Source organism: Neovison vison, chromosome 1 (genome assembly GCF_020171115.1).
Source record: "Neovison vison isolate M4711 chromosome 1, ASM_NN_V1, whole genome shotgun sequence".
NCBI classification, from domain to species: Eukaryota; Metazoa; Chordata; class Mammalia; order Carnivora; family Mustelidae; genus Neogale; species Neogale vison.
Genome location: NC_058091.1, coordinates 8,371,386 through 8,515,564, shown reverse-complemented (window position 1 = coordinate 8,515,564; position 144,179 = coordinate 8,371,386). Strand labels below are relative to the sequence as shown.

Genomic DNA, 144,179 nt, shown 5'->3' with positions numbered 1-144,179 from the left:
CGCGATCCTTTGCTCTTTTGGAGTGCTTTCAACCAGTCTCCGAGTTAATGCTGGTCCCCAGACGCAGGGCGCTCTCGCTCGTATCGGGGTATTACTTTCCCACCGGTCGCCTCTGGTGGCTCCCTCCCCCTTTTGTTTATCTTCCGATATCAGTCCGCTGTTCCCATTCCGCTTTACCTGCTCACTGGCGTCTTCTGCCCCTGTAGAGATCCAGACGTGTATAATTCTGATCTCAGGCTGATTTCATGGGTGATCAGAGTTCTTTGGTAGGTAATCAGCTCACTTTGGGGTACCAGCTGAAAAGACGCCTCTTCCTAGTACCCCGCCATCTTGTCCCCCCGCTGCAGGTTCTTTATAGATACTGTTCATCAGTTTAAGGAGTCTCCCTTGTGTTTTGAATTTCTTAAGATTTTTTTTAACCTAAAGGCATGTATCTAATACTTTTTCTGAGTTAACTGAGAAGACCATATGGTTTTTCTCCTCTAATGTATTAATGTGGTTCCTTATATTTATTCTAATGTTAAACCTCCCTTGAATTCCTAGGATAGAGCAAGTCTGGAGAAGATATATTTTCATACTGATACTTGGTTGGATTGGATTTGTTCTGCTCTTTAGGATTTTTGTTTTGATGTTTACAAGTTAGATTGTCTGCAATTTTCTTTCATCACATCATCATTGCCTAGTTTTGGCATTTAGGCTCTGTTCACCTCATAGAATGTTACTGGGGCAGTACTCCCTCATTTCCATCTTCTAGGAGACTGGAATGATCTTTCTTAGAATTTGCTCATAAAATTTGTTTTTGGGAAGATATTTAACTACAGATTAAATTTCTTTAAAAATTGTAGGACCATTTAGGCCTTCTCTTTCTTCTTGAGTCAAGTTGAGTAAGTTACAATTTTCCAGGAGTTTATTTCATAGATGTTTTCAAATTTATTAACACTATTTACGAACAGATCAAATAATGATGATGAGCAAACAATTATGATAATCTATAATATTCTCTTTTCTTCCTGGACTTTGATTGGACAGATGCCAAATCTTCCCATTTTTTTAATGTCTTTTTCTTTCTTTATCTTTTCCATCTTCCTTTACCTCTGTTTTACAGTCTTGGAAATTTCTTCTGACCAGTCATCCAGTTGCCTAATTTTCTCTTCTGCTGTGTCTAATCTACTATTTAGCCATTCACTGAACTTTTATTATTCATGGTAATATTTTTCCATTTGTAAGTTGTTTTAGGTATTGTTGAAACTATTATTTATTTATTTTATTATTTTTCAAAAGATTTTATTTATTTGTCAGAGATAGTGAGAGAGTGCACTAGGGGGAGGCTGAGTTAGGAGCCTGATGTCGGACTCAACCTCAGGACTCCAGGATCATGACTTTAGCCAAAGATAGATGCTTAGGGGACTGAGCCACCCAGGCACCCACAAACTATTATTTACTTTTTATTCTATTTTTTATTTCTTTGAACATATGCATAATCATTTCATATTTTGTATCTAATAATTCTAATATCTAAAGCACTTGAGAGCCTGAATTTTGTTTCTGCTGATTATTCACATGGTGTTTGTTTCTTTGAGGGTTTGTGATTTCTTATCTGATTAACCTTAAACTGTGGAAATCATGAGGGCCTAAAATGGAGATGTTTTCATCTAAAGGGGTTTTGTATTTGCTTCTGCCAGGGACAGAAGATGTTTCTGACGTAGGACACTCAGGAGTCCAGGCTGAGCTTGGGGGTGCTCAGATTCAGTCTTTGCCTTGTGGTAAGCCCAGAGATTAATCATGGGATCCCTTAAAATCCACTTCCCAAGGGGCACCTGGGAGGCTCAGTTAGTGGAGCTGCTGCTTTCATCTTGGGTCACGATTCCAGTGTCCTGGGATCGTGCTCTGCATCAGGCTCCCTGCTCAGCAGAGTCTGCTTCTTCTCCTCCCTCTGCCTCTGTTCTGCCTGCTTGTGCTCCCTCTCTATCTCTCTGTTAAACAAAGAAATTAAATCTTTAAAAAATTCCTCTTCCCATCATACATATACCATGTTTCTATAAATTCTACTTCCCAGTATCCCATCTATCAATGCATTTCATGCATCCTCCAGTCCAGCCAACCTGAACTTCTCAAAGTTCTCCTTCTCCTTCTTCACATCAGTCTCTCTGGTGAGAAGGTCCTGTTATCACTGTTTCCACTTGCAATATCTCTCCTTCAAGGTCTGGCTCAAATGCTCTCCCTTCAAAGACACTTTCTTTGTTTCCTCAGCTTACCAAGATTATGTCTCCAGTGCATTAAGCATCTCTCTCTCTCTCTCTCTCTCTCTCTCTCTCACACACACACACACACACACACACAGATACAGATGTGCACACATGCAGATGCACAGATACACACACAGTTGCACAGATACAGACATACAGATGCACACACACAAATTCATCTCCTTCCCTCAGGAATTAGTTGTTTTGTGTTTTGTCTCAGAATTCCTTTCCTTCTCTTTTCTACTACTCTGAAGCTGCCTTTTTCAGTCAGGTTCTATTTCAGTCCTTTTTTTTTTTTTCAATTGGCTCCACATCCACTTCAACATGGGGCTTGAACTCATGACCCTGAGATAAAGATCGGAGTTGAGATCAAGACTTGGACACTTAACTGAATGAGCCCTGCAGGCACCCCTATATTTCATCTTTGTAGAAAATCCCCCACTTTTCTCATACCAATCCCATCTTTAATAATTCTTTCACATAATGGTGAAATGTGTTTATAGGATCCCATCTGTTTTAAAGGGAGCACAGTGGAGACATCCCTGAGAAGACTATGGTGGTTGTAACTGCATAATTATACCCAGTGGCTCCCCTGAAGGCTTTCTAGGTGGAAAGTTGGACTAGAAGTGGCATGTATTCAGTGGGTGCTTTCAGGGGACTTAATTCTGGAGGACTAAAAGGCTAAGAACTCTCCACTGATGTGTATTGTATATGGACAATAGAGGAAAAAACCCCAGAGATACATCTTAGAATGAATGATTCAATCTCGAATATGTGCATGGAGCCCAGTGACCATATTCAGAAGGACATCAGAGCAAAGACAAGGAAGTGAGGGGAGTGGACAGAGGATCATGCTTGACAGAGAGATTATCCATCCTCATTTGAGAAACACTGGCAGTCTCTTTTCTCAGAGAAGTTATAATTTGGCGGTTTAGCAGTTTCAAGTTTTCCGTGTGATATTTGAAACTTTGCATATTTTCTTTCCTGCCACCAGTTATAACAATGCATCCTGCTTTTAAAAATACATTCCAGGGGCGCCTGGGTGGCTCAGTGGGTTAAGCCGCTGCCTTCAGCTCAGGTCATGATCTCAGAGTCCTGGGATCGAGCCCCACATTGGGCTCTCTGCTCAGCAGGGAGCCTGCTTCCTCCTCTCTCTCTGCCTGCCTCTCTGTCTGCTTGTGGTCTCTCTCTGTCAAATAAATAAATAAAATCTTTAAAAAAAATGCATTCCAATGACATCTTCATGTTAGGCTCTGCAAACCAAGCAAACAAGTGCCTGAAGAGAATATCCAGCTTGATTAATTAGCCTTATTTAGGAGTTTGCTAACTATTGCAATATGCAAAGTGACCACATTTTGATTGCTACATTTGAACTTGTATTTGATATAAAGCTTACTAAGCCAGGCAGATAAGTCACACATTAAAGTGAATGATACATGATCAGACCTTGTGTGATTTGCCACCAAAATATCATTCTTCTAAAAGATCATTCCAGACACTGTGTTTTACTTATGCTTGTGCTTTTGGTATTTAGCTTAGTGCTCGACATGTAGAAGGCATTCCAGGCATGTTTGTTGAAAAATCAATGAAGGTATTTAAAAATGATTTCTAAAAATGATTTCTAAGAAGAATGTTCTCTACATTCTTCATGGTTCCATGGTACGTCAAAAAGGAATAGGAGTTTGCCAGCAAGCTGGAACAATAACACATGATTACAAATGATGTGATACAGACATAAGTGCTAAAGGAATTTTTGGAGAAAATTCTTTGAGGGTCTAGTCAGGGAAGGCTTCCAGGAGGAGGTGGCATAAGATTTGAATACATGCTGCAAAAAAACATTGTAGAAGTGAACTGATTAGGTGAAGGAAAAATGGATAGGGACCTTCTAGGTTAAGGGAGGTGCATGAGGGAGTACAGAGGAGAGGGGCCGATGGGAGCAATTAGGAAAGAAACTGTCATTTCCATTCACAGGATCCTTAAGGGGGCCCTGCTAAATGCAATGAGGCTGCAAATGGAATCTATCCTCGATGGGTCCCTGCACAGAATTTATGAGCTAAAATCATGTCATATTTTATGAATCACAAGGATCCTTGCCATTAAAGCAAACCAGAAAGTCAGCCTCGCAAAACGAACATGCTCAGGGACACTGGCCACTGGGACACAATGACGAAGGACATCACAGGCAGTGGAGGGTAGAATGTCATGTTCTGTGACCCTGGAGGAGGCCTGGGAAGGTGGGGTGCATTTCCTAGCAGCATGGCCTCAGCTGGAACAAAGGGGAGTGAGCGTGGAGTAAAGATTCAAAGAGAAACAAATCACTAGTCATTGAATCTAGGAATTGGCAGGAAAGCAGGGACATGGCCACAGGATCAGTCTTTGGTAGTCAGCCTCCAGGTTAGTCCTCCATGGTCTGTGCTTCCTGGTTTTTACATCTTTGTGTAGTCCCCTCCCGTGCTGCATCAACGTTGGTCTGAGTCACCAATAGACTATGATGTAAGTGGTGGTAGATGCTACCAAGGCATATCACAGAAGGTTGTTCTGCTTCTTACTGGACTTCTGCTCTGCCTACTGTAGGGAAGGCCAGCAGCCATGTTCTGAGCACACTCAGCTCTGTTGGAGGCCCAGATGGAGAGGAAATGAGGCCAACAGCCAACAGCCAGCAACATCATGCCAGCCATAAGAGGGAATCCTCTTGAAAGTGGGTGCTCCTGCAAACCGTCAGATGACTAACACCCCAAAGCTGACGTTCTGACTGCATCTCATGAGAGGCCTGCAGCTATAACTGTCTAACCAAACTGCTTCTGAATTCCTGCCCCACAGAATCTGTGACAGACAACACATGCGCACTGCTTTAAGCCCCTACTATTTGGAGTAGCTGAAACACAAGCCCTCTGGAAAAAAAAATACGAAAAAACGAAACCTGTCATATCCTTGGACCAGAAGAGGAGTATTCCTCAATCTCTGCCTTTCTGATATGATGGTGTTGGTCAAGGTGATCACTGACATTTGTAAGCACATAGACTCCTCCCTGGCAGCAACGGGTAGTATTGAATATACCAAACCAGGTAAATGAGCTGATTAAAGAAATTATGGTGTTTGCAAATCTCAAGGCACCCAACACCCATCTGTTGAATGAATTAAAGAAACAGCAAACAGGATGTGTGTCACCAATTAATAATAAAAAAAAAACCCTGAATTTGTTACACAATTACTTTCCACTCATTCCTTCTCCATGTTGGAAACAATAAATGAGTATTTGCTTGTGATTACTAGACTCAAGGCACCGATCATCCAGAATGGGAAATCTAGTCTTTTTCTTTTTTAAGAGGGAGGGAGGGAGGTGGAGAGAGAGAGAGAGAGAAAGGGGGAAGGGAGAAAGAGGGAGAGAGAGAATCTTAAGCAGGTTCCACACTCGACCAGAGCCCAATGTGGGGCTCAATCTCATGACCCTGAAATCTGACTTGAGCTGAAATTAAGAGTCACACGCTCAACCAACTGAGCCACCCGGGTACCCTGGGGAAATCTAGTCTTTCCAAATCATGCTTGCAGGAGGGTCTCTTAACCTGAGGATGTCTGCCCGCTGGTTCAATGAATCACTGGTTAAGCATGGAAGGTGTTCAGCACAGCCAGGATCTGGGTGGAGTGGAGCGGCAGCAGGGCAGAGGTCCAAGCGTACCCCTCCTTCCTGCAGAGGCCCATCCCACCAAGCCTGTACTATGAGTGCAGCATTCCTCCAGCCTGCGTGCACTCAATCAGTTTTTGCTGTGCACCTGTGTGAGCCAGATCACAGGCCAGTTCCTGGACTACAAGGGGAGCAAACCCAGACATGGTCTCAGCCCTAGTGGAGCGCACAGTCACATGGTGGTGATGCACAATAAACACTTGGAGAACTATAAACACAGAGCCGTGAGAAGGGCTTGCAAAGGAAAGTTATCTGGTACTTCAAGTGGGCCGTGCAGTTCGGGGGGCATTTTACCAGCTTGCAGAGGTCTGGGAGACTTTGATAAGAGCTGAGTTGTGAAGGATAGGAAGGAAGGCAGAAAAAATAGGGGAAGGGATCAGCTGGTGCAAAAGCCCTGTGGGAGGAGGCAGCACAGTGACTTGGGGACTGCAAGAAGGCTGGTGGCTGTGTGCAGAGTTATTGTAGCAGGATGGGGGGGAGGGGGAGAGGAGAGGTTGGGGGAAGAAGGCCTTCCACAGAGAGAAGAGACAGACGGAGAGCCAGAGCGGAAAAGGCCCTGTCAGCAAAGGAGATGGAGGCATTGTGTAGCAGAAGCAGAGAAGCCAGGACAGTACTGAGTGTTGGGGGCCAAGGAAAGGGTGTTTCCCAAAGAAGGAAGAGGTCATGGAGGTGATGCCACTGGGCAGTCATGGGACTATGGCTGAAGCAGGAGCAGAGGACTAGAGCCCTTCCAGGAATGGAGGTAACCCAGGAATAGCTCAGCTACGCCTTTTCTTTCAGGAGCGTCATAAAAATAATTACTTAGTTCACGAATTATGTTAGAGAAGCACATGGATTTGAATGGTTCAAAATCATAGGAAGTTTCTTCTGGAGTGACACTTTCATCCAGATTCTGAAGGATGTAAGAAAAATGGGCTCAGTTTGCTTCTCAAATGTGGCCTGAAAGAATTGGTTATGAAACTGATGCGTCCAGGAGGGACGCCTGGGTGGCTCAGTTGGTTGGACGACTGCCTTTGGCTCAGGTCATGATCCCGGAGTTCTGGAATCGAGTTCCGCATCGGGCTCCCAGCTCCATGGGGAGTCTGCTTCTCCCTCTGACCTTCTCCTTGCTCATGCTCTCTCTCACTGTCTCTCTCTCAAATAAATAAATAAAAATCTTAAAAAAAAGGTGCCTTTTCTAAAGTGTAAATAAAAGAGGCTCTAGTATTAAATACCCCTCCCCTGGCTGATATTTTGTTGCTTTTAATTCACAGAAGCATTAGGAGACTAGTCTGTAACGCAAAGAGGGCTGAGTTTGCATAGGGAGTGTCATGATTTGCCTCTTGGCTCTCACAATAACTGTATACACAGTTGGACAGTTATACAAACTGTTTAATCTCAGTTTGTACCTCTGTGAAATGGGAATAATGGTGTGTTTTCCTCCGTCATGGTTCATGAAGGTGAACAAGATCATGCTTTATGAGTTGAAAAGCACCACATACTTAACAGTTAAGAGTACATGAAGCCATACCAGTCACTCACCTTTCAGCTAGAAGGAGGTATAAGAATGTCCTTGAAGGCAGGTTTGGTAGTGGGAGGGGTTGGTAGAGGCTCCATGGGTGCTGTGCACTGGGGCAAGCGGTATGAGAGGGGGTGCCACCCAGGAGGAAAGGGGGTGGGGTTCACTGCTAACAATCTCTCTTCCTCATCACCTTCTCCAGGGCTGGTTACTCTGGGTAGCGTGATACTACCAGTTATGTGTTCCTGGGGAGACGAGGGTCTTGCTGGGCATCAAGATTATGCTGGGCCTTTCTGTGGTTTGCCCTGGGGGTAGCCCACTGGGCTGCTGATAGCAAAGCCCCTGTCACCTGTCAGCTGGCCCATGCCATTTCAGAGGTGACCACCAGTCTGTGCCGCTGAATATAGGCCAGGTATGCAGTAGGAGCTCATTAAAGTTTTGCTGAAGTAATAATTAGTTTCCCCATTTTGAGCACCAATACCTGCCTATCTGCATGGGGTCCGAGGCGCATGTGGCTGGTGTGACATGCTCTGTGCTTGGCAGCTCTGTGCCTCTGTTGTACCACCGAACTGCAGCCCTCTTCTGCTCTGGACGGGAGGCGGGGTGGGGGCAGCGCAGGCTGGAAGGCAGCCAGACGTGTGTTTTGCTAGCATGATGCCTCAGCCAACTTCTCCAACTGCCAACCGCAACTCAGAGATGGGGCATTTTGAGCTTTTGTTCCACCCCGGCTTACTAATGCCTTCTCCCCAAACTAGACTTCTTAATTTTGCAGGATTAGAGTGAGTGCACCCTGAGTGAGGTCTGCCTATGGAAATTACATGCAGGCTTAAAGCCGTCCTTGGGGAAAAAAGAGAATCAAGTAAGAGAAGGGATAGGCAGCATTTAGAATGAGGTCCGTAAGTTTCACAGCTGAAATAGCCCAGTGCTTGGGATTGTAAATTTGTGTGTGTAAGCTCTTTCAGGGAAGGAGCTGCCTGAGCATCAGTCACAATGTATCCCTAGATTCTAACACATTACTTGACGCAAAAACAGCTGTTCCACCAAGGCCATATAAAGGAATAGATTAATGAATGTTTTCTCTCAATCTAGCCAAGTTCTGTGCCCAGTGACAAGTGGCGGGTGATAAACTGGGATATCTAGCTGCTTCCATTTGCAGCATGTTTGCCTAATGGCCTGGGGCCACCAGACAGAAACTTAGAGTAAGGTCTGTGGGGTTTCCTATCATGGCAATCAAAACATTCACAATTAGAATCTTCCACGATTCTTAGGCTAGGTCAGGTATCTGACATCTTAATCCTTTATGTTCCACCGATTCCCAGTATATTTGCACAGAAGCGGACTTGCCTTGGTAGCGCTTTGCAGCGGAAACTAGTCAGAACTTCTGCCCAGAGGAAGCATGTTTCAGGCAATGATGTATTTATGGAAATGTAACCAGCACTTCTCTCCTGTGTCTTCCAAACCTGGAGAAGGTGAATGTAACATTGTACAATGTAATGTAACAATGTAACATTGAGGTGTTGTGTAACTGTCTGCTAACAAAGAATGATCACGGTTTGGATGATAAAGAAGTGTCTCTGATCCATCTGTACTGGACACAGGGTGAGCAAAGCACACTTTTATTTGTACTCTCTGCTTGGATTCTGATGCTTTTGCTGAAACTCGAATAGGAGACATCTGGAGGTGCATGGTGTGGTGGAAAAGACCGGCACCTGGGGTCAGATGGAGGGGGGAGGGCGTCACCTACATTAGGTGGACAAGCCGCATAAACTCTTGGAGCCTTGGTTTTCTCTCTGTAGAGGCGGAGCAGTGTCTCTAAGATTGTTGTGCAAATCAGAACAAAACAGATACCACTCAAGAATATATGATTAAGCATTTTGAGATGAGACCCTCGGGATGAATGAAGAACAAATCTCACGGAGAAGCGACAGAAACGTTCCCAAAAGGAAGGCTGAAGGAAATAAGGTTCGTAGCTGATCACTAGGCAAGAGGCACCAGCCAGGGTTTAAGGTCAAGAACGTGCTGTTGTTGCTTTGTTTCAGAGAAGAGATACTGCATTTCTCTTTTTCATCGGTCCACAGTTCATAAAACAATCGTTTCCTCTCTGTGGAACGACACAAAGCTGGTCAAGTTTTGGGGTGTCCCGATGGAGGGCCGGCTCAGGGTTAGGTTGTGAGCTCGAGCTGGAGCAGCTTGGCGCGGAAACCGCGGGGCAGCCGGCAGCTCTGGCGCAGGTGTCCCTGTCGCCTGCAGGGGCGCGAGGCTTCCGAGGGCGGGAGCGGGCCACCACAGGTGGGAGTCCAGGACAGGGAGCTCCGAAGCAGTGTTAACACCACCGATCCTAGAGGAGGCCGGGTCAGTCAAGGCCTCGGGCTGGAGACTCCCCGTACTTCAGGACAGATTCTGAGAACAGGTGATGAGCTCCACAGAAAGGACAGCCTGAGCGGCAGGGTCCGAGGACATCAAAGCCCTCTCCTGGGCGCGCGGGGTGTGGGAAGGGCGGGCTGAGCCGCTGGAAAGGCCACGATGTGCAGAAGGTGAAGGGGCGTGGCTCCCGTCCCCAGCGTTGAAACCAGGGCTATCGACGGGACCGTAGGTCACTCTTGGGCTTGGGGCGATTGGAGCCATTTCCCGAGCCAGAAAACGAGACGTTGGACAAAGGGCGGAAATTCTCACTGCCCTGAGAATCACCGAACTTTCAGAACCACCAAGCGGGGTTCCGGGGCGCTCGGGCACAAGAGCCCCGACGCGGCACCCGGTGCCCCTCCTGCCGGAGTCCGCCGCCCCGCCGCCGACAGGGGGCGCCCGCTCGCGGCTAAAAGGCTCGGCGGGCGGCCCGAGGCCTCAGTACGCGGCGCGGCGGCCCGTGCGCGGGCGGAGCGATCAGCGATGGGCCAGCGCGCCTTGGCCACCGCGCAGAGCGCGCGCACCCACTCGGACCCGACGGCAGCGCCTCGGCGCTCCCCGACTCTCTCCCAGCGCCCACCCGGCAGCCGGCCCGCCCAGCCCGCCCAGCCCGCCGCGCACCCCGGGCTCCCGATGGCGCCCGAGGCCGGGGCGGCCCCGCGCGCGCGGTGCCCGCTGCCCTGGGTGCTGCTGCTCTTGGCCGCGCTGCTGCCGGTCGTGTCCCCGGCGGGGGCTCCAGGTACGCGCAGTCCCGGGCTCGGCTGCCCGATTCCCCGCGCCTCCTCGCCGCTTCTCTGTCCACCCTCCGCGCATCACCCACCCTGCCTGTCGCTCCGGGGACCGCCGTCCCGCTCTGTGCTGTGCGTGTCGTGTCACTAACCTGTGCGTCCTCATCGCTCGCGGGTCGCGGCGCGGAGGGGCGGCTGGGGACGCGGGGTCTGGGCACTTGGCACCTGGCGCATGGGAGTCGGGCGCGAGGACACTATGGGTGCCGGGGACCTCAGTGCCCTTGGTTTCAACTTTGCCGTCGAACGCCCCGGAGTCCGGAGACTTGAGCAGTCAGGCTAACTTCCTGGAGAGATTCAGGCAAAGGAAAAACAAAAAAGAAAAGAGAAAAGCGACGCTTTGGCATTGCGGTGGAGGTGGGGGTCTTATTTTTCTTTGCCCAGAATTTCCCTGTGGGCATCCTTTCCTTCAGTTCACCTGCCCTGAGGTAGGGATGCCTGTTGGAGGGTGGCACTCGGGAGACCAGAAGGGAGGCAGGGAGGCAGGACTCTTCTAGAAACGCACGGGGGAAAGCTGCGAGCCGCCCCGGGGGGTGGGGGTGGGTGGGGGGTCGGGTACCCCGGTGCCCAAGTGTCCGCACTCGGACGGAAGCCAGTGGGAACTGTGGAGCTGGGAGAAGACTTTGGTCTTGAGAGGAGGGAGAGAGAAAGTGGGAGAGCCGATCTGGGAGAAGCTTGCCCTTCCCTGAAGACACAGGGCTGGAGTTGGGAAGGATGCTTTCTTTCGGGGATGAAACGTGAGCCGCGCTCTTCAGAAAATACCAGCGTGCTGGTGTCAGAAGTTCTGAAGGTTTCCTGCAGAGAGTTAAAGTTTGTGGTGGGTTTTTCATCCCTAAGCCTTTGGTGGCCCTTGTTCCCACCTCCTGTGCAGGCATTTTCACACTTGAAACGGCGAGGCTTGTATTTATGCCATCAGTTTGTAGGAATCCAAGAAGTCCACATTTTTGTTGATACTATTCACTCCCAGCTGGGTTATAAAAATTCAGATGTGATTCCAAGGAAGGCTACTTGCTTGATGATGCTATTTAGTGTCCTTATTGCCCTTTTAAAAAGGGGAAATGAGGGACAGTTTGGGGGGGTCACATCTTGCAGTTCTTTATGGTGGGTACCTCTGCAGCAGGTTCATCTGCATGGTGGGATGCCCGTAGTCATTTCTTCCTAAAAGGCAGGACCAGTGGTAGATTTTGTTTTCCTCTCTTAACAATCTCTAAGAAAGCACTCACTGAATATTTGGTGCAGTGGTTAACAAGAATAAAGCTATTTTAAAGCCTTTTTCTCCCACCTACAACCCATGGCTTTTTTTCCCCCACTAAATTAAGTTTTCTGAATGTCGAAAGAGTTTTTGTTTCAGAAAATGGGCCGGAGCTGGAAATAATGCTAACCTGGCTTCATGATGATTCCAGCTTTACTCCTGCTGGATTCCTCTGCCACCTGCCCAGTGGGTTACATTTGCGTGTGCCTGGAGTTAGGGTTCTGTGTGGCAGCTCCCGAAATGCTATGCCCTCGCTTGCCTTCTGCTTTGTAAATTCACTGAGCCATGGAATGTGGGAGCTGGAATGCTTGCTGGCACTTTGCTCGACTGTGTTGACGTGGGACTTGCAGGAAAATGATGATCAGACTAGAAATGGACCAGCACATTTTGAAATGAATATCTACTGCCTTTAAATGAAATAATAGAAGGGAAGGAAGAGATATAATCTGCAGATAGCTCCCCACTGCTGTGAAAGAAATCACGGGGCACATAATTTATTTCATCTGTTCCTCTGGAAGGCTTCCTGTCTGTCCTGCCATACATAGTTCCAGTCGCTGTTCCAGACTTGGATTCTGGGTCTGATAGCAAGGCCATGGGCACACCGCTCCTTTTCTGGCTGAATCAACACATGGGCCCCTGCTAGCTGCCTGAGTCAAGACTTCCCCTGCTCCCCAGATCTTGGGAGCCAGAATCCTTGTAATGAAAGCATCCAGGGCCACTCTAAATGGCAAGCCACCACAGCTCAGAGGAACTTTCCTTAAAACAGAGGAGATTTGCAGGGCACACGAAAGATCAAAAGAAACCCTTTACTTTGGTGGCCCATTAAAACATAAACCAAAATAAGCAAGTGATCCCTCCACCATCCATCCCTACAATAAACTGCTAAGCAACCATTGAGATTACAGTGGCACTTGCCAGTCTGATAGGATACATAGCTCTAAAAATGTGAGGACACACACTCACATATATTTCTAGCAGTTCTCTTAGGGTGGTTATGGGTGACTTTAATTTTTTTCTTTAGAACCTAAATATCCTTTCAGGGAATTTGCAAGGTCAAAACTATCTTCAAAGAAATGGCAAGATACTGTTTTTTATTTTTATTTTTATTTATTTATTTGTTTTTTAACCATGTTGACGTTTGCTGCAAAGGTAGAAAGCTTGGTGGGTGAAACCGCTGGTATTTTAGGGTGAATTGAGGTTTTGGCACCATAATGAACTCATAGTCATTGAAGTGAAGAAGAGATATGTCAGTTTCAGTTAAGAATGTCCTGGTGCAACAGTAAATATTATTAATTTTACAAAGCTCTACCCGTGAATGCATGTCTTTTTAATATTTTGTGGGAAGGAACAGGAAAGGGACATAAATTACTTCTGTGGACTGCCCAAGTTCAGTGATAATCCTGAAAAAAAATCATGAAGAAAATCCTGGTAATCCTGAAGTAATCCTAAGGAAAAGCTCTTGTGTGATAGTCTGAGTTGTGAACTGAACTAGTGTCTTTTTTCATGGCACACCATATTTACCAGAAAGAATGACCACAGACAAACTTGGGTATTTGGCAGACATCTTCTCAAAGATGAACAAGGGGACCTGTCACTTCTAGTAAAATAACTGATAGTATGTCTTGCCATTGATAAAATTTGAGCTTTCAGATGAAAATTGGAATTTTGCCAAGTCATCTCCAATATCATTTGAAAGCTTCCCAATGCTTATAAACTTCTCTAACGATATCGGTGGTGAGATAAATGAATGTGATGGTTTAAATATTGTCTTATAAAAATGTGTCAGCATTTAGATGACTTGCATAACCAAGTGAACCAGTAAATTCCAAGTGACCAATGCATAAAGTTACCAAATCTTGCCTAGCTAAAAGATCCAGCCAAAGTGCAAGAGAGCCCAGTGGATCTTTCATGTAACAAAGTGTGAAAAATTCTTTATACAGTTTCGGATTCTACTTCACAACCAACCTTGAAGAAACTGCTACTTGATGAGTTTTGGTGTAGTATCAAAGGTTTTCCAAAACGATTCATGAGGCTGTTAAGATACTTTTCCAACTACAGAGCCATGTGAAGTTGGATTTTCTTCAGGCACTTCAACTACAACATATTATAATGGACTGAAGACGTAAGCAGAGAAGAGATCCTGCTGTCTCCTATTGAAGGGATGTGCCAAAGTGTAAAACAATGCCACTCTTCCATTTCTTTTTGTTTTGGAAAACAGTTATTCTTCATAAAATATGTTTTTTTATGCCAATATGAAATGGCTTACTGCTGCTATTTTAAAATGATTTAATGCATGCAGAGGAATGCATGCCTAGTTTATATTTCTGGTTAGTAGATCACAACAGATAAAACCAACATAAATATAACCTCTGGGAGAATGGTCATTAATTTAAGAGTAGACAGGAATCCAGAGAAGAGGAAGTTTGATAGCCACTGGGATAGAAAGGGGAAGTATGTCCTCCATTAAGATGCCTGACTCTGAGACTCAGAGCGGTGTCCTTCACATGCAGTGTGGCCAGCCTTGGGCCAGCTAGTCAGTCTCCACTAGTCCAAGTGAATGGAAAGATTTCCTCCAACTCCAAAGTCTTCAGGGGTCTTCCTATGGCCCAATCTATGCCCAGCTCTGCAGGGTTTCCCACCTACTTTTCTCCTCTTTGAGAAGAAAAGATGGATATACCCTTTCCTTTTGTCTTGTGCATTGGAGCGCACCCAGATGAAAAAATGTTTAATTCATCAACTGAGTGTGCAATTTGTTGCTGTGGGATCAGAGGTTATAACAGAATTTCAGAATGACGACTCATGTCCTTGAGGAGTTGTCACCGGATGGTTCCAGAGATGACATCTGACCATTCATATCTCTAGTTGAGTTATAAAGCCCATTTCCTGAAAACAGGCAGGGGAGGAGGTGAGGAGTGTATGTGTGTGTGGGGGGTTGTATTAGTTTCTTATTTATTGTTGTAACAGTTTATCACAAATTTAGTGGCTTAAAACAACACAAATTTATTATCTTGTAAGTCTGGAAGTCTGAACTCTGAAATATGTCTCACTGGGCTAAAACGAAGGGTCGTGTTCCTTCTTCAGGGTCTTGGGGAGAATCTGGTCCTTACCTTTTCAGGTTTCTAGAGGTGCCCTCATTCTTCTAGCGGCCTCTTCCAGAGGTCCTGTCACTCTGCTCCTTCCCACACTTTACCTTCTGTGACTCTGACCTTCGTGTCTCCCTCTTTCACTTATGAGGATCCTTGTGATTCTATTGGACTCACTGGAATAATGCAGGATAATCTCTTCATCTCCAGGTTCTTTACTCAATCACATCTGCAAAGTCCATTTTGCCACATGAGGTCACATATTCACAGGTTCTGGGGACTGGGAGATGCCCATCATTGGGGACTGCTATTCTGCTACTGCAGTTGAGGGTTGGGGGGGAGGCTAAAAGCAACCATTTCGGGAAGGACCCCATCACCTGTCACTGAATGAGGAGCAAACATTTTTTCCTATGGAACTGGGGATTTCTTAAGTTATCATTAAGTCTCTTATCAGGACATTTTATTTCAGTCTGAAAATATAGAGGCGAGTATTTAAAGATATAAAAATGAAGAAGAGAAAACATACATATATTTACTTGTTAATCCATAGAATATTTACGTTGGAATATATCCAAACCTGAAACTTTAGGTGCCTTCGACAAGAGCTGGGTAGCTGGGGGCGGGGACAGATACTGCTTATTTCTTTTATCAGTTTTAGTAAGCATATATTAGGGCATATGGATAGGGGTATTGGTTATACATATAAGCTAACATCTTTTCCTTCCTTCTAGAATTTATCCTTATCTTGTTGCAAAGAGTATGAATTTAATTCTGTTTTTGGGAATTGTGTTATTATTGATTTTTTCATTAAGGAAATTTCTCCAGTATGGGCCAAATGGTAAAAATTTAGAAATTTTGAACAAGGAATCTGTGCCACTGAGAGTTAGGTGACGTCATGAGGAAGACAGAGTCCTCCCCCCTCCCCCCACCTTTTCCTTTCGGCCCGAGGGCGGCCGCGCTTGTGCCCAGCGGCCCTTAGGGGGCGCTGCTGGCCTTGTAGCGGCGTTTCCACAGCCCGCCGGCCCCTTGCACTGGTGCCCCGGCTGCGGTGGCTTTACAGAGATAAGAAAATGAGGATAAACGTACAGTTCTCTGCTTTGGGTTTCCCTTAATGTTTGCCTTTTGTCAGCTTTGCTCCTCACTGAAGCTTCCTTCAGACAGTAAGTCAGGAAGGACAAATCTTGCGTTAAGATTGGAATTGAGTGCTTGTTAGTAATGATCCTTGGTGAGAGGGAGCATGAAAGCCTAAAGCCAAAGTACAGGTCAGCAGCCCTTGAGCCCTGGGGGACCCCTGGCGTCTCTGCCGGCCCCCCAGAACTGCAGCAGCTGGAAGACGGAGAGGGACAAGGGACGTTGGAGGAGGACACGGACCTCTTGAGCACCGCGAGTCAGTTTTGAGTGAGTTGGTTAATCAGTTTCAAGTTTCTCCCCTTCACCTCCCTCGATGCGCGATCTAAGGCTGATTTCTAAGTCTTGCAGAATAGCTGGAGAGCTGCTTGTGTTATTAATCACATTTTTCGGCTGTGGCCCCTTGTATGTGGAGGAAATGATTAAATTATAATAGCATCATAATCTGTATGGTACACCCTACACAATTCTACTTTTATTTTTACGTAGAGTTCTTCAGTGTGCATTTTAATTTCTTTTTAATACTAACTGCCAGTTTAAAGTGCCACAAAGTTTAACATTCATTTCTATGTCATGCCATCTGATTTTCGTGACAACCTCGTGAAGTTGGTAACATCCTCCCCTCACCACAAAGGAACTGGGTTCCCAGGAGATCGCTGGCTTTCCCAAAACCATGTAGTTTGCGGTATCCCGGGATTTGGACCCCAGTCTTTTAGATCCACATCCTCTGTGCTTCCTGAAGGCTAACGCAGCTCCTGTTGGGATGTTTGCTGAATTCCCCGTGTTTTCTCCTTTGGACTGGCGGTGGGAGCTGGTACCACCACTTTTGATTGGCTCGGAATGCCCTTCTAAGTCTACACTGCAGTCACACTGCCATTGGCTGTTGAGAAATGATTCTGTCACACACTGAAGCATGTTGAACTCTAGTAGGGGTTAAGTTCAGATGAGGTTGTAGTGAACCTGTTGCCTGTTACAGAATCTATTTGGCATTGGGTACAAGCTCAATCTTCATGGCAGGAAGTTTCCCTTCTTTAGTGACTCCTGTTAAAACTTGCCCTTGAGGGAACCCTCCTACACTGCTGGGAATGCAAGCTGATGCAGCTGCTCTGGAAAACAGTATGGAGGTTCCTCAAAAAGTTGAAAATAGAGCTGCCTTACGACCAGCAATCTCCACTACTGGGTATTTACCCTAAAGATACAAATGTAGTGATCAGGGTCACATGCACCTAAATGTTTGTAGCAGCAATGTCCATAATAGCCAAACTATGGAAAGAACCTAGATGTCTAGATGTCTATCAGTAGATGAATAGATAAAGAAGATGTGATATATATATATATATATATATGTATACATATATATATACACATGTGTACAGATATATAGTATTCCTATATATAGCAATACTATGCAGCCATCAAAAATGAAATATTGCCATTTGCAATGACATGGATGGAACTAGAGGGTATTATGTTAAATGAAATAAGTCAGTCAGAGAAAGACAACTGTCATATGATCTCTCTGATGTGAGGAATTTGAGAGGCATGACAGGGGTTTGCGGGGGTACGGAGGGAAAAAATGAAACAAGATGGGATTGAGAGGAGACAAACCCCAAGAGACTCTTAATCTCAGGAAACAAACTGAGGGCTGCTGAGGTGGGGAGAGGGATGGGAGAGAGGGCTGGTGTGGCTGGGTTATGGACACTGGGGAGGGTATGTGCTATGATGAGTGCTGTGAATTGTGTAGGACTGATTCACAGACCTGTAACCCAAAGCAAGTAATACATTATATGTTAATTAAAAAATTAAGATTAAAAAATTTTTAAAGATTTTTAAAAAATAATTTTTAAATTTTTTAAAAAAATAGTCTTTTTAAAGGCTTAAAAAAAAACCTTGCCCTTGAGATCCATACTCTATGTCTAGTTAGTTAAAGAAATCCTCAGAGTTTAATAGAGTGGTTGTCTGTGGATGCCTGATCCTTATGATGGAGCCTGTCAGCCTTGTGTTGTAACCACAAGGTTCCCAGAATTCAAGTTTGTTTACAGCAGACCATTTAAATCAAGGAACACTGCTGACAGACATTCGTTGTTAATCTATGGGTTTGACAGACATTAGTTGTTAACCTATGTCACCTCATAGAGGTGAGAAGACTATAAGAGCATTATTGTTAAGGTGTTTGGAACTTCTCAGAAAATAGTATTCTCTAAACACTGAGATTTGTCTTTTAGGGATTATTTTATTGGGTCCCATCTCTTCACTCACATTTGCTTCACCTGACTCAGCTGTTAATTTGCACTGTGTGAGTTTGGGCAGCTCATAATTCTGCAGACTTGTTTCTCATCTACAAAGTGAGGGCATCGGACTATGGACATGGCTAAGGGTCCCTTCAGGTGATAACTTTGTGTGAATCTCCATTTAAAGGGCATCCATCCATCCATTCATTCAGTCAGTCAACATTAATACATGTCAGATGCAGAGATACCAAGTCTAATAAACACAGTCCCTCTGTCCAGAAGGCATAGGCAGAGGGGAGTAGGGGAGGGAATGCACACAGTATGGTACATATTAGGACAGTCCCTGGTGGGGGGGGATTGGATTGGACATCCAGGACAGCCATTTTTGAGCTGGGTTTTGAGGAGAGGAGTGGGCATTACTTAGGGAAGGAGGGCAAGGAAGGACATTTCAGGTGAAGGAGAACCATGCCATGTGTGTGAAGGCACAGAGGGGCAAAGAGCATCATGACAGTTTTGAAGAAATAGGCATTTCTGGTGGATCCTGCAAAGTGGCCCCTGTGGGAATGGTTGCATTCGGGACTGGAAGGACAGCCCTGCTAGATGGTCCAATGACCGTTGAAGGTGTGCGCACAGTGGGAGGTCGCACGGATGCTGAGTGGAGGACAGTGCAGGAGTCAGGCCAGAGGGGAGGGGGTTCTTTTATATCTTCTGATTTATTCGAGATTTGGGAGGTTTCTCCTTACTTTATAGACCAAGCTGATAGCTCCTAACTACTATCTTTGCCTTCAGTTCTATCTGAAATGTTCTAGCATAGCACAACCCCATCTTGGAATGGGTTCCAAGTTACCATGAGTCTCATGCCTCCACATGTGGGTAGATTATAGTTAAGATGGGGGAGCTAAACAGTTGAATACAATGGCTTTGGGGTCAAGGGTGGTTCTGGGGATGGAATTTAGTTTCCAAGGGAAAAAACGGTGTCAGTAATTTTAGTTCATGGGGGCAGCAGCGGTGGGTAACTTGGGAAGGAGAAAATCAATGGATATTATTTATGCAGGCTCTTAGGGTCTAAATAGTGACACTCCGTTCAAAGGCCACCTAAGCCTCTACTCGTTCTGGGGGTCTGAAGTCTGTTATGTGGTGAACAGGTGGTTGGTTAGAGCCAACAGACACAGACTGAGAAGGCGACTGTGCTGTCCTTGGCACAGGGTGGATGGCGGGTTCCAGAGTACCAGCTCTATGGCCACACTAAGTAGCATTGCAGTGAGCAGTTGGGTGCACCACAATGACTAACTTGGGAGGACACCATGTTTGACTGGGGTGAAATCCCACTGGCAGTCACTGCAGCCAGAACTCACAGCGCTGGGCAGGGGAAGATGCCAGGGACCCCGACAATCAGGTGTGGTCTCCTGGGAGCTTGGGAGCAGCAACCTCAGCCAGGCCAGGCAATGGCAGCCTTCTGAAGACCCCGGCCAGGGGCTGCTATGGGCCAGGTGATGGCTGGGCAGACTGCCTTCTTAGTGACACCATCTTACGACAGCAGAGTTTTATAAAATAAAGTCCCCCTAGAGAGACGTAATGGTGCCACACAGCTGCTTCCACCTAGAAAACAGAAAGCTTTGGGAAGCCTGTTCCACAGTGAGACTGGTATGATATGCAGGGCAGTGGCTTGGTTTCCGAGGGTGCATTCAGCGATCCTTTATTAGGATCCTGAATGCTGGGGTGCTCTATTCTTCAAGCATTCAGGTTAGGATTTCGGACTCCACTGTAGGCACAAAGGACTATTTCTCAAGAACAGCTTTTTAAAGTGTCATCTTTGAGGTAGTTGTAGTCACTACATGCAATTGTAAGAAAAAATGCAGAGATCTCCTGTATCCTTTCCCAGTGTCTCCCAAAGGTGACAGCTTGTATAACTGTAGTGCAGGGTCTGGCAGACAGCTGACATCTCTACCATCCACTTCTGTTCCCATCTCACCAGTGTGACCTGTGGCTTGTGTGGGTTCCTGTGTAATTTTGCCATGTGTGTATATACATTCACCTTCCTTCTTACCTAACTCCACCTCACCCTTGGCAACTACCAACAATTCTCCACTTCTATAATTCTGGCATTTCGAGAATGTCATATAAATGGAACTATGGACTATGTCACTTTTTGAGATTGGTAAAAGCCTATTTTTAAGAAGTATTTTCACCCATTCTGCTTGAGATCACTACAGTTAGCTTGCCGGTGTTTTTGTATGTTCTGAGATCTCATGGTATGTAATTTGGCATAGCAGGAAAGTACTGCTTGCCACCCTGGTCCAGGCCACCTTATCGGGATTACTGCAAGAACCTCCTCATTGGTTTCCCTGCTTTGGCCCTCTCTCCCTATGCCCTATTCTCAAAACGGGAGTCACAGTGGTTCTTACTTCATGTGATGCATGAAGTCACAGAAATCACAGTAGCTCCCCATCTCTCTTAGATAAAAACCCAAATCCCAACAAGTTTTCAGAGCTACACATAATCATCTTCTATACCACACCCTCCCTCACTGTCAGCTCCAGCTCCTTGGCTTCCTTGCTGGTTCTCTAATGTGCTGGGGACCTTCCAGCCCCAGTGCCTTTGTATTTACTGTTCCCTCTGCCTAAACAACTTTCCATAAACATCTATGGGTACATTTCTCACTGTCTCCAGATTCTTTATGCAATATCTCATGAGGCATTATGTGACTAATTTCTCCCAGTTTAACAGTGTAATCCTATCCCTACCTCCCCAACACTTCTTATCCTGGCTTAATTTTCTCCACAACCTTTAGCCCCACCTGATAGTTCATGTACTTTGCTTTTGTAGTTGATAATTGGCTGTTGTCCTCCATTGCACTATAAGCTCCATGACAGCAGGACATTTTGTTAGTTTTATTCACTGAAGTCTCCTCATTGCCTAGAATGATATGCTGTCTGCAGAGAGAAGATGCTTAATAAATATTTGCTGAATGGTTGGTATTGATGTGTGCTTTTTTTGGTATTGATTACATGTGGTATACAGCAAATATATTTATGTACATGACCTGACAATAACAGGATACGTGGGGGTGGCAAGTGTGGGGCAGTGTCCTGCCTCCATCTTACTGTGACATTGTGAGGTCAGCCCCTGAATTTTGAAGAGTGCTGGCTTGTGTTGGAAGTCCATCAGCAGCTGGAGAATTATGTTTCATGGTATACCAGTTTCCAAGTGCTGCCATAACAGAGGATTGCAAACTGGGTGACTTTAAACAACAGTAATTTATTCTCTCATAGTTTTGGAGGCTGGAAGTCTGAAATCTGTAGGGCAGGGTCATATTCTGTCCAAAGGCTCTAGAAAAGACTCCATCCTTGTCTCTTCTTAGTGACTGGTGGTTTCCAGCAATTCTTGATGTTCCTTGGCTAATAGATGTGTCAGTCCATTCTCTTGTCTCCTTTGTTATATGGTCTTCTCTCTGAGTCTTTTTATAAGGGTAGTGGTCACAATGGATCATGGCTAAACTTAATCAAGCATAACATCATCTAAACTAGATTATATCTGCAAAAGCCCTATTTCCAAATCACATTCACCGATATTGGGCATTAGCCTTCAGCATAGCTTTTGGGGAGACACAGTTCAATCCACAACATATGGTATGCCTACCAACACAATTCTTTTTCAGTAGGTGAAAGAATTCTTGCAGCTTCCAACAGTGGGCCATAGTTGAGTCGTAGGAAGACATGAGTCACTGTGTTGTACTCTGTGCTGAACTGTCAACCCAGAGTTCCAAAGACCTACACACATTCAGTTGGCCTAATTCATAGATCAAACCTGGCTGACTCCTTCATTCATAAAGTAAGTCTTTAAGTAATTAACTCATATCTTCTGTGACTATGGCTCTGAGGCACAGGGATACAAAGACTTAATAATGAAATCAGGATTGATGTAGCAATAAGTAATGGCATCAAATGTGATGTGTAGCAATATAGGATCATCTAGTACTTTCTAATTAACTTCTACTCATCAGATATGGAGTTAAATTCCAAATGTTTTTATTTTATTTTTTTTCAGTGTTCCAAGATTCCTTGTTTATGCACCACACCCAGTGCTCAATGCAATACGTGCCCTCCATAATACCCACAACCAGGCTCACCCATCCTATCATCCCCTCCCTTCCAAAACCCTCAGTTTGTTTCTCAGAGTCCACAGTTGCTCATGATTCATTTCCCCCTCTGATTTCCCCCAATTCACTTTTCCTTTCCTTCTCCTAATGTCCTCCATGTTATTCCTTATGTTCCACAGTAAGTGAAACCATATGATAATTGACTCTCTCTGCTTAACTTCTTTCTTTTTATTTTTTTAAAGATTTTATTTATTTATTTGACAGACAGAGATCCCAAGTAGTCAGAGAGGCAGGCCGGGAGAGGGAAGCAGGCTCCTTGCTGAGCTGAACAGAGAGCCCGATGCGGGGCTCGATCCCAGAGCCCTGAGATCATGACCTGAGCTGAAGGTGGAGGCTTAACCCATTGAGCCACCCAGGCGCCCCATGCTTAACTTATTTCACTCAGCACAATCTCCTCCAGTCCTGTCCGTGTTGATACAGAAGTTGGGTATTCATCCTTTCTGATGGAGGCATAATACTCCATTGTATATATGAACCATATCTTCTTCTTTTTTTTTTTTAAAGATTTTATTTATTTATTTGACATACAGAGAGAGATCACAAATAGGCAGAGAGTCAGGCAGAGAGAGAGAGAAGAAGGCTCCCCGCTGAGCAAAGAGCCCGACACGGGGCTCGATCCCAGGACACTGAGATCAAGACCTGAGCCGAAGTCAGTGGCTTAATCCACTGAGCCACCCAGGCGCCCCTGAACCATATCTTCTTTATCTATTCGTCTGTTGAAGGGCATCTTGACTCTTTCCACAGCTTGGTGATTGTGGTCATTGCTGCTATGAATATTGGGATACACATGGCCCTTCTTTTCACTGCATCTGTATCTTTGGGGTAAATACCCAGTAGTGCACTCTTTCTGTGAAGTTGGCATTATCTTGGTCCCCAAACCAGGCAAAGACCTATCAAAAAGGAGAATTTCAGAGCAATATCCCTGATAAATATGGATACCAAGATTCTCAACAAGATCCTAGCTAATGGGATCTAACAGTACATTAAAAAGATTATCTACCATGACCAGGTGGGATTTATCCCTGGAATGCAAGGGTCGTTCAACATTCGCAAATCAATCAATGTGATAGAACAAATCAACGAGAGAAGAGAGAAGAACCACATGGTCCTCTCAGTTGATGCAGAAAAAGCATTTGGCAAGACCCAGCATCCTTTTCTGATTAAAACTCTTTAAAATATAGGGATAGAGGGAACATTCCTCAACTTCATAAAATCTATGAAAAACCCACAGTGAATATCATTCTCAATGGGGAAAAGCTGACAGCCTTTCCTATGAGATCAGGAATGTGACACTGTTGTTCAACAAGTTCTGAATGTTTTTACACTGATATACATAAAATTATAAGATTAGCAGGAGAAATCAGTAAATTTGTGTGAGGACTTTCCCCGGTGGTCTCACCTGAATATTCACTCAATCTTTATTTTTTTCCTGTTCAATAAAATTTGGGATGCACCACTATCTTTCTCTTATCTAGACTATAGTCTCTAGTCGAGACTTCTAGATGATGAGGTGAGGCAGCCTTGCTCTCTCATAGACTATCTAATTTTGGGCATTCTTTATGTCATAGAAAAATGTCACGTCCTTTTTCTGTTGTAACATGTCCCCTGGCCTGCTATGTTTTTTCACATTTCCTACCCCATCAAACATTTGCCTTCTATTATTTTCTGATAGACTTGGAGAATTAAAACCTCCTTTTGTGGTTCATAACTCTCAGAATCCACACATGTACCTGCAGATATCTGAGCAAACCAGGGCCAAGGGGAGGAGAAAATAAAGGCAGAGGACACTATGCTCCCCAACTTCCCTGAGACACAGGCTGATCTTATTTTATAGTTGTGTCATCACCACATTTTGACTCAATACCTAGGAAGGAAGAAGTCTTGGAGATGAGACATGGGGTATTGTCTGAGCAGCTTACATGTCTCTTTTGAGGAACATGAGGATTTTGAACTAAGAGTCTCTGGGATGAGTTCTGTGGGGTCCACTGATGCTCTGAAATTATATATATATATATATATATATATATATTTTAAAGATTTTATTTATTTACTTGACAGACAGAGATCACAAGTAGGCAGAGAGGCAGAGAGAGAGAGAGGAGGAATGCTCCCTGCGGAGCAGAGAGCCCGACACGGGGCTCGATCCCAGGACCCCGAGATCATGACCTGAGCCGAAGGCAGAGGCTTAACCCACTGAGCCACCCAGGTGCCCCGATGCTCTGAAATTATAAAGAGTTTTTATTATAGGAAGCAATTCAGAGCCTTCTCAGGGCAGGCTGGGTTAGACTCACAGAAACGCCTTGATTAAATTTCCTCTTAGAATTCAAGCTGTGAGACTCTTAAGCATAGGAAACAAACTGAGGGTTGCTGGAGGGGACAAGGGTGGGGGGATGGGGTAACTTAGTGATGGAGGGCATAAGGATGCAATGAGCACTGGGGATTATATAAGACTGATGAATCACTGACCTCTACCACCGAAACCAATAATACGTTATATGTTAATTGAATTTAAATAAAAATAAATAAATTTAAAATAAGAATTCAAGTTGTGGAAAGCACTGGTTAGGTCTCCCACTCATGGGGGAAATCTCTGACAAAGACCCTCCTTGAATCTCACCAATGTCGTACTTTGCTCTCTGATCATCCTGACTTGAGAAAGTCTTCCTTTCCTCACCCTCTGAGCCCTGATAATGTTCATAATTAGTAGCATTCAGTAGATATTAAGTGTCTGATACCCTTATTCTTTTTTTCATGCATGAGTACAGTGCTTCCCTCCAAAGCCTGAAGATCACTGCCTTCCTTACACAGCTGTGAATTTATTCACTTGTATTCCCAGGGCAGCAACTTGCATACTAACTCTGTGTCACCCAGCTGAGGAACACATTCACGGAGATATACCTTTGAAGAGGGGGGAACGTGGGGTATTTGACTAGGTAGATCTGTCTAATCATGGAAACTACTGAAGACTGTTTTAGGCACAGAATGGATAGGCAGATTGAAAAGGGGAAGTTGACCAGATTACATAAATTTCCTTTCAACTTTTAAGATTTTAAAATTTAATCCAAAGACTATTTCCTGAGGAAAATGAAGACCCCAAGTCCACTCCTGCTATGTGAGGAGGGAGAACTGACCAAGAGCCCAGGTACTGGAAATTATGCCCAGTCATTTTCTATTGGGTTTTAATTGGTGACATCATCCCCTCTGTGGCTCTTCTGCCTCCCACATTAGTTGAGTGCCTTATGATTTTCTTTCACATTTTATTGTTGCATCAGTCCTTGAGGATAGCTGTAGAAGAGGAAGTAATTCAGTTTTATATTTTCCAAGAGAAACTTTGATGACCTATTTCTTTTGTTTTAGGCCCTTCTTCCTGAAAGACTTTCCACTTCTGTCCTCCAAGATGCAACTTTTCCCCTCGTTCTCCTCTTTATAACTAATGGTTCAAATTAAAATGTCTTCTTTCCAGTCATTCTTCAGATATGTATATTCTTTGGGTCCCACTGGAGATATCTTGTACACTGTTGGGCACACTGAAGCTCAAAGGAAAAGCCAGGGGTGTCTGGGTGGTTCAGTCAGATAAGCATCTGCCTTCAGTTCAGGTCATGAATTGGGGGCCTAGGATCAAACCCCTCATCAGGCTCCATGCTTAGTGTGGAGTCTGCTCTTCCCTTTCCCTCTGCCCTGCACCCTAGTCATGCTTTATCTGTCTCTCTCTCTCTCTCAAATAAATAAAATCTTAAAAAAATAGGAAAAGCCTGGGCGCCTGGGTGGCCCAGTGGGTTAAAGCCTCTGCCTTCAGCTCAGGTCATGATCCCAGCGTCCTGGGATCAGCCCCGAATCGGGCTCTCTGCTCAGCAGCGAGCCTGCTTTCACCTCTCTCTGTCTCCCTGCCTCTCTTGTGATCTCTCTCTGCCTACTTGTGATCTCTGTCTGTCAAATAAATAAATAAATAATCTTAAAAAAATAGGAAAAGCCAGGACTGGAGTTATGAATTTGGGAGCCATGATTTTATGGATGGCATTTGCAATCATGGATTAGATGTGCTAAGGAGGGAGAGAAGACAAAGTGGGGTGCATGCAGAGAAGAGAGAGGGCCAGAAGCTGTGTTCTGGAGTACTCTAACATTTGAGCTCTGGCAAAGGAGACCAATGATGTGGAAGAGAAACCAGGGAGGATGGTGTCCTGGAAAGCAGGTGACAGTGGGTTCAGGGAATACAGAAGAAGAGGTACTTTGAGGAGAACCCCTCAGCTGTCATTGGAAGTAGATAGAGTAAGTCAAGGACCAAGAGATGAGTGTTTGGCAACATGGACTTTTCCTAGTATTTGTAAGCGTTCGCTTAGCACAATGAGCTCAGGTATCACCATGAATTCTGGTGTCACCAATATCTTTCAGGTTTTTTGTTTGTTTGTTTGTTTTTTGTTTTTTTGTTTTTTTTTTTTTAAAGTAGGCTCATGCCCAGTGCAGAGCCCAGTGCAGGGCTCAAAGTCACAACTGTGAAATCAAGACTTGAGCTGAGTTCCAGAGTTGGACACTCAACCAACGGAGTCACCCAGGTGCCCCAATAACTTACAATTTTATAACTCTGGTTCTGATTTCTGTCCAAGCCTACATTTATCTCTTTCAGTTGTAACTGCAGCTGAGAGGCAATAAAGAGTAGTATAAAGAGCATTGTCTTTGGTTTTGGATTTGTCTTGGTTTTAACACCATAATGTACTAGCTGTGTATCCCTGGGAGTCACTGAACTCTGTGAGACTCAGTTTCCTCATTTATAAAAATGGGGATACCAAAGCACAGTTGATACAGTTTTTATGGAGATTCAAGAGCTGATAGTCATGGTAATCTAGAACTCTTTTTAATCGCCTCTGAGTCCCTAGTGCCTAACTCAGAATCTGACACATGGTAGGTATTCAACGTATGTCTGTTGCAGAAATAAATGAGAAGATACTACTAGAAGATACTAAGAAGATACTTACTAAATGGGTAAATAACAAATATTCATTCCTTTTTTTTTTCTTTACTTCCCTCTCTATTTTTTCTTGATTACCTATGACCCCACTACAAAACCTAAACTCCTTGTTCATGAAGTGTGTTGAGCATTTCTTTCCTCTTTATTGAGAGATTGTTTGCCCATGCCTTTATTCATAACCATTAACTGATTATCTAAAATATTAATTTTTAAAATATGAGAGCATATGTTAAAAGATGATTATTAGTAGTAGTCTGGGTTGTCATTGGGCCCATGTGGTCATTGGCTTCTGGTCATGTCTGTCTCATTTACTCTGTTTCATACCTATCTCTCCACAACATTTGCTTGGCTTATCTTCTAAGGGTATTTTTCAGGGAGCTTTCTGAGTAAGATGAGTGGTGATTTCAGTGACAGTAATACCCAAGTGTTTAACATAGTTAGGCAATGACTTTCACATTTTGGGAAAAGGAATGAATTTTCAGGGAGTTTTTTTTGGCTGGCATGTCAAACAGTTTATAGTAGGCTGACTTTAAGCTGGACTAGCAAACAATGGTAATTCTTTGAGAAACTATTCCTCAGTTGCGAAATGAATTTGAAGAATGTGCAAAAGATCCCACAAAAACCTGGAAAGTACTGGTGTCTACTGGGATCTCTGATGCCGGTCAACAGCAGGCATGAGCTCTGTATTCCTTTTCAATCCATAGGTATATTCGCTTCTCGGTCTCTTGTTTTCTTACTTAAAAAAATATATATATATCTGTCCAATAACTCCAGTTCCATTTCCCTAAATTATTCTGGAAAGCTGGTGGTTTATATGGGGAAACATTCTTGTCTTTTCTCTGGAACAGTAGCTTTTGCTTATATTAGTTCCTGAACAAAATGGCCAAGAGCTTTAAAATTTTAAATCCTTACAATCAAATTCTGCCAGCTTTGTGGGTTAAGTTTACTCTAACTTTTGGCTGCATCATTTTCTGGACAGATGTACTGACTCAAGTCTGTGGCATACTGACAAATAAAGTATTGACATTGTCAAAATCAAATTCCCAGAGCAGGTCCCTTAACAACAACGACAGAAATAATTTAAGTTAAAACAAAGCAGCTCTCACTTAGAAATCAAGAGAAAAAGTGGCTTGATTTTATGGATCCAGAAATGATGACAGCAGGTAGCAATGCACTGGGTACTAATGGCACAATATCTGATAAACGCTTGCTAAACAGGTCAGAGAATTGTTTATCTCACTCATCAATAATCTCAGGAGCAGAGAGGCTAACCAGGTTCTTTCCATTTTTCTGGTCTGTCATCCCAGGCTGGGCCATTACACCCAGGCTTGTCACCTCATGTTCCAAAATGGCTGCTGCCTGGTTAGGTGTCATGTTGACATCCCATGGGGGAATAAAGGAAGGTACAAAAGGTCAAAAGCACAAGACAGTGGGTCCTATCCCCTTTGTAACACTTTCCTGGAAATGATAGCAGTAACTTCCTCATATGTGTCATTGGCTAGAATGGATCACATGACCACCCATGGCTACTGGGAAGGCTGAAGGATCATGGATATTTAGCATCCCAGTTTCTATTGTGGAAGAAGTCGAGGGAGGAAGAAGCCAGAAATGGATCTGCCATGAGACTTTCTGAATTCAGTGCAAGTTTTAAACTGTCATAAATTAGCTGGGAAACTGGCCATTCTTGAGTGAAACTAATAAAAAATTCAACTTAAAACTCTTAGAAGACATCTTGAGGGAGAAGGCAGATTCACTTTAAGAGTATTCTTTGGGCTTGATCATTTGATTTTAGTTTTTCCACTTGCTGCTTGTTTTGAAACAATTCCTTGCTGCTTCATTTTGTTGTCCATTTTGTGTGTTTTCCTGCTTTATAGATCTTCCCCAAGGTGGCTGACAGGGAGGAAGGAAGATAATGAAAGGGATTAATGTGAGGTAAACTATATTAACAGATATTCTGCCTTCATCTCTTCACCCCACTTTCTCCCCCAATACAAATAAACAACCTAGACTCTAGAATGTTCTAGGCAGAAATCTCCCATAGGAAACCATAAACCCTTGAGGGTAGTGAGATGGCATTTGAATGACAGCCTTTTTTGGGTGGAGGTGGCCTTGGGTGGGAGCTTGGGGGTCAACTTCTAAGTGATGAGGGAGCAGCAGGCTGGTTGAGGACAGAGCAGAAGCAGGCGCCTCGCACCCCCCTCTCCACCCGCTCCCCTCCGTAATATGTGTGGCATTCCTCAGGCACCCCTGACTGCCATAAAACGATAAATAGTTAACTTGCAGAGATCACAATCCTGCAGGACAGGAATCTTCCTTGCTCTACAGATGTCCTAGAGCTCTACAAACAGGGAGGTTACCTTATCAATAGCACAAATTTCCAGAGGCAAATAACTCTCAGTTCCCGAAGCCCTAATGTCTCCCTCTCCACCATAAATGGAACTGGAAGAAGCTGAGGTAGAAGGGAATGTAAATGATAGCAGGATCATAACACCCCACCAAGAATCTCCCAACTATCTTGATGTTAATGGCTGGCCTAAGGATGACATTGATCCAGCCACAAGGGCAAGGCCTCCTCCCGGCACCTTGTAGGCCCTCTTTAACATATGAAAACTCTGTTGAAACCTCCCTTCCCCTCACCTTCCCCCAACCGCAAAGTATATAACCTGCCATCCCTCACAACCCGGGGCAGCAGCAGCTTCCTGCCCACAGGTCCTGTCCCCGTGCTTTAATAAACCACCATTTTGCACCAAAGATGTCTCAAGAATTCTTTCTTGGTCATCGGCTCCGGACCTCAGCTCACCGAACCTCACCTAGGTTCTAGACTTCATCATAAGGAGAAAGGGACACAGGAAAGAGAGTACAGCCCATGTAACACTGGGGATCTTTCCTTGGGAAGTTCTCATGTTCTGGCAGGAGTGCTGGGCAGCCTAGGGCATGGCCAGCTTATGCGCAACACTACCACACCCCCTCGCCCCCCACCCCCACCTCCACCCCACCCCACAACCCAGGGAAACAGGTTACCGAAGCTACCTGTGAAGATGCCTCTTTCTCTGACATGTAGCCACCTGAGAATTGCCCCAGGTGAAAATGCTCTCGCAGAGGCAGAGGAAGGTGACGGCAGCGCTAACTGTCTGGGGAGCATAGAAGTGGACTCAGACAAACTCTACTCAAGTTTGGCCAGTGGCATGAGTTTTGAGATTTGGATGGCTTCATTTGGCTTCTTTGAGCTGATGGAGAAAAAATGTGATTCACAATTGTATTCGGTGACCATCTAGTGCCCTTATAAGCTCATTGGCATGTACGCCTGTGAATTTGGCCATTTATTCTGAATAAAATGATGCTTTGTTGTGATCAAAAATACTGGAATAGCCTGAGGGCAGGGAACTCAGGTTTAGCTGAGGAGAGAGGTGAGCAGAGCACACACTGAGCCTAGTAGCCTCACTCATCCCTCTGTTCATTAGGAAAGTCTGCGGGCAGTGAGGGTCAGGATGCCCCAGCCACCCACCAGAGCTGTCTGGGGCATTCTGAGTCTTCTGGTTTCTCACTCTACTTGTGTATGCCCTCAATAGGTGAACGTGACAGGACACGTTGGGCATGAGAGTGCGACCCAGTAACAGGGGAGCACATTGGGACAAGGGAAGGTGGATTGGGTTTTGAGGAATGCAGACCAGGGATAAAGTCTGGAGAGCCCTGGCTGCCCTCAGATCTCCCGAAGGACCTGGGACATCTGCTTGCCTTGGTATTTCTCTCTGACACAAGGATAGCACTGTGTGGCTTCCCCATGGTGGGGTCAGAGGTTGTGTTTGCAAAGTTCTTTCAGGTCTGTGGAGTGTTTTTTTAAGTTTAAAGACTCCAAGGACCTAGACTTCCAGACCTAGGTTTTATTTTTTAAAGCAGTTATCCATAGAGAACCATGCCAACTGCGGAAAACAATTTTATTGAACCCCATTCATATTGTGAAATGTCAGAAGAGGAGCCAGGCCATTATTTTAATACTCAGACTGTGTCTACCCAGACCTGGTCTTCCAGGTGGAAAATGCAGGCAACCATATGTAGATTATACTCATATCCATTTTTCTCCACCCCATTGCAAAACAACCTGTATTTGCCCTGGTTGGTTTTTTTTTTTTTTTTTTGGTTGTTGTTTTGTTTTGTTTTTTTGGTTGTCCTTGTTTGTTTTTGAGGGGAGCATCATAATTATTTGGCAAATATAATTCCATCCATTTGACAAGTTATTAAAACTTGGCCGGGCATTCCAGTGTTTTGCCCGTGTGTTGCCAACCATCTGGTTGTTTCTACATTTGTGACTATTCCTTTTATGTCTGGTATCTTATGGACAAGGGCCGAATTTTTCCCCTTCCTTAGAATTATAGTCTCAGAGTTGTAGATCACACTGATTCAAAACCTCCTCCCCCACCCCGGTTTATATCCTAACCTTTTCTGGCTTATTGATTGAATTTTTGGTCAAACACTCATGGTTGCATCTGTGTTTTCTTCATTTCAGTCTGGGAAGTATTTGGCGGTTTCCAGTGGAAAGTAAAACTTGCATTTCAAACACAGACAAAGTAGGGAGACTTAAATAAACACGAAGGTTTTGTTGCATTAAAGAGCAACGCTTAGTATACTTAAGAAATAATTTAAAAATTTTTGGGGTTTTAAGGGACTAGTTTCTTTCTTTTTTTTAACATCTTAATTTTATTTTATTTTTCTCAATGTTCCAAGATTGACTGCATTAGTTTATTTCAAAAGCTCTTAACATTCCTTTGGGGGTTTCCTTCTTAACCAAGTTTGTCTCTTCTCCTCCTCAGCATCAACTTCCGGACTGGGTGGGCTGCACAGAGCCCTCAGCTAGGAATGGCAGCCATCCCTGGCTGGTACTTGCTTTAATTTGGAGGGGGGGGTGTCTGTCTGCACACTGGCAGCGTTTTGTGACTAAACGTACTGGCTACTGGGGTAGCTTCAGAAAGTAATTTTTGACTTTCATAGAAGATCTTGATTAATCCATCAGGGTCTGACTGCAAGTGGCCAGAACCCCAACTCATATAAGTCCCAAAATTCATTGTTTTGAGGAGCTGTATGTTCCGAAGTGAGGGGGTTCAGCTGGCCTTAAGGATTAAACCTCGGAACCAGGACTCTAAGAGCTCCTGGACACTCTGTCCATTTCTGGTTTCTTCTCCGTGTGGCATGAAAGCTGTCACTAACAATTCTAAGGTGCTGCCGCCACAGCCTCATGACTGGAAAGCAGAGGCGGTGCCCAGGGTCTGGTTCCCGTTAGAACGATTCCAATGGAGTCTCCTGAGCCATCTGAGCTCACATGAACAGAAGTCTGTTACCAGAACTGGGAGAGGCTTCACTGGATAGACAAACATAATATGTGTTTTTTACCCTGCACATTTTGGATTTGCTGGCTTATAGAGATTTGAGGGTCTTGGGGCTCTTTAAGAATTTAGGCAGGTGGAAGACTTTGGGTTTGATTATTTTTACATCAGGGAATCCTGAAGAATTCACACCAGTTCCAGAGAAGGATGGCAGGGTCTCTGACCCCATCTGGGCACTAGATGAATCTCCTCTGGCCGAGGCTAGACAGAACGGGAAGTAAGAGTGGAAAAAAACTTAGACCTCAATTTCTTTAGATTTTAAGCTGTAAGACCCAGAAGGCTTCACTCTTGGAGTCTAAATTTTCCTTAGGAATTTCATAGTGGGATGAACTTACATTGAAATTGGAACATTTTTATATTGCTGGTATTATATTATCAGAATATGTGTATGATATATCATCCCACTGCTTAAACTCTGGTGGATTACTTTGGACAGCATGGACTGGTCAAAATATGAGATTGGAAAGGACAGGCAAGAGTGGATTTTTAGCCTAGAGGTCAGTGTGGCTTTGGAGTTGACCAAAGAATGAGCCTTCCTCATCTCAGAGCTTTTTGGGGTCTGGAAGGATCCCCAGCTTTCACCCCAAGAGCATAAAAATGGGACAGTGATTAGTTCTGCAGAGGCCCCTGAAGCTGGGACAAGTGGTCTTGATCCTCTCTCTGAGGAAGCAGCCACACTTGACCTCAGGTTAATGGTCATGCCCAGTGGGGCCAGCAAATAGCCTGCTGGATATGTTAAGGGGACTTCCATTTTCCTCACCTCGTGTTTCACTTCTGGCCTCTGGCCTCATGCTGTGCTCCCTGTCCTCCCTGAGACTTGCTGAGGGACTAGAGTCCAGTCTCTCTTGGTCTACTTTCTCTACTCCATGGTGTTAATGCATTGGAAGACACAGACATATGAGCCTTCTCTTCAGGTCTGCCTTCCTAGTGGAAGGCTGAATTTGGTTCCTCTCCGACTTCTACACGGGAAGGCACTGGGTGGTGGCTCAGGCCTGTTGTTCTCCCCCCACCTGTGAGGCAGTGGCTCTGAGGGGTCTGCTGTGTAGGCTTGACTTTCCCCTCTGTGTCCTGAAGGGAGGGAGACAGGAAGCACGGTGATGGTCCCATATCAAATCCACCCTCTCTAATGTAACCTTATTGACAATAAACCTGATGGTTGATTTTTTTTCACCAATACGGAAACTTTGATGGAGTCATTATGTTATTTTTTAAAAGTAAAATGAAACAAAGAAACTAGCAAAACAACACTGTGGATCCAGAAATATTCAGTTACTGTTTTGAATCACAGTCCTTACTCAAGGCATGATTTCTCTATGAATTATGTGCATTTTGGATTACTTTTACCATTGATTCATTTTATCAACTGATTTTGAACTTCCCTTCCTTTATTTGAGGAATAGTCCTTCACAGAATTCCCTTGCTAGGAATTATGTATTTTTGTTTGTTGTGGCTGTGCCTGTACACTTCCGGATGGGTGGTGGTGTCTGAAGCAAGGAAAAGAGAAGTGAGATACTGAGTTTCACTTTAAACACGTTCCATTTGGAACTCACATGGGATCCTCACGTAGGCAGTAGAGACTGTTGGTCTGGGATGGTTAGGCCAGTGCTGGGCATGTTGCTGTCATCGGTTTTGCTAGTAGCCAAAGCCTGTGTAGCATTTCATACTCCCTTCCCCAAAGCCATCCTGGGATGGGCCTTCCTTTCTTCTCTGGAACCCAGAGAATAAAAACTAGTTTTTATTTTTCAGAGCCTTTATGCCTCTCAAGGAACAGAGGGAGGTCTGACAGTGAGATATGAGTCCTTGAACAGATCTGTACCTAAAGTGAGTAAGATGCCAGAGTGGGAAGGTGAGCAAGGGCCAGGTGGGGTGTTATTCCCCTATCCACTGTGAGAAATGAGCCCTGTAGATGTTGGTCAGGCCAGCCTGGCCCTGGGAATCTAGTTCTGGCTTCCCAAGGGCATTCACCAGCCCTGGAGAACCCCTTGAGGTCACTCTGCGAAAGCTGAAGACCTAATAAGGACAGACATTCCAGAGTCATTGGAATTTTTGTCTCCATCCTTGGACAAAAGTGGATTTGTACTTTGACCCTGGAAATAAACTGGTCTCCTAGAGCACTCTTGGATAAGACCGGAAGTTTGGAGCTAGACCACAGTAACAATTCTAGGTGCTGACTGTGTCCATATTGTCTGTTCCCGAACAAACCAGTAGAGGTCTCATTGGAGCCATGGCTCTGAAACATCCAGCCTGGCAATTGCTGGGCATCTGAAAGATCACCAAAAGTACCATTGCCACTTGGTACTTGGCAAAATATCCTTGAATCTGGATAATGTTTACTGGCATGAACTATGGAAGTGACTTTCTCATGGTATGAAATTGCTGGAGTCATAGCAGACTCTACTCACTTCTTTCTTCTGTCCGGATCATCTTACCATCTGCTCCATTCAAAGACTCCTTGAATGGGGAGAAACGGGAAAAGGCACGGACAGAAAATTCTTTTGACTTAACCTAGCATCCCTTAGGTTGCCACTTAAGCTCATTTCCTCATTTTGTATCCTGGGGAGAAGGAAAAAACAACTTGTCATAGCCCTAACCTGTCATCGAGGCTCTGTGAGTTTACCTCCCCGTGTTCCCTTTGTTGGGTCATAGAATTCCTGCTGTCTTGACTTTGGGTTTGTCCTTTTCCTTTTTAGAGAGGCAGTTCATGGGATTTATAGTTTTAAAGAATGTGCCCAGTATCATCTTTATCAGATAAGAATACAGAAAACTACTACAAAATGTTATGTGTGGCATTTATTTAGCAGAGAGGGTGGTCTGGTCTAAATTTCTAAGAACAGTTAGAATAAATCAGGAATCACTTTGTCACGTTTCATCCTTTTGCTCCCAGAATACTGATCCCACAGCACAGAGTCAGAATGCAGTCTGCAGACCTGGAAACCAATTTCACAGCCTTTATGGCTTGAGTGCACATGTAAGGGATGAAATCAGGAGACCTACAAAAGCAATCATCAAGAACAGAACAAACGGTCACATTTCTAGTCCCAAGAAGAAGCTTTCTGTCAAGTAATTCAAGTGCACCTACATTGATTTGTGCCTGCCCAGACTGACTGTTCCACTGTTCCACTGGTAGATGATGGTTTGATGAGTTCTCTGAGGGTGAGGGGCTCTGGGTGGGGCTGGACAGCAAAGATGGCTTTCCATCCAGCCCCCTCTTCTTCTCTTCCTCCAATTCTTTCTAAGCAGACACAGATGATGTTTACCAGGAAGCATCAAAAATGATACCAGTTTGAAATATCAAAGTAGATAACAATCCAGGGAGTGAAAATATCTGCTAATCAAGCCACCATACAGTTTGTTTAACTGACCCAATTTGTGTGTGCTGGGGGGGAGGGGGTAGAAAGGGTCATGGTAGATTGGCTTAGCGCCTTTGGAAAACCTTAAATTCAGGACTTACCTTATGGAAACTGAAGGAACTGCCTTGAAAGTGTGATTTCCAGGTCTCCCAGAGACCTTTATTCACAAATGACCTTCATTAGGCAACTCTCTGAGGCCTAAATTGTCAGTATTAGAAAAGTCTTTGGTCTTAAGTTTTGTCGTAAGAAGGCAAATGTCCCTGAGAGAGCACATGCTCTGCTTCTTCTATTCCTTCCAGAAAGGAGGGAGGATGAGGACACCCAGGACAAAGTGCCATGATGGTGTATGGGGGGCAGGAGTGTCCCCCAGAGAGGAAAGTGGCGTGGTGGGAGAGATGATAAACCCCGCTCTGGAGGCTCGTAATTTGTTTTAGAATGGTGGTGGCTTCCTAAATTAATTACTTTTCAATAGCAGTGGTCACAGGTCATATCCGGGCAGGAGCAGCTTCTGAGGGTCTGTGAGCTAGGAAGGGGAGAGCTGGGCTTTGGAATTGGACGAAGCAGGGCTTGCATTTGGCTCCAGCTCTGGTGCAGCTGTGTGACTCTGGGTGAACCCTAACCTTGCTCCCGGCCTTCTTTCTTCGTCTGGAATATGGAGGGAATAAATGACACCTCCCAGGTGGTGTGCGTTCTGAGCACCTCATGTAACGCTGGGTTAGGTGCTCATCGTAGTGGGAGGCGGTGGTAGACACTCCGTAGCCGCCCCCCCTCCGGTCCATTTGTATTTACCGTCGTTGCGCACCATATGGCTTTTCTCTCAGCATACAAATGCTGGCTCAGGCGATTATCAAGTGGAGACACGCTGACGGTACTTGGTCATTGGCAGGAAGAGAACAAACAAACCCATGTACAGACACAGTTGGAAGCTCCGATTGTGTAAGCCCCATAAATGATAGTCATTAGATTTTGGCAACCCAGAGGTATTTTCCCCTTGCCCTTCTTTACTTTGCATATCTCCATGCATATGCTCCTTGAAGGTTTGGAATGTCTCCCCATATGCTGGGCTGACGGGACGGTTTGAGTGTGGATTCTCATGTAAGCTGGAAACCCTTCTAGGCTGTGTCCAAGGATAGATGCAAGGCAGGGCTGGGAAGAACAGTGAGTAGATTTATAAACTGGTCTTCTCTTCAGAGTATCAGTAATGAAAGTCAATCGTTTTCAGGCCTAGACAGATGGTACTGATTTTGTACTGATTGAATCATGAACGCCCAAGAGAAGACGTGACAGTGCTTGGGGGTCACTGACCTCTTGTTTTTGGCTGTGTGTCCAGGACATAACTTTCCCTAAGGGAGGTTTGGAAGCGAACTATAGAGAAAAGCGTCATTCGCATATCTATTCGTTTGTTTCCTTCCTTGGGAGGATGCCCAACTGGGAGCAGCCCTTTGCCATTTTGGGGGGACCTTGCTTTGCTCTTGAACACCTTTCAGTCTGTGTGAAATACTGAATTCCTGGGACTGATGGCTGCTGTTGGAGGAAATAGGGATCACAACTAGAAAAAACTGGTTAGTCAGATGGCAGGGAAAGAGGAGAGGTTTTGTAGTGAAGCCTGGGGGGAAAGAAAGGAAATTTAGAGAAGGGAACCCCAGTCCTCTGGCTAAGTAAGTTCTGGAAGGTTTCTCCTGGGTGAGGAGGGAAGGGTACATGAGAATGATTGAAGAGTAGCCATGATTGCTAGCACATTCCAAGAAAGTCACTGGCACTTTGTGTGTTCAATCTCCTCAACTCAAAATTTTGTAGAGAGCACTGGGTTTCTTGTCTATGATTTCTCCCATTGTGGGTTTATGGGACCCTCATCCCTAGAACCGGGGAGGGGAGGCTTTGTGGATTTTGCTTCCTGCCTGGAGTCTGACAACATGCTTTTGTCTCCAAAACAGGCACTCTTTCTTTACTGCTTTGACATCATCAGATTCATTCTCTTCTTTTTTTTTTTTTTAAAGATTTTATTTATTTGACAGACAGAGATCACAAGTAGGCAGAGAGGCAGGCAGAGAGAGAGGGAAGCAGGCTCCCTGCTGAGCAGAGAGCCCGATGTGGGGCTCCATCCCAGGACCCTGGGACCATGACCTGAGCTGAAAGCAGAGGCTTAACCCACTGAGCCACCCAGATGCCCCCAGATTCATTCTCTTCTTTTCCATACCTTGGATTTCTTTGAGTGGGACCATATGAGTTCTCCTTTTCCATCATGTTACTCCTGAGGCAGTGGGGCAATTTTGGGAGGGATGAGTGATGTATGCCAGCGTCATCTGTGCTTATGGTGTTCAGAACTTTCATCCAGTATTAAAATCACATACTAACCAATCCATGTGTCATCACATGAAAAAATCCATTTTTTTCATGTTACTCAGTTTAAAGGTTTTCTGGGTTTCTTAGATTACTTTTCTTTTTCCTGAGAGGTCCTTCCATCATTGAATAAACAGTTTCAGATCCAGGTTTGCCTGAAGTTTGTGTGACTGTTGTGTGAATGTTTAGCATCTATTTATATTATGCAATGTTGCAGGATCTGTTACAATGTGAGCTGAGAGGTTTTGTTTGACAAAATGTTATGTTTCGTTCGGGTTATTTTTCAAAATCAAGAATACATTTATGGAACCTCATAACTGAAGATATAAATGTAACTATGCTTCTTAATAACTTGTTTTTCTTCTGGGACAAAATATGGAAACATTTAAATTAGCTCTATGCAGATGAACCAGAGGTTTTCTTCCCTTTTAAGATGTTGATGATCTTGGTTTTTTTCTTTGTGGAAATGAATGCTTTGGATACAATGGATAGTCATCCTCATCATGACAATTTTATGTTGTTCTTTTTGGAGGTATTTTAAAGATCATCGAACTGTTACCTTACAGAATACTAAGAGCTTATTTGATATATGAATGCCTCTGGAGAGTGTGTCAAATTATGAATTTGTTATTCCTGCACTAGCAAGGCAACATGATCAAGCCAGAGAATGCCTAGAGTTTGTTTTGATTTGTTTCACTTTTGTTTTAAATTTACCACCCACCGTTATCCAAAACACATGAAAGTTGTGGGTTTGATATGTTTGTTTTGCTCTCATACTATAACGATGTTCAATCACGACTATACTTAACGTCTTTAGGACAAGACAAATTAAAAGTCATTTGCTCTTTTGATAACAATATCAGAGAACATTGGGAAAAAATTCCTTTTCACAATCTGCCATTCCCATAAGTTGATAGTTACGCTGTTTGCATAGCTGACCACCCACTGAAGCCAAGGCATGTGAAACTGCTGTCCACTAAAATGGGCCTGAAAGTCACGTGGGACCCACCCAAAGATGCTACCAGTAGACCCGTGGAGCATTACAACATTGCCTATGGGAAGTCACTGAAAAGTCTTAAATACATCAAGGTGAATGCTGAGACGTACTCCTTCCTTATTGACGATGTGGGTAAGTGACACTCTGGTCTTGTTCCCAGTCAGAACTAACTGTACATCAACATTCTCAGTTCCCTTCTTAGGTAGGGTGGCTGTTTGTGAGACACAGTGTGGCCGGGCTCCAGGAAACTCACGGTTCTTTGAGAACAGGTAGCCAAGGTCATGAGGTTGTTGCTCAACCTTTATCTTGCCCCTGGACTTCCTCATTCTGCATTTTAACTCAAGTATTTCTGGATAGCTCTCCGAATAGATGTTGGAAACCAGTTTTTAGTTTCTGAATTTGATTTTGGAAAACATGTGGGTCCTTTGTTTGTTTCATAGAAACTTAACTACTTTGTAGCCTAATCTTGAGATTTCTAATTTATAAATCAATTAGAGATTACTCAAGTAATATGTCCCTGTGAGGGTGTGTGTGATATGTCACACTTAGCCACATCTGGTTCAAAGATGCGACATCCCCCCCATTAAAGTTGATTCTGAAAGTCTGCGATATTTAAAAATTTTCCTAAATATGTTGTTTTATTAGTGTAGGCATAGGTGGTTTTGGACTTAGGCTTTGAGCTGCTTCCTTGGGATCCTCTATCATTTGCTTTTTTGATCCCATGAGCCTGAAACTCGCATTTATTCTACAGTCCAACCTCAAGATGGATTGTAAGGAATTAACAGAAGTCAGCATCTCTCACAACCAGGTCTCCCTGTGCCACGTTACCATTTTCCTGCCTTCCTTTAGTGGATCAAAATCAACTTGTGGCTCCTCACATTCCTGGCCATAGTCTACTCACTTTCTCCCTCTCCACCTCCTGCATATATAACATTATATATGTTAGGCTTTCTGAGTAATGGAGCAGAAAGTATATAGAACGAACATAAAGGGAGCCGGATTTCCTTCTTCGTGGTTCCAGCTAAACGTACATTTCTCTGAATATTTTCCACATCAGTATGACCCTACAAAGTCTGACAGTGAGGTTAAATGGAGATTCTGTGGGGCCAGAGGCATGAGCCAGGTCATCTTTGCTTGTTCAAACCTTAGGTTGTTATGATCACTGCAGAGAAAAAAAACATGCAGAAAGAGAGCCCTGGAACCTACTGAAAAACAAAGTGTCTCCCAAGTAACTCACTGATGAGTTAACAGGAATCAGAGACATGTGGATTAAATTTCTTTGAAATAAGAATTACCTCAGAATGAAGAGAGAAAGTGCCTGGTGAAGCATGATTTTCCATGTGTCTGACCTTAGAGAGCAGTCCCCAGTTAGTCCGGCAGACCGTGCCAAACCTGAAATGCCACCAGGCCCTCCCGCAGTCAGACAGAGGTCCTACCGACCTGGAGCACAGCAGGGATGCTCGAAGGCATTGCCCTGTCTCTCCCGTTGGGCCTCTGGCTTGAGAACCAAGGTTCTGTTATGGGAACACTTAACACCTTGAGAAATGTACAGATGCTTCTTACCTTTGACACAACTTACCCTTATCTCTCCAACTGTCCGTCTGGGCAAATACCTGCAAACTCTCATCTCTCCAAGGAATTGGCACCTTCATTTACTTTTCACAGTAATTCATCTTCAGGAAAACCAGCATTACTGGAGTTTTCCTTTCTGCCGTTGCAATTTCAGGGCTCACTTACACGATAATGTGGCCTCTCAGTTTCTCTTCCCGTCCCACTGACTTCAGGAGCTCAGCCAAAGAGACCATGGCTATTTGAACTTGACCCCTAGATACAAGTCGAAATGAAGCCCAGTCATTTCAAGATTAGCATGTCCGAGTTTCCAGAAGCTGTTTCTCTAGGTCTTTGTTGAAATGGTCAAAGACAACATGCAGACCTAGTAAAGAGAGTGTTTTATTATCATAAGGAGAGAATTTCATGAAGCTCTATGTATTGCAATGAAGATTTTCCGTGTGCTAAATTTTATGAGTTACCCTGACATTTTCTTTCTATTTGTTGGAGATTTCTGTTTGAAGCTTCCAGGGGGAGATTTTACTTGCAGTTACTGACGCTGTAGGCTATAAAACACCTAGTTAGTGGATGGTGGCTTCTTATTTCCTACATTAATCTCACAGTTGCAAAAGCCGCTTCTGTTGACTGCTTATGCATCCAGGTTTATTAGACATGCCATGTACTTTGTACTAAATAAATTTTGTGTTCTTTGGGTTAGGTGTATTTTTGTTGCATGAGAGGAAGATTGTGATATTGATTAAAGAGAGAGAGAGAGAAAGCTGTAGTTAGACTTGTCACTTAAATCAGATTCTTATATTTGGTTATGTAAGGGAGACAGTTAGTGAATCAAACTGTCATTCTTGGAGATTTGAAATGGTGGCTTGATATAAACCATATGTTTCAGAGCCGGGGGTAGTGTACTTTGTGCTGGTTACTGCAGAAAACCACAATGGAGTGAGCCGTCCGGTTTACAGAGCTGAAAGCCTGCCTGGTAAGTCTTACCTAGAATTGGAGGCTGTATTTTTGTTTCTTCGGTGGGGAGAAACATCCCTCTTTGCTTTCTCAGATCTATACAAATTTAGAATCTTTAAATTAGAGCTCCTGAGCAAGAATGACTTGTACAGCAAGTTGAAAGGTGGAAAACTAGGAGAGACTTATTCCTTCTTTTAAAGTAATTTTAATGTAGGTTGTTAGTGGTTTGTCCTAAAATTTTTGAGTACTCTTTAGAGTAAGCCATGTGCAAAAGGCCAACAAGATGTGCTGTCCAGAAAGCTTAGGTGCCTCGTTACTGATGTGGCCTGAGTGGATCCTTTTTTTTTTTTTTTTTTTTTTGAGGACTGTTGGAAAGACCACTAAACATATATTAGGGCTGCACTGAAATGTGGAAAATCCGATCGTCCTCGTTTCTAACTATGAAGTTGCATTTTCCTCATTTAGGAGGTGAATGGATCCAGATTGATGGTTTTCCCATTAAGGGTCCAGGACCATTTAATGAAACCGTCACAGGTACTATGTCCTCCTTTGGTTCATGTCTTCACTGAAGCACCATCTCGCAAGAAGGTTGTGCTTCTGTCACACACATCGCTTACCAACCTTCATGTAGTTCCCATTGCTAAACTAACACACATGGCACATGGTTTCGGTCAATCTGCTCTGCACCTGATGGCCCAGACGCTAGCCCGTGTTTGCTCATTTTCCACTGTTCTTTTGTGTTCTGGTGTGGGGAATTGTCTGCGTCTACATTTGGGGATACTGTTGCACTGTTAACAGGCAAATATGGTCGTTGAGATGGCAGCCCTGGCCAAGATAAGGATGTTTACTGCTCTGTTACCTGCGGATGGCATAAATGAATGGAATCCACCAAAAAGTGGCTTTTATTGACAAATGTATGACGTCAAGTCTTTCTCTCTGTTCTTATGAGCGTGGGATATTTTGTGGTATGTCAGAGCACCTGCCTTCCATCTCTGCTCCATATTTGTATATATGTCTGTTTTATCATTTGGATGTTGATGTTGTCTAGTCATATTGTTTTGCTTGTTGGGAGAAGTGTTTTCATTTCTTGTATTTTTTGAATATATTCGATTAATGGTGAAAAAAATAATGCAAAATGAGTGCAGTTATTTTGGAGTGTGGTTGGATAATATTCCAAAGGCAATATGGCGAGGACCTGTATTCTATTCTATGAACCATTTTTTAAAGTCCATCGATCTGTGTTGTTGTTGAGAGGAAGGTGAGTACCTTGAAACCAATGACCATAATCAACTTCTCAGGTCAGCTTTGATGGGTGTAGGCAGTTTCAAAGTCCCATTTCCACAGAAAGGGGTTAGAAAAATGAAGCAACCTGAAAAGGAAGCTGGCTTTCAAAGAAAGGTGATATGTTTTTATTTCTAATATGTTGGACTTGCGGCTATCATGGGGTGTTGGAAGGGAGACATCTTGGAGGTGACTGGAGGCAGGGAGATGAAAGTTGGGAAAGAAAACTAAGGGGCGGGCATGGATTCCAGAGTCGTGCTCCAGAGTGAGTGGAAGCAGAAAGAGAGTATGAGCATGACAGGAGGGATAAGAGCAAAGGGCTAAGATAAAAACTGAGAGAATGATGACAGTGAGGAGCAGCCATGATGGTAGTACACCTGGGAAATGTGCAAAATAGGCAAGGGTATTTATTCCGACGTTCTCTAGCCTAAAGAGGCATATGTAAACTTTTTACTGACAGACGTTCAGTGCCTTGTATTGGAATCTTGCATTTTAAATGACCATTTTATTTTTTATAATTTTTCTGATAAAGTTTTCTGAATGACTGTGGTTTTAGAACAAGTAATTTTCTTTTGCTTTTTCTTAAGTAATTAATTTATGATGACTTCTTTAATAAAAACATGTGTGTGTGTGCCTGTGTGTGTATGAGTGTCTCTGATCTTTCTGAGTGAATTCTGGGTTACAGAAACACTGGGAATTGGGACCCACAGACAATCATGCTCCAACTCATTATTGGTTTTGCATACTGTGAAATCATTTAACCTCTCTCTGTAGAAGACTTTGTGTGCCCTAGTTGCCAAAGAACACTCTTCTGTAATAAATAATACTATATTTGTTTTACATTATGATAAAAAAGATAGTGGAAGAAATTGCTAGCTGAAACTATTTCCAGCATATGATATAAAGCAGAATTTTTTCTTTTAAAAAAATGAATGCCAGAATGCACAGACTTGGTTACAATGGTCCAGGAAAAAATTACATTTCACTGGTAATAAAAATAATAAGAATAATTTATGAGAAATTATCAGTAAATGATCAGCATGCATCTATGCCTTTTTTATAAGGCTTGGAAAATATGCTATGCTGCTGTTTGGAGGAATGGTTAAATAAATGACAATCCTATTAAACAAAGGAAGTATTTTGTGTTCCAGGTATCTTCATTTAAAGGAAGGGATTTGTCTTCAAAATGTAGACATTGGCATTGGCTCCTGTGGGAAGGCCCCAGGTGTTCTGACTGGTAACATCTCACTTTCTTTGAGTGTTTTATTTGAAACCAGAGGAAAATCTATCCTTTCGCTTTGCTGGAAACAGTAGTTTCAGTTTAAATTCCAGAAGGCCTCTTTTTGAGGTGGAGACCTATCTCGACCTCATTGTCTTTCACTAATAACTAGATTCATTCATTCAGTGTCATTGGCTTTCCAGAGGCAGGTCTGGATGCTACAGATACAATAGTGGGTAAGACAAACAAGGTTTGCCTTAATGAAGACTGGATTCTAGTAGGAAAGAAAGGCAATAAACATGTAAGCAAAGAATAACCCACAAAATCTGTATTTGCTTGTGAGAGCCACTATAACAAAATACCACAGAGGGTGGTGGCAAACAACAGATGTTTATTTTCTCTCACAGTTCCAGAGTCTGAAAGTCCAAGATCAAGGTGTCAGCAGGTTTGATTTCCCATGAGGCCTCTCTTTGGCTTGGCTTTCTACTGTGAGCACACATTCTTGCTGTCTTAAGACACCTTAAAAGGACACCAGTCGGGTGGGAGCAGGGCCCATCCCAATGGCCTCATTGTAACTTAATCGCCTCCTAAAAGGTTCAGTGTCCAAAGACAGTTACTTACTGGGATAATTCGGAGTCAAGACTTCAACATATGAATTTGTGGTGGTGACACGATTCAGCCTGTAGCAGAATCATAAATTCTTTGATAAATGAACAACACTGAGATATAGACTAAGCCAGGTTGGGGAGGTGCTGAGATGGTGGCATGTTGCTGAGATGGTATGGGGACCACTGGCCAGTGGGAGCTTGAAGAGGAGGAAGGACCCGGCAGGTCAACTCGAATGAATCTGACTAGTCACTAGTCCAAATCTGAAAGCCCTCAGGACTCAGAAAGTAGAAGGACTAAGCAGAACTGCAACTCTGGCAGAAGTTTTGGCTTTGGCTTTGGATAGCTCCTGTTATATCTTTTAGTTAGAAAGTTTTCTTTGTATTTCAATGTGAAATCCCTCATGTTGAGATACAAACCCATATCGCTTTGTTTTGTCCCCTGGGAAGAAAGGTCCCAAGTCCCTTCAGATATTGCAATCTTATTATTTGCCTTCCCTGCAGACTTCTTTTCTTGAAGTTGTTTTAGCTTTTCATTTCTTTTTTTTTTTCCAATTTATTTATTTTCAGAAAACCAGTATTCATTATTTTTTCACCACACCCAGTGCTCCATGCAAGCTGTGCCCTCTATAATACCCACCACCTGGTACCCCAACCTCCCACCCCCCCGCCACTTCAAACCCCTCAGATTGTTTTTCAGAGTCCATAGTCTCTCATGGTTCATCTCCCCTTCCAATTTACCCAAAAGCACATACCCTCCCCAATGTCCATAACCCTACCCCCCCCCTCCCAACCCCCCACCCCCAGCAACCCACAGTTTGTTTCGTGAGATTAAGAGTCACTTATGGTTTGTCTCCCTCCCTATCCCATCTTGTTTCATGGATTCTTCTCCTACCCACTTAAGCCCCCATGTTGCATCACCACTTCCTCATATCAGGGAGATCATATGATATTTGTCTTTCTCTGCTTGACTTATTTCGCTAAGCATGATACGCTCTAGTTCCATCCATGTTGTCGCAAATGGCAAGATTTCGTTTCTTTTGATATACTCAGAAAACTATAAAGTACTCATGAAAGAAATTGAGGAAGACACAAAGAAATGGAAAAATGTTCCATGCTCCTGGATTGGAAGAATAAATATTGTGAAAATGTCTATGCTACCTAAAGCAATCTACACATTTAATGCAATTCCTATCAAAGTACCATCCATCTTTTTCAAAGAAATGGAACAAATAATTTTAAAATTTATATGGAACCAGAAAAGACCTCGAATAGCCAAAGGGATATTGAAAAACAAAGCCAAAGTTGGTGGCATCACAATTCCGGACTTCAAGCTTTATTACAAAGCTGTCATCATCCAGACAGCATGGTACTGGCACAAAAACAGACACATAGACCAATGGAACAGAATAGAGAGCCCAGAAATAGACCCTCAACTCTATGGTCAACTAATCTTCGACAAAGCAGGAAAGAATGTCCAATGGAAAAAAGACAGCCTCTTCAATAAATGGTGTTGGGAAAATTGGACAGCCACGTGCAGAAAAATGAAATTGGACCATTTCCTTACACCACACACAAAAATAGATTCAAAATGGATGAAGGACCTCAATGTGAGAAAGGAATCCATCAAAATCCTTGAGGAGAACACAGGCAGCAACCTCTTCCACCTCAGCCGCAGCAACATCTTCCTAGGAACATCGCCAAAGGCAAGGGAAGCAAAGGCAAAAATGAACTTTTGGGATTTCATCAAAATCAAAAGCTTTTGTACAGCAAAGGAAACAGTTAACAAAACCAAAAGACAACTGACAGAATGGGAGAAGATATTTGCAAACGACATATCAGATAAAGGACTAGTGTCCAAAATCTATAAAGAACTTAACAAACTCAACACCCAAAGAACAAATAATCCAATCAAGAAATGGGCAGAGGACATGAACAGACGTTTCTGCAAAGAAGACATCCAGATGGCCAACAGACACATGAAAAAGTGCTCCATATCACCCGGCATCAGGGAAATACAAATCAAAACCACAATGAGATATCACCTCACACCATTCAGAATGGCTAAAATTAACAAGTCAGGAAATGACAGATGCTGGCGAGGATGTGGAGAAAGGGGAACCCTCCTACACTGTTGGTGGGAATGCAAGCTGGTGCAACCGCTCTGGAAAACAGCATGGAGGTTCCTCAAAATGTTGAAAATAGAACTGCCCTATGACCCAGCAATTGCACTACTGGGAATTTACCCTAAAGATACAAACGTAGTGATCCAAAGGGGCACGTGCACCTGAATGTTTATAGCAGCAATGTCCACAATAGCCAAACTACGGAAAGAACCTAGATGTCCATCAACAGATGAATGGATAAAGAAGATGTGGTATATATACACAATGGAATACTATGCAGCCATCAATAGCTTTTCATTTCTGTTACCGGATGTGGGTCACCTGGTCTGTGATACTGGGGTCAGGACAAGACCACGGCCCAGCTCTGCTTCCAACCAACCCAGGGACTTGGCGGACAGGTCATTCTCCTTTCAGCAGGCTCTTCATCTGGAAAATTTTAGTTCTCAATAGGATCGTGTATTTTTAATAAGGTGATGGTTTTCTAAAAATCTAGTTGTTTATGGTGTCCTTAAGCTGTGGCACCCAAACTAGACATAATACTGGGATAAAAGTCTGATTTCTGCCTCATATTTTCTTACATTATATTTCAGCCCATGAAGTTTGCTCATTTTTTAAACAAATTATAGCTCCGACTTGAGTTCACCGTTCTCCTTGGCCATTCTCATCCAGTACCAGCATAACTGTGCCCACCCATTCTCGGACCTCCAGGTTGCTCCCCCAATACAAATAGCAACTTAGTGCTTGGCTCCTAATGGCCTGTCCACACGGGCATCCTCCATGGCGGTGGCCCATGTGACACCCTCGCCTCGTGGTTTCCAGCTGCTGCCACCTGCTGCCTGTGGTAGAGCTGCTCCTCTCCACAGTCATCTCACTTTTCCAACTCTCTCACTCTCCTGAGCTCCCTTTTGGACCGACTCGGGCTTTGGGTCCACAGACCCTTCCCGTTTCCACAGTCCAGAGCTGGTCCTGGATCATTTCTTGTCTTTTTCGGTCCTGCTCATGACAGCCTGGCAGCTCCCCGGACCTTGGGACAGCCTCAGCGGCCTGTTAGTCCCCATACTAGAGCCTCTACTCCCTGACTTCCCTCTTGCATGTGAATTTCTGAGTCTTGTGGGAGGAGCAAAGAGCTAAGCTGATCTGCACATCTGTGACTCCTTGCAGCTGGTCTGCTAACTCCAACTGGGTCCTCAGCACTGTTTGGCAATTGTTCTCTGTGTCCTTACTAAGGTTACTTCCTTTCTTCTATGGGCTGTCAGGTCTAAAATTTTGCCACTTTGCTCAGTCTCCTTCCTCCTGCTTTCCTCTTGCTTCTAGCCTTGCTTCCTGCCTCCCCCTGAAATAGAGGTCATCAGCGTCACACCACTCTCTTCTTTCTCATGGTTTCCAAACCCTCATCTCCCTTCCCTCCTCTTGTCTCTGAGGGGAACTGCTGTCCCCATGACTCCTCACGATTGGCTTCATATATGTGAAGCTGCTTTGCACACATGGTCAGACCTGAGGGTAAGCCTAGGTTCGGGTCCATCATGGAGCTCCACTAGTCTCCTCGGTGCCTGCCTCAAAAGGCTGATACCTGCCGTTGAACAGGTGTTGAATTATTTAACGTGGAAATGATGAAACTGAGAAGCCAGGTAAACCACAGTTTGGCATCTTTATTCCTTCCCTGGCATTCCTTTTATTAGGAAATACCTATGGTCATATGAGAAATGGGTGTTTCATAATCTAAAATTATGAATTCTTGCCTTTCCTATCAATAGTCCTTCAGAACGAGCACTGACCTTCAGGTGTATCTTCTTGCCAATTTATTTAAATGTGACTGATGTGGAAGGTGGAAATTCTAACCATAGTGTCCTGCTCTGGGCCCTTTCCTGACCTGTTGACTTCAGAGCATAGTCACCACCAGGCTATACTCCCCACCCTGTCCACTCCTTCATGGCTGGCCCGGCTACAGCTCCAGCATATTCCTGGATCCAGATTCCTCAGCTGTGAAATGCAGGGTCTTGATCGAAAGATTCTAGTCTCCTCTCTAAGAACCATCTCAGGTTCTAAGTTTTATTCTAAAGTTCTAGGATTCCTTTCAGCTTGGAAATTTTGTGAATTGAGGACATGAAGTGTATTGATTCCACCACTTTTTTTTGTTAATATTTTCAATTTATTTATTTTCAGAAAAACAGTATTCATTATTTTTTTTCACCACACCCAGTGCTCCATGCAATCCGTGCCCTCTATAATACCCACCACCTGGTACCCCAACCTCCCACACCCCCGCCACTTCAAACCCCTCAGATTGTTTTTCAGAGTCCGTAGTCTCTCATGATTCACCTCCCCTTCCAATTTACCCCAACTCCCTTCTCCTCTCTAACACCCTTTGTCCTCCATGATATTTGTTATGCTCCACAAATAAGTGAAACCATATGATAATTGACTCTCTCTGCTTGACTTATTTCACTCAGCATAATCTCTTCCAGTCCCGTCCATGTTGCTACAAAAGTTGGGTATTCGTCCTTTCTGATGGAGGCATCATACTCCATAGTGTATATGGACCACATCTTCCTTATCCATTCGTCCGTTGAAGGGCATCTTGCTTCTTTCCACAGTTTGGCAACCTTGGCCATTACTGCTATAAACATTGGGGTACAGATGGCCCTTCTTTTCACGACATCTGTATCTTTGGGGTAAATACCCAGTATTGCAATGGCAGGGTCATTCCACCACTTTTATTGGGTGATTTTAAACTTTGCAAGCAATTGGGAACCATTTGTATTACTGAGAAATGACTCTGTGCCTTTTCCTCGACTCCTTTGACTGTTTTGGGTCAGCAAAATCAAAATCATATTATTAAAGGGAGAAATGCTGAATTGCAGTTCCTAGGTGTTGAATTTGTGCCTGAGCACACGGAGGTGCACAGAATAAAGAATCATCTCCAGTGATCCACCGGACACACATCTCCCACGGGCCCTGTTGTCTGTACCACCTACTCCCCTTTCTCTGTGTGTGATGGCGTGGCAGACCACCACCATGTGAGCCAGGAAGAAGGCCCCGTTAACATATTTAGACGGTGGGCGTCACTCTGGGTAAAAGGTCACTGGTGTAGCACACCAGCGAGCATTTACACACAGTGCTGCTCCCTTTGGGGCTCTATCCCATAATGCTGGAGCCAGGCCAGGGGTTGCTGTGTGCCAGACTTGTGCTTAAAGTGTACCCCAGTCCAGAATTTTTAAAGTAATTATGATCAGATGGTCCTATATTCTCACGCTAGTTTCAATTAACGCCCTGGCCCACAGGGAATTAGTAATGTCTCTGGCCTGATTTTCTCAGTAGCTTTCTCATGCAATCATGAGTTTTATTAAGTGCAGTTTACAGGGCAAAAATCAGTTTCCGCTCCCCAGCCTGGATGGTGAGCTGCCTCAATGGTAGGGTGCTTTGATTTACTCGTCTTTGTATCTCCGGGGCCTGGGTCAAGCACACAGTAGGTGCTCCATAAATGCTTGCTAAACAGAAGTGCATTTGGAGGCTGCTTCCACTCACTCAGTGTCTGCGCCTTGGGAGGGGAGATGAGCAGGGACAAGGCTAGGCTAGGGCAGTGTGAGATGCAGAGGGGGGTGTCAGAAGGTCAGGGTCACCCCTGGCTAGTTCAGCTGCTGCTGCTGGGGGTGGTCCTGGGCAGGGCAGAGTGTTGGCCACAGAGGGGTGCGGCCATCAGTCGGAGATCCTAATTCTTGCCTTCAGTGTCTTGGAATGACATGGAGTACATTTGTGGATTGGAATTCCACTGGTCTGGCTGGTCTGTGAAGACGAGGTGTGTATACAGCAGGATCCATCTGCTATGGGGATATCCCTTCTTCCTGGGGCCTCCCATCCTATCAGAGTGCCTCCTTCCAAAGTCGCCTCTCTCATTAGAGTGTAGACTTCCCCAGCCTGCAAGCTCATTCTTCAACAATGAAAATGTAGGCAGTGGAATCTTGTTTGCAGAGCGGTGTAACTTCTCCCATTAGAATGTTCTTGGGTCAGAACAAAGGCCTCAGGGGTTCCAGCCCCCACAGAAATGCCTGGAAGGGAATCAGGAGCTGTCTCGGACTGAAGAGCCACCCCCCCCCCCCCCGCTGGCATACCGTGCGTTTCCTCCGCATCCATGAATGTGAGCATGTGCTCACAGATTTTCCCATCAGTGAGCACCTAGGAAGCCGGCGACCGGGAGTGAGGCCGTTTCCCCAGGTGTGGGGTGGGTGCTCTCTTCAGAGGCTGATGAGTGGCTGCTCCCAGAGGGCAGGGCCGGGCCTGAATGCTGGAGAGATGAACTGTCCCCACATGTGTGGCCTTCATGTCCTGCAGTCGTTAATATACCTAATGCTTCTGATGAGGTCAGCATCTTGGGGGCCAGCTGCCGCTGTCTGATGGCAGACCCCTCACAGGCTTTTCCTGTCATGTCTGAGTGAAAAAGAGGTCAGTTATGTCCCTTGTGAGGTCTCTGAAGGGGGATGTGGTCCTTATATAGAATCCCTGCAAATGTAGGTATTAGACTTGAAAGACAGCCCTTCTCTTTGAACTTACCAGCCTGTTCCTATATCCTAACTGGGTCTTCCATTTGCAAAGGGCACGTTGGGTCACAGTAAAAAGTTGAATTAATCAGCAGCCACTCAACAGAAACAAGGTCTTTCATTTCCAGAAAACAAGTGCATTACTTACTGCCCTGCTGAATGAAAGCAAGGCAGAAGAGCTTTAGACTAAAACAAACAAACTGAACCAAACAAACCTTGGAACAGAGACAGTTTTCCTCAGCATATTTCCCACTCCTTCATCTTGGCTTCCATAGTCTAGGAGGCTGACCCCATGTTACACTGCAGGGTGAAGAAATGCCAGATGTCTACATTTCAGCTGTTGAGGAGATCAGGAATGGGCTGTTGCTCCTCTTGCTTTCCGTGGCCCTCATGGGTCCTCAGGAGGAGCTTCTGGAGGCAACATTACCCCCAGAGGCATCCAGAGCAGATGCTTCCTGTGACAGCCCCTGCCCATCTCCAGTGGAGGAGACTTCCACAGCCGAAGAAGCTCCCTGATCCCCTCATGCTGTGTCCATGGGGCTGGGCCAGGGCTGGATCCCTGCAAGCTCCTGTCACAGATGGCTGAGGACATCTGTGGCTGGTATCGTCCTTCCAGGCTTAGAGATGAGTTGCTGTCCTGAGTGGGAAGCAGACCCTCACTCTGCCTATATTGTAAGATGCTCGACTTAGTGTAGGGAGCGATACCTCGCAAAAGGCTTAAGATCTGTAAGAACTGAGGGATGTGTCCAGGGAAGTAGTTGCTGAACCTCTTCATTCTCACGCCCGGGGCAGGATTTCACAGAGCCCCATCTCGGGTGACCTGGCATTTTGCAGCCCTAGTGTTGTGGGGTGACATTGCCAGTATGAAGTCATTTTTACTGATATTCATAGCACTGCTGGGGTCAAAGTCAGCCACGGATGGACACTTTGGATGCCAGCCTGAAGCTGCTCATGTACCAGGGGTTCTCGCGGCTTCTCAGACTGGGCTTCTCAGAACCTGGGAGGACGCCGCCCGGACAGGAGTCCATGAAGGCACAGGAGACACTGGCCACGTCCACAGGAAGTGCTTACTGGATGATCTTTCAAAATGTTACTTTCTACTTTAAAATGAACACCGAGATATTAGAGTAGTCTACAAAACTGAAGTGGGATTTTGAGAAAAAGATTATGAATACATTGCCTTGCTCCAGGCTTCTGGGATTCCACCATCTTCTTTGCTGTTAAATGAACTTCAGGGGACAGTTTGAGGAGCTCTGCTAAGGGATAAAGGGATTCCACGATCTTGTGAAACCGACAGCAGACAAGACAAAATGACCTCTGTGGAGAGGTTCCAGGAGGGCTTACTGTATTTGCTTTGTTTCTGAGACAGTCCTCTGAATTTTGACAGTTACCCTTTAGGGCACAAGTGCTGGCAGCCTCACACCAGCCTGTGCGGTTGGCCTCTGACTACACTGTCCTTTCTCTACTCCATGCCAAGTAGGATGCCCTGTGGCTCCCTCATCCAGTGACAGTCTGGGTGTCCATGCATGATCCCAGAGAGCAGGAGGGAAGAGTCTATGAAGAACTGGACAGGTCCTGGGGCAGGGGGAAGCTTGACCAAAGACACTTACGTTGGCTTGTTTGTTTTGAGAATTAGTGTCTGATGTTTTAGAAAGGCTCTTTGGACTTCCACAATCCATAGCATTATTAGTCACTGGCCGTCATGTGTTCAGGGGAGATCAAGGTTGTTTATCTTTCTTTTCTCTTCTTCTTCTTCTTCTTTTTTTTTTTTCTTTCAAGATCTTCTGTCCTCTCCTAAACCCTGGAAAGCCAGTGAGGATGTACTGCCTCTAGGTCGGGCTTAAGGCTGCTGTTTTAGTAGCTCTGAGGGTGGAGAGATGTGTCTAAGTTGCAAAACTCTTCTCCCTCATGTCCCAACTGCTTCCCAGGATGAGTCAGGCAGGCAGGCCATCGGTTTGGTGGCCCAGGTGCTGGGCTCTTCATTGCATGGTGTTTCCCAGAGCGCTGAAATGGACAAATGTCAAGAGACTCATGTGATGAGTGGCTCCTGACGGAGCAGATGGACTGACTTCCCTTAAGAGCAGCGAGGTCTTGGGGGACAATGTTGGCATTTTCTGTAAGTGGTATACTTGTGGCATGGAAGTCATGGACAGTGATTCCTGGAGCAGCAGACCAGATCCTTCACCCCGTGGTGTCTGTGAGGTACCAAGGGGGACTTTCTCCCAGGGCAGGCACCATGCTTATGCCACAGTGTGGCTGCTGGTGACACCAACTCTGTAGCCACTAGGAGTTTCTGAACAAGAGTGAAGTGGAGACAAGGAGGGCTACAGATCCAACAGACTGCAGTTCCAGCCCAGTTTCCTGCCCCTGCTGTCTGGCTTTGAAATTCCCCCTTAAGCATCCTCAGCCTCACTTTGTAAACAGGGCATTTTTGGGTGATTGTGAGGACGTTTGTCAAATGTCATCTACCTGGTAGGGATCCAATAATTTATGAAGGTTGGTGACATAGTGACAGTCACTATTCTAAAATAAAGAAATAAGGTACCCTTTCTCCTTATTGTTAAATAGCTAGGCCTATTGAAATATCACACAAAAACCCAGTAGTCAGATTATTAGGATGTTTTTTGGAAAAGAAAACAATAGCATTGAAAAGACTTCAGTTTAAGTGTTACGTATGTTGGTGTGGAAGGAGAGTTTCGTGAAACATTCAGAAGTGTCTCAAGATGACGAGTCAGAACTCTCTCAGGAAGGAGCCCTTGCCATATGTCACTCAATGCCGGGGCTGGGCCTACGTCAGTGGCAGGGAATCCATACTCTGAGTGGGGACAGCAAAGCCCACATCCTGTCTCTGTTCTGGCTGTCCACAGGTGATCTGCACACCCTCTAATGCATCTTCCCTCCCCTTTTCCTGCCCTCCCTCCTCTTCTTTATGCTTATTTATCAAAAGTACATGTAAGCTGGGGCACCTGGGTGACTCAGTCAGTTAAGCATCTTCCTTTTGCTCAGATCACAATTCCAGGATCCTGGCATGGAGTCCCTCACTGGACTCCCTGCTCGGTGGAGAGCCTGCTTCTCCTTCTCCCTCTGCTGCTCCCCCTGCTGTGCGCTCTTGTTCTCTCTGTCAAATAAATAAATTCTTTAAAAAAAAAAGTTCTGGAACACTGAAAAGAAATTTAAAAAATAAATAAAATTAAAAAAAAAAAGTACACAGAAGCTTTGGACTCGCACCTGGCTCTGATAGAGGTGGAGGCTGGGGCGTGTTTTCACAAGCCCTGCAGGTGAGTCTGATGCACTCTGCGGTAAAAGGGTCACTGCACTGGCCTCATAGGTTAGACCCCTTCCTGCTGTACAGACTGGTGCCCCTGCTGCCCTCAGGGTCTGATGTTTGGGAATTTGGGGGAAGGTGCTGGGGGCAGAGGACAGGGGAGCGGAGAGCCAGATAACACATAGGCCAGTCCTTTTGGGCCATGAAGAGGAGGATCGGGACTGTCTATGTCTGTGAAGCTGGGCGGGCAGAAGCGGGGTGCCAGGCTGCTCAGTGGAGCTGTGTGCTGAGTGATGGTGGATGTTCTGTAGGAACGTGAGAATGTCCTGTTACCTGAGACCAGGCTGAGGAAAGTGGTCACTGGACAGCAGTGGTCATGGACTCTTTTATGCCACCAAAGAGCAGGGACTTGCTCAGAGTAACTGACAATTGTTAGATGTTGATGAAGAATAGCACTGCCAGTTTTTGGTGCAGAAAAAGGGGGCTGGATTGGACCACCTCATAGCTGAGAAGGTTTTCAGTGTGAAGAGTCTTTGACAATAGCGCTTTCTTCTGCTTATGTCTGGTTCTTTGAGATACATTTTTTTTTGTGGCCCCTGTGTGCAAAGCATCACCATAAGCTCTGTGGTCCAGCCATGGCTCACGTTCTGGAGGGGGCGGCACACCCATCCAGGGAAGCTGATAAATGAGGGGTTTCATCTTTATCACAGTCTCAAACACATTTAATTAAACAATTAATGTGTGCTTAATGGAAGCCAAGTACAGCTTTAAATGCCTTATGTGGATTATCTTACAAAACTCCGTATGCGTCTATACTTTACAGAAGAGGAAACTGAGCTTCAGTGAAGGTTCTCAAAGTCACCCAGCCTGGGAGTACTAGACTCGGATTCAGAATTCTGACTTCGGTGCCTGTGGAAGCCGAGTGCAGAAGCAATCATGTTCAGCCAGTGCTGGAGTGTAGATGGGCACAGACCTTGTTGATCCTTTGATTTTTTAATTTTTTCTTTGTGAAAAGAACCGATTTTGATTCTGTATAACTTCAGAGTATTTGCAAATTTTCGTAGCTGGCAGGAGAGATCAGCAGAGATGTTCTAGTCCTGTCTGGCTTTCTGGAGTCTGCTATCATCCAGGTGGTAATCGTCACACCCAGCTGCCCTGCCAAGGAGACAGTGTGTGATCAAGTGCTGTGGGTCTTCTGCGATGGACCCGTTCTGAGTAATCTACCTGATTCTGTTGTTCCAAGAGCACTGGAGGCGGGACTGTATCCTGCCAAGTTTAAAAGATCCCTCTGTTCCGGTCAGTGTGAATGTGGTCACTCGTGGCAATTGTCACTTCCTGTTTTCATGATAGAAGACTTAAGGGAGATTTACCAGAAAAACTTCATGGGGCTTAGAGAAAATACTAAAATAATTTCATGGCAAGTGAATTTGAACCATATGGGTAGTTTTTTGTTGTTGTTGTTTTTTAATGTGTGCATCAGCTTAAAAGAAGATTACCAGATGACCTATAAAAGATCTTAAGAAAATGGTTGATGGTATGTAACCCAGAATATTAAAGAAAGGAAAATTTCAAAATACTTGAAAAAAATTAGTTGGCTTTCCTAAAACCAAGGTTTGGAAGATGGGGAACTGTGTTGAGGGGGCCATTGTCACCTTACTCGGTGGTTTGCAGAGTCAGTGACCTCTGTGTCTGGTGGGAGGAGGTCTCAGGACGGTCTTGGATGAGAGGCCTTCTTACTCATTTGCTACCTGCTGTGTGTACTGTCTGGTCTATTTAAGTGTGCGTGCATGCACACACGCACACACACACTTAATGCCTACTGTGCCAGGCATTATACTCATGCCCTGAGGAGGGTCTGTCTAGCTCAGAACCTTGCTTCACATTCCTTGGCAGAAGAGGTTAGGTGGTTGGCAGGATGACACATGGGGTGGGGGGGGAGTGGAAGTGGAAGGCGTCGAGGGAGATGAGAATGGAACCCAGCCCACAGTGCTTGAGTTCATGTCCTCACTTGACACTTTGTAGCTGGGTGGCCTTGGGTCAGCGACTTCACCTTTTCAAACCTGTTTTCTCTTAGGGATTATGACATGTATCCTACTTAACCTGGAAGCTCTTGTAAGGACAATTCAAATAAACCATGTGAGGGCTTACGGTAAACTGTGAAGTTCTATGTAAAGCAAATGGTGTGCTTGGTGGCTGGGGCTAGCCTCAGCCCTGTTCCCCATTCCCCCTTGCTCAGGAGGCCGGCCTCATTCTCCAGCCCTGGTGTGGGGTGGCTACAGAGCAGGTTCGAGACTGTGGTGAAAGCCCGTACAGTTTGAGGGCAGCAGTGTGGCTGATGCCTACTGGGCCTGGCAGGAATCAAGACAGAGCCACAAGCTGGGCACCTGAGGCAATAAACTTGTGCCATCTGAGACCAAGGTCCTTGTCCTTGGAACCTTACTGTTTCCTGTTTCTCAGGGACCCTGTCATGGTTCCCATGGTCTTTTTTCCTTTTTAGAGTCTTGTCAGTGCTTTACTGTTGAGTGTCAGGGGTTATCTGTTTGGGGTAGAGACCTGCTGTGTTCCCAAGGCTCAGGAGTGAGAGTGCATCCTCCCGAAACACTTTGCCCTGTGGTGTGTGTGGCTGGAAGTGTCCCAGGACCGGAGGCAGAGAATACTATCTCCGTTCAATAACTGATTTTTTTTCCCGACTCCTGTAAGACCCACATGTGTGTTCTCAGTACATTTGCCCATTTTGCTGGTGATCACCCAGAACTCCCATGCTGATGTGTTGCTTTCTGGAATGATGGGAGCATTGCCATAGGCCACAGAGGGATTTAGAAAAAGAGCCGGGATGGGGGTAACACCGAGGACAGTCAAGCTGATAACAGCACCATGAATATCTGTCCTATTTACTGCTGTCTCAGGAAATAGACCCTGACAGCCATGGTTGGGTGATAACCCTGTCATTTCTGCCCCAAATACTAGCAGTGCAAATGGCCGGTGGCAGCTTGAGCAAGCATCATTTTCAGCCCCACATCAGTGAGAGGTTGCCTTGAGGAGGTATGAACTTTTTACAGAAGTAAAATAAATATCCTATGTTGTGGACAGGGATAATTTTCACCTTATAAACTTTTAAAAAACATAGTACCGACCCTTGTCCAAAGCTGGGAACCCATGAAATCAAACCCCAACCTCAGGTGGCTCACCCTCAGGGAATCTATGTCATCACTCACAGGAGGGTCTTCTGTTGAAACTGAATTTTGTGCATGTGGTGACAGTTTGTACTGGAGGCACATAAAGGGGAACGTGACTTAGAAGCTGTAAAGACAGAATGAAGCAAAGGTTTTTGCTTCCTGTGAAGTTTTCTCTTGACTTCTATGCCCCTGCTCATGGCTCATGTCAAGTCTACTTTGTGCCTTTGCACAAAGCTGAAAAAGGCACAAACACTATCGCTGAGAAAGTCAACTTGGTTATGTGTTTTGTTCTAATGAATGTCCTCTGCCAATCTGCTAACTTTAAAAACAAACCAAAGCATTGTTGTTGATAAATGAGACTAAACATACTGCTCGTTATCCAGATTTTGCTTCTCATATGTGGTTTTTATGAGACATTTCCCTCAGTATTTAAAAAAATTCCCACTCAGGCCCCACACAAGGTCTGTTCATCAGTGACCAATGCTGACAAAGGACATTCCTGTTCACCTCTGTGACACAGTCACCTGTGGACAACTCAAACACTTAATAAGTTTTAGTAGCCTGGACCTTTCTAGGAACATGGGCACCACATTATTAAGGCTATGAATGAGAGATCCCCATTGGGAATGCATAAAAGCTACCGGCTCATAGGATTAATGTAAGAACTCATACAGTTACTCTGTGCTGTGCCATTAATGAGTTGGGTTATCAGTATTGAACACTTTGGCAAATTATTTTCTTTTGAACTATATAAATGAGTGTAGTTATCATTTCCGTAATTACTTGTTGGTCCTTAACTTTTATAGAGGCTAGTCCTTGAAATTGAGAGCTTACCTCCAACTTGGAACAAAACTGAAATCAGTTTAGTAGAACCCTACAGAAAGTGGTTACACTCATGACCCCAGGCTGTAAGGGCAAGTTCTATGTACTTAGTCCTTTGGCTGCATTTTTGGGTCAAAATCAAAAAATCTTAATAATGACCATTTTGCATATAGAGAAAAGTATTTACTGAACCATAACCTGGTATTCTTGTAGACGCTTGAGGAATGGGGGTGCCCAATAACTGAGTAGGTAATCTCCAGCTCATGTACTAAAGGATATTCCTTTTGATTAGATTTAAGACATGGGCACTGTGTGTCTGACTTTTCAGAATAACCATCTCCAATGGCTATTGATTTATTGCATTCTTGAAGTTGACACTAACTCGAGACATTAGATTTTATTTTTATGTCTTTGCTTAGCTGGGAATTTTCTAGTCTAAAAAGTTAGTTGAGAATTGACTAATAATAAGGCCAATGTAGATGGTTGGAGAATAATGCCTGGGAAGTACCTGGCTTCTGTAGGTGGAGAGATGCTCATTAGCCAAACTGTATCCCTGATGTAGGGCCAGAGTGCGGCTAATGTCCCAAACGGGCACTGTGGTCGTCACACCCTCCGCACCCCCGCCTTGTTGCCAAACTTATCAGCTCTTAATTGATGTAAAAGCAAGACTTTGAACACCAAGTATTGGCCACCAGAAGGCATTGCTTTGAAAAAGTTACCAATCAGGGTGTTTCTTGGGATTGCTCATTTAGCAAGAGGATTTCTAGACATCGAGTTCCCAAGAAGGAAAGAGCAGAGACTGAGGATTGCTGCTGTGTCTGTCTGGAGGGGCAAGACAGCCGCGTCAGAGAAACAAGGTAAAACACAAAAACCAGTTAGCATTTCACTCTTAGGGATTTCCTGTAAGAACAAGGAAAGCCTGTCTTTTCAACCTTAGAGTGGAAAGTGCTTAGGAAAGGACTGTTAGAAATAACGCACAAGTGTGTTTGCTCTATTTTTACACTGACCTTTAGCTCTCACTAGAGAATATACAATTTTGGCCTTAAGAAGGCAAAATAGACAAGAAGGAACGTTGTAAAACATCCAAGATTTCTGGCTGGCCACCTCAGAATGACTTCTTGAGACCTCTCTGTCTGAAGTGCGGTGAGGAATGGGTGCATCAAGCGTTGATACCCTTGGGGGAAAAGTGTTCCTCCTAGAAATGGTTTACCAAAAATGGATGTTTTGAGCCCAGCTGCTAATTGTTGCTGCTCCGTCTTTAGACAGACTTTATAGACGCAGCGGTTCACTCTTAGGGGTATACTGTGTAATAATTTCTGTGTCATGTCCTCTTTAAGAAAAGGAAGTGCCAAACAAGCCCTTGCGTGTCCGCGTCCGATCCTCAGACGACCGACTCTCCGTTGCGTGGAAGGCACCGCGCCTGTCGGGAGCCAAGAGTCCACGCAGATCACGGGGTTTTCTTCTGGGCTACGGAGAAAGTGGCCGGAAGATGAATTATGTCCCACTGACGAGAGATGAGCGGACGCACGAAATTAAAAAACTGGGTGAGTTCAGTGTTATATGCTATCCGATGTGTTGGTGACCTTTGCCATGACGTCAATGTTTAGAAGCTCGTTCATAACCAAAGATTGTATTTGAGACGCAGTGCTGTTCATTTTCCAGGTGTGATGATGATTAACTGTGCTCTTTGCTCTGTCCGTCCTCCACGCCTTCATCCTTTCAACCTGCAGTTAGTGGCAGGACGAGCCCCCCCGCCCTGTGCGCCTCAGCTGCTGCCTCAGCTCAGCACCAGTTCCTGGAGCCGGGCCGCTACCCTGGACGTGGGAGGGAAGCTGATGCTCTTCGCATCTTGTCTCTGCTTTCACCATTTTGTTCTTTCAAGCTTTGTCTTAGCTCCCAGGACACTGGACCTTGGGTCCTTTCAAGATGAAATGTGGCCGCTGATAGATGCACACCGGGCCCGCCTTCTTCCTTTGCAGACCCTCACTGGGTGAAGGAAGCTTTGGCCCTGGGATGCAGATGGGAACGTCTGCTGGAATGTGGAGAGATTGTGCACATGGTTCCGGCTTGGGTCGAGGCCTGACCTTTGATGCTCTCACTCATGACAGGTCTGGACAGTGGCGGAGGCCACAGCCCGAGCAAGGCGACGCTGCAAACTCCTGCTGTTCTCCCCCTTTCCTCACACCCCCTGGCTGACCGGAGGAGTTTGGCGGGAGGTGCCGGGAGAGCGTGGGTTGCCCCTTTGTGTGTTCTCCTCTCACAGGGAAGCCAGACTGTAGAGAGCACATGATCTACTCAGTTTCTCTGGGCACAGGTCACATAGGGCCTAGGGTTGGGCAGCAGAGCCTGGCGGTTCTGTCGCTCATACTAGAAAGCATGCTTGCCCCATGATCTCCAACGTAGCCGGTGCCAGCAGCAAATATGTTGGCCCCACTGCTTGTTCTCCAGTCTCTTCCAAATTGGATCAGTGCTTGGATGAGGAAGGGGGGTTCTTTATTGGACCCTCCCAGAAGACTCCAGTAGGACCTGCTGATCTCTTCACTTGATGATGCCAGCCGGGCCTCATATCGGTGAGATGGGCTGGAGGTGGGAAGGAGGGCCGGCTCCGGGCAGAGGAGCCCAGAAGGGCACAGAGCTGAAGGTCTGTGCTATGAACAGAGTCACTGGTGAGAGGGCAGTGGTGTCCGTGTTGCCTCCTTAAGTCTTTGTCAGACTTAAGGACAGGCAAGTGGCGGGAAATGAGACAGGCGACACAAAATAGAGAAATGGAAGCCAGAGTGAGGGTTCTAGGCTTGCAGCAGTGATGACCAGTAGTTTGGAGCTCAGGAAACAGCCGGTGAGAAAGGTGATGTTGGGACCAGGGCTGCCTGTGGGAAGAAGGTCTACTGGCCCCAGGTGCCCCAGGTGCTCCGGGAACACAATTCCCTCTGCTCAAGGCATGACCACAGATTCTGGAATTTGGACAAGAAGCTCCGAGTTCCTCAGGACTCCCAAGGCCAACCCCGTGGGCCACATGGCAGGTGTGTTCGGGGCTGGTTTGAGCTGGTTGGAGACACTCGTGGAAGCCCCGCTACATTCCCTTCTGGTATAACCAAGAAGTCACTGTCCTATTCAAGCTGTCGGTTCAGCCACCTGCTGAAGACCCTTGAACAATTCTGGTGGGTGTTCTCCTGGGCGTAATATACAAACCATGTCAATATTCAGACTCCACAGTCCCCCAACAAAAAGACCAGCTACCTCTCTTCTCCAGTGCCACCGGAAGCCACGTGGGATCGTAGAAGGCACTGGAGACATCTGAGCTGAGCGTGTTTTGTGAGACTTCTGTATTAGCAGCGAGACCTAGAGCCAGAAGCCCCGTCATCTGGAGACGCATCGGTCATTCATTCCCGAACCTACCCCTTACCCCATTTCAGGGGAAATGGGCCAGATTCTACCCAGAGTATCAGCAGCAGAAGAGTCGCTCCTTCTGCATTCCTGAGGCTGCAGGGCAGCGTGTTTCCAGTGGGAGGTTTTCATTGTTCTGAGTCCTTCATGGATACCATGCAGTAAAACCTGGTTTCGTGCTAACAAGTTTCTCACCTGACCGGTGCTGCTGTCTCTTCATTTGCTTGGTAGTGACCCCTGGCTCATCCAAGGGCAACAGACAGATTTTTCTGCTTTTTGAACTTGAACCAATGTGGGAACTGAGGTCAGGGCTGGGCTCCCATCCCAGCCTGATAGACAGTGCCTCCTACGCCTCCACGACGTTTTGGCTTTTGAATTTTCACACACACACACAAAAAGTGTTGGACTTGCCATCACCAATGTTCTATGAGGCTGCCAAGAAGAAGAAGAGGTCTCCCTGGACACTTGCTCTATCATAATGGGGAGGATGCTGTGAATTCCAGGAGGGGATGTTGCAGTTGGACCTGCTGTGTCATGGGAGACCAGTGTCCTCATTTTCTCCTGCATAGGATTTTACTTATGTGTATGACCGAGATGCCATTGAGAGCGTGGTGCCCACAGAGAATGGTCAAGGAAACCTGGAGAGAGGTGGGGTCCTGTCCGCAAAAGTCCCACCCTCCCACTCACTCACAAAGCACATGTGACTAGACCTTTTCCGTGTCAGGCCTCTTGGGGGCACCGGGGCCCCAGCAGTCCCTCACAGAGACAGATCCCAGACAGAGTGTCGTGAAAGCAGAAACCGTAGAGTAGGTACGGGGGGCCTGAAGTGGTGTGGTGGGCACCCCAGGCCAAGCCCATCCAGGGGAGCATGGATGGCAATGGAAGGCAGAGGCCAAAGGACACAGCAAGCGCCCGGACTCACATGGGAGCAGGACAATAATGAAGGAGTAGTGCATGAGTTTGGGGCCTTCAGGAAGTTATGACAGACAGTCCCAAGTTCAGAGCCGATACACTGGCTCTGACAAGGGGCTGTGGTGGCTGGGGCGTCAGGGGGCACTGGGCTGATGATGCTGGGGTCATTTTGGAAATTTTATCTCCAGAGTACCAATAATCAGGGGCACAGAACGGAGTGTGTTATCGTACCAGTGAGTCTTCGTTATTTCTGTGAAAAAGAGATTGTTGCTCCATAACCAGCACTTGGCTCTGGGCCCTCCTCCCTCACCTGCTGTCGTAAATCCTGGTGTCACACTGGCCCTAACACCTTGTCCATGACTGTGGGTGGGTTATCTCATCCCCCTGCCCCTGGTTTCTCATCTGCAAAGAGGAGACTGTGAGAATAGCTTCTTCATGGGGCTTTTGTTGGGACTAAATGAGGGGCAGGCGTGACACACTCAGCCCAGCCGAGACCAGAACCAGACACGTGGACTCTTCTGGTTTATTCTACTTCATGGTAATCTCAGGCCAGGTTTAGTGTAGAGAGCTAGCAAGTCAAGAATCTGGGTATTAACAACAATCTAGGAACTTTAAGAAATACATCACAAATAAGTAAAAACGTCAGTTGTGGGAAATTATTCATTTCTCGGGGGCTCTTGATAAATGATGACACACTGCTTTTTAAGTTTCTTTTTATGTGTTCCTGGGTTGTGAGGTTGGATGGCAGAGTTTTTCTTTGTTGACCTTTGGCTGCTTCCTTTGTCAGTAGCACCAAGAAATTAACCATCCTATGGGACTTCTCTTTTTGGAAGCTTAGTTTGATGCTCTATGAATCCCAGTGTTACAAACTTTATTTTTCTCTTTTATGAAACATATATTTCAAAATCCGCTGGTAGCATGTCAGAACCTTAGCCTAAATAATAGTTTACTCATCAAAGCACGAGTTTCATTTGCCCTATGTATGTGTATGTATGTGTGTGTGTGTGGAGAGAGAGAGAGAGAGAGAGAGAGATAGGCTATATTCAAAGTTTGTCAAATAATATCCCCTTCCCATGAAATGTGACTGGGCTATTGCAGTTTATAAGTTGCCCTGTGTGAGGTTTTTGAATGTTGATTTCCTTTTATGTTTAACTGACATGCTGTCTGCAAAAACAAAAGGTTAATTTTCCCATTACTGTGAGAGTTTGCAATGCCTGAAGTTCCCCAGTGTTACAGGTTCTCACTAGCATCGCTGTCATCTCTCCAAGTTTTGCTTAGGTATTACCTGACGGTGTAATTGCCTGATGGTGTATGACTATATCATACTGGGGAGCCTGGGTGGCTCAGCCCATTAACCATCTCACTCTTGATTTGGGCTCAGGTCATGATCTTAAGGTGGTGAGATGAAGCCCCACGCAGGGCTTCACATTGAGCATGGAACCTGCTTAAGATTCTCTCTCTCTCCCTCTCTGTCTGCGTCCTGCCCTCTCTGTGTTCGTTCTATCTCAAAAAATTTAAAAAAAAAAAAAGAAATATATCATATTGCTTCATTTTTATTCTTAAACTAATTAAGGCTGTTGCTGGAAACTCAGTTAATAGAGCTGGGAGTTAGGCATTAGAAACTCCGGATTCAGAGAAGATTCTGAGTCCTTCTAAGGGTCATGACTGTGGGCAAATCGATTTTCTCATGGCTTTATGTCCTTACTTATAAAGTAGAAGGCCAAATTGGAATTTAATCAAGGTTTCATCTGGATCCCAGATTTTATGATTTCATGGTACTCAAGAGTTACAAGTTTTATTTCATCATTGTAATTTTTTTCCTAATAGTTTTCAAGTTTAGATTCGGTTAGGTACTACTGGAGTGTGGCGTAGAAGGAATTAACTGAAAGAACAATCTAGAAATAAAGGATGTGTTTGAACTCCTACATTTGCTCTTAGCAAATCTTCGGAGGCTCAGTTCTAAGGAATTCAGTTTCCAAGGGCCCAGCATCCTCTCTGCACTGATAACCTGGTACACTCACTCTTCTTGTCTTGCTCCCTTCTTTGTGATGACAGATAAAAAACCAGAATGAGCCCTCTTCTCTATTTGGAGGTAAAAAGAATTTGGGGGGATTCTGTGGGCAAATATATTATTGTTTTCTTTTTTAAACATCGGTCATCTTTCTTCAATGTTGAGGAAATAGAAACCCATTTCTCAAGAATTACAGGTAATGATCACTTCCATGTTTTCTCACACGATAGTGTTTTTCTTGAGCCTAGTTTTCTAATGTTCTTGGTCTCATCTTTAATGATCCTGAAGAAGTTGGAATGCTCCAGAAAGATGAGATGGGAAGGGAGTGGGGCTGTGGGTGGGGGATGCGGACAAAGAGGGTGTGCGTCCCGGAAAGCCAAGCGCGGAGCCTCACCCATTGCCGGTTGGTCCACAGCCTCGGAGTCGGTGTATGTGGTCTCCCTGCAGTCCATGAACTCACAGGGGCAGAGTCAGCCTGTCTACAGGGCTGCCCTAACGAAACGGAAGATTTCAGGTATGTTTCCAAGGACGAACCTGCTCACGTCCTGGTCTGTGTGGATGCCGGGTTGTTTCCAAATGATGCTGCGTAAGTGGCGAATCACTTGGATGTCACTGAGTGTGAAGGAAACCACGGGACCGGCTTGGTCATATTTCGGACACGAGCATGTTTCATTTATACTCAGAGATAAGCGTGTTCGTCTGAGGAAGTATATTTCTCTGTGTATTTTGAATGGCTTCCCGGTGCGACAGATTTGCCGCTGTAGGACTGGCCAAGCATTTGGTCCAATTACAGTCACAGTCTAACCCACACATCAGTTGCCCTTGGTAGCAGACCATGAACAGAGAGAAATGAGAGTCCGTGTGGAGGGGGCAGTGAGCAAGATCTGCCCTCACACTTAATTTTAGCCCAAATCTCCTAAACGTAGCATTGAGAAGAGTGAGAGAAGTGTGGTAGAGGCTTACTCATAGTCTCACCATTGTTCATTTACCAAGGGATGTTTTTCCCTACATCCATTCACAGATTTTTAAAATACTACATCTTAATAAATTCCACATACCTATTCTGGGTCCTGCACCTTAATTTAAAGAGGCAACATGCAGCGTGGTTATTTTCAGGAATTCACAATTTATTTGTGATTACAGTTTTATCTGACAGATCAGATACTAAATTATGTATATATCTATATTATCATTTTTGTTTATGATTATAGTTGCTTACATTGTGTGATGGAAATCTCAAATACACGATGATGCACTTTTATTTTTCAGTATTTATTGCTATAGAAAAAGTGTCCACATTGTTTTTTAACAAGCTATTTCCACCTTCCCCTACCTGTAGAAAAGTCACATCCTTTTGAAACATGGTCCCTGAAAGGTGAAAAGAAAAAAAAAATAAAACCCTCAAGAGACTAAAAGCAAAATTGAAGCCTGTAAGTCCTCATTTTGGGTAGAGATTGAATAGAAACTATAGGCTTCGTGGGTATGATGTATTCTCTTGGAAATTGGCAAACTGAACTCTACTTTATGTCTGAATGTGTAACTTTTAATCTGTCTTGTTGGAACCACATTTTCTAAAATGGGAGGACATTGAAGCCAATGTGATTTGTGCATTTGTTTGAACCAGAATTTCATTTCATGCCATGATCGCTAAGGAAATGCTCTGGCTTGACCTTTTTTCCCCCAAAACTTTTGCTTCCTGTAAATTTTGTATTATTTCCCAGAAACTTACAGTACATGTTAAGAAAACACTGAGTTACTTGGAGTATTTTGGCCCAAGGCAAAGCATCCCTTTTGCACTGTTCTTTAGGTCAGCTGTATTGGGGAACTTTTCAAGTAAACTGCCCATTTATTAGACTGTGGGTAAGAACAAGAATGGAGATTTTGGTTGTTCTACATTGACCAAGCAAACAATTGCTTAGCTTTCATTTTATCTACATCAAGTGTAAGCAATTTAAAAATTATATAGCATGAATAATGAACTCTGGGGCCAGAGGACTCAGGGCAGATCCTCTTGTTGAGATAACCTCTAACATGTCCCGTTGTCATTTCAGAAGAGGATGAACTAGACGTGCCTGAAGACATCAATGTCCGGGTCATGTCATCCCAATCTGTGCTTGTAGCCTGGGTGGATCCTGTTTTGGAAAAACAAAAGAAAGTTGTTGCATCAAGGTACTTTCCCTTATTTATTTGTCTTTGTTTAAGTATGAGAGATGTGAATTTCTGGTCCTTAAGAGACAGGTGTTTATTTGCATGACCGTATCTTCTGACATGTGAGTGCTGGACTCTCCTATAGCTGGGTGGTAGACTGTTCTATGACAATCTAGCTAGTCTTGGATGCCGTCACACATTTTCCTCAGATCAGATATGTCCAGGGCCTTGTGTGTAATGCACACAGCAGGACCTCACTTTTCACTTGTTCAGAGTTTTGTCTTGTGTCTGGAAATTCCCTAGATTCCGTTTTCTTTCTTCGCCCCATGTGGGTTTTGCTTTATCTCACTGTGATGTATTTGTGAGCTGAGGATGTGACCCCATTTTATTTTATTTTATTTTATTTATTTTTTTCCAATTTATTTATTTTCAGAAAAACATTATTCATTATTTTTTAAAAGATTTTATTTATTTATTTGACAGAGAGAAATCACAAGTAGATGGAGAGGCAGGCAGAGAGAGAGAGAGGCAGGGGGGAAGCAGGCTCCCTGCCGAGCAGAGAGCCCGATGCGGGACTCGATCCCAGGACCCTGAGACCATGACCTGAGCCGAAGGCAGCGGCCTAACCCACTGAGCCACCCAGGCGCCCCTGTGACCCCATTTTAGAAGGAGTCTTACCTTTCCTCCTGTTAAACAGGAAGGGTCACAGTAGGAAGGATTTTTATGTAGAGAAGGGGACATTTGTCAAATGCCTTGCACACCATAGTTCTTCATTCTTCAGACACTGAATTGCCTTATATCTAGCTCATTTGTGCATAGCAGAAGGCACTGTTTTGTCTCATAATGATATTTTGATAATATTAGATATTATAATAGCTCATGATACTATGCTGCTCAGATTTTTATACTGATTTGCAATAGCAGTAGAAGAAAAACCAATCACAAGATTAAAGTAATCTTTGTGTTTAAAAAACATTGGTGAACACCATTCCTTGTTAGTGGTAGGTAAGTATAAACATCAAAATTTTATTGTTAAACTACTGAATAGTTTATATTACCAAGAAAAAGCCAAGATTTCTATATATTAACTTTTAGGACCCTATATATTAACTTTTGAACATATCTACAACCAAGAAAAGTGAACGTCCTTTAAAAAAATGAATGGAGTATAATTCTGAGATTGTATATGTATATTATGTATATATTTTTATATTTTTATTATATATATTTATTCTTTATACACACACACACCATTATTTGTATTATATACAGTTTTTGTTACTGTTTGTAAAGAAAAAGAAAAAGACATCTGCTTCATTTGAAAGAAAGTGAGAAAGCTCATAGTGATTCTCTTCCATTTTGTTCCTGATTACCACTGGACTTTGATTCCCAGTATCTTGATCAAAATGATAAAGGGCTCGAGTTTTCTTAGCAAGACTCTTGTATTAACTGGCAGGCTGTGTCTGCAACTGAAGTCTTATCTTGGCTTATTAAATATCACCTTGTTAATGCTTCAGATGCTTTCTACTGCCAAGTGGCTGCAAAGAACATTTCTTGGCAAAGGAATACAATAAATGGAGTTTGCAGCTCTTTGAGTGTGGAGGATGTCTTCTGTCTGGGACCGCTACTACCATGTTTGCTCCTAGCATTTCTCTCCCTGATAATCATACAGTAGAGTTCCTTTTGTAAGCTCTTCTATCCTGCTCTGTTTATTACACACTTTCGCTCCTTCTCATGGTAATAATTCTACTCAAAACCACATGCTGCTTTTCCCCCTGAACCTATAGAAAACATGCCTGCTTTGGGATGAAGTGGATCTTCTTGTCTGTCTTTTCTGGAGAACCAAGATACCTTGGGCCAGTTTCAGTTCTTACTATTGCTTTTTTCACACCACATGCCTGCACACACATACACACACACATCCCTCAGAAGGCACCTGCTTGGTCAAACCTGTCCCTCTTCTGTCCCTTCCCTTCTTTATCTTTGAGCTGTAAGACACTAAGCTCCATCTCTCCTGGCTGACTTTAGACACCTTTCCTGGAACTGAAGAGCAAATTCTTTGACTTAATAACATAGTCAAAAAATGTAGATTTTTGTCCTCTTTAATTTCTCTCCTTACCTCCCAAAGTTATTACTCATGGGGAAGGAAGAATAGCAAGGAACCTAGTGTTCAGTTGCAGAGAATTGGTCAACTGGTTGCCTTGTTTCCTTATAGACAGTACACTGTGCGCTATCGAGAAAAGGGGGAGTTGGCAAGGTGGGACCACAAGCAGACCTCCAACAGACGCGTGTTGGTTGAGAACCTGATTCCAGACACCATGTATGAATTTGCAGTCCGTATTTCACAGGGTGAAAGAGACGGCAAATGGAGTACATCTGTCTTCCAGAGAACACCAGAATCTGGTCTGTATTTAAAATGGCCTTTGGATCTTCCATTTGGGAATTGCCCTGAAAATAAGATTTAAAGATAATTTAAGAAACCAATGGTGATAAAGTCCAGCAGGGGCATTTTTTAAAAAGTAACATTAACCCTAAATCTGAGATGTGTTTCTAGGTACTAAGGCAAAGAAGTTCGGGCATTGTTGCCCACGTTTATCCTCCACTGGCCGTCTTCATTAGCATGTCATCCTGACATGTGGAGCATAGTACATCCCAGAATAGAGCATAATTACAAATCACCACAGGATGTGTGCATGCCCCTGGGTAATGCATGGAGGGCAGGGAGGGTAGGGAGAATCTTCTTCCCTGAGGCTGAGCTTGCATTTGATTCTGGGGGAGAATTGTACTTGGTATCAATTATTTTCTTTTAAATGATGTCTTTACAAGTTTTATTAAAAAGAAGTTCGAACTGGATTATAATCTTCTTTATATATTTCAAGATTCATCAATGAGAGATATTCTGAATTTCTAAAAGCATTTCCCTAGATATGTCTGAACTCACTGCATGAGTCAGTAGCACTGACATAACCAGTATATTGCACAAAGAGTCAAACAGAGTGGAGTTTTCTGTCATGTATATTAACAATGAACATAGTAGTGCTGCCCTGAAAAATCTATCTGGAGGAACCACATGTCACTTACTTTTAAAATATCCATAAGAGCATTTTTAAACCTTGGGTCCTTGTCTCTCTGTAGCTCCTACAACAGCTCCTGAAAACTTAAATGTCTGGCCAGTCAACGGCAAGTCTACCGCCGTCACTGTAGCTTGGGACGCGCTGCCTGAGACCGAGGGGAAAGTGAAAGGTAGGAACCTCATTGTTTAAGGTATTGAGTGCACACAGAAGAGACATACTCCAAATAGAGATGTGTACATTGACTCTGATCAACATCAGCTCTAACAGCAGGCTTGGTGACTGGGAGAGCAATAGGGAAGCAACATATGTGTATGGGGCGCTAACCCAACGAACAAGGCTATTTCATGTACAGGTCTCATTGTCAGGAGGATCCAGGTCCTCATGAAGATGACTTTTCATCCTCCCTATCCACAGCGATTTCGGTGCTGCTATCAGGAGGGGTGTTTTTAATTGTAGGGGTGTGACATCATAACCTTTACCCATACAAATGACAGCCTTGTGTTTCATTCTATGGATCTTCTCATTGTACCAATAAGATTACGGGATGTGGGAGTAAGTAGAAACCCTGTGGGACCACAGATGTCTTGAATGAGACCATAGGTATTTAATGGGTTTGAAAAAAAAAGTAGTAAAAATTAAATAAAAATGGATTTTTTCCTATTTGTCAGATTTTAATTAAATTTTTTTTTGGTTGAGGAAAAATGTGACTTTAAAACAAACAAAAAAAAATACCAAAGATGAAACCAAATTAAAATAGAATAAAATTCACAGCTAAATTTAAAAATAATCTCTTGAGAGCATGAAATAAGAACATACATTACTTCTTTTTGGTGCAAAAACATTCAAGAACCCTTCAGAAGTCTTTTCAGAGACATTGGAGCAGGCTGTATGGTTGTTCCCCCTGACATCGCATATACAGATGTGCCGTAAGGGTACATTATACTATTGCTTGATTTTGGAAGACAAGTTACATCTATGTCCAAAAACTATGAAAGGTTTGTGTAAGGTTAAAGAAATTGAGAAAATTATCTATCTAAATAACCTCTTTTGAGAATTTCTTAATTGAAAGAGCTGAAATGTTCTCTTGTATTCAACTTTCAAAGATATCTCAGTTATCTTTGAGGACCTGTAAAGATGGAACAATGGAAGTTAAGGGAGGCACACGTAGAGGAGTAGTTTCTTTTTTTTTTTTTTTTTCTCAAGATTTTATTTATTTGACAGAGAGAGATCACAAGTGGGCAGAGAGGCAAGCAGAGAGAGAGAGAGAGAGAGAGAGAGAGAGGAGGAAGCAGGCTCCCTGCAGAGCAGAGAGCCCGATGCAGGACTTGATCCCAGGACCCAGAGATCATGACCCAAGCTGAAGGCAGAGGCTTAACCCACTGAGCCACCCAGATGCCCCTAGGGCAGTAGTTTCTAAACCTAATGCTTTCTCATTTGCTTGGAGATTTTAAAGAATATATTGTACTATTCTTGCTCATTTTTTTCCCAGTGGAATAAATGAGAAGCAAATGAAGAGAAGAAATATTTAATTGGCCCTTTAAATCATCCTTTTTATGACAGTTTGTCATGATGCTGGCAAGGATTCTGAAAATTGCATAAAGACATTTTTGGCTGATGACTTTCATTAGTTATAAAAAAGTCAATTGTTGCTCCTTTCATGACTTTATTATCATGCTACTTATTTGCTTTCTCTCCCTCTCCCACATCTTAGTTTATATTTATAGCTCTCTGGCGAATGAACCTCCTTGGTAGTCAATGAAATATTTTCAAAAATAGTAACAGCTACTGAGTTTTTGTGTCCAAAAGAACTCAAGAATCTTAACTCTGCTTAGGCAGTTTTCACAAAGGAGTGATGGTGGGCCTGAAAATTCATAATCACACTGGGGAGTTATATGTGTGACAAATATAAAACACAATGGAAGAATATAGTTTGACATGGTTACATTTTTTCCAGATGAATTGAATTCATACAAAAACCTGTATTACCAAATTTTATAGACAGTGGGTTCTTTTAATTTTTATTTTTGACCACCACAAATGACTAGTTTGTTCATTTTCAAAAAGAAAAGAATGTGGGGTTTTTTTTCCCAGAAAAATGCTGCAAAGACCTTTTTGGTTGAAGTTTTTAGGTTTATGTGCTTTTTAAAGATTAGATCTCAGGGAAGAGGAAAGGTCTTCTGTGCTTCTCTAGATATGAGAAAGATAGTATGACAGTTGCTTGGTTTTTCTGTGATTCAGATGATTTTTTGTGGTTAGCTCCTACTCACATTAATTTGATAAGCTTTGTAAATCTTGAGTACATTGAGAGGAAAAGAGGCATGACAGTTTTTAGTCAAGGGTGGAAATTCTGCTTCAAAACATGGCTTCTTTATGGTACAGCATTTCCATAGAAGCCATACAACTATATTAGTTGCTTGGACTGAATTTGCTCTGATTTTCAAAGTTCAAGTGCATTACATGTTCATAAATATCAGTGATTGGAGATGGAAACAATAGACATCACATAAATCTACGAACTGGCAACTTTTCCTTACAGTTTTAAATAGTGTGAAATATACTTACCTAGGTATATTGAGTCAGGATTGTAATTCCTACAAAAGGGAAATTATACTCCATATATGGGATTAATGCACAAATAGCCCAGATTAATATACCAAGACTCCTTGAGGTCTTGGTAGCTCTTCCGATTCAGTTCTGACCATTGTCATTTAAATCTTCCATGGGTTCTTCTACTCAGGCTATATTAATGTTGACATAGTAAATTAGTAAATAAGCACAATGAAGAAAAACTCCAATGTAAGTAGATTTGGTGGTTGTGTGAAGACTGGCCTCCTGGGGTCCATATGTTTAATTTGCCGAAAATAGGAATCTGCCCGAGAATTCACTCTGTGGCCTTGTCTCGTAGCCTGAATGGATGTTAGTTCACCGTCCGTTGTGTCTTCACGCTCCAGCTGCCGACTTGGCGTGCATTGCTACAGTATTAATTTTAGTAATGCACGTTCTAATTCATCCTGCCCATACAGTCTGTCTGCTGGACACAGGACTGTTTTCAGTTTCCTCCTTCCAACCGTCTGCCAAATCATTTCAGAATACATTCTTTCATACGCCCCGGCTCTCAAACCATTTGGAGCAAAGTCCCTCACCTATCCTGGAGAGACTACTTCTGCCCTAGTGGATGGTCTGCAGCCTGGGGAACGCTATCTTTTCAAAATCCGGGCCGCAAACAGGAGAGGACTGGGGCCTCACTCCAAAGCCTTCATTGTCGCTATGCCAACAAGTAAGCATTGTGTGTTTGTGGCTCTATCTCTGTCTCTCTTCATTACTGCTAATTGTGGTGTCTTACTTTGAATCATGCTCGTCGATATAGAACTGCTTTGTCGACGATTTTGGGGGCTACCTTTACCTGTTGATTTCTAAAATATTTTTGTTGCCCATTGGGAGATTGGTCTCCCTGGAGATGAAAAGATTATTGATTTCTAGTCATATGAATGACTGTTACAATATTCCAATAACATGAATGTATTAATTATGTGATTGATTTTATGTCACTATGTAATTTGGGGCTTATGATGACAGGGGAAATAACATTTTTACTGATGTCATGTGACATTTTTAACTACTAGCTCTCTTCAATTTCTAGATAGTGCTTGAGATTTTTAGTTTATATTCCATTATTTTGGAGTGCAGCTCTAGTCAGAACAATTTAAATTACCTTATTATCTGATCACTATCAAAATGGAGGTTAATAAAATCCCAAATTGGAGTGAGGTGTTTTTAGACTGTGTTTTCTATTTCTTTTAATTTAATTTTATTTTTTCAGTGATCCAAGATTCATTGTTTATGTACCACACCCAGTGCTCCATGCAATCCGTGACCTCCTTAATGCCCACCACCAGGCTCACCCATCCCTCCACTCCCCTCCCTTCCAAAACCCTCAATTTGTCTCTCAGAGTCCACAGTCTCACATGGTTCCTAGACTGTGTTTTCTTTTCTGCCTCCCCATATTTACACCAGATGTTGGTAGCTTTCTCTTGCGTGGTGTGTTGTGAGGATTCACAGTATAGTGCAATATTAAACAGTTCTGTGGTGGAAAAATTGGAATAGATGCGGTTTGCTCCCTCTGGGTCCCCCATTGCCATATAACTTCTCCCCGCTCCTGCAGCATCCCTTCCTGCATTCAACCCTGCTCTCAGGAAAGAGTAAATTGTAGGGCACCTGTAATAAAATGTTTTGCCTACCCCGGGAGTCTTTTGAGTTCAGGCCCTATTATAATGTATACATTATTAAAGGGATTTTAAGTAAGAAGGAGAAAACAAATACAGACATGTTAGGGGGAATAGGGAACTCTTTGCAATGCCTTAAAATTACAGAATTGTTGCTCACCTGTCACCTGCAAATCACACACAACACATCCCCATTTAGTTTTGAGTATAGATCTTCAACACTTTTTACCAGGCTTGTGAAATACTCACCTGATGTTTCTCAGCTTTCAATTTTTTTGACGGCAGAATCTTTAAAATCTATTATAGCCGGTTCCAGCAAGTCCGATGTGCAGCAGAAGACCCATGCTGAAGATGAGTGGACATCTGAAAAGCCAGAGACTTCTCCCAAAGTTCCTGCTTCCACAAAACACACTCATTTGCCTGTTTCTCCCCGAGGCAGAAACGTCAAGAACCCTCTTCTTGACTTGAAGAACAAAATATTGGCTAATGGTGGAGTGCCCAGAAGACCCCAGCTGCACCCTAAGAGGACTGAAGTTCTGGATCTTCAGTCGACAGAAATCACTGATGAGGAGGAGCTGGATTCCCAGGGGGACCCACCAACGTTGCCCTCAGAGACCCAAGAGCAGAAGCCACAGCAGAGGCCACCAAGTAGAGCTGTCCCCCCTGTCCTTGCTCCTGGGAGGACCCCAGTGGGAGTGCAGACCCCAGTGTTGCCCCGAAAGGAAGGCACAGACCGGGGTGGCTCCTCTCTGCCTTCCCACCCTCATCCAGGGACGTCTTCATCGGCTCGCCACACATCCATTGAGGGTAGCCCTCGCCGCCCTTCAGGGGGGCCCTCCACCCACCTGCCCTCCAGCTCTACTGACAATGATTCAGTGGGCCAAGAGGAGGAAGAGCCAGCCACCGGCTCCCGGGACCCAAAGGATGGGGCCTCCCAGCGGCTGCCTCCTAAGAACACCGCCCAGACTAGGCCCGCCCTGTGGCCCAGCCGCCAGGCCACCTCAAGCGCCCTGCGGGACAGAGGCCCTGCGCACCACAGCACAAAACCAGCGTTGCCGGCGCGGAGAGCACCCCATTTTGGGGGTAGGGAGGAAAATTCGGGTGCCTCAGTCTCATCCTCGAAATTTTCTCCACCCCAGGAAGGATCATCTCGGCTGCTGCCCACGGAACCACACCCCGGGTCTCCACTGTCCAGGGGCTGGAAGGATGGTCAGGACACCCCAGCCTCCAAGTCCAGTGTGCCATCACAGTCCAAGTCTTCCTGGTCCTCTGGTCTCTCCTCAAGGACACAAGTCTCTGAGCGAGAGGATGCCTCTGATGAGGATGGTGACAATGACACAGAAGATAGAGGCAGGCAGGCTGAAGCCACTGCCCCGACGTCTCGGGCCCGGCTACCCGCAGGTCCGCCTGTCTCTGGACATTTCAGTTTGTTCAGAAACAAGCCCTTCGCTGCCCATACGAGATATCCAAGCCGGGCTGGCAGCGGCCGAGGACCCCGGTTGCATCCCTCCAGCTCCCCGCGGTCCACCGTGTCCCCCCGAGTCCATTCGAGGGTGAATTCTCACCCAGCTTCGGACCACAGGCAAGGCTTGGGCATCCATGGAGACGGTGCAGAGAGCGAAGCGGAGGACGAGAAGCCACTTCCTGCTACCGTGGTAAAAGACCACGTGTCTTCCTCCTCCAGGGAGCCTGCCTCCCTGGGCGTGGACTCCCTAAGAAAAGGCCCGCAGAGAGGGGCGAGTCTTCAGCGGAAGGAGCCCCTGGCGGAGAACCCCAAATTCGCTGGGACTGAGGCAGGTGCGCATCCTCAGGGCAAATCCCTGGCCCCCAAGGCGCTGGACGTGCAACAGAGCACAGAAGTGGGTGTGGAGGGCGGCGACCCCAAGGCGCAGCTGGCTCCCGCTCGGCGGCCCGCGACACGGTCCCAGCACCACCCCGGGCCGGGCGTGCCCAGAAGGACGGCACCCGGCCAGGGGCTGGGTGCCCGGGCCGGCGCTCCGGAAGGGCAGCCTTCTCCCGCGGTCTCCGTGTCGCAGCCGCAGCCCCGCGGCCCCCCGAGCAAGGAAGTGGGGCGTCCGCTGTCCAAACCCAAGCCCGAGCTGGCCCAGGCTGGGCGTCCCCACCCCGCGGCGCCCTCCTTCCCGGACCCCTACGCGGCCAGAGGCAGTCAGACCCCCCACAGGGCAAGCTCCCGAGGGGTGCTTCCCACGTCGCCCCACCATCGGGACGAGGATTCCGAGGGCAGATCTGGCGGAAACCGCCACGACAGCACAGAAGCAGAGGCCCGAGCCGCCCGGGCGCCCGCACACCCGGCCCGGACCAGCGACCCCATCCTGTCCCTTCCCAAACCCCGCCAGCTGGAGGCTCACGCAGGAGGCGCGGGCGACAGTCACCTCCGCAGACCCCCAAGCTCCCCGCTGAGGCCCGGCAGCCCCCGCCACTACCCCCACGCCCGCCCCAGGGTCCCGGGCCGAGTGGGGTCCCAGGCTGTGGGGAACAAGGACCGCGCTCCCCAGGCCGCGCCGTCCAAAAGGGAGCCCCTCACCTCCAAGTCTCAGCAGTCGGTCTCGGCAGAGGAGGAGGGTGAAGACGCGATGTTTTTTAAAGGAGGAAAGGACGAGGACCCTCTCTCCTCTGTTCCAAAGTGGCCCTCCTCCTCCAGTCCCAGGGCCAGCAAATACGTGGATGGGAACATCGCTAAGGACAAGAGGGACCCTGCCATCGTGCTCTCACTCCCCAGGGTGGGCTCCCCCCAGGACGAGAACGACACTCCTGTGAAGCGTCCTCCTCCTCCCCCGCCAGGAAGCTCCCCGAGAGCCTCGCACCTCCCGCCCAGACCCCCCCAGCGCAGCCCTTCCACCCCGAGACCCACCACGGGCACCCCGGCTGGGGAGCGGTACACCAGCCGCGCCCCTCCGGTCTATTCTTCCACCACCCCCATGCTCTCCTTGCGCCAGCGCATGATGAACGCGAGATTCCGGAACCCCCTGTCGCGCCAGCCGGCGAGATCCCCTGCCAGACAAGGTAATTCGTTTCTTAGCTTAGCGTTCTCTTTGGGGTCCTCAAAAAGGGTTCGTAGCAATTCTTGAGAGTCTTTTATTTTATATTATTGAGTCTCTGCTCCGTCCAAGCACTGTGTTAAGAGCTTTACAGATGTAACTGATTTCATCCTCTTAACTGCCTCTTGTGTTGTGTCTCCTGGTTTTCAGATGAGTGACTAGGGGCCCAGGGATCTGCGTGGTTCCCGGAGGTCAGACAGCTCTGAGGGCTGAGCTGCAGTTCCCATTCCAGACGTGCTAATTCTCCAGGCCTCTGCCATGCCTCGATCACATACTACCTCTTTACATTCCCCAACATGTGCTCTTAATCTGTGAAAATGCTTCAGGGTCATGATGCCAAAGGAGGTTCCTGTATTTTAGGTTATTTTTAGCTGCTCACCTGCCAGGGTATGTTTAACGAATCCACAGAAAGGAATTAGGTAACTGTGTAGGCTGGATCTTGTTCTTGTTGATTCTGCATATAAAACTCTCAACATACCCTGGGACAAACTCAATGTCTTGTGTGTGAATTGTTTAGATATTGCAATCAGTGAATGTTATTTAAAACCTCCAGAAAATGCACGTTAAAGATGATTGTCATATGGAGGAATAAGAGGCAGATGTGTGACTTACATTGAGGACACCATGTAGACAGCTATGAATTGAAGTCTACGCGGACCCAGGGCAGGATCTAGGGTGTTTAGTCCATGTCTGCATTCAGTTTAGTGACACCGTGCACTCTCCTTGCATGGAATTGGTCCTTAATGGAAGATTCTTCAATCAATGCATTAGTGTTTGTTAGTCTGTACTATATACTATTACCTTAGCCCAATGTTAAAAAAAAAAAAATAGAACAATGCCCCATGGAGAGGACAGTTTACTCTTAAAATAGACTATTTTAAGCAAACCTTAGACCCTGATAATAGATATAAAATCCACATTCCCTTGTATACAGCAGAAATTCAATTAATATTTAATTTTCATTCGCTATTTGAGTGAGAAAAGTAAGTCTCTGACCCTCAGAAAGCCCAAGTACTTTATGCCATGGGTGGGGCTGGATCAGAGTGCTCCCAGCACAGACCTTGAGTAACTGTAGCTGATCAGAAATGCCAGGAGACGATGGGCAGGTGCTAGGGACAGACAGAGCAGCAACTGAAGGGGCAGCTAACGGGACCTTCGACTTTATCTCTGAGCAGACACTTCTTAAGCAGCCCTACACAGGCCAGCACTGAGCATGTACAGTTGGTGACTGATGATTGGACCTGATTCAGCTAGAAATACTTGTTGGGTTTAGTATAATCTGCTAAGAAGAGCGGAACAACTTCTAGTATATTTTAGAGAGTTTCTCCATCCTTCCAACTTTCCTTCCCTCTATCTTCTAAATGGTTAAAGTAACATGCTAGCCACTACTGTCTTAAGCGTTATCTAGAAAACTTGTGCTGGACTCTCTCCTTTCCCCAGTATTGTCAGAAAACTGTCACTTTATTGTACTCTTCATAGACATTCATATCTGGTACTTAGAAGTCACAATTTAAGACTGTAGTCTAATCTATACTAATTATTGTCTGAAAATTCTGTTTAGTATTTCTGTTCGAAATGATGTGTTATTACTTAGAATTTGGTATGAAGCCAACTTTACAGGAGTGTTGAGTTTACCAGATTCTGGCTTTGTTGTTGGTGTTGCTATTGTTCTCTTTTGTGTGCTATGTAGGTTATAATGGCAGACCAAATGTAGAAGGGCAAGTGCTTCCTGGTAGTAATGGAAATCCAAGTGGACAAAGAATTATCAATGGCCCTCAAGGAACAAAGTGGGTAGGGTAAACTTCTTTACACATACGAGTTGTTTTCATGCTGTTGGGAAGAGAAAAGTGGTGGGCACTGTGTAGCAATAAACGAAATGGTCTTTTGAATTCTTGTCCAGTTTTAACCACTCATACATCAATATATTCTTATATTGCTTCTTCCTGTGCTCAGAAGGATCTTTTATTCTTCTGAGTGACTAGTTCGTGTTTTTCTCATAACTAATAAGATAACTGGGCCTTTACGTCCTGTTTGCTTTGACTGGTTAGGAAGATCACACAAATATTTTTTCCAACCCCACAGCAATTACATAGATTCTGATGCTTAGCTCCTCAAATGGGCTTCTTTTTCTCCACCTCTGTTAGCTTCGTTTTATTTTTATTTTTTATTATTTTATTAACTAATATACACATTTTTCTCCAAATTGTCTCAGATCCTTTATAAAAGAAAGTGCGGTAAAAACAACTGAGCAAACCAAAAAACGCTGGCTCAAATAGGCAATTTTTATTAGATCACCTTTTGAATTTTCCAATGATTGTCGTTTGACTGAAATAAAAAAATAATGAGTAGTATTTTATATGTGTTTAAGATAAATGACTTTAACTTCTTGGGGTTAAATGTTTAGGAATTTTTGGTGATTTAGAGGATAATGGGCAGAACACTGTACAATGTTCAAGGATTTGAAAGACTTTTTTTCAGAGAATCACAAAATTATTCATATTTTGACTGGGAATCTCCAGTCACAAATTCCTTTAGAGTGGTAAGGTTTAGAAAACCATTCAGAGACTTCATAAAATTTTTAGTCATAGGTAACAAGATACATTTTTCATTTCTTAAAGGAACAGGAATTTATAAAGGAAGAATGTATATTAAAGTCAAATGTTATTGAAAAATTTTCACATTGAAACAGTGTGGAGTAGAGTTCAAAAGAAGGGTTTATTTATTTATTTATTTGTTTATTTTTAATTACTGAGACAGCATCCAAAAAAATGGCCTTCTGGGAGGGGTTCCTCCAGTGACCTACTGTGCAGTCACAGTTCTCAGACTTCATGGAGCATTAGAATCTCTGGGGGCGTGTCAAATAAGGTTTGGAGTAGGGCTAGGTTATTAGCAGATCTGACCAGTGAGGCTGCTGGTTCAGGCCATAGTTAGAGAACCACCAGTGGAGAGTATGAGTTTGTTCCTTAACAGGGATAATAATAGCTCTTCCCCCAAAGTTTTATAATTTCTTAGAATATAAAATTTTTGCCTACATTCTCTATTAGGCAATTTAATTACAAATTAAATTAAATATAAGTTATAGCAACTTCAGTGTTTGACATTACAGCCAGATGGAAACATTTCAACTTCTTTTTTAAAAAAATTTTTTTAATTTTTTTTTAATTTTAAATTTTTTAAAAAAAATTTTAAAAATTTTTAATTTTTTTAAAATTCTAATTTTAAAAATTTTTTTAAATTTAAAAAAAATTTTTAAAAATTTTAATTTTTAAAATTGAAAACAAAGATTTTATTAACAGAAAATGTATTTTTTGCCCCAGGGGGACAAGTCTGTGAATCGCCAGGTTTACACTCTTCACAGCACTCACCATAGCACATGCCCTCCCCAGTGTCCATAATCCCACCCCCCTCTCCATACTCCCTTACCTCCCGGCAACCCTCAGTTTGTTTTGTGAGATTAAGAGTCGCTTCTTGTTTGTCTCCCTCCCGATCCCATATGAAACACTTCATATTTTTAATACACTGGCAGTACATGTTCATGGTGAGAAGTTAAAACAATTCAGAAATATATGCAAAAGATAATTTCTAAGCTAATCAACATCCCAAACCACTCCCCAGAGATAACCACTGCTAACAGTTTAGGATATATTTATCCAGATTATTTTTCTCTGCAGTTTTAAGCTTATATACACAAATGAATATATTTTTATTTCTGCAAAACAGTCAGTCCTGTAATCTCAGTCTGTAGCAGTTAATGTCAATATATGTAGAATTTCCAATTCCTTTTCATTGACCATTAGCTTTCCACTATGTGGATGGGACATATTTTATTTAATCCCTTCCCTTCGCTGATGAATACTTAAGTTGTTTGCTTCTTTTCAGCATTACACACAGCATACTAAATGGTAGCAGTATTATGAACATTTTTTGCATATTTGAGAAATTGAAAACAATTTGTATATTCAATTCAATTTGTATACAAATTGAAACCAATTTGTATAATGGTTAAGCCATTATAATGTGAAATGGGACTGTTTTGCACTTTATTCTTATTAGGCCTTGTGAATGATGCAGACAAAAATAATATTTTCTACTCACATTATGGTTTCCTTCTGCGGAGCCTTCTTGGATATGTTCGTGCAGGTGGATTCATGCTCAGTATATTCTTTAATCTGTGTCATGGTTTTAGGTCGTGGATCTGGATCGTGGGCTGGTGTTGAATGCAGAAGGACGGTACCTCCAGGATTCACAAGGAAATCCTCTTCGAATTAAACTAGGAGGAGATGGTCGCACCATTGTGGGTAAGTGAGAATTGTTTCAGGCAACAAAAAGTGTTCTGAACTAGCTGTGGGATAACAAATCCCTGCCCATTCTTAATGGGGCCCTTGGTCCAGTTATTTTTAGCCATGTGGAAAGGAGTGTCCCAAAGGGGCAGAACTTCGCTTTTTCCTTGATACAACTGTAGTTCTACTCTCGCCTCCAGAAAAGGTGGCACTTGACTTCCCTCTTGAGATAGGGTAGCCCAGAGCAGCAGGTGCCAGCAAACGACAGCTCCAAGACCAAACCCTGGCTGCTGCCTGTGTTTTACTGCCTGCAAGCTCAAAATAGTTTCTTCGCTTTTAAATGATTGCAAAAACAAAACAAAAAACAAAAAGAGAAACAAAACCAAAAACCACACCAGAGAATAGCAATATTTGTGACATGTGACAATAATTTGAAATTCAGTTTAGTGTCCATATTCAAAGTTGTATTGGAACATAGACACACTCCTTTGTGTACTTTCTGTGCTTTTTTGCCCTGCAATGGCAGAGTTGAGAAGCTGCAACATGAAGCTTAAAATATCCGGCTCTCTATCTTCTCTGGCCCTTTACAGAATAAGCTTGCCACTCCAGGTACAGAGGAGCACTCTTCTTCCTTAGGTGTAGGAATCAAGAGGAGGAAAGAGTTACTTCCCTGACTAGAGACTAAGAGTTATTTCAGGGTAATGGGGCATATCGATGAAGCATTTAGAGGATTATATAAGGCAATTCAGAGTAAGGGACAATATAAGACGGCGAGAAATTACTGGATAGCAGCCGATATTGCTACCTCTGCTGAGTATCCTTTTAATGTTTCCTTTGCTTTTTACTGATTCGAATATAAGAATCCATAAGCTTTGAGAAGACACTTCGCATTTGGTTTTTACTTCCTCTGGATGATCTCATCTTGCTGCACAGCCTTTGTCTGATTTTGTTTCAGATCTAGGAGGAACGCCCGTGGTGAGCCCTGATGGCCTGCCCCTCTTTGGGCAGGGGCGGCATGGCAAACCCGTGGCCAGTGCCCAGGATAAGCCCATTCTGAGTCTAGGAGGGAAGCCTTTGGTGGGCTTGGAGGTTGTCAAAACAACCACTCGTGCCCCCACCACAACCACACGACCCACCACGACGACCCCAAGGCCCACCACCACAGCCACCCGCCGCACGACCACGACCACGACCACACGCCCAACGACCACCACCACACGCCCAACGACCACCATTCGAACCACTACGCAGACGACCACCACCACTACTACCACCCCTGAACCCACCACCCCTGTTCCCACCTGTCCCCCTGGGACCTTAGAACGGCATGATGAAAACGGCAACCTCATAACAGGCTCCAGCGGGGCGCCCGAGTGCTACCCTGAAGAAGGTAATGGCCTTCCTTGTAACGGCGGCCCACGTAACTAGCGTGCTGCATTTTCAAGTCAGGTCACAAAGGGTGTAGGGAGAGGTAAGTAGGGTGCACGGTGGAACGGCAACAAGAGGCATTTCCAGTCCCACATGGTTTGTTCAGGGGTATGTGTCACAACCAGGGCTGTCAGATTTAGTAAATAAAAGTACAGAGTGGGACATACTTAATATGAAAAATTATTTGCTGTTCATTTAAAATTCAAATCTAGGTGGGCATCCTATGTTTTATCTGGCAACCCTTATCACAAACCAAATCAAAAAATTCAGCTAAAACATGGAACATTATGAGTATGGATGAGCATTTCCCCAAGTGTGTATTACTGGATATTAGTAGTTTTGTATGCATTATATTAAAAAAAAAAGTTCCATGATTAGCTATGTGATTTAAACAAGGCTAATAATGATTCTTCTGTTGGATCGTTCAGATCCTTGAATAGTCTCATTGTGAATTTCCTAGAAAAGTATAGTGTCCTGAATACTTTCTCGATCATTGCAAAACGCTAATCCTTGAGTGACTGGGCTCTGGTGGCTGCAGGGGCAGGACTGCCTTCCACTGGGTACGGCTGTGCTGTTTCCTCTGCTATGAGACACGCAGTCAGGACTGTCCTCTGCCCCTACCATGTCTTCCTGCTGAGAATGGCCAGTTCCTCCTGTGGAATAGAAGCGAGGACACTTCGGTCAGATCCCAGTGGACCTGCAGACTCATCATCTTTTCTGCTCAGTCCCTGTTCAGGCTGCTTTGGAAGAGGTCATCCTACACTGGTGTCTGGCCCGGAGGAGAAAAATTCACCTTCTTTCCCTTAGGTGGAAAAGAATCACCACATAGGCTATGAAACTTATGTCTTTTTAAGCTGATGCAGAGTGAAGATGATTCATTTCAGGAATCATTTTGCACACCCAGAATTCTTTACACAGCCTTCTTGACCGTGATCAGCTTGAACTTGGATGCTGTATTCAAAATGGGAATTCTTTTTGAAGTCGGCCATCCTGCAGAAAAGCTCCAAGTAAACAGGAACATCGGACCCATCTAAAAATTCACACCAAAGAATAAGGAACCATGCTGAGAAGAGGGTCACTGGGGAGAAGATTCACACATTATCATTTTCCCCAGGGAGCATGATTTGGAATTTACCTTTGGATTTCTGGTATGAAAACATTATGTACTTCCCTTGACCTTTCTCTTCTGCATACACTAATGTGTGTGTGTGTGTGTGTGTGTGTGTGTGTGTGTAATTGGAACAGATATTTACTTAATAATTGTTTGCAAACAGGAGAGTGACTATTTTGGCTTTGGATTGAATTACTACTATTATTATGAATGTTTTGCATTTTCCTTTGTCTAAGAGGGCTTATACCATATTCTTTTCATTTACTTTGGATTTTGGGACTTTTATGTGGCACAAAAGTCAATGTTTTTCTTAGTATTTTTGTTTCTTCTTCTTCTTTTTTTGGCAAATCATGATGTATGTGTATTTTTTCATTTCTCTTATGTCATCCATCCACTTCCCTAGCCCAGGCCAAATTAGTAGCCAAGTGTTAATTATAATTTGCCTCTAGGCAGCATTTTCAAAATAAGTATAAATCAATACAAAGTCTTTGGAAAAAATTAAATTTGTGGAGAGAATCTTAGGATCTTTATATAATGTTATGATGTACTATTATTATTATTTTAAAAACATTCCTGTATGGCTGACCTTCCTTTTTTATTTATGCTGCTCCACTAACAAATCTATATTTTATTCCCTGTATTAATTCTAATTGTAGTTATTTTTATTTTAAAAATTTTAAATTATAGCTTTCTTGAGATTCAATGCACATACCATGAAGTTCACTCTTCTAAAGTGTATAGTTTAGTGGCTTTTAGTATAGTCACAGGATTGTGCAACCATCACCACTATCAAATTCTAGAACAATTTCATCACCCTCCAGAGAAACTCCATACCTCTTAGTCATTACTCCTCATCCCCCTCCCACCCCCGCTAACCCCTGGGAAACCATGAATCCACTTTCCGTCTCTATGGGTTCGTCTCTTCTGGACTTTTCATATAAATGAAATCCTACAAGATGTGGACTTTGTGTCTGGCATCTTCAGCTCAGCGTGAATTGTATTCAATTTTCATCCACATTGTAGAGTAGATCTGTACTTTATTCCTTTTCCTGCTGATCAATATTCCATTGTGTGGATAAACCACATTCTACCCATTTATTGGCTGATGGACATTTGGGTTGTTTTCACCTTTGGGTATTATTATGAATAATGCTGCTATGAACAGTGTGTACAATTTTTTTAACACCCGTTTTCAGTTCCCTAGGGTATACACTTGGTAAGAGAGATACTGTGTCCAGTGGTATCTCTGTGTTTAACTTTGGGAGGAACTGCTAACGTGTTTTCCTCAATGGCTGCACCATTTTGCATTCCCATCATCAGCACATGAAGCTTCCAATTTCTCTATATCCTCACCAATACCTTGCTTTTCTGTCTTTCTGATTCTTGCTATCCTAGTGGATGTGAAGTGATGTCTCTCGGTGGTTCTGATTTCCAGTTCCCTAATAAATAATGCTATGGAGATGGTGATTTTTTGTACCTTCCAATGATAGATTCTGAAAGGGAAAGTGAGGGCGCCTGGGTGGCTCAGTGGGTTGAGCCGCTGCCTTCGGCTCGGGTCATGATCTCAGGGTCCTGGAATCGAGTTCCGCATCGGGCTCTCTGCTCAGCAGGGAGCCTGCTTCCCTCTCTCTCTCTCTGCTTGCCTCTCTGACTGCTTGTGATTTCTCTCTGTCAAATAAATAAATAAAATCTTAAAAAAAAAAAAAAGCAAAGCAAAATGAGCAGGATTATGTTTGGTGCCTTAGGTCAGTCCTGATGTAGAATTGGAGTAAATTTATTTGAAAAATGTTTTATCTTTATCATTGTGGTGGTGGTGTCATTATGAGAAAGTTCATGTGGTAAACTAGAAAGGATAGAGTAACTGTTGTTTTTGTTACTCTGGCTTCATTCAAAATTTTGTAAAATAAAATTCACAAGTGATGATTAATCATCTAGTGCGGGTGGATTGGGTTCTCTGGGACACACAGAAGAACCACAGATGACCGCCTGTGCCCCTGAAGGGCTTGCGATTGAACTGAAGTTACAGTGGACAGAAACAACTCACTCTCTTGTCAGAAAACCAAATTGTTCATTTTCATCTTTTTTTAAGATTTTATTTATTTATTTATTTATTTATTTGAGAGAGAGAGTGTGTGTGTGCACAAGGGGGCAGTGGGAGGGGCAGAGGAAGAGGGAGAAACAGACTCCCTGAGGAGGAGGGAACAGGACATGGGGTTCAATCTCAGGACCCTGAGCCAAGGGCAGAAGCTTCACTGATGAGGCACCCAGGCATCCCCCAAATTGTTCCTCTTTAAAATAACATGAGACAGGGTAACGATTGTTTCACAATAACCCAGAGAGCTCTCCAGGTCTGAAACCTCAGTGTCTCCTTGGATTTCTTTCATTTCATTGTCAGACCTCATTGCGCACTCTCTCATTCTCCAGACTTCCTTTTTTTTTTTTTTTAAGTTTTAATTTTAATCACCAGGTGCTCAACATGAGAAGTTAACTCCTAATACCCATCACCCATTTCCTACTCAACCCCCACCCCACTCCCCTCTGGTAACCATCTGTTCTCTGGAGTTAAGAGCCTGTTTCCTGCTTTCAGTCTCTCTCTCTTTCTGTCTTTCTGCTTTGCTTGTTTGTTTTGTTTCTTAAATTCCATGTATGCATGAAATCATATGGTATTTGTCTTTCTCTGACCTGTTTTGATTACCATCATTCTCTCTAGCTCCATCCATGCTATTGCAAATGGCAATATTTCATTCTTTTTTTACAGCTGAATAATATTCCATTATATATATCTACCACTTCTTTATCCATTTATGTTTCAGTGGACACTTGGGCTGCTTCCATATCTTGGCTATTGTACATAATGCTGCTATAAACACAGGGATGACTGTATCCCTTTGAATTAGTGTGGGGTGGTTTTTTTTGTAGTTTTCCATAGATAGATAAGTTCATTTTATTTTATTTATTTTTATTATGTTCAGTTAGCTACCATATAGTACAGCATGAGTTTTTGATGAGGTGTTCAATGGTTCATTAGTTGCATAAAACACCCAGTGCTTCTGTTTTGTATTCTTTGGGTAGATATCCAGTAGTGTAATTGCAAGATCTTGGGGTAGTTCTATTTTTAACTTTTGAGGACCCTCCACACTCTTCCACGGTGGCTGCAGCATTTTGCATTCCCACCAACAGTGTAGCATTTTACTTTCCACCAACATCCTCCCTTATCTTGCGTTTCTTGTGTATTTTATGTTAGCCATTCTGACAGGTGTGAGGTAATATCTCATTATAGTTTTGATTTGCATTTCCTGATGATAAGTGATGACGAGCATCTTTCATGAGTCTGTTGGCCATCTGGAATGTCTTCTTTGAAGAAATATCTTTCATGTCTTCTGTCCATTTTTAATTGGATTATTTGGGGTTTTTGGTGTTGAGTTATAGAAGTTCTTTTTTTACCTTAAGGATTTTATTTATTTGACACAGAGAGAGATCACAAGTAGGCAGAGAGGCAGGCAGAGAGGGGAAGCAGGCTCCCAGCTGAGCAGAGAGCTCGAAGCAGGGCTCAATCCCAGGACCCTGGGATCAAGACCTGAACTGAAGGCAGAGGCTTTAACCCACTGAGCCAACCAGGCACCCCTAGAAGTTCTTTATATATTTTAGATACTAACCCTTTATCAGATATGTCACTTGCAAATATCTTCTCCCATGCAGTACGTTGCCTTTTAATTTTGTTGATTGCTTCCATTGCTGAGCAGAAGGTTTTTATTTTGATGTAGTCACAATAGTTTATTTTTGCTTTTGTTTCCTTTGCCTCAGGGGACTTACCTAGAAAGAAGTTGCTATGGCTGATGTCAGAGAAATTACTGCCTGTGTTCTTTTCTAGGATTTTTTTTGGATTGTGAAGGTTTCTTTTTTTTTTTTAAACAATTTTTTAAATAAATTAATTTATTTATTTTCAGAAAAACAGTATTAATTATTTTTTCACCACACCCAGTGCTCCATGCAATCCGTGCCCTCTATAATACCCACCACCCGGTACCCCAACCCCCCACCCCCCCGCCACTTCAAACCCCTCAGATTGTTTTTCAGAGTCCATAGTCTCTCATGGTTCACCTCCCCTTCCAATTTCTCCCAACTCCATTCTCCTCTCTAATACCCCTTGTCCTCCATGCTATTTGTTATGCTCCACAAATAAGTGAGACCATATGATAATTGACTCTCTCTGCTTGACTTATTTCACTCAGCATAATCTCTTCCAGCCCCATCCATGTTGCTACAAAAGTTGGGTATTCGTCCTTTCTGATGGAGGCATAATACTCCATTGTGTATATGGACCACATCTTCCTTATCCATTCGTCCATTGAAGGGCATCTTGGTTCTTTCCATAGTTTGGCGACCGTGGCCATTGCTGCTATAAACATTTTATGCTTTCAGATCTCAGATTTAGGTCTTTAATCCATTCAGAGTTTATTTTTTGTGTATGGGGTAAGAAAATTGTCTAGTTCCATTATTTTGCACGTTGCTGTCCAGTTTTCCCAACACCATTTGTCAAAGATTAATCAACCATATAGTTGTGGGTGTATTTCTGGATTTTATATTTCATTGTATTGATCTATGTGTCTGTTTTTGTGTCAGTACCATACTGTTTTGATTACCATAGCTCTGAAGCATGATTTTCCAGCTTTGCTTTTCTTTTTCAAGATTGCTTTGGCTTTTCATGGTATTTGTGATTCCATGCAAATTTTGGGATTATTTTTTCTAGTTTTATGAAAAATGCTCTCAGTATTTTGTTAGGGATTGCATTAAACGTGTAGATTGCTTTGAGTACTATAGACATTTTAACAATATTTGTTTCCAGTCCATGATCATAGAAGGTCTTTCGATTTGTTCATGTCATCTTCAGTTTATTTCATCACCATTTTATAGTTTTCAGAGTACAGGTTTTTCACCCTTTGGTTAGGTTTATTCCTTGGTGACTTATATTTTTGTTGCACTTATAAATAGAATTGATTCTTTAATTTCTCTTCCTGCTGCTTCATTACTGATACATAGAGATGCAGCACTTTCTATATGGTGATTTTACATCCTGTGACTTTACTAAATTTGTTTATCTGTTCTAGAGGTCTTTTATTTCCTGGTTGACCCATTCACTGTTTAATGGGATGTTATTTAACCTCTATGTATTTGTGGTCTTTCTGATTTTATTATTTTTTTTTGGTGGTTGACTTCAAGTTTTTTAATGTTACGGTTAGAAAAAAAATGCAAGGTATGATTTCAGTCTTTTTGAACCTGTTGAGGTTTGCTTTGTGGCCCAGTATGTGATCTCTTTTGGAGAATGTTCCATGTGCACTTGAAAATAATGTGTATTCTGCTGGTTTAGGATGGTATGTTCTGAATGTATCTGTTAAATCTATCTGGTCCAGTGTGTTATTCCAAGTCATTGTTTTCTTTTGACTTTCTGTTTAGTGCTATGTTTGGATTTCAATGTCATCCATTGATAAAAGTGAGGTAGTAAAGTCTTTTACTATTACTGTATTATTATTGAGTAGTTCTTTTATGTTCATTATAACAGTTTTATGTATTTAAGTGCTCCCATGTTGGGTGCATAAATATTTAGAATTGTTGTATTTTCTTGTTTGATTTTTCCTTTTATTATTTTATAGTGCCCTTCTTTGTCTTTTGTCATAGTCTTTGTTTTAAAGTCTATTTTGTCCAATTTAAGTTTTGCTACTCCAGCTTTTTTTGATATCCATTTGCATTATAAATATTTCTACATCACCTCACTTTCAGTTTGTAGGTGTCCAGGTCTAAAATGAGTCTCTTGCAGGCAGCATATAGATGGGTTTTCTTTTTATCCATTCTGTTACTCTCTGTCTTTTGATTGGAATGTTTGGTCCCTTTCCGTTCAAAGAATCATTGATAGGTACATATTTATTGCCATTTTATTACTCGTCTTGTGGTTGTTTCTGAAGATTCTCTCTGATCCTTTCTTGTCCTTCTCTCTTCTGTGGTTTACTTGTTTTCTTTAGTGATGTTTGGATTTCTTTCTCTTTATTCTTTGCACATATATTAGTGGTTTTTGATTTGTGGTTACTGTTAGGTTTGTACATAACATCTTCTGCATGTAGCAGTGTATATTAAGTTGATGGTTATTTAAGTTTGAACCCATTCTTTTCTCCTCTCCCCCTCCATGTTTTAGATATATGGCATCATACTTTTACATCCTTTTATTTTGTGAGTTCCCTGGCTTATTTTTTTACAGAAATATTCATTTTTACTGGTATTGTATTTCCTTTTTTTAAACTTTATTTTATTTTTTCAGTATTCCAAGATTCATGTCATTTTTGGTTTTCTTTTCTATTTGAAGCAGTCCCTTTAATATTTCTCACAGGGCTGATTTAGTGATTATAAACTCCTTTAGTTTTTGTTTGTCTGGGAAACTCTTTATCTCTCCCTCTATTCTGAATGATAGCCTCTCTGGATAGAGTATTTTTGGCTGCAAGTTTTTCCCACTCAGCACTTTGAATATATCATGCCACTCTCTTCTGGCTTAGGAAGTTTCTGCTGAAAAATCTGCTGATAGCCTTATCAGGTTTCCTTTGTATGTAATTGTCTTCATTTGCTGCTTTAGTATTTTTTTCTTTATCACTTTATTTTGCCAATTTAGTTACAGTATGTCTTTGTGTGGATCTACTTTTGTTGGTTTTTGGCAGGGGGCTGGTCTCTGTGACTCTTGGATCCAGATTTCTGTTTCCTTCCCCAGATTAAGGACATTTTCAGCTATTATTTCTTCAAATAAATTCTCCGCTGCATTTTCTCTCTTTTCTTCTGGGACTTCTATAATACAAATGTTATTACATTTGATGGAGTCACGGAGTTCCTTAAATTTGTTCTTGTTTTGCATAATTATTCTTTCCTTCTTTTGTTCAGTTTGATTACTTTCCATTACTCTGTCTTCTAGGTTTTTTTGTTTTTTAAATTTCTTTTCAGCATAACAGAATTCATTGTTTTTGTACCACACCCAGTGCTTCATGCAAAACATGCCCTCCTTAATACCCTCCACCTGGCTCCCCCAACCTCCTACCCCTTGCCCCTTCAAAACCCTCAGGTTGTTTTTCAGAGTCCATAGTCTCTCATGGTTCACCTCCCCTTCCAATTTCCTTCAACTCCCATCTCCTCTCCATCTCCCTATGTCCTCCACATTATTTGTTATGCTCCACAAATAAGTGAAACCATAGGATACTTGACTCTCTCTGCTTGACTTATTTCGCTCAGCATAATCTCTTCTAGTCCCGTCCATGTTGCTACAAAAGTTGGGTATTCATCCTTTCTGATGGAGGCATAATACTCCATAGTGTATATGGACCACATCTTCCTTATCCATTCATCCGTTGAAGGGCATCTTGGTTCTTTCACAGTTTGGCGACCGTAGCCATTGGTGCTATAAACATTGGGGTACAGATGACCCTTCTTTTCACGACATCTATATCTTTGCAATTGCAGGGTCATAGGGAAGCTCTATTTTTAATTTCTTGAGGAGTCACCACACTGTTCTCCAAAGTGGCTGCACCAAATTTCATTCCCACCAACAGTGTAAGAGGGTTCCCCTTTCTCCACATCCCCTCCAACACATGTTGTTTCCTGTCTTGTTAATTTTGGCCATTCTAACTGGTGTAAGGTGATATCTCAATGTGGTTTTAATTTGAATCTCCCTGATGACTAGTGAAGATGAACATTTTTTCATGTGTCTGATAGCCATTTGTATGTCTTCATTGGAGAAGTGTCTGTTCATATCTTCTGCCCATTTTTTGATATGATTATCTGTTTTGTGTGTGTTGAGTTTGAGAAGTTTTTTATAGATCCTGAATATCAATCTTTTGTCTGTACTGTCATTTGAAAATATCTTCTCCCATTCCTTGGGTTGCCTCTTTGTTTTGTTGACTGTTTCCTTGCTGTGCAGAAGCTTTTGATTTTGATGAAGTCCCAAAAGTTCATTTTCGTTTTTGTTTCCTTTGCCTTTGGAGACATATCTTGAAAGAAGTTGCTGGGGCTGATATAGAAGTGGTTACTGCCTATGTTCTCCTCTAGGATTATGATGGATTCCTGTCTCATGTTGAGGTCTTTTATCCATTTTGAGTTTATCTTTGTGTATGGTGTAAGAGAATGATTGAGGTTCATTCTTCTACATATAGCTGTCCAATTTTCCCAGCACCATTTATGGAAGAGACTGTCTTTTTTCCACTGTATATTTTTTCCTGTTTTGTCGAAGATTATTTGACCATAGAGTTGAGGGTCCATATCTGGGCTCTCTACTCTGTTCCACTGGTCTATGTGTCTGTTTTTATGCCAGTACCATGCTGTCTTGGTGATCACAGCTTTGTAGTAAAGCTTGAAACCAGGTAATGTGATGCCATCAGTATTATTTTTGTTTTTCAACATTTCCTTAGCATTTCGGGGTCTCTTCTGATTCCATACAAATTTTTGGATTATTTGCTCCAGCTCTTTGAAAAATACTGGTGGAATTTTTATCGGAATGGCTTTAAAAGTATAGATTGCGCTAGGCAGTATAGACATTTAAACAATGTTTATTCTTCCAATCCAAGAGCATGGAATGGTCTTCCATCTTTTTGTGTCTTCTTCAATTTCTTTTATGAGTGTACTGTAGTTTTTTGAGTACAGATCCTTTACCTATTTGGTTAGGTTTATTCCCAGATATCTTATGGTTCTTGGTGCTATATAAATGGAATCGATTCTCTAATTTCCCTTTCTGTATTTTCATTGTTAGTGTATAAGAAAGCCACTTATTTCTGTACATTGACTTTGTATCCTGCCACATTACTGAATAGCTGTATGAGTTCCAGTAGTTTGGGTGTGGAGTCTTTTGGGTTTTCCGTATAAAGAATCATGTCATCTGCAAAGAGAGAGAGTTTGACTTCTTCATTGCCAATTTGGATACGTTTTATTTCTCTTTGTCATCTGTTGTTGCTAGGACTTCTAATACTATGTTAAACAAGAGTGGTGAGAGTGGGCCTCCTTGTGTTTCTGATCTCAGTGGGAAGGCTGTGAGCTTTTTCCCATTGAGGATGATATTTACTGTGGGTCTTTCATAGATAGATTTTATGAAGTTCAGGAATGTTCCCTCTATCCTTATACTTTGAAGTGTTTTAATCAGGAATGGATGATGGATTTTTTCAAATGCTTTTTCTACATCAATTGAGAGGACCACGTGGTTCTTCTCTCTTCTCTTATTGATTTGTTCTATCACATTGATTGATTTGCGAATGTTGAACCATCCTTGTAACCCAGGGATGAATCCCACCTTGTCATAGTGGATAATCTTTTTAATGTGCTGTTGGATCCTATTTGCTCGGATCTTGTGGAGAATCTTAGCATCCATATTCGTCAGTGATATCGGTCTGAAATTCTCCTTTCTGGTTTGGTCTTTGCCTGGTTTGGGGATCAGGGTAATGCTGGCTTCATAAAAGGAGTCTGGAGCACTGGGTGTGATGCAAAAACAATGAATACTATTACACTGAAAATAAATAAAAATAAATAAATAAATTTTAAAAAGAGTCTGGAAGTTTTCCTTCTGCTTCAATTTTTTGAAACAGCTTTAGGAGAATAGGCATTATTTATTCTTTGAAAGTTTGGTAGAATTCCCCAGGGAATTCGTCAGGTCCTGGGCTCTTGTTTTTTGGGAGGTTTTTGATCACTGCTTCAGTCTCGTTACTAGATATCAGTCTATTCAGGTTGTGAGTTTCTTCCTGGTTCAATTTTGGAAGTTTATAGTTTTCCAGGAATGCATCCATTTCATCTAGGTTGCTTAACTTATTGGCATGTAACTGTTGATAATAGCTCCTGATGATTGTTTCTACTTCCCTGGTGTTAGTTGTGATCTCTCCCTTTTCATTCATAATTTTATTAATTTGAGCTTTCTCTCTTTTCTTTTGGATTAGTGTGGCCAATGGTTTATCGATCTTATTGATTCTTTCAAAAAACCAGCTTCTAATTTCATTGATACGTTCTACTGTATCTCTAGTTTCTACCTCATTGATCTCTGCTCTAATCTTGATTATTTCCCTTCTTATGTGTGGAGTTGGTTTGATTTGTTGTTGATTCTCCAGTTCTTTAAGGTGTAGAGAAAGCTGATGTATTCTGGATTTTTCTATTTTTTTGAGGGAGGCTTGGATGGCTATATATTTCCCCCTTAGGACTGCCTTTGCTGTATCCCATAGGTTTTGGACTGAAGTGTCTTCATTCTCATTGGTTTCCATGAATTGTTTAAGTTCTTCTTTGATCTCCTGGTTGATCCAAGCATTCTTAAGCAAGGTGGTCTTTAGCTTCCAAGTGTTTGAGTTCCTTCTGAACTTTTCTTGTGATTGAGCTCCAGTTTCAAAGCACTGTGATCTGAGAATATGCAGGGAATAATCTCAGTCTTTTGGTATTGGTTGAATCATAATTTGTGACCCAGTATGTGGTCTATTCTGGAGAAGGTTCCATGTGCACTTGAGAAGAATGAGTATTCTGTTGTTTTAGGTGGAATGTCCTGTATATATCTATGAGGTCCATCTGGTCCAATGTGTCATTCAATTCTCTTGTTTCTTTATTGATTTTCTGCTTGGATTATCTGTCTATTACTGAGAGAGGCATGTTAAGATCTCCTACTATTAATGTATTCATATCAATATGACTCTTTATCTTGATTAATAGTTTTCTTATGTAATTGGCTGCTTCCTTATTGGGGGCATAGATATTTACAATTGTTAGATCATCTTGGTGGATAGTTCCTTTAAGAATTATGTAGTGTCCTTCTGTATCTCTGACTACAGTCTTTAGTTTAAAATTGAATTTATCTGATATGAGAATCACTACCCCGGCCTTCTTTTGAGGGCCATTGGCATGAAAGATGCATCTATCCCTTCACTTTCAGTCTGGGTGTATCCTTAGGTTCAAAATGGGTCTCTTGTAGACAACATAGGGATGGGTCCTGTTGTTTTATCCAATCTGCAACCCTGTGTCATTTTAGGGGAGCATTTAGGCTATTCACATTGAGAGTGATTATTGATAGATACATTTTTATTGACATCATGTTGCCTTTGAAGTCTTTCTTTCTGCAGATTGTCTCTATATTTCTATTCAATGATATTCTTAGGATTTTCCTCTTTTATAGAACCCCCCTTAATATTTCCTGCAGTGTCGGCTTGGTGGTCGCATACTCTTTTAAGCCTTGCTGGTCTTTATCTCTCCATTCATTTTGAATGTCAGTCTTGCTGGATAAAGTATTATTGGCTGCATGTTCTTCTCATTTAGTGCCCTGAATATATCTTGCCAGCCCTTTCTGCTTGCCAGGTTTCTGTGAACAGGTCTGACGTTATTCTGATGGTCTTTCCTCTGTATGTAAGGAGCTCTTTGTCCTAGCGGCTTTCAAGAGATTGTATCTACAATTATGATTTCTCAATTTTACTATCAGGTGCCTTGATGTTTTTTTAGAATCTATAATCTTGGGAGAGACCATTCTGCCTCTAGTACATGAACGCTGGTTCCATTTGCGAGATTGGGAAAATATTCGTGGAGAACTTGTTCCACTATATCTTCTAGACTTCTTTCTTTCTCCTCCCCTTCAGGGATTCCAATAATTCTGATGTTGGAACATTTCATGGCATCATTTATTTCCCTGATTCTGTTTTCATGGTTTCTAAGCTGTTTGTTCCAGGCTTCCTCCTGATCCTTTCTCTCTGTTTGTCCTCCAGATCACTAATTCTATCTTCTGTCTCAGTTACCCTACCTTTTAGAGAATTTAGATTAGATTGGAACTCATTGAGAGCATTGTGAACATCATCCCTGGTGGCTTTCAGTTCTGCCCTAATCAATTTCGTTTGGTCATCCATGGCTTTCTCCAACCTAACTATTGCCTGGATAATTGTTAGCCTGAATTCTCTTTCTGACATATTGTCTATGTTGATAGCCATTAGCTCTGTTGCAGAAGGCCCATCCTCTGTATTTTTCTTGTGTTGGGTATTCCTCCTCCTAGTCATTTTAGTGAGAGATGGCTGAACAGATGTAGCTGGATGTATCGACTGTGGTGCAGTCAAGGTGCACCCTGGAATGCTTCTGAGCAATCAGGAGTCCCCACCCAAACGAAGGAAAAAAAAGAGAGAGAGAGAGAAAGAAAAGAAAAAGAAAAGAGAGAGAGAGAGAGACAGGAAAAAAAAAGATAAAAGAGAAGGCTCAGCCCAAATGGGCCACAAGGTAAGATTTATGGTGTATACAAACAAAAACAGACAAACAAAAAGACTGATAAAAGTATATGACAAGAGAAAAAAATATATATATATCTAAAAGCAAAAAAAAAAAAAAAAAAAAAAAAAAAGAACGTCGTCAAAAAGAACCCCAAGTATAAGATTTAGATACTATCAGGACAAACACAGATACACAGAAACACTGGCAGAAGAAAAAATAGGAGAGTGGTTATAAGTTCTCAGTGTGGGTGAGGAAGGTTATTTTGATTCTTCTTGGATGTATCTTGATATCTTTGCTAAAGGACTCAACTTTCCTAAGATAAAGGGGGATTAAAAATTGGTTTTCCTATAAGAGTAGCACTGATTGGGGAAAGGGGATTACCTTGAAGTTTAACTCTACATGAATGTTAAAAAATAAAAATAAAAAAGAATAAACTAAACTAAACTAAAATTTAAAAAAATTTAAAAATAGAAAAACATGGGTATATGTATCAAAAAGTTCAGGTTAAAAGGTTATAATGGAATTTGATGTACTGGACATCTCACTGTGATGGTAAATAGGTTAAAAAGTTATCTATATAAAGAAAAATGAACCAGAATAGTGGGAACGAATTAAAAATAAAAGTTGTATCTATGAAGTCGTCATGGTTGTTCTCTTGTAGTCTTTTTTATTTTTTCCTTTATTTATTTATTTTTTTTTTCCTGGTTGACTTTCTGGGGGAGGGGCCTGCCACGTGGGTTTTCAGGCAATGTTCCCTGAGTTAAGTATTCCTGCCCCCCTCAAGGGGGTGGGCTCTGAGGAAACCAGTTCTTCAGGCTTTTGTTCTCTGGAGGTTTTTATGTTTGTTTGTTCATTTTTGGTTTTGTTTTTGTTTTCTCTTGCCTTGACAGCTTTTGATGGCTTTTGGAGATTTGGAGGAAAGCAAACTGCACCCAGACCTCCCTCTCAGAGAGAAGCCTCAGTCTGTTCCCCTGTAAGTGCTCCAGAGCACATAAGTTCCCCCTCGGGCACTGGCAGAGCACATTCCGAGTTGCAATCCCTGGAGACACAGGAACTCCTGCTTGTACCCCAAACCACGACAGCAGTGGCTGTCTGGGCAGCTCCAGACTGCCAGAGAGGTACCAAGCAGTGACCGCACACTGAGACTTTCCCACTGGCCTGGGCTGGGAGTGCCTGGTCTTCCCGGGTCCGAGGGCTGCCAGCTGGCACCTGCGCGCACCTCGCTCAGGGGAGAGCGCAGGGTGCGGTTCAGACTCTGATAGCTCGGCATGGGGCTCGGGTGGGGACTGTAAAAAGTCTGTGCTTGTGCCGGCTGGTGAGGCTCCCAGCCCCTCATGGGAGCCGGACCCCACGCGATCTCAGACACGCTGGCAGCTCAGGGACCAAGACCTGGTTTCTCTGCCGCGCTCTCTCTGGCTCAGCGCCAGGGGTGGCTGTCCTGGGTCTGGGGACTTAAGCCCCCGTCCCTAACCGCCCTGATTCCCACAATTTCCCCCTGCGATCCTTTGCTCTTTTTGAGTGCTTTCAACCAGACTCCAAGTTAATGCTGGTCCCCGGTGCAGGGCGCTCTTGAATGGGGGTATTACTTTCCAATGGGTCGCTTCTGGAGGCTCCCTCCCCCTTTTGTTTATCTTCTGATATCAGTCCGACGTTCCCACTCTGCTTTACCTGCCCACCCATGTCTTCTGCCCCCATAGAGATCCAGATGTGTGTAATTCTGATCTCAGGCTGATTTCATGGGTGATCGGAGTTCTTTGGTAGGTAATCAGCTCACTTTAGGGTACAGGTTGAAATGGCGCCTCCTCCTACTTCCCCGCCATCTTGTCTCCATCTTCCTCTTCTAGGGTTTTTTTTTTTTTTTTTTTACTTTATGAAATAAAATGTCTTTTATTACCTTGCTTTTATGTGACAAATTTCCTTTGCTGAGATTTTTCTCCTGATCCTCTATTTTTTTTTAATTTTTTTTATTTTAATTTTTAAATAACAGCCTAGGTTATTTAATTCATCCCATTGCCTCTTCCAAACTGCTGCTGCTTCCATCAAACATGTTTCTCATTTTGTTAATCAAGCCCTTTATCTCTGCTGTTATTTCTTATCTCCATGTTAATGGTTTCACTGATGTCTTCCCCTCTTTTGTAAAGCCCGATGAGTATCCTTATGATCACTACTTTTGTACTCCATCAGGCATGTTACTTATATCTGTTTTGCTTAGATCTCTGGCTGTGACTTCATTCTGTTCTTTCATTAGAGATAAATTTATTTGTCTTCTCATTTTGTTTAAGTCTCTCTGACTGTTTCTCTGTGTTAGGAAAGTCAATTATGTCTCTTGTTCTAATGGCTTTATGGAGAAGAGGTCCTGTATTACCCTGCAGTACAGGGTGCCCTGTTCATCAGGGCCTGGTGATTCTGAGAGTATCTTCAATGTGGGTTGCATGTGTTCTGCTGTTGTGTCCTGGCCATGTTATCCTTCAGGCCAGCCATCTGCAAAGTCTCTCTTTGTCTGTTGTGAGTCATGTTTGGTTCCTGGCCTAAACACACGAGTTTTGAGTAGGTGTGCTCTGGTCTGCTTGTGAAATGAGACCTGTCACCATCACTGCCAGAACTGAGACCTTGCAAAACTCCCAGGTCAGAAGATGTGATACTGGCAGTGGTTTGGGCTGATCTTCCAGTGGAGGGGGTCTGCCATGCTGGGACTGAAGAAACTGTGACTTGGGGAATGGCAGTTCTTCCAGGAGGTTGGGACTTGGTGTAAACAAGTTAGGAACCCAGTGTTGGCACTGTGCTGGTTCCTGCAAGTAGCCCTGTGCTTATGCAGAGGGGTGGGAGAGGGAAACGATGCCTGCCGGTTCCTTTGCTCCTGGCATGGTCTGTGAATGCCATCTCTCTGGGATGCACTCTGAGATGAGTGAATAACCTCCTCATTGTGTGCTCCAGGTGAGCTTCGGATCACTGTTTCCATGCTGCATGTCATGCTGTTTGCCCAGCCTTCTCTATAAGGGCAGCCTTAATATCCTCTGGGCTCTCCCAGAGCCAAGCCCACTGACCTTTAAAACTCTAGGCTTGAAGGCCTCCTGGTTGTCAGAAGTCACAAAATTTGGCCTCTCTCACTTTCTAAGCCAATTGCTATGGGGATTCATTTTTCCCATGCACTTCCCTGTGTGCTAGTCCATCTCTTGCCTTACTGTGACCATGGCTCCCTTCCTACCACAGTAGCCATGATCTGTTTCTCTTCCATGCTGCATCTCTGCACTTCTGATCTTCTCTGATGTGGGCTCCTCTCTTCCTTTAGTTGCGGAACTTGTTCTGCCAATCTTCAGGTTGGTTTCTGGGGTATTCAGAATATTTGATAGTTATCTAGTTGTATTCATGGGACACATTCCCTAGGGTCCTCCTACTCCACTACCAACTGCCCCTCCCCTTCATCATGCTTCCTAGATTTGCTTCATTCTCTCCATCTATAAGCTGGGCCTGTTGGCCCAATACTCTGCTATTCTTTACTGGGCTTCCTTCCACCAGCCCCCACTTGCCTGGGGATACCACACATAGTCCCAGCTTCTTTCATCATTGGAATGAAACTTGCCAGGGCCAATGCTGGAGAGAGGCAATGGAGCAAGCATCTTGGGTGGGAATTAGTTTCTGAAGATGGCTTATAATTTGAAAATCAGTCAAAATTACTCTGGAAAATCCTGTGCATTATCTATGAAATACAATGGAGTTTGTCATTTGTTGGTGAAACAACTCTTAGTGGCCTTGATATTTATTTTGTAAATGCTGTAATGATACTGAAAGCAGAGAGATGCTTTCAGTAGGAGGCTCTGATGTCAGCTGAGGGACAGTCCCAAGGCTCTCCCTCATACATGAACTGCAGAACCATCTATATCTTGTCTCCTCTTACTCTGCTCTCAGGCTTGTGTTTTTCTCATGGCTCTTCTCCTTTGTTGTATTTAGTGAAGTCCATAATGTACACTCACAAGTGCTGGGGCTCCATGTGTACATAGTCAGAATTAAGCAAGTGACACTTAGCCATAGCACTTTGTAGGGCAGTAGTCTCAAATGATTGTTGTGGTAGTGCTTATGATCTTGCACCTACATTAGTAATCAGCAAATGAATACCTGTCCTTCCGGACCCCTGCTCCATAATCCCACCTCGTCACCCATTTGTTATTATATCCCACTGGTGAAGTCCTAAAATTTTGTTTCTAATCCTCCGATTTTATTTTATTTTTTAAAGATTTTATTTATTTATTTGACAGAGAGAGATCACAAGTAGACAGAGAGGCAGGCAGAGAGAGGGGGAGAAGCAGGCTCCCTGCTGAACAGAGAGCCCGATGTGGGGCTTGATCCCAGGACCCTGAGATCATGATCTGAGCCGAAGGCAGAGGCTTAACCCACTGCACTGCCCAGGTGCCCCTAGCCCTCCAATTTTTCAAATCTCAAAGTCTTGGCTCCCCGGGTTAAATCATGCACTCTTTTCCTTTAAAACACTGCTTTAAAATAACATTCTAGGAATAACCTTGTGTCATTCAAGAATTCCAGTAATTCAAGCAGTATTTACGTACTTCCTCATTTGTTATGCATGCCATATGTGTATGTATATTCCTGGAAGCACATTATATGCTTGTTTTCAGTGTTTTGTTGCTTTTACTCTTCTCGCTTTCTTGCCATACACACACGCACACGCACGCGCGCGCGCGCACACACACACACACACACACACATTTTTTTTTTGCTTGATCTGATTCCCCCATTAAATAACAAATTCTTTGCAGTAGAGACAGTGCCTTCTGCTCATCTCACATTCTTCATGGTACCTTATTATTTGTCTTTGGGTATCTAAGCAATGTCTTAATCTATAGGCACTTTCCATTTTTCTAACTCACAAGTAAAAGCCAGTGGTCTTTGTTTTTCAGGTTCCAGTTCTACAGTGGATCAGATGCTATCATGCATGTGTGGAAATGTGTGGAAATTGAACATCTTCAATAATTTGTAACATGATCTTGGGCCATTAAAGAAAAACATCAGTCATTATGGAAAATGAGTCCACTCACTCACAGCTCACTCTGAAAACAGAAAATACAAGGAGAATAATTGAAAATTCACTTGAGCTGGACAAACTTTATAATTTACGAATATCCTTGGTTTTCAAAGGGCTGTCTTACCTTTTCTTTAAACGTCTACTCAGAATTTTTTTTATAGTTTTGTTAAATATCTCTGGAGCCAAGACCCTAATTCTTTGGTGATAGCTTGCACTCAATTTTTTTCATAACCATGTGGGTAAACCACTCAGAGAATGAACCATACTACTACGTTGGTGCCTGCCAGCTGTGGCTCTTTCATGTGAAAAGCTGGAAGCTTTTGACAATGATGCTGAGTTGACGTATGAAGTATCTAGTTTTATGTAGTTCCCAATGCTTCAAAATGGCAATCAGGTGGGACAAATTCTGAGAGTCAATTTAAAAAAGAAAAAAAACAAAACAAAATGCTTTCTTCCATCTGGAATTTACTTTTACCTGGAGCCAAGATGGTGCTATTTTAGGAAAATTATGCCTGACTTTATTTGAGCTTAAGTGAAAAAAAAAAAAAAAGAGCACTAAATCACTCAGTAGAATGTTTACTTTTGCCAGAAGACTTAAAAGACACTCATTGAAGACGTGATCCCAGTTTGTAGGTAAAAGGCATGATTTCTGTGGCTGCTGCATGCACTGCAGTGTCCCAGTACAAGAATTACACTCCACAGTGAGAATCCAGCAAAGAAATGCTATCCTTTTCCCTTTTCTTCTTTCCTTTTGGGTTGCAAAAGTTAGATAATTTATTCATTTTTGATCTGGCTAAAAATAAAAGAAAAAGAAATGAATGTGAACCAAGAATGAAGAAAAAGAAGACCATGAACAGTGTGGAGATTCCTCAAGAAATTAAAAATAGAGCTTCCCTACGACCCTGCAATTGCACTCCTGGGTATTTACCCCAAAGATACAGATGTCGTGAAAAGAAGGGCCATCTGTACCCCAATGTTTATAGCAGCAATGGCCACAGTCACCAAACTATGGAAAGAACCAAGATGCCCTTCAACGGATGAATGGATAAGGAAGATGTGGTCCATATACACTATGGAGTATTATGCCTCCATCAGAAAGGACGAATATCCAACTTTTGTAGCAACATGGACGGGACTGGAAGAGATTATGCTGAGTGAAATAAGTCAAGCAGAGAGAGTCAATTATCATATGGTTTCACTTATTTGTGGAGCATAACCAATAGCATGGAGGACAAGGGGCGTTAGAGAGGAGTAGGGAATTTGGGTAAATTGGAAGGGGAGGTGAACCATGAGAGACTATGGACTCTGAAAAACAGTCTGAGGGGTTTGAAGTGGCGGGGGGGGGTGGGAGGTTGGGGTACCAGGTGGTGGGTATTATAGAGGGCACGGCTTGCATGGAGCACTGGGTGTGGGGAAAAAATAATGAATACTGTTTTTCTGAAAATAAATAAATTGGAAAAAAAAAAAGTTAAATTGACAAGGGAAGGAAAATGGCACCCAAGGAAGCAATGGCAAAATAGCCCCAAACTGGGTGGTGTGAACTTGAAAACTGATTTGAACCACCCCAGCAGTGATTCCTCTTGTATCCAAGAATATTGACGTTGGACTAACCTAGGAAAAATTATGCCTTTTTTTAAAATAAAGATTTTGTTTATTTATTTGATAGAGAGAGATCATAAGTAGGCAGAGAGGCAGGTAGAGAGAGAAGGGGAAGCAGGCTCCCCACCAAGCAGAGAGCCCGATGCAGGGCTCGATCCCAGTACCCTGAGATCATGAGCTGAGCCGAAGACAGAGGCTTTAGCCCACTGAGCCACCCAGCTGCCCTGAAAAATATGTCTTAATAGCTGTTCTTGAAATGACAGTCCTGAGCCCTGAAGGGTGGATAGTAATTTACAACCTCTGTCCTGCTGACATCCATTGGCCCCATCAGAACACACCGAGGGTCCCCACCTAAATGGCAAAGTAGGTGCTAGAGCATCTCATAGGCCCTGGGCTGCGGGCTTCCTACCAGAGAGGGTGGGGGGTTAGAAGGGAAGCAGGGAGGCACAGATAATTCACATTGGTGTGGTTTGCCAACATAGAATATGGGAGAGGCAGGAAATCAACCTGCTTCCAGAATATGTGATTGTGGCAAGATTGAGGGGGTAAGGAATATGAAGACCTAATAAACAAAGGGGCTCGCAAGTGGAGGGATGCCCACCCTGAGCAGCAGTTTCCCATCCCCCTGCTTTCTGAGAATGTGTGTTCTCGGGCCTATGACTGCTGGCCTGGGGCCCTTCTCACGGCCTCCTTAGAGCTCCCTGGACAGGCAGGTGAGTGAGCACTGTGTGTGGTAGGGAGGTCAGAAGGTGCTTTGTGCCAGAAAGTGGGTGTGCTAGTGGGTGGCTTTCCTCCGATCGCCAGGGGGCATTCGGGGTGCCCGCCCCTGAATGTAAAGGAAAGGAAGTCTGGATTCCCTGTCTGGATTCTAATGCTCTCCTTTCTGAGAAAGCTGGGCGACTCTGGCCTGGCGACTGACCTCTGTGGAAGGATGGTGGGGACTGGACGCTCTGCCCGGGGCACGGTTCCCAGCCACTGAGCGGAAACCTTTCTCCCTTTTTTCTTCACTAGATGAATTCTCAGGACTGGAGACTGACACCGCAATGCCCACAGAAGAGGCATACGTTATCTATGACGAAGGTACCAGCTGATTTTTACAGTTTGGATGTGGACAATTTCTCTCACTTTAATTACTAAGTGGATGATCTCAATTTTCCAAGTGTCTCTCAGAACTCTGGGCTGCGTGGTAATGCTCAGGGAAGGTGGTTGTACCCTAGCTTCCAAGTTAGCCCCCGGTGCTATTTGATCCAAAGGAAAACAGTGAGTTTCATATGTGAATGAAACCTCCACACGAGCACCTTTGTCCCCGTTCTCTCCCTGCCCCCTGGAACTCTGGAGCTGCTTGTCTGGGCCGGTACTTCCACCACCCCTTGTGACCTGACTTGGTTTAACCCGTGACTCCACTTCCTCTGTTGGCTCCTCTCACTGTTCTCTTTTCTCTCCTTTTCTAATTGTGTTTAAAAAATGCAGTGCCATGGGGGCGCCTGGGCGGCTCATCCAGTTGAGCATCTGACTCTTGATTTGCGCTCAGGTCATGATCTCAGTGTTGAACGATCAAGCCCTGCCTGGAACTCCACACCGGGCATGGAGCCTGCTTGAGTTTCTCTCTCTTCCTCTGCCCCTCCCCCTCCACCCACCCCCTGCTCCTGTGCATGCCTGTGCTCTCTCACTCTCTAAAAAAGAAAAGGAAGGAAGGAAGGAAGGAAGGAAGGAAGGAAAAAAAAGAAGGAAGGAAGGAAGGAAGGAAGAAAGAAAGAGAAAAAGAAAGAAAGAGAAATGCAGTGCTATTCAGGTTTGGTTTTTTTTGTTTGTTTGTTTGTTTGTTTTTTTATCACAAAATCTTTTCAAGCAGGTATAAGCTTATAAGACTGAGAATGTAATATGCTTTGGCTAGAATCTGGAGCCAGTGCAGTTAGTCTACGTATGACCCTGTGGCCCTGTGATGGTTCTGTCTGTTTTATAAATTGTCTTTGCAATTTTCATGTGGGCATTTTGTCTGCATGGCAGGGCTGGCCTTTGATACTCAGGATATTCTCACTTTTGTGCTTCCTTGTCTGCCATTATCTGGAACTCCAGGTGCCCCAAAACCCTGATGTGAGAATAATGTCACCTTTGATGCAGTCATCGTAAAGCTTGATAAATGGTTTCATCCCACAGTTTAAGAAAAAACTGACTTAAAAGAAAAACAACAGATGTCAGGAGAAAAAGAAGAGTTTCTTAGCACCTCTGAAAACATTAAGCTCCATTCTTACTTTCTTTTTATTTTTGAGCGGTTGAAAGGGAGCAGAGTTTTCTTTTTTAAATGTTAAAGGATTAGTTTTTTAATAGGATTCATTCCACCCGGTCCCCAGGAAAGAAGCCCATACCCAGAAGGTAAATTTTTTTAAAAAATCAAGTTTATTTTCTGATGTGACTCTTTCATGGCTCTAAAAGAGAAAATTATTTAGATACAGAATGTCTGGGGGCCAGTAGCAGGAGCGTGCTAAACTGGATGAATTCTAAGGTTCTGTCCAGCTCTGAATATAAAGCCTCATTTTTCTGCTCGTATGTGTTTCCTTTCCCTCTTCCCTTCTTTTATCTGTAGCTGCTTCTCTGAGGGGATTGAAGTAGGAGGGATACTTTTTCATTGGGAACAAATTAGGTTCAGGCATAGCATTTATTTTGGAGGGGTGTGTGCATGTGTGCTTTAATCTCGAGTTGAATTTTGAGAAGGTATGCCCCTTTTCTGGAGGAGCCCAATTACAAAGCCTTTATATCATTTCAGATTATGAATTTGAGACCTCAAGGCCACCGACCACCACCAGGCCCTCCACCACGGCTGCGGTGCCCGAGGTCATCTCACCAGAAGGCTCCATTAGCTCCTTTCCTGGAGAAGAGTTCGATTTGGCTGGAAAGAAACGATTTGTTGGTAAATAGAATTTCCTTTGTCAGAGAAACATGGGTTTTAACTTTTTTCTTTGAGGAAGAGCATAACCAATTTCTTGACTTGGCCAAGGCAGCACATTTGGAGCAGAAGCTTTCCCAGAGTGAAGTTTCCATTCAGGGTGACTCAGTGAGTCAGTCCTGCTGGAAGGCATATTAGCTTGCTTTCTGCAGGTCATGGGAATGGGGTTGGCAGGAGAACATCTGGTATCCAGTCAAGTAGAGCTTCAAGAGTCTGCCTCGTGTAGACCAAGGGTAAGAACACTTGTAAACATCTTCAGGAGCAGAGAACATGACTGTTTGTGTTCTAGCAACTTTTCCAAGTTGGGGCTTCCACTGGGACTCACCTATACATTGTTAAGTTCTTCCTCAAAGATGAGCAGCTTACTGAATTGAGCTATTGGTACATCTTAAGGTACCACAGAGCCAAAGCTGGTTTTCTTCTGTTGTTTCCTAATTTTCATTAGCCTTGGGGACTAGGAATCTAGACGTTTACTTGACTCTTCCTTCTCAGTTATTAAACAATTTCAAGAAGAAATTCTATTTCGCTACACTGTGCTTCACTCCCTTTGGGAGTCTTCTTTTCCCATGCCCTTAATGAACTTCACTAACGAGACAGTTAGATTAGTACATTACAAAGCGGAAAAAAAATATTACCAAGTGGAGACAGGCAACAGCTTAAACTAATATCACACTTTTCTGTTTCCAAAACAAATGTTCTGCCATAAGCAGAGAAAAGTGCTTGCCAGCCAAGATGTAGTCTTGAGTGTCTAAATCTCATGTGCTTGAAGAACTAGAATATTAATTTGAGGTAGCATTCCTGAGGCAAGCACTAATGCTGGCCCCTGGCATTAAGCAGACTGAATTTGCTGAATGTTCTGGTCCGTCCTCTCTGTGGCTCCAGGACAGAAATGAAAATGCTTTCAGCACTATTGTTTGCTGTTCCACAGAACTTTTCTCAAGACTGAAAGGCTTACTATTGTCCGGCTATTTTTTTTTTTTTTTATGTTTGTAAACTCTTCAAAGCATAGTACATTACTCCCCAGAACTACCTGATTAGATCCATCAACAAGCTCTCAAGGTCTAATTTTATACAAATTACTGGATATTAGAGGTTCTAAAAATTGCTTTTAGTCTCAGTGGCCACCAAGAATGAGAACCTATACCAAAAGATGCAGTGGGACATTTAGAAAGTACTAGAAATTGTTACTTGAAAAGACTTCAGAGTTTTGCATATATGAAGCCCCAGCTCCAACTCCTTGACATTTCTGCTTCTTACAGAGCATTTATAATAAAGAAGTGTGGGCTGGAGGTAGAGCCTTGTTTGAGACTTGCTTTGTGAGCCCTCTCAGCATGAGTTGGCTCACCTGGAACATGGAATATCTGTCCATGTCCTGCTTTATTCCCAGGGCCCTTGTATCCACTGAGATAATATGTGTAAAAAACCATGAACCTGTCCATAAATGTGAGTAGCTGTATTGTACTTAGCAGTAATGTTGTAAAGACTGTTCAGGCCTGGCCTTGTGCAAATATCCTGGATGATCTGGGTATCTCTGAAGCTCTAGGGAAGACCACCCATGACTCGAGGCTAGAAAGTGCACATCCTCATCAGGGTATTTTTTTTCCTGGTTCCAGCACAGTCTAGGAGGTGAACAATGCCAAGAGAGCTCTAGTTAAGTGTCAGCTGGGCCCGATTCATACCTTTCCAAACATCTGAGCATACAAATGGTGGAATGCTGCAGACTTATATGACATTCATTTATAGTTTGGGGGTCCTTCAAAATTACTTTGAAGACCCAGTCGTTGATATTGATGGGGAGACCAATCTTCTGAAACTTCTGGATTGGAAGATGTAAATGTGTGGATCCATTGAGGAGAGCTAAGGATGTGTTTATGAGTTTATCATCAGGGCTGATGGTGCTGAAGCCTCTGTCTAGCAGGGAAAGACTGGATGGTAGGTCTGCTCCATCCAGCAGACATTCTGTTTCTGCCTCTAGAGAAAGTTTTCAACAATACAGTTGGGTATCTCTTTTCTTTTCCAGCTCCTTATGTGACATACCTAAGTAAAGACCCATCAGCCCCATGTTCTCTGACCGATGCTCTGGATCACTTTCAAGTGGATAGCTTGGATGAAATCATTCCAAATGACATGAGGAAGAGTGACCTGCCTCCGCAGCATCCCCCCCGCAACATCACTGTGGTCGCCATGGAAGGCTGCCACTCATTTGTCATTGTGGACTGGGACAAAGCCACCCCGGGAGATGTAGTAACAGGTGTGTCCAAGGCAGATGCTCAGAGTTCTCATTGACCGTAGGTGGAAAATACAGACTATAAGAGATGAATGGGTGATGGATAAGTGGATGGATGGGTGGGTGGGTGGATGGATGGGTGGACTGGATGGATGAAGGCAAATGCCTCCTTTCAAAAGGATGACATACAGGCCACAAGGGAAGCCTTGTGAAGTAGTATGAAGAATACCAGGTGGGGGCGCCTGGGTGGCTCAGTGGGTTAAGCCGCTGCCTTCGGCTCGGGTCATGATCTCAGGGTCCTGGGATCGAGTCCCGCATCGGGCTCTCTGCTCAGCAGGGAGCCTGCTTCCCTCTCTCTCTCTCTCTCTCTCTCTCTCTCTCTCTGCCTGCCTCTCCATCTACTTGTGATTTCTCTCTGTCAAATAAATAAATAAAATCTTTAAAAAAAAAAAAAAAAAGAATACCAGGTGGAAGTCAAAAGTCCTGAATCTTAGTCCCACATTGGTTTGTATGACCTTGAACTAGCTGCTTCATCTCTCTGGACTTTGGTTCCTTCTGATGCAAAATATGATTCTCTAGCATTCTGTAATCCCACAAATGGTCTCTAGCATTCTGTAATCCCACAAATGGTCACAGAGTCCACATAGCCACTTGCATGGTCAGACCCTGCAACACAGGCCCTGAAAGACTTCTTAATATGCCCTGTCCTGTGGAAGAGTCAACCCTGGGACCAAGATTCTGCCTCTGGACTTAATTCAGATGCGGTTCCTGTATTATCCTGTAGAGGGTGTGTTTCTGAATCACGTGCTCTTGTTAATACGAATCCCAAGGAGACAAAGCTCCCTGGAGATTTCGGTCTCATCACATCATCATGTACCCTACACCTCATCCGAAACCAAACCTCAGTGCTCCTATTACAGGTACTCATGTCCCTAATATAAATAAGGGAGGTATTTCCGGGGACTTGGGCATTCCCAGTTTGAAGCTGTGCCTGCTAAATTGATGACCATGGAACATTTCAGTCACGACAGCCCTGCCAGGTGCAGGCAGAACAACAGATCAAACATAGCACCCGCCGTTGTTACCTACAGCATCACGGGAAGCACACATGGCTTGATGTCACTGTTAGCAGAGGAGGAAACCCTGTGGAGGGAGCAGCAGCCCTTCATGAGTTCTCACACAGTATGTGTTGAAAGAAGAGAAGAATGAACTCCAGGGAACAGTGTGGAAAGGGCTATGGAGCCCAGTGCACCTGTTCCTGATATGCCCGTTGGTTAGCTGTGTGCCTCTAATCCACTCTCTTTATGTCACCAAAATGACTCTTGTGGAAAGTAATCAGCAGCCACAGGTTGTTAAATAAAGTAGCTTCCCTCATAGATGCATTCGATGCTGTTAACATTTTCCTCCCCCTAAACTTGTGACATTTTTCTTTCAATATCTGAGTCATTCTCATACGCTTATCTGTGAGACAGACATTTAATGCCCCAGAATTAAGTGTTGGAACTTCTCAGGGCATGGTCTCAATTCCTCTTTCCTTTTTGCTCCATCTCTTCTCCCTCCAGGATCTTACCCAGGAACATAGTTTTAATTCATCCTGGAGATGAGTCATTGGTTTATAGCTCAAGGCTAAGCCTATCTCTCCTCTGAGCTTCAAACACAAACCAAATGGGCACTTGATATCATCACAGAATGTCTCCAAAGCATCTCAGACAGCATATCCAAAATCAAACTCATGATCCTTCTGATTCCCAAACCTACTCATCTGAGTTTCCTATCTCAGAGAATGACCCTATTCTTCACCCTTTTTCTATAAGCATGGGATTGTCTTCAAATCTTCTTAATTTCCCCCACCATATTCAATTCATCACTGAATCCTATCAGTTTTACCTTCCACGTTTCTCATGAACCCATCCATTTCTCTCCATTAACTACCAAGTTAACCTTAGTTGTTGCCATCTGTCCCTTGGATATTACAGTAGCCAGCGGGCTAGACCACCCAATCCACACCCCATACCTGACCCATTTCACTGTGCACCAGAGGGAGGCATTGAAAGCAGTCTGGTGGTGGGTATTAAGGAGGCACGTATTGCATGGAGCACTGGGTGTGGTGCATAAACAATGAATCTTGGAACACTGAAAAAACAACAAAACAAAAAGCAGTCTGGTTGTGCCACCTTGTAATGTCTTTCCCTTTATTTTAGAATGAAAAGTAAAAACCTGCATGACTCAAGGGCACTGAATATTTCCGTTTCATGCTTCTTCAGTTTCATATCATGCTTTAATGGCTCTGTAAGACTCCGTTTTCTCTTGTGTCAAAATGGGGATAGAGATGTCAACATACTAGGAACAGGAGAATTAATCAAAATAAAACTTGGTTGAATGTGTTTGGAATGTTTGACACATGGGAAATTCCTGATGGATGTTTTCTTCCTTTGTGTATAACATGGGAGACTGTAGAGGATGCGCTGAGCCATGACTTCACTTGGCCTTCCAAGGTCTCCTTGAAGGCTGGGCAGATGTCAGGGCCCGCTGCGGTCCATTCATAGCAGAGAAGGCAGAAGGCCCTGCCTGACTTCTGTCACTAGACATCAAGGTCAAGGGCAGGCACAGATATTCAACAACTAGCAATCAAGTGAGAGCCTTCACCAACTGGGTGAGGAGACCATTGCAAATCTGGAGTCTTTCAGTCCCACATACACATGCTAGTGCACGTTTGTGCATACACACACACACACACACACAACATTTGCTATCAACAGTTTTGTCATTTCATGTAAGGACAATTGTAGACATCTCTGACAAGAAATTCTTAAATATTTTCGTGGAGATCACTGCTTTTTCTTCCACTGCCTTTTTCTCTGTGCTGTCAAGGTCAGTTGAGGTGATTAGTTCTGAGGAAATGAAGGCGGCTGGGAAATGTGAGAGATAAAGAGAAGGAAGAGAAGTAGGGAATGAGTAGTTGTCAAGAAGTGTGTTTAATTTTATTATCCACATCTGAATTCATCAGAAGTTTCCATTATACCGATCCAGACACAACATGGAGGTTGCTCCCATTCTTGAACTTTACCCTCAGACGGCAATGCCTCTGTGCCATGGCCTCCACCCCATCCCCTTCCATCAGGCACGCCTCTTGGGTGATGTGGTTCCTTGATGCTCAGTGGATCCTTCTGTATCTCCATCTGCAGGTTACCTGGTTTACAGTGCATCCTATGAAGACTTCATTAGAAACAAGTGGTCCACTCAAGCTTCCTCGGTAACTCATTTGCCCATTGAGAACCTGAAGCCAAACACGAGGTATGATGTGTCAGTCATTAAAGAAAGAGAGAGAGAAAGACCTGTGTGCATGGTCACAGATATCCTCAGGTTAGAAATGAAAAGGTTGATGAAAAGGTTTTATGATTTCTTTTGTAGGCTCTGTTTATTTCTCATAGAACATCAAGGAATACCCACCATATGTCATTATATTTCTCTTAGAAGAAATTACTGCATCTATTAGAGTTGTTAGACTTTTGTGTTTATATTTTGTTACCAATTTTCCAGAGACTAAACACTACCTACTGTTGGGGAAACAAAGGTTGTTCTGTGTGCTGAAAGGGACTCAGATCCATGTGCAGGCACCCAGGTGGTGACATTAGAGAGCACAACCTTCATATGTAGCATTAATGAGGCATCCATTGCTGAACATGTTAGTTAACTGTACTCAGACTCCGTGATGTGGAAGTTCAGACCATTTAGAAAGACGAATGTTGCACATTAATAAGGTTAGACACATGCCTTCCTAGACTGGGCAGTGGCTGGCTGGCCAGAGGCCCCTCTGGGAGCCAGAGTTTGTGGCACTCAGTGTGAAATCTACAAAACTTGTTCCCAGGGTCACAAACAGAGTGAGCATGCATTTCCTCTTTCATACTATCTGGTTTTGATATTAATGATCATCAGGAAAGCTTTCCTGGTCGGTTAAAATGGGCAAAGCACCAAGCACATGAGGATCAAGCATGGTGTGCATGTAAACTAGCTCTCTGGAGAAGAAAAAGTCCCTGGTTTATGGCGCTTACTATTTTCTCTAGTGTGAGCACTCCCACCGTGGCCAATTCCAACCTTCCAGTGGGCCTGCAGGATTCTTGAATATTTAATGATTGCTTCTCTCAAGCCCATGCAAATGAGTCCAGCACCCCAGGGTCACATTAAGCCCCATAGTTAAGGGGCAAAGAGCTCTAAATGATGTGTCTGTGGGTCTAAGGTCTCTCATATCCTGTATAGTTAGAGGAATATGGAAAAAGTTAAAAAAAAATACTCTCCTTAAACAGAAGTGTGCCAAAGGGGTTAGAAACTAATTAATAGCCGTGGGTACTGAGACTCTGCTGAACTAGCAGAGAACTTTCCTCAGGGTACTGGGGGTACCGTGGGCGTCTCTGAGCTAAACTTAGTTCATAAACTATCATCGATTTGTGGATTTGGCAAATAAAAAGCAAGGAGCAAAACTGGAACCTGAGAATGAACTTTATCTTTTCCCTAATAGTGAGAGAAAATGGATTAATTAAAGCAAGCAAAGAACACATTTAAGACAGTGGAGTCAACGCTCAATTCTCCTTATTGTGTACAGAGTGAGGGTGCTTCCCCAGCACAGCCTCAGCATCCCAAAACTGAAAGAGGTACCGGAGGGGTTTTTCTGCATAGTTTCTTGTGGTGGAACTTGAACCCCCATCTCCTGACCCCCCCCCAACTCCTCTGGCCAATGTTCTTTCTCTAACTTTTGCTGCCAGGCTGATCTTGAGTTTAGAATGTCAGGAGATGGTTATGGAGGATAAAGGCTTATTTGTTCTTTCAACTGGTATGAAGGAGTGCCCATGATTCCTTCTATTCGTACTAGGTGTTTGCTCTGCACCAGACACAGGTTATGCACCAAGGGTGGAATGGTACTGGGAGCAGGAAGCGGGTGAGGGTAGAAGGAGGGGAGTAGGGTCAGGGAGGTGGGCTATAAAATGCAGAGGAACTGTCCTCATGGAGCTCACAGTTTGGCAGAGACAGATTGTTTAGCAGCAGCATAAATATAAACGTTGACTAATCAGTATCCTGAAGGAGACTTTTTTCCTGAGCTTGTGGGGGAGGGAGTGGGTAGTGGTGAGTTTTCCTGGGGAAATAGATAAGCAGTGCTGAACATGGAGAAGGTAGGTGGGGTGAGGCCAGGTTGTTTTAGGTGGAAAGCATGTTCAACAGCATGGTATGTTCTGGAAGGGAAAGGAGGCCAGGGTGATGGGAGCAGGAGGAGGGGAGGCTGGAGAGGCTGGTCCCAGAGGGCCTTGGGAGTCCCTTGTGGCTTCTCTCTTACCCTCCACCCACATTCAGTGCCGTGATAGAAGGGCTGGGAACAGTAGCTGCTACTGTAGCCTTCTCTCTGGGATGCCTGCTCAATTATTCTTTCTTCTGATGGAGGGCGCTGGGCAGGGGCGTAGAGAACATGTGGCTCTTCTACACAGATTTCCTCAAAACCCTTATGAACAGCCTGATGTAAGGACCCTTATTGTTTCCCTGCATTACACTTATGAGCCCACATTAGTGGTTCACATCCTTCTTCCATGGAGGCTATGTGTCCCCGTTTTTAGCACTATCCTCGGGGCTTCTCAGGAACCCACCACCATCGCGTCCCTGTAGGAGACACAAGAAGCCAGTCCCCTCAAGATGGGCCGGAATGTAAGACACCAGCTTTGGCTCTTTATAACTCAGTCTGGGGATTGCCTGCCTTGTTCACCCAATTCAGTCCCAGACCACTCTCTGGAATCTGCGTAATTCATCCCTCCTTCAAAGCACAAGGATTCTGACTGTGGGGGCTTATTTAGGAGGAGGTGTCAAGAACTTATGTAAAAAGGCAAGGCATGGGTTTCTCTTGTTACCTGGGTGAGGCAGAGACTGTTCAGAATATGAGATAGATATTTTTGTTTCTAGAAGGAGTTTAATATGGTTTGGAAAACAGGAATCTTACTTTTCCCCCATAATTTTGTGTTTTTCGACTTCATGTATTTAAATTTGCTTTGATACATTCGGTAAGGTTCAAATGGAAATATGTCTGTGGAATTTGGCCATGCGGGCCTTGTTGGAGGACAGAGGAACTGTGGGGACAGAGAAAGTAGATGAGAACACTGGGGTTTCAGTGGGGAGACAGAACTGATACAGTGAAGGAATCAGACCAGTTTGGCATCCTGTACCCTCCCCACAACCGTAGAGCCATGATTCCCTCTGTGGACCTTGAGAAATGGTGTCAGGACCACTCAGGCTTAAGAAATGTTCGGCATAAATATTTCATGTAGCCTCTGAGGAGGTGTCATTCCTTAGGGTTTGATTTTCCTTTTTAAGGAAAGAAAAAGTATCTTTAAAGTTTGACCAGTATCATTGACGTATGCCAAACCCACTGCCTGTAGAATTTTGTCTTAAATAACTCCATAACCACTGAATAAAAGTATGCATAATTGGGAAAACACAGACCACTGAGTGAATTGAGATTTGGAAACTCATATGTTCTTAATTGTGCATATCTTTTTTTAAAAATGAAATTTAAAAAGGATTCTCTTCTAAATGAGATGTGAATGACTTTCTTGAAAGCCTAAAAAGAAGACTAAATTTACCAGATTAGCCTTTCTTTGCTCTCTGTTTATTCAAACCCAAAATCAAATATTTCTGTGTAACTGTGAAGCCGGAGGCTCCCTTGGTGATCTCAGGAGCTCTGGAGGCTTGGCGTCAGGACAGTGGTGTAACGGAAGTATGCCTTTGCTCTCTGAATAAATTATCCACCTTTTGAAAATAGAGTGCATTTTTAATTAGCGCTTAGAACCTGTGTGTCAAGACTGACATAGGAAGAGACTTGTCAGGAAATTTTTGCAATGGCAGAGCTTCCCCTTACAGGGGTTTCTTACCCCCTTCTTCACCTGTAAATAGCTCAGGACTTGGAGAGCACAGGGAATGTCGGGTGTCCCAGAGGGAAAGGAAATACAGAGATTAACCATGGATATAGTGGGTCACAGCTGCTCTGTTGGTCTCTAATATTACTTCACCACCACTTTTTGTCCTGTAGCTCATCAGAGCACAGAACAAGATATTTGGGGACTTCCCACCCGCTCCGCCTATCAGTCTCCCTCTAGGCGAACAAGTACATTCTCTGTTCCAAGACAAGGATAAATCTGACAGCAAAACCTCTCCCAGCCTTTTCCATTTCCTCTTCTTGGACTTGCTTTTCTTTCCTGGAGGCACAGAAGCTCAGGACTCCATGACTTTGAAAGCTCCAGAGCCAACCACAGTACTTGTCATGCACCCAAAACATCATTGTCACGTTCGTTCCACTGAGGCGGCCAACCTCAGGACGGGCTGGCCTTCCTTCCACCAACAATGAGTTGCATCATTACTGGGTCAAACACACGCTTTTTCACAGGGAGTCCAGTGATAAGAATTAGGTTAACTTTGAATTTTGCTGTAAGTGTCTTGCTGCTCCAGCTTCTCCCTCTCGAGCTGTGGAACTCAGGTGGGTTGGGGCAGGAGCATCAATCCAGGGACAAGCTCATGTGGGGCCACACAGTCTTGATGCCCTAAGGAGCATACGCTCTCTACATGGCTTATTTTCCCCCTGTGCTCCTTCTCCTCCCATCAGCCACATTGGTCAATGCTGTGAATTATATTATTTTGAGTTATTGGAAAGTGAGAAAGTTCAGAAAAAATACGAATAGCAGCGATGTATGCATTTGTTATGAAATAACACTCAAACCCTGCCAGAGTTAAGTGCTCAATAGTTTGGGATCTGTCTTATTACACAGAAATTAAACAATCTTCTCTTTCAAAAAAATGGTTTTTCTTTTAATAATTTCAGGTATTATTTTAAAGTTCAAGCCAAAAATCCACATGGCTACGGACCCATCAGCCCTTCGGTCTCATTTGTTACAGAATCAGGTAACTGTGACTTCACATTCTCATTTTTCCCCCGTTTTCCTCAAAGACAAATAATTTGGAATCATGACCACAATAGAATAAAAACTGAAGAAGTGAAGTCCTCACTTTTCTATTTAGTGAGTCTTACTGGATATCACTTTATAAAATAAACATCATTTTCTTTGTGCTGGACAACAAAATGAAGAGGAACTGGCTGGAAAGTGAAAAGGTCACATTCCAAAGAAAGGGAAAAAAAATCTAGCTTTCAGCCACGTGGGAAAGATAATTTTGAATCTCTCTGTAAAATGTTTAGTTGCAGAGCTAATTTTTTTTTTTATTGCAAACAGCTGAAAAGCGTAAACGTCATGTGGGCTGAGAGTCATTTGCTTCTTCCAATTAGTCAGGTCTCCAAGATGGTTCTTTCACTAGGAGACAAAGAGGTTCTAATATGGAGGGATTAATTAGAATACTTTCCAATCTTAGAAGCAGTATTACTCAGAGGATGGCCCTGCACTGGGGGACACTTGGTGTACAGAGCTCTCCAGCCCTCTATAAGATGTGGTCATCTTGGGGTCATCTGAAGCAGTATGCCCTGAGCTGCATGGTGATGATCCTAGGTGGGCAGCCTTTCCACACAGGAAGCCGCACTGGGAGCTGGTTCCTCTGCCTCTAAGCCAGGCCACCTTCAGAGGTTCGGCTGAACCAGCTGTGCACTAAATCCGCTCTAGCTTCTATTCAGTTAGATTATTTCCCACATGTAGCTTGATCCCAGAATATTGATCATTGGAAGTTATTTCTAAGTGTGTATTCTTTGAAATCTACTGACTCACAGTTAAGTGGAAAAAAATAAAATCTTTTGTGAGAGTAAGCTTCATATTGGAAATGTTGGCAAAGGACCTCAAGAGTGTTTTCATTTTTTTTTCATTTAAGAAGTGTGTTCCTCATTAGTAATTAAGAAAGAGTCAAAGAAAACCATTTTCAAGGGTTAATTTGCTAAAGTAGGGAACGTGTCTATATTCATGGCTACATATTCTGAAAAGGAAATGGACCTTTAGTGACTATCAAAATTAACATGATAAAAGTCTATAGGAAAAAAAATAATTCAAATCTAGGAAGCTTTCAAGAAATTGGCCCCAAATCTGAGAATAGAAATATAAATGTAATTTCTGAGACTGCAGTATAAATTGGAAAAGACAGCTCTCTGCTACTCTCCCTCCCAAGAATAGCCCCACCATGCCCCCACCCTATACTTTGTGACCCCTAAAGGATGGGTGATGGCACTCCAGGGCCCTGTATGCAGACCTCTTTTACCGTCAGCTCCCAGGAGATCCTCATGCACACCATTTGACAATTACTTGAAATTTGACAATTATTAGTTTTGGCCATCTTCACTTTATTCAGTCAGTTTGCTCAAATTTCTCCTTCACTTTGCACAACCCTGCCATAAGAGGTTAGGTTAACAACAGGAAGACTATCAAGTAATTGAATTTTGGCACTTGCCAAACATAGAAAACGCACGATGCATACATGAGCACAGGCTGCAGCATGGGGTCAACTTTTGATGTTGTTTTTGTTGTGCTATTGTTGGTTTAAATGTCCCACTCCACCCTGGAGCATTTGAGGTTTTTTCCAGCAGACTATTGAAACTTAAGAGCAGGAGAGCAAAATGAGCGTTTACACTTATAGCTAAGGGTAGGTCACTCTTCTGTGGGGGTGAAGGATGGTCTGTACAAAGGGGCAGCTCATGGCAGATTTGGGGTAATGGAAATATTATATGTCTTGATTGTAGTAGGGCTCTGTGAATCAATGCATGTGTTCAAACTCACAGGATATTTACCCTAAAAGAGTAATTTTGCTCCATGATAATTTTTCAAAAAAAAAAAAAAAGGAGAATGGCCCATGTTATTTTATAAAAATGTATTTTTTTCTAAAACAGAATTGCTTGAAGACTAGTTCCATATTTTTTTTAAGATTTATTTATTTATTTTTAGAGACAGAAAGAGAGTTGGGGGAAAGGGTGGAGGGAGAGGGAGAGAGGGAGAGTTAAGCAGACTCCCCGACATGAGGTTCGATTTAACAACACTGAGATCATGACCTGAACCAAAACCAAGAGTCAGACGTTTCTCCAACTCTGCCACCCAGGCACTGCCATATTTTCTTAAGGGGCATTACTTTGGCTAAGACATAGAGATGTTTTACATATAGTTTTATTGAGATGCAAGTGATATACAGTAAGACGCACATATGTACAGTGTACAACTCAATGTGTTTTAAGGTATATTCGCCTCCTTCAGGCCATCGCCACAATCACACTAGTGAACATCAGCATCACCCCAGCATGCTGACTGCTGCTGTGCAACCCAGCTCCCCTGCCCCCTCCATGGGCCCATCTTTTCCCCTGTTAACAAGGAATAACGCATCTGCACTTTTGATTGGTTTGTGCTTTCTAGAATTTTATATAAATGAAATCATACAATATGAACTCTTTGTCTGGCTTCTTCCCCTCAGCAAAACCATTGTGTTCATATTGTTGCCTTATTTATAGTTCATTCTTTTAATTACTTAGCAATATTTCATCATAACTTAACCACTTGCCATAACTTACTCACTCACTTGTTCATAGACATTTGAGCTGATTCTACTTTTTGACAATTACAAACAAAACTGCTATGAATGCTCATGTACTAGTGTTGGCACCGACATGTATTTTAATGGCTCTTGGGTAAAAACTTAGGAGTGGAATGGATAGGTCATAGAGTAGGTGTATGTTTACCTTTTTAAAAAAACACAAAACTGTTTTCTCAAGACAGACACATCTTTTAAAAATGATGAGTATTGAATTATCCTGTTGTACTCCAAACCAAAATCTGACAATATTGACCCACAACTTCCGTACAAATATCAAGATAGTTTAACTAGAAAAGGATATTTTTCAAAAGGAAATGTTTAGAAAATAAAAACTAAGGAAAACATTGGCACCACTAGAATAAACTCTATTTGTACCTATTCCAGGGAGCTCTTCAAGTTAGCTGTCTCCGCCACAGTAAGATTTCAACAATTGCATGGTTATCAAATAGGGTAGTAAAGTCATTACTTTCTTTTTTCATTTTACAGACAATCCTCTGCTTGTTGTGAGGCCACCAGGTAAGTTTCTCTTCTTGACAAACTTGACGTTCTAGTAACCCAGTTGGATATTGACAATGAGATTGCTATGCTTGCTCACAAGTAGAAATGCTAGACCATTCTTGCATTTTTATGATTTTCTGATAACTTCTTTGGTTTCCCTGCCCCCTTTGTCCTGATCTAGGGAAAAGAATGATCTGGGAATTTTTTTATAGGACCATAGCAGCCAATCTATATAAAAGAAACTGTTATGGGGTGACCAATATCTATAAAATAGATAACTTTATTTACATAATCTCTTTAAATATTTTAAATGGCTGAAAAGGTAGCAAAATACATTAAATATACAACAACATTTTACTTCATATTTCAAACAACCGGTGAAAGCTCTATTTCTTAAGTTCAAGACAGTTCTTGGGAGTGATGAGAACAATGAGAGTCTATGAGGAGGACTGCTGGAGGAGGCAGGTAGGATGGCATATCCCAAAAGATCAAATATGCCATTATATCTTATTTTCCTTGAAGCTGAAGGGCTTTTTCTTACTTCAAGAATCCCTTGTAGAAATTCAAATACTTTAAATGTGTTCAGGTGTAAGAAGCTCCTCAGTGGTACTTCAGTGCCGAGAAAGAAGCAGAATGAGGGAAAGAGTGCCTACGGGGAGGTGGGAAAAGCCCTGAGAGGAGAGGAAGGACTGATAAATAAGTCAAATTCTCTGATATTTTGTGTGAGAATAAACATCGTGGAATGCCATGATTGACAGAGTGTGTCTTGTGTTGTCAAGGTGGTGAGCCCATCTGGATCCCATTTGCTTTCAAACATGACCCTAGCTACACCGACTGCCACGGCCGGCAGTACGTGAAGCGGACGTGGTATAAAAAATTTGTGGGAGTTGTTCTTTGTAATTCACTGCGGTATAAGATCTACCTCAGTGACAATCTGAAAGGTAGGTCTTTGAGAATGGTGAGGTATGGGAAAGTATGAGAAGGTATGTTGTCAGGTACTAACTTGACATAGCAAGTGCATCAGAATGTATTTGAGCTGTGGACCCATTATATCTCACTGTGGCTTGAACACAAATCAATTTGTCAAGCTTTACTTCGGAGTTCCTTGTTTTTACTTTGACATCCAGAAATACACACACACACACACACACACACACACACACTTATATAATTTTTAAAAATCCACTACATTTTATTTTTTTAATGTATATATTTTTATTGTGGTAAAATATATAAACATAAAATTTACCATTTTTAAATGCACAATTCAGTGATACTAAATACTAAATATCCATCACCACTACCCATTTCCAGAACTTTTTCACCTTCCCAAAAGGAAACTTATACTCACTAAACAGTCTCTCCATTTCCCCTCTTCCAGCACCTGGTAAGCTCCATTCTATTTTCTATCTGTATGCATCTGCCTATTCCAGCTTTCTCTTAGAACTGGAACTAGATATCTGTCCCTTTGTCTTGAAGTCTTGAAGGTTCATCTGTATGGTAACATATAAACGAATCTCATTCCTTTTAAAAACTGAATAATACCCCATTATATGGATAGACCACATTTTGTTTATTCATCCATCATTGATGGACATTTATGGTCGTTTGTGCTTCTGCAGCATTTTGAATGATGCTTTAATGAAACTTCATGTCTGAGTTTTCGTCTGAATACCTGTTTTCAGTTCTCCTGGGCACATGCCTGGGAGTGGAATTGCTGGGTCATATGGTGACTCTGTGTTTAAGTTTGGAAGAACTGCCAAACTGTTTTTCCAAAGTGGATGTAACATTTTACAGTCCACCAATAATATGTGAGTGTTCCAGTTTCTCCACATCATAGCCAGCACTTATTCTTTTCCATGTTCTTTTTTCCCCCATTATGATCATCCTGGTAGGTGTGAAGTGCTCTCTCATTGTATTTCTTTTAAATACATTACTTTATAAATATATTATTTTTAAAAATCCACTACATTTTAGAAATGAGGTCCAAAATTCTGTTAAAAGTGTGAAGGCCAATTTTCTTTGCTGTGTATTCAATAATACTAGATAAGAGCATAAACTAGAAATATCAAGGAAAAGCCACCCCCTTCCTGCCCTTGCCATTGCTACACCTTTATGCAGAAAAAAAAATAGATGATGAAACATACCTCAGAATTACTTGTTCTGTGCCTGAACAAAAATTACATTATTTTTATTATGGTAGGGAATTGAAACAAAGAATACCATAAGCACCTTGAACTACGAACATTTCAAAATGTCATTTCTACCCAGCTGGCTTTGATTCCCCTACCTAAACAAATCTGTTTTTTATTTTTGAACTTGCACACTTTTAATTTTTTTAGTACGTACATTTTTAAAACTTTTCCTTGGCTGCTATAGATTTTGCTTTTCTTGCTAGTCGTGATCATTTAAAGACAATGTCAAAACAAAGTTTTCCTACCATTCTCCTCTCTGGCAGTTTCTCAGTGCATATGCCTCTCCCAGTACCTACTGTGTGTTTCTCTCTGCTCTTTATTTTCTCTCCCACCATTGTACTTGCCCTCCCCTGCATCAGAATTCCTGGCAGAAATTACACAGCCAGCTCCAGTGTCCCAGGGTCGACAGAAAAAAATGCCCTACTATGCAGCGGTGATTCAGGACCATGGACAGCAGGTTATGCCACAGACACACACCCTATTTCTAGTTGTGTGTGAAAATAGGTTCTTCTGTTTTTTACAGATTTCATGCCTTTTGTAATTATTTCATAATACATTCCTATTGTGGTTTTATCTATTCCTTTTTTAAAACCAAGGAGTAAAAAGCCCTACCATTTATAGGCTGAAACTGCCTATAATATTAATAGTTTACATTTATTGAGGACTTGTTAAGTATTTAGTGTATGTGATCTTGCTGAATCCTTACAACACTTTGACTTTGGTGCCATTATTACTCTTTTTCCAACGTGGAAAGTATGACACACCAAGTTTAAGTACCCAGGTTAAATGGTCTCCAAAGCTTGCGCAAACTCTTAGAAAAGTGTTTATGTTTTGACCAGTCACTAACCCATGATATTCCCTTATGCAGACACATTCTACAGCATTGGGGACAGTTGGGGAAGAGGTGAAGATCATTGCCAGTTTGTGGATTCACATCTTGATGGAAGAACAGGGCCTCAGTCCTATGTAGAAGCTCTCCCTACCATTCAAGGTAATTCAAACAAAGACCTGATTATACTACCCTGTGGGTTAGGAAAGGAGGGCTAATATAAGGGGGAAATCATCACAGCTCTCCTTTTTGCTTACCACTTAAAGATGGATGTTGATGGGGGGAGTTAAGGGGGTAGGAGAAGAATAAATGAAACAAGATGGGACTGGGAGGGAGACAAACCATAAGTGACTCTTAATCTCACAAAACAAACTGAGGGTTGGGAGCGGGGGGGTGGGGTTATGGACATTGGGGAGGGCATGTGCTATGGTGAGTGCTGTGAAGTGTGTAAACCTGGCGATTCACAGACCTGTACCCCTGGGGATTAAAATACATTATATGTTTATTAAAAAAAATTAAAAATTAAAATAAATAAATAAATAATAAAAACATACTATAAGAAAATTTAAAAAAAAAGATGGATGTTGACAGCATTTGGATCATATAGATAAGGAACCAACAAAATACTCCAACCATGTGCTGGAATTTGTGTGAACCTAGGAGGCAGGGGTACAAAGGAATATAAGACCTTGTCCATACTTTAGAAAAATCTCTTCCCTGCTCCATAACCGGGAAGAGGAAATAAATATGTGAAAGGCAATTAAGAGTGAACAACTTAAAGTACAGATAATGACAGGAGTTATATCACATAGATGAACTATTTTTAGGTAATTGTGCAGGTTGTAATCACTAACTGAGTTCAGGGAAGGCAGGCTAGTTGAGGCTCTCAGGAAAGAAGCAGCAGAGTCTGAGCGGAGTCATAAAGACCTAGACATGTACAGATTAGCCTTCCAGGCAGAGAACAGCATCAGCACAGGTGCAGAGAAAGAAAGGTAAACAAACATGCAAACCAGCCATAGCTTATCATATACTTCAGGAGGTAATGTAGTAACTATTTCATTATGGTATCACAGGGTGAAAACAAAAACCTTAATCTCAAAGTTTAACAACCTGCAGTATGCTACTAATTCCCTCAACTGCCAAAACAAGAAAATAAACAGAACAACTGAATGAAGTCCAACCCTCTTTCCATTATGCACTCAACTCTTAGTGATCTGGCAATTTCAAAACACGAGATCAATTTTTTTAAATTGGAAAAAAAATACGATTGACTGGTAAACACAAATTGCCTATTTTCAAAGAATTAAGATAGAGTAAAATATACAGAACAGAAAAGTAAGTGTATTAGCCAGAGTTTTCCAGAGAAACAGAATCAGAGAGAGAGTTTGACAGAGAGGTGTCTTAAGGAATTGGCTCATATGATTATGGGGCAGTCAAGTCCAAAATCTGCAGAGCAGGTCAATAGGCTGGAGGCTCAAGGAAGAGTCTAGGTTGTAGTTTGTGTCTGAAGGCAGTCTACTGGCAGACTTTGTCAGGGAGTGTAATCTTTTCCTATGAGGGCCTTCAACTGATTGGATGAGGCCCACCCACATTATAGGGAGTAACTTACTTTGTTCAAAATCTGATGATTTAAAAGTTAATATCATCTAACACTATTTTTACAGAAATAGCTAAAATAATATTTGACCTAATATCTGAGCACCATGGCCTAGCCCTGTTGGCACATAGAATTAACCATCACAGTTAGTATACAAAATATATAGCATTTCTTCCTTTTTTCAGGATCTTGCATTGACCCAGGGTTACTAGGCATTATTTATATTTTGCTGTGGTCATGGTTTTGGTTCTGAGCAGAGGTGTTGCCTAACTAGCATGCTCACTGGTAGGATGGTAGGCAACCTTTCATCTGGCAAGAGTAAACAGGGCCAAAGAGTAGTTGCCAAAAATTTTTTTTGAACAGACTGGGGCCTCACTTTTACTTTAAAGTATAATGGCTCAAAAGTGCTATTGTATTCTTTCCTTGAGAGATTTACCTGAAAGATCTAAAAACCTACCACAGACTTCAAGAGTTAAACCTGGAGGTTTGAGGTCGTAAGTCCTGGAAGTTGTTCACCCTGCAGGGAGTCTCCCTCGAGAGCAGCTACAAATGATCTTCTTTTGTGGGGAGAGAGAAATAGGGGACTAACACACTTTCCCACCTGTGTCACACACATGTGGGGACTGGATTATCCCCTAAAATCATGTCTGGTATAAACCCAAGGGGTTATTGTGACCCACATAAAAATGGTAGTATTTATTTGGAAGTAACATTTGTTAAAAGAACAACTCCTCAGAGATCTTCTATCTGAACAGAGGTTCTAAGGATGAGGATTTTTCTCTTGGTTTGTCCACTTTTGATGCTACAGTTGTGACACCAATTCCAAGTGTGGGATTTTCCCCCACACCGATAGCAATTCCTGGACATCAGCTGGATGTACTAAAAATCAAGTCTGTTCTGACACTGTGTTCCCAGAGGTGGCATCAGACCACACAGGTTAAGGGCTCAGTCCCATATGACTGAACGTCCTCCCCCCGACCAACTTCAGGTGGCAGTCACATGTCCAGACGGCCATCTGAGTGTCTGACCTATTGGCTACATATTGGAGGGCCCTACTGCCCCCTTCTTGGGTTTGAGTAATTTGCAAGAGTGGCTCACGGGACTCAGAGAAACATTTTACTTACTAGGCTACCTACCAGTTTATTACAAAAGTGTACAATTTGGGGGCTGCCGGATGGAAGAGATGCAAAGGCACAGTGTGGGGAGAGAACGCAGAGTGTCATCCCCGGGAGCACCACCCTGCCAGCATCTGCATGTGTTCACCAACCCAGGACTTTCAGAACTGGTGTATTTGTTTTTTTCTGGAGACTTCATTATCTAGGCCTGATTGAAGAAAACATTGCCCCTTCATGACTGAACTCAATCTCTAGCCCCTCTCCCCTCCACAGAGGGCAGGAGGTGGGACTTTCACCTCTATTCCCAGGACTGGTCTCTCTGGTGACTAACCCATCCATAGATGCTTTCTGAAAGGAATCCCATCAGCATAAACTCAGGAGTGGTCTAATGGGGTTTGTTAGGAATATCAAGATACCTCTACCACTCTCATCACTTAGGAAGTCCTAGGGTTTTAGGAGCTATGTTCCAGGAACAGGGATGAAGACCAAATATAGATTTCTTATTGTCAATCACAATATCACAGATGCATTTTCTTCCCGTTCCTCTCCTTTTACCCTTGTAGGCTACTTCCGCCAGTATCGCCAGGAGCCAGTCAGCTTCGGCAACATCGGTTTTGGAACCCCTTACTACTACGTGGGCTGGTATGAGTGTGGGGTCTCCATTCCAGGGAAGTGGTAACTACAGGAAGATCAGACTGAAAGCTCATCCTTCCGGCCCCCTTGACTAACTTGCACTAGGGACTAAGCAGGAAAAGACAGTGTTCCAAGCCCCATGGACTCCTGGTTCCAGCAAGACCACATGATGGACACTGGACATTCCAGGCATCTCCCATCTGGAACTCGGTCCTACTTATTGGCCTGGACTACACACAGAATACAATGTTGCTGTTAACTTCGCTTCTCCACGTGTTTTGATTGTAATAGCACCTGCCAGAGACAGCAGAAACACACAGCTGCAGGGAATGCCCACTGACTCACTGCCGTCTTCACACTTTATAGGCACAAAAGTCAGACACATCCGTGTCTCCAGGGAACAGCATCAATATGCTGTGCTTGCTTCATGGAATGCTGCACACTTTCTCTTTTATCACTGGACTCTTCCGAAAGTTGCCAGATCTAAGCTTCAGATCTCTCACTATGCGGTAGAACTGAGTTACTAAAAACACCACCAAAGGAAATATATCCATACTTAAGATTTATTCTGTGGGTGTACCCATTGCTAGACCAAATGTATCAAATCATATTTGTAAATTCTCAATTTTGAAAGATATATATGTGTGTATATAGGCATATACATATCCTCACTTGTCTGCAAGAACATTGATTAAAATGGCTAAATTTGTACTTGTTTACTAGATAAATGCGTGTGGGACTTTATGGAGCAAAGGTGCTATTTATGAGCCTCTTTTAGAAGTGTCCAAAGAGTCTGTACTCTGCGTAATGAGACCGGCAGAGTGATCGCTGCTGGACTCTGGGAGTGATGGGGAGCTGGCGGTGACAGTGACTGACACCAGCCACCTAGATGCAAGCCGAGTGCTTTCTACCTCAGGAGACAATCTTTTTTTTTTCTTTTTTCTTTTTAATTATGTTAGTCACCGTACAGGACATCATTAGTTTTTGATGTAGTGTTCCATGATTTGTTGTTTGGGTGTAATACCCAGTGCTCCATGCAATATGTGCCCCCCTTACTACCCATCCCCCCACCCCCCTCCCCTCTGAAACCCTCAGATTGTTTCCCAGAGACCATAGTGTCTCATGGTTCATCTCTTGTCGCTCTCGACCCGCAAGAACGACACGTAGCCTGGTCTCTTGTTAATGTTGCTTCTTTTTTTTTATTCTCATACCACACTTGCTTATATGCAGTAGGGCACCCTATCAGAAGACAGATATTCTCAAGACATCCAATCACAGACCTGCTGCTAGGCTTCCCCAGTTAGTCTATCCAGGGTCTGCTTTTCCTCCCCCACATGGGCTGCCGCTGATATTGACTTGTTTACGTGGAGGTCTGTTTTGGCACCTGGCCAGGTACCATCTTGCAAGGTGGGAACTTCCTTGGCCACAGGCGGTTCCCAATAATCTCTTCCTCTGATTTCCCCCCCTTCACTTTTCCTTTCCTTCTCCTATGCGGTAGGATATTCTTCCATGCTATTCTTCCATGTTATTCCTTATGTTCCACAAATAAGTGAAAGCACATGAAAATTGTCTTTCTCTGCTTGACTTATTTCACTCAGCTTAATCTCCTCGAGTCTCATCCATGTCGGTGCAAATGGTGGGTATTCATCCTTTTTGATGGCTGAGTAATAGTCCATTGTATATATGGACCGTATCTTCAGGAGGCAATCTGTCCAGACCTGGGTGAAAACTACCACTTGCCTCTATGGGGGCATATCCAGTATGTTTTCAGAATTATCAAGGTTTTAGGTCCCAAATGATTTAAAAGTCCAGTTAAAAATATCCTTTCCTCTTCCCTGCCCGAGTATTTCCTCCTCAAAATACATGCTTGTTATCCCTTTGGACGGCAACATGACAACATTTATTTAAAGACACATTATTCTAATTCTTTTTCAAACATGGTGTCCTTTCCATGTGTTCGGCTTTCCATGGAATCAGGCAGCTCCGTTGCTTGAAGGTTTTGTCTTCTTTCATAAAGGTTTCAGCATTGGAGAAGTGGGTGGCGGGGTGGGGAGCTGGAGGCGTACCCTTTTCTGGGGCCCTCAGACTACTACGGAATGATTTAATGGCAGAATGCAGTCCAGCTTCCTGGCGTCCATTCCTTTCAGTGCCAGTACTGTGTTGAGGGGCGGCCTGGTGTATCTGGTGGGTTCGAAGGTAAAACTTAGAAAGAAACTTAGCAGGGTCCTTTCCATGGGGCTGTGAAAGCTGATGTTCTCCTCAGATTCCACGATCCCCTTTCCACAGTAAACAACAGTAAAGAAAATGCAAGCATTCTGACAGCCTGGGAAGTACTAGCATTCCTTAGGGAGCAGATTAGATACCAAGTTCATCTATCACTCACAGTTTAGTTTGCAAAACAGGATGGGAACCTCTAAGTAGCTTTTAGGGCTCTTATCCATGAAAGAGGGATTATTTTTAAAAGGATATCTAAAAACCTTGTTTTTCACACAGATAACAGTCAAACATGTTTCATAAGGCCAAGCAAAAGATATGGTCTTCAGATATAAGTGACTTTTCCTGATAAACACAGAAGTGGCTCCTTCATTTCTCCCACCCACCCCTCTGGAACTTCTGTCCGATTTCAGCCTCCACTGGCCTGCTATCGAAGACTGGAGAAAGATGCCAAAATGAGGCCCCTGACGGGGAGAGCACCAGCAGACTGCACATTTCCTGAAAGTGTCTCCTCGGGTATAAATAATTCATTAGCATGTATGAGAGAAGAGCCATTTGGTCAGTTCCACAAGCCTGTCTTGGTGCTGGGGCCCCTTTTGGAAGACACATGTATCCAGATCAGCACTGAGAGGAAGCCGCCCTCACCCTTTACGACTCACACATTGAAGGGCAATTTCCCTGACTCACCCCCAAAGGGCCGGGTGCTCGGGCCACATCTTAAAGGACATGGGTCGCTCAGGAGTTTATGCTCACCTCACAGAAAGTCAAAGAAATTCCCTGTCATTCATTCATATGATGATTTTCAAGCCCTGCTTACCTTACAGTCTGAGACTGTAATTCATTCTGGAAATCTGAACGTCTATTAAAAATAAATGTTGGCAGTTTTTTGACAGAAATACTCCTCAAACTCAACACACACAAAACAGACAATCATATCAAAAAATGGGCAGAAGATATGGACAGACACTTCTCCAATGAAGACATACAAATAGCTATCAGACACATGAAAAAATGTTCATCATCACTAGCCATCAGGGAGATTCAAATTAAAACTACATTGAGATATCATCTTACACCAATTAGAATGGCCAAAATTAGCAAGACGGGAAACAACATGTGTTGTAGGGGATGTGGAGAAAGGGGAACCCTCTTACACTGTTGGTGGAAATGCAAGTTGGTGCAGCCTCTTTGGAGAACAGTGTGGAGATTCCTCAAGAGATTAAAAATAGAGCTTCCCTATGACCCTGCAATTGCACTCCTGGGTATTTACCCCAAAGATAGAGATGTAGTGAAAAGAAGGGCCATCTGTACCCCAATGTTTATAGCAGCAATGGCCATGGTTGCCAAACTGTGGAAAGAACCAAGATGCCCTTCAACGGATGAATGGATAAGGAAGATGTGGTCCATATACACTATGGAGTATTATGCCTCCATCGGAAAGGATGAATACCCAACTTTTGTAGCAACATGGACGGGACTGGAAGAGATGATGCTGAGTGAAATAAGTCAAGAAGAGAGAGTGAATTATATGGTTTCACTTATTTGTGGAGCAAAACAAATAGTATGGAGGACATGGGGAGATAGAGAGGAGAAGGCAGTTGGGGGAAATTGGAAGGGGAGATGAACCATGAGAAACTATGGACTCTGAAAAACAATCTGAGGGTTTGAAGGGGTGGGGGGTGGGAGGTTGGGATACCAGGTGGTGGGTATTATAAAGTGAATGGATTGCATGGAGCACTGGGTATGGTGCAAAAATAATGAATACTGTTATGCTGAAAATAAAAAATAAATTAAAGAAAAAGAAAACTTACCTAGAGTGAGCCAAAAAAGAAAGAAAGAAAGAAAGAAATTACTACAAACCCCAGGTGACAGAGTAGCCAAAGCAAAAACAAAACAAAACATCAAAAAATCCCCACTGAATCTAAGCATAGGTAAGTGGTATTGTTACTGATTTTTGTCCAAACTGGATTACATAACAGTCTAAATGAGGGCACAGGGACACCATCGAGTTTCTGGTTCTGTGTCAGGTCTGGAGGTCATGTTCTAGGAATGCCATGGTCTCAAAACCACTGTGTATCAAGTTAGTAGGAAATTAATGTACTGATTCCCTAAAGAAGGCTTCCTCTAGTTCAAAGGCTTTGAGAAAGAAGAGCTTGCCAACCCTGGAGGTCATAAGTAGGCACAAGTGTGTATTAAAGGAAAAGAATATTTGGCTCCATGTTTTTTGTTTTTGTTTTAAAGATTTTATATATTCATTTGAGAGAGAACACAAGCAGGATAAGGAACAGAGAGAGAAGCAGACTCAGGAGGGTGAGGGGCAGAGGGAGAGGAAGAAGCAGACTCTCTGTTGAGCAGGGAAGCCGGATGTGGGGCTCAATCCTGGTACTCAGGGTTCATGACCTGAGCTGAAGGCAGACGCTTAACCAACTGAGCCACCCAGGCGCCCCAACGTTTGGCTCGTTATGATGAAATTTTAGAAGAGTGCAGTTAGCAAGTAATCTTTGTTGGAAAATAGGACAATGTCCATTACTGAAAGGCCTTGAATATACATGGAAATGTCTAAATTTGTCATTGGAGACTCCCACCTGTTTTTCGATGGTCTGTGAGCTCAGAACAGTGTCTAAACATCAAAAGGGTTGTAAACAGAGTAGACAGACAAGCAAAACAAACAAACAAACAAACAAAAACCAGTAGTATATGACAGAGACTATATTCTGTAGTTTTCAAGGCCTATAAGAAAAATTTGTGTACCCATGCATTTGTTTTCTTGAGGTTGAAAGAGGGTTAAAGCATAGTCCTAATTTAAAAACTATCACGAAAAATAAAAATAAAAACTAGCACATACTACTTAATACATGTCCATTCCACTTGCTGTTACTTGAGTTATATTTTTTCTGACCATCTCTCATGTGGAACGCCTAAGTCCCCAAATGGCTGGATCCTCGGTTCCCAGATTCCCCTTTTGGCAAGTCCTTTGTGCGATAGTCTCGGGAGGCAATGTGCTCTTTGGGAGGCTTCATGCATATTTATTACCATCTGGTTAATACATAATTTCCAGCTTTTACCAGATGAGTTTTGATTTATTTTCTCCCTTTTGACCTACTCAAGCCACAGGTCCTGGTCAGTTCAGGGGACTGGGGAATTTGGGAATGTGATGATGAATATGGTTATAGTGAGGTTCCTCTCTCTGCATGGAAATCAGCTCTTGGTCACTACTGGGAGGGTTCCTTTGATAGAATCAGTGAGCCCGTCCATGCTGATGGAGCATCTTGCATGTTGTGGATCCCTTAAAATCCTCTCCTTGGGGTGTAACTATTTTGCAGATGGAAATAAGAAGTGAGTTTGGAAAATAAGAATGTCTTCCCAACCATCCATTTCCAGCCATTCTCAGATCAGGCTGCACTCAGTAAAATTGTATGAAACCACAGAGCATATCTGTTTTGAACAGAGGAGTGATTTTAAATCTTAGTTGTAAGGTTATTAATGTACAAAATTTAAAAATCATAATGAGAGCTAAGCACACAAGGGCTTATGATAAAAGGGAAGTAAAATTGATATAATGTTGGAAGCCAATAAATTTAACACAGACATGCAAGTTCTTGCTCTAAATTAGGAAAGCAATATTCTCTCAGGCTGAGATTATCTGATGGTCAAGAATAGAAATAACTCAAGAGCTAAGTCAAGGGTTTGCCTAAGGTGGGACCGCACAGTCTCAAGACAGGAAATAATGTGTGGGAGGCTCTGTGGGGTGGCAGGGAGTGACAGGTTGGTGAATAGCAGCTCTTGTCTCCGTTTCTCTCTGGTCTGTTCTCTCTCCTTCTCTCCATGCATGGCCCCATCTTCTTCTGTGCAGATGGCTTTCTCTGGACACATGAAACCTAAATGCCACCAGCCCCTAGACTTCACACAGTGCTGCCATATACAAGTGTCCATCTGCCACCCTGTGTGCAATGACTGGTCCACCAGACCTTGTAACTCTGCTTCTCTCAACCAGCTTTCCAAGTCTCTCAGTACCCAGTTCTAACCATCCCAACCAGGCTCGGACTGGATGTCTTGGGCAAGCGTCCACACCTTGATCCAATCAGCTGTTCCTATGTAGCTGTCAGCTGTCAGCGGTCAACTGGTGGAAACAAGGCTGCCAATGCCTGTTCCTTACGTGGGGCTCTTTGCATATGAAAAAAATACTGACATCTTAGGACAAATACACATAGGTGAGGAGAAATCAAATAAAGAAAGTGAGTCATTATATTAGGCAACTGGTCATTTTAAAATTTAACTCACGATATATTGAGGATTTCGTGTTGTTCACATGAAGCGTTATGTTTCCTTCTCTTCAGTCCTAGCTACCACTGGGGTAGCATTCCTTCTTAACTTTCTTAACTAAAAAAGTTTGAAGACAATTCCAAATATTTATAATTAAATTATGGCTTAGATGCACTCTACCACACCTATGTTTTTAAAGAAAAAAAACAAGTACATTCTTTTTGCTGTGTGAGATGCTCCAGAAAAATTTTAAATTTTGAACAGAAGTAAGAGAGCAATACACAGCCTTTATTAAGCTTTTTGTTACCAGGCCAATGATGAAATGAATAACTGATGTTAATATAGTCTTTCTGAACAAGATATAATGAATTAACCAATGATAGAAAGTTCTTGAGGGGGGGCCTGGGTGGCTCAGTCACTTGATTTCAGCTCAGGTCATGATCTCAGGGTCATGCTCAGAAGGCAGTCTGCTTGAGATTCTCTCTCTCTCCCTCCCTCTGCTCCTCTCCCCTACAAAGAAAGAAAGAAAGAGAAGAAAGAAAGAAAGAAAGAAAGAAAGAGGAAAGGGAAGGAGAGAAAAAAGAAAAGAAAAGAAAGTTTGAAAGTTTGTGAAACTTCCTGGAAGTAACTGGCCCTGAGCCCTCATGAGGGCTAAAGGAGTTTACTCCAGGCTCTGGTGTAACGAGGCGATATACTTTGTTCAGTGCTCTGAGATACCCAGCTTCTTCAGGGTAAAATCTTAGGTCCTTTCCACAGCCTCCAAGACACCCCACAATTGGGTCACCCCACACCTGCCCCCAACATACCCACTGACCCCAATGACCCTGCCACTACTCTGACCTCCTGCCTCCCCTGCCTTGCTCCTGCCTGTCACAGAGCCTGCACAGAGTGGGCTTACAGTAAATATTCACCAAATGGGTAAAAATATGGCTGAGATATAGATGGGAATTGAAAATACAAAGCTTTCCCATCTAAGATTCTCAATGAGCAAAATGTGCCTCTCCAGCCCACCAGTATGTCTGGGATTCCCTCAGCTCCCTGCAGTTTTCCACAAAGGTTCTTCAGGCTGTCCTCAGGGTCTTGACATCTACTCCCCATCATCACTCACCTGCACCCTCCACTGACCCTTATTCAGGAGACTCCTCAGCTCTCAAGGCAGACAGAGCCACCAGTCTCCCACGAGCCTGAAGCATGTCCATCTTGCTGTTGAGATCCTCCTCAATCCAGGCCCAGTGCCCTGATCTCTACGCTGTGGTGTCTCCCTCTTGTATTGAAAGATTCTTCCCCAACATTCAGACATGCTCTAGTCTTTCTCACCTTAAATTTTTTAAATATAAATTTAAAAAATGTTTTCCATCATCCCAGATTCCCCCTCAGCCACTCCCTCCCACTGTGCTTTGCTTTGAGCTAAGTCCCTGAATTAACCACCTGCATTCTATCCCCCAGCCCTCTACCTAATTCCCATGCATTTGTCTCACCCCGCCATACCCAGGCTTCTGTGAACCACCTCACATTCAGCTTCCTCAGGCCTTGGTCTCTCTGGTGGCTCAACCCAATGGACAAGGGTCAGTATTTCCCAGTTTTGAGATGAACTGCTCACCAGTTTGTCCTTCCCGAACTGTTTTCTACATGGTTTTTCCTTTCCTGGCTCCAAAATGGCAACTGAATCTTCTTGTTTTTTGTTTAAGGGACTTTAGATAATACCAGAAGACAACAACTTTCTCTTCTGACTTTCTTTTCCAAAGTCCAAGCACATTAAAGAGATATGCAAGGGTAGGGCATCATTGCTTTGAGAGTTACTGTAGAGAAGGAGACATTTCCCCCAAGATGGTGGGTAGATGCTAGAGGGGTCCTGCAGGCCATTCTTACTCATCTCCCTGGGGCTGTGGTAGAGAGAGGATGACTACAGTAAACCAATAAGGCTGGAGCTGGGCTCATGGAGAAATTTTTGTAAATTTCCCAAAGGGCTCACAACCATGTCTGCTATTTCATTTACTGTTGTTTCCTACATCACACAGAGAGCCTGGCCCATAGCAGGTGTTCAGTAAATAAGTCTTCAGTGAAGGAATGAGTGACAAAGGAATAGCTGAATGCATTCTCTGTTGCTCTCCTCTGATTGCATTCCCTCTAGGTGTGCGGCTTCTTTCAATCTGCTGGCCCTGTTCAGCTTTCTTCAAAGGACAAAGAATTTGAGGCCAGGATCATTATTTCAAGAAAGTCCTACTAGCATGAAGAAATTCCTCCAGTGTCTCCAGTTAATATCTCCTCCAGGTCTTCAGTTAGCCTATTTCCAGTTCTGTGACAATGTTTTTCATTTCTGCAATTTTTCCCCTTTGGAAATTGAAGACCCAATACCTGACATACATTATATACCATTGTAACATAAAACCTGGGATATAGTTAGCCTTGGTGACTCAAGACTACTATGCTTTTTTTCTTTTTGTCAGGACCAGGAGAACTTGTAGTTTGGGGCAAGAAAACCTGAGCAGGGGAGGAACTCCCATGCAAATAGCATCCCCCACAAATCTCCTCTGAGCTTCATCCTCCAGAAGGACAGAAAGACAACAGAGTGTTCCAGAAGGCCAGCTGATACTAGGTATTGGCAGTGTCTGGGTCAAAGCGTGGTCTCTGACTGGGGAAGGAGTGGTTAGAAAAGATTCTAAAGATGGGTCTCTATACTGACTGCTTGCCTCCCACTCCTCCCCTGGCTTGATTTCATGCCTTTGCTGTCCACTTGCACTGGAAAGGTAAGGATTCTTCAAAGCACCTGCAAGTTACACTTCCACCTGTTGTCCCTCTCTGAGAAAAGAAGCTTTGTGAAGGAGCTATCCTCCCCAAGTCTCGTTGGACAAAAATGATGCTGGAACTAGAGGGTGGACTGTAGGGGCCCACAAATGCATCCATCAGATTATCTCTTTAGGGAGATGATATAGATGATGATAGATAGATAGATAGATAGATAGATAGTAAAACCCACCATAATTTCAACAGTGACACCAAGAGGGAGGCTTAGACAGCAAGAGACACACAGGAAGAGCTAAGTTGTTTGGTCTGGGATGCTTGCTCACAATTCTCTATCCTTACTCTCCACAACCCCAGTTAAATCTTTTCAAAGATGATACACCCATCCAAGCAGACACAGGACTTATACATATTCATCAATTAAGCAAACATTTAATACTGACTAACTTATATAAGCCACAGTGATGGCGGATCAGCATCCCAACAGAGAACAGATGTCACATTAAATTAGATCATTCAAGGATGTTGAAAAGGGGGACTGGTTATGTAGGTGCAGGTTAGGAACTAAGAAATACTGTGTCAGTATTGACCGTGACTGCCTTTGAGCCTGGAGAGCCAGAGGAAGGAATGACTAGCAGAATCCAGAGGGAGGGTCTCATAGAGAAGTCCAGTTTTAGAGAAGCATGACCTCAGTCAAGGGACCATGCCTGGTTTCCTCCTTTTCCCTTCCTACTTCTTCCTATTTCTTGCCAGCTCCCCATCGCCCAAACCCATCTGGAAACCAGGTGGTAAAGAGGCTAGCTGAAGAGGTTGAAGCAGGTCACCCTTGCAGCAGAGAGCAGGGTGAAGGAAGGAAGGAACAGAACATAGCTAGAGAGACAAATTAGAAGCATGCACCACATCTGGGAATTAATAACTCATTTTTCACATCCATTAGTTACTTTTAATATGTTATCATATCATTAGCAAAAATGAGTTAAGGACAATCACTTATATAGAAAGGAACTTCAAATTCCTTCCTCTTCTTGGTGCTGGTAGAGACATCTCACCTAAAACTGAGACCCTGAAGGCTAAAATAACCTGCCCAAGCCACATACCAAGTCACAGGTCCCACCCTTCTCCCTGACAGGTGTGACAATATGAGTGCAGGGGCTACCACTCAGCTTCCCCTGACCCATGGCAGACAGCTAATCAATCAAGGTGGTCTTAACCCAACAACTTGCATTTGACCAGAGCGTCACTGTCAACGTCTATCTCCGGGCATTTCTCACACTGAACATCGCCAGAAGTCAAGTCCAAACCTGCTTTCTGTCTTGCCCTGAAAATGTCTCTTTGTTTATAATCTTGCGAAGAATAATCTTCAACTCTCAAGGTTCCCTGATAAGTGGGCAAAATTTGGGGGAAATGATGGTTTGAATCAAATGGTGTTTTCTACCCAACAGGGTCCACATTTTGGGGTTTAGGTGACAAATCTGGCTTTCTTCAGCGCTAAGTCTTCATTTAGTTTAATTTATCAAGGATTTGTTCACAAGCTTCTGTTACGTAGTCAGAACTGTATGTAGTTGCTTCTGAGGCCAAAGGGAGAGAGAGGTGTGTTTGTTGCCCCCAAAAGTTTAGTCAAATTTAAGGGAAAAGCATCTATTCCACTCTTCCTGTGGCTGGGCATTACTTCAGGTCACTTTTTGAGCCTCCTCCTGTGACATCAGATTCAGGAGAGCATTGTATCCTTTTTGTCTCAGCCTCAATGAGCCAGCACATTGTCTCAACTGCTTTCCCACTTGTCTCTACACGGGCATGGCATACAGACCATCCCCCCACCCTGTAAGACCCTAATAAGCCCCATCCCACTACCACCTCCTTGGAAGTCTTGGAAATTTTAAGGATTTGCCTCAGTTGAAAAAGTAGGGGAAATTGACAGTCAGTTGCAAGATGGATCTTGAAGGCTCTATATGGGAGGTAGTCCTGCTCTAGAAGTCTGAGGTTCATTCAGGAGTGAGCATGTGTGGTGCGGAGTCCCTGGCATTACACTTCACTTTGACACAGGGTTTCATGGGCTTCATCTGCAGGCTTAGGATAATGTTGGGAGAGTGGGTGAATCTGAAGTGTGCCCTCAGCACATGATGGTGTGTAGAAGAGACGTGTTGCTCCATCCCTTCTTCCATTCAACTAACTTTCAACAACAATGTATGCCAGGGGTATGGACAAATGACAAATACACACAGCTCCTGTCCATTCCAGAGTTCAGTCCATACTAAAACAGTACTTGAAAAGCTGGACTTCTTTAAAAGATTGGGGAAAATGCACCTAAAGAATAGACATTTTGTGTTTATTTGTATCTCCGGGATGTCATCTTGATTGTTGTGTTCCATGTGAAGCACAGCTGCTTTGAGACTCTGAATTCCATTTACAGCATTTTTTGGGTTGTCTTGTTTTATATGAAATATTTATTTGGTGACCAGCATTCTGTTCTGTTTTTGATACTGAATTGGAAAATGCTGTTTCCCCACTGGAAATGCTCTAGTTAATGAGAAACAAATGGTGGTCTGAGAGGTACAAAACTCATTGACCAGCTTTCTTGGAATTAATAGAGGGTTTTATCTAAAGTCTGGATATTTCTGAGTTAATTGGTAATTATTGAGTTGTAAAATAGATTGTATGATTATATTAGATTGGTTCACTGTTCAAATACAAAGTAAATACTATTAGTGCATCCATACACACATCCATAATAGCCAATTTCAGTAGGTCCTTACCAAGCGCCAAGGACTCTTCCAAATATAGATCCATTCCTTGTTTGTTTTTACTCTTATTTTTTATCTTTTGGTTTTTAAAATCATTTTGAGGTATGAATGACAAAAACCTGCATATAATTAGTGTCTAAAACTCTGTGAGTTTGGAGATAGTATGTCCTTGAGAAGCCATCACCACAGTCTATGCCATAAACATGTCCATCACCTTCAGAATTTCCCTCCACCCTCTTTATTTATTATTATTTTTTGTGTGTGATAAGAACACTTAGCAGAAGTTTTTCCTTCTCAGCAATACAACACAGTAGTACTCACTACAGGCATTATTATGAAAAATAGATTTCTGGGGCTTATTCATCTTGCATAATTGAAACTTTGTATCCTTTGACTCAATGTCCCCCTTTCCCAGGTCCTTGTCCAGGTTTTACTCTCTGATCCTTGGCTTTGACTCTTAGATTCCTCAGATAAATGGTGTCATATAATATTTGTCCTTCTGTGTCTGATTTATTTCACTTACCTGATGGCCTCCAAATTCATCCATATTGTTGCTAATGGCAGGATTTCCTTCTTTTGGTTGAATAGCAGTCCATTGTGTGTAAATACCATATGATTTTATTCACTTTTTAAAAAATTATAGTTACCATACTTTACATTACTATCCAGAAATTACTTTTTCATAAGTGGAAGTTTGTACCTTTTGACTCTTGGCCCATTTCACCTACTCCCAAATACCACCAATCTGTTCTGTGTATCTGAGTTCAGTTTTTTTGTTTTGTTTTTGCTTTGCTTTGTTTAGATTTGACATATAAATGAAATGATATAGTATTTGTCTTTCTCTGTCTGCTTTATTTCATTTAGCATAATGTCCTCAGGGTCCATTTTTGTTGTCACAGATGGCAGGATTTTCTTCCTTTTTATGGTTGAGTAATATTCCACTATATATATACCATATCTTCTTATCTATTCATCTATGGATAGACACTTAGATTGTTTCCAAATCTTGGCTATTGTAAATAATGCTGCAATAAACATAGCAGAGCATACATCTTCTTTTTAATTTTTAGTTTTCTATTATCACATTCAACTACCAACATATAGTACATCACCTATTTTTTAAATTTAATTTTATTTTTTCACTGTTCCAAGATTCATTGTTTATGCACCACACCCAGTGCTCCATGCAGTACATGCCCTCCTTAATAACCACCACCAGGCTCACCCAACCCCCCACCCCTCTCCCCTCTAAAACTCTCAGTTTTTTTCTCAGAGTCCACAGTATCTCCAGTTCATCTCCCCCTTTAATTTCCCCCAACTCACTTTTCTTCTTCTCCCAATATACTCCATGTTATTCCTTAAGCTCCACAAGTAAGTGAAACCATATGATAATTGACTCTCTCTGCTTGACTTATTTCAATCAGCATAATCTCTTCCAGTCCCATCCATGTTGATAAAAAAGTTGGGTATTGATCCTTTCTGATGGAGGCATAATACTCCATTGTATGTATGGACCATAAGTTCTTTATCCATTCATCTGTTGAAGGGCATCTTGGCTCTTTCCACAGTTTGATGAATGTGGCCATTGCTGCTATGAACATTGGGGGTACAGATGGTCCTTCTTTTCACTGCATCTGTATGGACCCAGAAGAGACCCCAAATTGCTAGGGAAATGTTGAAAAAGAAAAACAAAACTAGGGGCATCACATTGTTTGATTTCAAGTTTTACTACAAAGCTGTGATAACCAAGACAGCATGGTACTGGCACAAAAACAGACACATAGACCAGTGGATCAGAGGAGACAGCCCAGATATGGACCTGCAACTCTATGGTCAAATAATCTTTGACAAGGGGCATTAGAGAGGAGAAGGGAATTTGGGTAAATTGGAAGGGGAGGTGAACCATGAGAGACTATGGACTCTGAAAAACAATCTGAGGGGTTTGAAGTGGCGGGGGGGGGTGGGAGGTTGGGGTACCAGGTGGTGGGTATTATAGAGGGCACAGCTTGCATGGAGCACTGGGTGTGGTGAAAAAATAATGAATAATGTTTTTCTGAAAATAAATAAATTGGAAAAAAATAATCTTTGACAAAGCAGGAAAAAATATACAGTGGAAAAAAAATACATTCTCTTTAATAAATGGTGCTTGGAAAATTGGACAGCTATATATAGAAGAATGAAACTTGACCATTCTCTTACACCATACACAAAGATAAACTTGAAATGGATAAAAGACCTCAGCCTGAGGCAGGAATCCATCAGAATCCTAGAGGAGAACATAGGCAGTGACCTCTTAGAATTGGCCACAGCAACTTCTTTCAAGACATATCTCCAAAGGCAAAGGAAACAAAAGCAAAGATGAACTTTTGGGACTTAATCAAGATCAAAAGCTTCTGCACAGCAAAGGAAACAGTCAACAAAACAGAGCAATAACCCACGGATATGAAGAAGATATTCACAAATGACACTACAGACAAAGGGCTGATATCCAACATCTATAAAGAACTTCTCAAACTCAACACTCAAAAAACAGATAATCTCATCAAAAACTGGGCAGAAGACATGAACAGACAGTTTTCCAATGAAGACATACAAATGGCTAACAGATGCATGAAAAAATGTTCATCATCATTAGCCATCAGGGAGATTCAAATTAAAACCACATTGAGATACCACCTTATGCCAGTTAGAATGGCCAAAATTAACAAGACAGTAAACAACAAGTGTTGGAGAGGATGTGGAGAAAGAAGAATCCTCTTAAACTGTTGGTAGGAATGCAAGTTTGTGCAGCCACTTTGGAAAACAGTGTGGAAATTCTTTAAGAAATTAAAAATAGAGTTTCCCGGGTGCCTGAGTGGCTCATTGGGTTAAGCTGCTGCCTTCAGCTCAGGTCATGATCTCAGGGTCCTAGGATCGAGTCCCACATCAGGCTCTCTGCTCAGCAGGGAGCCTGCTTCTCTCTCTCTCTCTCTCTCTCTCTCTGCCTGCCTCTCTGCCTACTTGTGATCTCTGTCTGTCAAATAAATAAATAAAGTCTTTTAAAAAAGTAGAGCTTCCCTATGACCCTGCAATTGCACTACTGGGTATTTACCCCAAAGATCCAGACGTGGTACATTTTATCTTTTCAAGTGATTGTTTTCATTTTCTTTGGATAAATACCCAAAGTGGATGTACTGGAATATAAGGCATTTCTATTTTTTAAATTTTGAGTAACTTCCATACTGTTTTCCATAGTGGCTGCTCTAATTTATATTCCCACCAACTGTGCATGAGTGTTCCCTTTTCTCTACATCCTCACCAACACTTGTTATTTCTTGCCTTTTTGATACTAGCCATCCTAACTGGTGTGAGGTAGTACTACATCATACTTTTGATTCACATTTCCCTGATGATGAGTGATGTTGAGCACCTTTTCATGTACCTGTTGGCCATTTGTATGTCTTATTTAGAAAAATTTCTATTCAGATCCTCTGCCCATTTGTTAATTGGATTGGGGTTTTTTCCTATGGAATTGTATGAGTTCTTTATATATTTTGGATATTAATCCCTTATCAGATATATGATTTATTTTAAATACTTGGTAGATTGCTATTCCATTATATAAGTGTATCATGCACAGTATGATTATGCATTTACCAGGTGAAGGACATGTGAACAGTTCATAATTTGGGGGTGATTATGAAAAAAGCTACTATAAACATTCATGTATAGAATTTTGTGTGAGCATAAGTTCTTATTTCTCTAGGAGAAGACTTCCTTAGTAATGTCATAAATGTATGCACATTTAACTTTGTAAGAATTGTCAAACTGTTTTCCAAAGTGGCAGTACCATTTGCATTCTTACTAGTAACGTATGAGAGTTTCAGTTTCTCTATAACTTTGCTGGCAGGACTTGTCAGTTTTCGTTTGCACTTCTTAATGTGAAATTATATTTAGCATCTTTGTATGTGCATATTTACTATCCTTATATATTCTTTGGTGAAATGTCTTTTAAAATATTTCGCCCATTTCACTGGGTGTGGTGCAAAACAATGAATACTGTTACGCTGAAAAGAAATTAAAAATTAAAAAAATATATTTTGCCCATTTCTTTCAATTGGTTTGTTTGTTTTCTTATTATTGAGTTAAAGAAATGTTTTATATAGTCTGAAAACAGGTTTTTTTGTCAGAGATATGATTAACATACTTTTTCTTCCAGTGTGCGGTTTGACTTTTTAATTCTCTTAGCAGTGTCTACTCTATAGCAGAAGTTTTTTAATCTTGCTGAAGCCCAATGCATCAGGTTTTTTCTTTTATGGATTATGACTTCAGGGAAATATATAAGAAATTACAAATATTTTCTCCTAGAAGTTTTATAATTTCTTCTGAGAGTTTCATAACTTTAGTTAGAACTTTTTGGTCTATAATCCATTTTGAGTTAATTTTTTTTGTAAGATACATGGTATATAAGTTGAGGTTCTTGTTTTCTGAATATTAGTGATGTTCCAACATTATTGAAAGACTGAAAAGTCTAGAATTTCTTCAATTGCCCTTGTGCTTTTGTTGAAAATCAACTAACCATATATGTGTGGGTCTATTTATGGACTTTGTGTTTTATTTTGATGGTCTTTTGGTCTTTCATTGTGCCAGTATCACAGTCTTTTGGTATCAGGGTAATTCTGGCCTCATAAAATAAGTTCTAAATGTTGCAACTTCTTTTATTTTCTTGAAGAATTTATATAAAATTGTTATTCGTTTTTTTCTTTAATGTTAAGTAAAATTCTCCAGTGAGGCCATTTGGATCTGGAGTTTTCTTTGTTGGAAGGTTTCTAATTATATATTTAATTTCTTTAATAGATATGGGACTATTCAGTTTAATCTATTTCTTTTTACATAAAATTTGATGGTTTGATAAGAGACTCTTAATCTCACAAAACAAACTGAGGGTTGCCGGGGGAAGGAGTTGGGAGAGGGTGGTGGGATTATGGACATTGGGGAGGATATGTGCTATGGTGAGTGCTGTGAAGTGTGTAAACCTGGCAATTCACAGACCTGTACCCCTGGGGCTAATAATACATTATATGTTAATTTAAATATTTTTTAATTTTAAAAAAATTTTAAAAATGTAAAAAAAAGGGGGTGGGAGGTTGGGGTACCAGGTGTGGGTATTATAGAGGGCACGGCTTGCATGTAGCGCTGGGTGTGGTGAAAAAATAATGAATACTGTTTTTCTGAAAATAAATAAATTGGAAAAAAAAATTTGATGGTTTGTATCTTACAAAAACTTTATTCGCACTACCGGGTATTTACTCCAAAAATACAGATGTAGTGAAAAGAAGGGCCATATGTACCCCAATGTTTATAGCAGCAATGGCCACGGTCGCCAAACTGTGGAAAGAACCAAGATGCCCTTCAATGGACGAATGGATAAGGAAAATGTGGTCCATATACACTATGGAGTATGATGCCTCCATCAGAAAGGATGAATACCCAACTTTTGTAGCAACATGGACGGGACTGGAAGAGATGATGCTGAGTGAAATAAGTCAAGCAGAGAGAGTCAATTATCATATGGTCTCACTTATTTGTGGAGCATAACCAATAGCATGGAGGACAAGGGGTGTTAGAGAGGAGAATGGAGTTGGGAGAAATTGGAAGGGGAGGTGAACCATGAGAGACTACGCACTCTGAAGAACAATCTGAGAGTTTTGAAGGGGCAGGGGGTGGGAGGTTGGGGGAACCAGGTGGTGGGTATTAGAGAGGGCATGTATTGCATGGAGCACTGGGTGTGGTGCAAAAACAATGAATACTGTTACGCTGAAAAAAAGAAATAATTTTTTTTTAAAAAGTTAAAAAAAACTCGATTCATTTTACCTAAGTTGTGAAATTCATGGCATAAAATTTTGATAGAAATCTCTCTCTTTCCTTTTTGAGATTTTTATTTATTTATATGAGAGAGAGAGAGAGAGCACAACCAGAGGGAGGGGCACAGGGAGAGGGAAAAGCAGGCTCCCCACTGAGCAGGGAGCCCAACTTGGGGTTTGATCCCAGCACCCTGGGATCATGACCTGAGCTAAAGCCTGACATTTAACTGACTGAGCCAACCAGATGCCTCAATATAGCACTCTCT

At 43.1% G+C, this 144,179-nt stretch overlaps 1 protein-coding gene across 3 annotated transcripts; it reads left to right on the top strand.

Moving 5' to 3' along the window:
• Positions 1–39,432: 39,432 nt before the first annotated feature.
• Positions 39,433–126,821, top strand: FNDC1 (fibronectin type III domain containing 1). Of its 3 annotated transcripts, XM_044242924.1 has the most exons (22): positions 39,433–39,627; positions 41,948–42,034; positions 42,481–42,549; positions 60,382–60,588; positions 65,767–65,865; positions 67,403–67,520; positions 69,715–69,902; positions 70,635–70,742; positions 73,662–73,850; positions 75,103–77,820; positions 79,546–79,646; positions 82,042–82,153; positions 83,091–83,525; positions 104,548–104,616; positions 106,301–106,444; positions 108,501–108,731; positions 111,893–112,001; positions 116,557–116,636; positions 119,730–119,759; positions 120,521–120,682; positions 122,805–122,927; positions 126,041–126,821. In XM_044242924.1, the coding sequence occupies exons 1-22, from the start codon at positions 39,480–39,482 to the stop codon at positions 126,154–126,156; spliced, it is 5,643 nt and encodes a 1,880-aa protein (XP_044098859.1). In that variant the 5' UTR covers positions 39,433–39,479; the 3' UTR covers positions 126,157–126,821. The 3 variants fall into 3 exon arrangements, with proteins under 3 accessions (XP_044098859.1, XP_044098868.1, XP_044098878.1); XM_044242933.1 differs by lacking the exon at positions 65,767–65,865; XM_044242943.1 differs by lacking the exon at positions 73,662–73,850.
• The last annotated feature ends 17,358 nt before the right edge of the window (positions 126,822–144,179 follow it).

Bases quoted from the DNA above. Each gene is read 5' to 3' on its own strand.
- FNDC1 (XM_044242924.1), top strand. From the start codon at position 39,480: ATGGGCCTGAAAGTCACGTGGGACCCACCCAAAGATGCTACCAGTAGA. The intron at 69,903-70,634 runs GTCTGTATTTAA...GTCTCTCTGTAG, and splicing joins CCAGAGAACACCAGAATCTG to CTCCTACAACAGCTCCTGAA. The intron at 77,821-79,545 runs GTAATTCGTTTC...TGTGCTATGTAG, and splicing joins GAGATCCCCTGCCAGACAAG to GTTATAATGGCAGACCAAAT.